Source organism: Carassius carassius, chromosome 11, assembly GCF_963082965.1.
Source record: "Carassius carassius chromosome 11, fCarCar2.1, whole genome shotgun sequence".
Taxonomy (NCBI): domain Eukaryota; kingdom Metazoa; phylum Chordata; class Actinopteri; order Cypriniformes; family Cyprinidae; genus Carassius; species Carassius carassius.
Genome location: NC_081765.1, coordinates 13450016 through 13594194, shown reverse-complemented (window position 1 = coordinate 13594194; position 144179 = coordinate 13450016). Strand labels below are relative to the sequence as shown.

Below are 144179 nucleotides of genomic sequence, written 5' to 3'. Positions count from 1 at the left end.
AACAGACCTGCTGCATTTGCATGCGTCCCTATGGTGGCTAATAGCTTAAAAAAGAAACCACCGGCATGCAAACCATATAGCCTGAAGAATTCACAATCTTCAGGGACAGGAGGTGTATGCTTTTGACAACTGCTGAAAGTGACCTGCGAACGGCAACAGTTGTCCGTCAAATATCAGAACATTCGGTTTTAGTAGGCCTCGCCCATGGAGGATTGAAGTCATTTCAAAAACTGAAAAAAAAAAAGACGCCACTGCATAGAGCTGACGAAATAAAAACATAAGGCATGACTGAGTGACGTGAAAAAGCTCAACTTCATTTTGCACAGTGAAACCTTATCCGTTGAGTTTTGACAGACAAAACTCAACTTATCTCTAAAGATGTTCAAATTGTGTTTTGTCCCATGGTGAGCACTAGGAAGCCCAAAACAGTGTGAAATGTGGGATTGCTAAACCTTAATGTTTGTGCTAGTGTTGTTGATATGGGTGGGTGCTGGGGCATCTGTCAGTAGTGAGGGTGGCCCCTCTTCCTCTTGGTAATTGGATCTAAAAGTTTATAGCTGGGGATGACAGATGAGTGCATTGTTGAGAGAATGGGAGGTCTGAACTTGTGAGTAGGGCATCCTCATCTCCAACTCTGATATGTCATGTGGTGAAACTTATAACCACAGAGGGAAAAAAAGTGCATGAGCAGTACTTGGCTGAATAAATCTGTCAATAACATAACACTCATTAAGTATATTTTGGCATCATTTGTTATTTTCTAGGTTAAAATATATTAACAAAAGTATTTGAAGTAATTTTGTCAGCCAAATCAAAGTCATGCGGTCTAACCAACATGTAGAAACATGCAGAAAAAAGAAACTTATATATATGAAAATAACCCATATAGACCCTTATGAAAACTTAAGCTTTATGAATTTATTAATGAACTTTATTAATTAACTTGTACCTTCTGTAATTTAAAAAAATGGCACAAATCAATGATTGAAGAATCATTTCTCACACATGATGTATGTAATATGAAAAGATGTTGTCATCAACAGTTCACTGTTATGAAAATCAAAATAAAGATTAAAAAAATATTTTTTTATATATATAAAAAAACCATTTAAAACCATAAAAAATTGTTTTCCTGACTGATTACATCCTTAAACATAATTGACTCATCTATTAATATCTGTATAATTTTCAAATCATCACAAATCAGTGATTCATATAATAAAAGCTAAGATGATTTTTCGCTAATACAGCTTTAGTCATTGCTTTGCTAGGTCTAGATTGCCAGCTATGGTCTAGATGCTGTGGTTTCCAGATTTTAATGTCTTCCTCGTCTGTTTTGCTTGTGTGCAGGTTGTGGTGGACCACATGAAGAGGAAATGCAAATGCCATGGCACATCAGGAAGCTGTCAGCTCAAGACCTGCTGGCAGGTGACTCCAGAGTTCAGAACGGTGGGCTCGCTGCTGAAGGATCGCTTCGATATCGCCACGCTAATCAAAGCCCACAACAGAAACACAGGTCAAGTGGAGCATGCCCACTCGACGCACCGACGGAGAGCCAATGCTAACGATCTTGTCTACTTTGAGAAGTCGCCGGATTTCTGCGAGAGGGACCCTGGATCGGACTCTGCCGGGACGCAGGGCCGGATCTGTAACAAGACCAGCCAGGGAATGGAAAACTGTGAGAGCCTGTGCTGTGGCCGGGGCCACAACATCTTACAGCAGACTCGCAGCGAACGCTGCAATTGCAAGTTCCACTGGTGCTGTTACGTTGTTTGCGAGGAGTGCAGGATAACAGAGTGGGTCAGCGTCTGCAAATGAAATAAGCAATCATCTATTAAATGTACAAAAACAGAAATTAAACGTAGGGAAAAACTGAGAAATCCCTCCTTTTGCAATGGACTGCCATTTCCATGATTCAAATGGAAAGCACAAAAGCAGACTGAGATGAATTGAGTGCTAGAGAAGTGTGCATGTGTTTGCGCACTGCATGGGTCCAAGCACAAGATTTCAGACTGATTTTGGACTTGCACTGCATATAATTTCATAAGGGATTTTTAATTTAAATAAATTAAGAATATGGATATATTGTTGAGTAAATTACCAACAGAGCACTCATCGACACTACATGGTGTTTGTTTTGTTTCAGTTTTTTAAGAAATTAATGGCTCCTAGTCCTGTAATATAGCACCACGCAGACGCATGGGATTCCGGTACATAAAGAAGAGAAATAAATATATCTATATATAAATATAAATACCTTTGCACAGAGCATTTTTCCAGAAGAGTTTGCCAAATGAACTCTGAGTATAAAAACGGTATCATATACCAGTTAATATAAATTCAAAAAGGCCAGCATGTCTTGTTCAAATTTCCAGCGATTGTACAGCATATATATATATATATATATATATATATATATATATATATATATATATATATATATATATATATATATATATATATAACCACTTTAATACTGTCAAAAGTGTAAACTGGTCTTCATAGGCTTTTTAAGCACAGTCTGTGGATCAGTCCTGGTGACCTGTGGAAAGGACAACACTGTTACATGGATCTGGATATTGGTTATAGGAGACTAAATGTATGAAAAGAAGCTGGACTTAACCTCTAAAGATGCTTGTGTGTATGTTGTTTGCCTGCAAACTGTTGGCTGTGCCTCTGTTCACTGTAACAGGACCATATTCACCAGAGCTTTTAATCTCAATCAATAGATATTTAGATATATGTATAATCACGTCCTGATCACCACACCCGTAATGTGGTAGCTATAGGTCCCCTCAACTCACTCGACTTTATATAAAAAGAAAATATCTCAATTTTTGCCAGAACATTCTTCAGGTGGCACAAGTGTTCAGACATGACTATTCAACATTCAAAGTTGTTTGTGTTTTATGACTTACATAAAGTAGTAAAATATCACTTGATATTTTATGAAAGTAACTGTTCATGGCCAGTGTTAGAAACTTCTATATGTTTTAGATTTATTTTTATTTTGAAAAAATCATGAGGTTTCTACAAAAAAAATCATAATCAACTTTTGCCCATATTTACCATTTTTCATATACAGTAGTATCTGACAATGACATTACATTTTAAAAGGAACTCCAACCAGTTATTTTAAACATTGTCCCATAATGGAAGAAGAAAGTTTGTTTGTTTTAATCTGCTAATTTTGTTCTGTTCTTCTGGTTTGCTTTGTTGTTGTTATATTTATTTATTTGTGTGATTTTTTTTGTTATGTAAAAATATATGTCAAAACATCAAAAGTGCATTTGTAAAAATATACCGAGTCAGTCAGCTGAGTTTTGAGTTGTCAGAGTTAAGTTCCGGTTAACGTTTAATTTAATTTGATTGTTTGCACATTTAGACCAATTATTCTGGAGAAAATGACTGACATGTAATACTGTGCGAGGTGAGCGCGATAATATGCCTTTTTTATTTTAAATGATATAATTTGTAAGTTTGGATATATAAGTTATTTTATTTTGTGGATAACTTAATATTTGTAAAACAATAAAGAACTTAATTATAAATGGTTAAAGAGTGATGTTGACATTCCTGCATATAGCTTTCACATTTGTGACCCTGGACCTGGTCTTAAGTGTCAGTTTTTTCGAAATTAAGATTTATACATCATATTAAAGCTGAATAAATAAGTTTTCAATTGATGCATGGTTTATTACGATCTGACAATATTTGGTCGAGATACAACTATTTGAAAATCTGGAATCTAAGGATGAAAAAAAAATCAAAATACTGAGAAAATCGGCTTTAAAGTTATCCAAATGAAGTTCTTAGCAATGCATATTACTCAATCAAAAAGTTTTTATATATTTACGATAGGAAATTTACAAAATATCTTCATGGAACATGATCTTTACTCAATATCCTTATGATTTTTGGCATAATGTTTTTTTTATATATATATAATTTTGACCCATACAATGTTTTTTTGGCTATTGCTAAAAATATATCCCAATGACTTAAGACTGGTTTTGTGGTCCAGGGTCACATTTTACCTGTTTTGCGTGTGCAACAGGAAGGAAGAAAACCAGGGTCACATTATACAGAACAGGAGAGAGACATAGAGTGTGTGTGCAAAAGAAAATTATAAATAATTTCTTCAGTTTTCTGGCAAAAGTAAACTATTTTTCATTTGTGAACTGCATGCATGAACAGTGAGGACAAGTACGTTGTTGCAGCCTGCAGAGAGATGCCTCAGGGTTTCAGTCAGTCGACAGCCATTTATAGAGTAGCAAAACTGATCATCTCAGCTTTTATATAAACATGTTGCAGCATAAATTCGACAAGTAACCCTTTTAATCATTAATTGCCATAAAAAAACATAGTAAAGTTATAATTCATAACAAATATTATAAAGCTCCATAAGAAACAAGAAATGCACAAATAGAAGTGTACAAGATAATCTATACTGTACAATCACGATTCTAATCAGCAGATAAGTGCGATTTAATATCTGGCCAAACAAGAAAACTCATCTGATTGTATGAAACAAAATACAGAAGAAAATCTTCATGTTCTGTTGAGATTAACTGTATGTTCTGTATTTTGAGGGGCAAAACAGCAGTTTTTAAAATTGTTTAATTTAATAAGCATTTCATTTTGTCAGGACTGAAGACATTTGAAGTGTGTGATCATGTTGTTTCATAAATATATAATATTTAATAAAACATTTTTAATTCTGATGTCTATGTGCGCAAGTTATTGTAATTTGTTTACAAAAACGATCCACGACTATTAAATGCAATAAGAGTTGATGACCTGATTTGAAACAGGCAAAACTAAATTCTACACATTGAAGATTTTTTGTGTGTGTGTGTGTGTGCTTCAGTTTGAACTAAGCTAAAGAAGAAAAAAAAAAAGATTAACAGTCAAACTAGTAACAGTCAAATTGACAGTCACACGCTCATACCCATGTGACTTCTAAGAAAGAGCTCATTTGCATATATTGTGTCTTGTATATCATTCACTAAGGTGTTGTTTTCTGTGCGGTTGAAGAGCACGCTCCGTGCAGGAAGTTGATGCTTAGGGACACATAGAAAGGTTTGAAAAGACATTGAGGAAAAAAAGAGGTCAGCTGGGGAAAGCAGCCGATGGAAAACAAGCACCTCAGTGCCAATGCCTGATGTGAAATAAATGTTCTGCTTTTTTTCCCCAAGGGTGGATCACGTCAAGCTGATGTGATGGGCCAGTCTCTACAAGCACAGGACAGAACAGACAGAGAGACTGTACACGCCGCGCAAAGCTCAGAATGACACAGTTTTTATTGCAGCCAGAGATAAGTCATTATTATTATGTTAGCTGAAGCAAAAGCATGACATGTGAGAGGGAGAGACCAAACCGTGTGTATTGAGACCTGCGCACCATCTGGCCATGGTTGTTTCACCGTGCTAAAGGAATTATGATCTGAGAGTCAAAGGCTCATTTAATTATTGGTTTGCAAACATAAGTGCACTTTGACCTCCCTACATGCTCAGAGACCACACATGAATGTTTGAGCAGGTACTGGTTTGCAGATACATGAGGAATTCAGCAAGAAAAGATCCTGTGCACGCAGATGAACACTCTAACAGGCCCTGCATTGTGGTTTACCTGCACTTCACTGTCAGTACTTCAACTGGTGTCAACATAAAAATAAAGTCAGTCTGATACAACTGTCCTGATATCATGAAGAAAATCAATTCTGGAAAATAGGCAGTTTGCAATTATTTATTAATAATATATCATATATCTATAAGGTTGTTAATTATCATGTGGTTCATTTCCTCAAAAGCTTAATGATCACAAATGAATAGTGAAACAAAAAAAAGTTTCTAATACCATTTTAAAAGTTTGAGCTAAGAATTTAATCATCTTATTTAGCAAGGACAATTTTTATTCATTTATGAATTTCCACAAAAATATTAAGCAGTACAACTTATGTGTGTGTGGACGCTTTTGTGACATAACGGGACACAGATTTGTATAATGACAAGTTATTACAAGGAGAAGGTGACTTTTCATGACATTACCCCATGTCCCCACTTTTCAAAACGCATATAAATCACACAGATTGGAGTGTATTGAAAATCTAAAATTGCATAAAATTTAATAAATTGCACAAAAACAAACCTGTGTGTATGCGTGTACCGGTTTGGGTGGTTTATGAGGACAACAATGTGTATAATGACATGGGTATGACATAGGCACTACAAGGTGAAGGTGGTTTATGACGACAAATAAATAAATAATATCTGTACACTAAACTGTTGTTTACAGAACATTTCTAGATACTCTAATTGGTCATTGTCCCTTTAATGTCACTGTCAACATGCTTATAGCTTTGTCTGTAATAAGTATTGACGTCATAATGCAGAGGAAATCAGCCACATTCCTCTTTTATCAATGCTATCAATCAAAGGTTTTCTGGTGATCGTGCATAGTAATAATGTTTGGTAACACCCTTTGTTTGAATGTCATACTCTGCATGCGATAGCTGCCCATGAAATGCTGTAGTTCTGTGATGCGTGTGATTTTGTGAACATTCAAATTGAACAGGCAGGATTGAGCTTGTTTAAGATTTTTTTCTTATTGTATAGCACACCAACCCCGACCACTATCCAGTTTTGGTCTATTATACACTCATTCAATTCTCAACAATATTTGCTATTTGTCATCAGTTTGTTCTTTCATTTCATCTCAGCGTTGCAAAGCACATCTTAATGCTAGTAAAGTTTTCTCAGCTTTCTGATGGCACCCATGAAGATTTTGAAAATCTGTAAAACAGTGAAACCACAAAAAAGGCAGGGGGGAAGGTTAGTCAGAGAGAAGGTCCATTGATTTGCAATAGGCCTCACAAGGATTAGAGCATGACGCACAGAGAGACAGCACTAAGACAAAAAGCAGGGAATTCTCCACAGTCAGACACCAGAAAGGTCATGATGAAAACAAGAAGCAACAGCAAAAAGAACAAACTATGGATACTTCAAATTATGATAAGAGTTCCTTTTCCCACCACTGAACTGCAACTAAAATGTCTATTATCTTGCAATTTTATTAAATACTTTTATTTGCAAGGATGTATTCCAATGTATTCAATGTTTGCTTCTTAAGTAGACAGGACATTTCATGGAAAACAGGATTTTTATTGCTGTTTTGAAATTTGACTGCAATCTATGTTCTAACATTCACAGCACAAAGCCACCCATCCAACAAACCCTTTGGGAAAACAAAAGCTGAAAATAGGTGGTTTAGAAATTGTTATGACTTCAGAAGGATGAATATATGCTTCAAACGGCCACCAACAGTTATAGCAAGGTCAAATGACATAATATGAGAATGAGAAAAAAATAATTTTTGTCTGCATGTATAATATTGATAATATTTTCAACAAAAAGTAAATTGGTAATCAGTGTAACCATCAAGTAAAAAAAAAAAAACAGTACTCCTCTTACACTTACATGCTGAGCTTGACACAGACACATGATCAGACACTCTTTTCTAACTCTTTTTCAGTGTAAGATGTCTTAAATGTACAGCAGGAAAAAACATTATTAATAGAGGGTGGACAATGGATGTGTAAAACTAAAATATGATTTAAACATATAATTATGTTTTTGGTGCTAGGAACCTTACTAACCATATATGATACTTTATATGTGGACTTTAGGTAAAAAAAAAAAAAATACTTCCAGGAATAATGATCACTGACATCATACTCAAAGCGGAGCCAGAGCTGGCAGAGTGTAGGTGGTCACAGACTATAGCAAATAGAAGCTCCTGGTCCAGTTAAAGGTGATTAGAAGAGTTCAGGTTTGGTGGATAAGGTCTAAAATAAGCCATTGTCAGCACCGATCAAGCCTCCCTGGCATGATCAGAAGAGACCTCGCACACACTAGCAGACTTAATCATCTTAACCCTTGACTTATACATCAAGATTATACTATAATATCTCACTTCAGTGCACCCTGAAGACTTTTCAGTTGTTTTCATTTATTCTATGTATCCTGTTTCTGTATGATTATCCAGTTCTACTGTTCTGTATCCAGTTATTTGACCTGTCCAAAACACAGTCCATTATGCAGCTTCATATATCAAACTGGTACTTATTATAATATAATTTCAATTCATGAATCATTATCTTGTAGTCATTAACTTAGTGTTCCTGTAGCTCAATTGGAAAGGTTGGGTGTTAGATTCCCCGGGAACACGATAGGTAAAAATTTATAGCCTCACTGAACTGTAAGTCACTTAGGATAAAAGCACTGCTAAATGCATAAATTTATTTTATTTAATTTATCTTGTAGTTCAAATAGTTTTACCATTGACTGCACCTTGTTATTCTTATATAACAGCTAATGAATCTGAAGTCTCACACATTTAAAGAAAACAGCTTAGAAAATAGGATAAAGCTTTATTATAACATTTTGATTTTTTTCTCTTGGTGCCTATTTTCTCTTTGGACTACAAGTCATTAGTTAAAAACTCAAATTTGGAGCCATTCTAGGCCATGTTAGTCACTTCAGCTTTAATTGAGTTAAATTCTTATGAAAGGAAACACCACACTATAATTTAAATACATACATCTAACCTTTTCCCCAGAGGCTTCATACCTCTTTCTGGCAGCTTCTTTACAAATACTTGATCTGTGCTAACATCACAGTTTGATCCTTATGATTATTTTAATAGGCCACATCAGAGTGGCAGGTTTTTTTAGGCAGCTAGAGGGATAATTTGCGCACAGGTTTTATGAAATATTGAGACTGGGCCAGCAAGTACATGCTTTTAACACCATTTGCAACATGTTTGGGGTGACCTTAGGCAACACTGCCAGCGAATTCACTTCCATTTTCAGAAAGAGAAGATGTGAAGTGGCGCTTTCCCCAGCGACTGCTCCACTTTACTCTCAGATTAGGCTCTGTGACAGCTGCCTCACAAGTGTGGAGATGGGGAACGACACTGGAAGCCATTCTTTGAAATATTGATCAGCAGGGTTAAATATTTCCCCGTCGTTCTTGCTATAAATGGACCTGTGCCGGTGAGCTATGCTCTGCTTCCGGCCCCATGCGTAAAATCTTTAGCTCACAGTCTACCCACTCCTGTTCCTCGGTTCCCCCGCCTGTCCTTACAGCAAATCTGGACTTTATTTAAGTGCTCCCTCTGTATTGAGCCGTAGTGAATACTGCATGAGCTCTGTTTCTCATAGTCTCCTTAAGTCACTTGTTGCATGTCTTAAAGAACATCACGTTCTTCAGGCACACAGCGGGAGAGCTGCGATCTGACAGAGACACAAGCTGTTTTTTTTTTCTCCAGGTCTGGGGATTTCGTGTCTTTCTCAGAACTTTGAATACGTTGCCTGATGTGATGTTAAAATGGTAGCTGCGGGTTTTAATGGCAACTGGTAACAGCCCGAAAACATATAATTTAGTGGAGGTAAAACATTTGTTCAATTATTATTATTTTTTTTTTCAAATGTTTACTTCCTCTTAAAAATATTTATCACGCCCCCACACAGCAGGATATCAGTGAACATAAGACATGGAACATGTTCATCTTAAGGGACCAGATCAAAAGCGGTCCATGTTCCTGGAGAAAAAAAAAAAAAGATTTAGGGTCCCTTAACTGGAGAAATCCTTGTTTTACAGCCTACCCAGCCCTGTTATAATGCAGCAGATGTGGCTGCCAGTTCATTTACACTCATTTTGAGGTCCTCGTAGATCATATGCTTCCATTTGTTTTTTTTGTTTTTTTCAGGTTAATGACCTTAGAGAGATGAGTTACATCAGGTTTGGTAGCTGCAGATCACTGATTTTGAACTACTTGTTAGCATTCTGGCTTAAAATGTTGTAAAAGGCATCTATTTAATTTCAGAAAAAAAAAAAAAGAAAATCCAGATAGATTTCCATCCCCACATATTTGAAGCTTAATTAAAAGAAAAACAGTGCGTAAGGTAAGGAGATTTATCTTTTTTCCTTTCAGGAGAGCCTTTCAAAGATCTTTGAACAATTTCACCCTTGATTGCTCTAAAATGCCTAAAATACCTAAAATACCTACTAATGTGCCAAAAGGGCCTAATATCAGAAAACAGCCCTTTATCACAAGCTATCTGGAGGTTAGCATGCAGACGACTGGAAAAGCAGGGCTTCCCACCATCTCACCACATTCTGACATATTTAAATATAGTCTTTGAAAATGTTTACGCATGGTCATCCTGAAAATCAAGTGTTCTTGTCTATGCCCCTTGATTTACCTCTAAACTCCGACCCTCTCACAGTGACCCAGGGCTCTACAGCTTTGATCAAAGTTATCTGCACTAAATGGGTTAAATTGCTGCATCATCAACCAGCCTTCAAATCTTCTAAAGTGTATAATTAGCAATTCCAACATTAATAACATAAAAAGTAGAAGCAACCTTACCCTATAATCTTAAGCTTTTTTCTCCCCCTCCTTCCCCTGTCCTCTCTCCTCATCCATTTTTTCAGACTGACCTAAACAAGCCACAAGCCAAGCGTTATGGCAGGCCTATATTGAGACCATCTGAGTCGTTTTATTGATAGTAAGGAGGGAAAAGGTTGAGATACATCAAGAAAGGAGACTAGAAAGAACAAATGACAGTAAATGGACATTTAAAACCATCAGATTTCACCCCAAAAAATCCTGTATTGTTCAAGCATATGACTGAACTGGTGTAATACAGTACAACCTCAGTATAACCACAGTTAAAATAAATTTTTTTTATCTGAAATGCACACAATGCAGCGGCAAAAAATACTTGAAAGGCAAACAAAGACTGAAAGCAAAATGCAAATTCTTCTGCAATGCTGTCTTTGAGAGAAAATGTTTGTTCCTTCAGCCAAATGCCATATTTGCATACAAATGAACGTTACTCTTTTTGTGGCCACCTGACGAACATCAAACAAGACAGGATGGTATTAAAGGGATCTATTGAATAGACCATTAATCTCTACGTGGTTTCCAAAGGTATGTTTGACTTAGAAATTATGACATGATTCTGAAATGACTTAAACATCAAATCCTCCGAAACAAAAAACCAAACCAACGAATTCAATTGAACAAAGCAAAATCAAATTAGATATACTTTCTTTCCATTTTTCCCCCCCAAAGGCAGCCTACTGTAATATGCATCAGATTATTGCATTAGCAGAGCATGCAAATAAAAATTAATTCAAGACTTGTGCAACTGCATGCTTAGATTAATATTTTGTCAGTCCGTTGGATGAGGAGGCTTTGGCATCAGCGAGTGTAGATTTGATACACACTAATCAGTTATACTTCCAGTCCTTTGTTAAGAAAAAAAATTGCTAGAGCCTGAGGCTAGTTCTGCTCGCAAACAGAAATTCAGCATGCCGTGCACAGACCTGCTGTGCTGAGTATGAGGATCATTCCTGGCATTTTTCTTCGTTTTCTGTCTGTCTAAAACTGTGCATTGAATAAAATCAGATACATTATTTCACACTATTTTTCCTTGGAAGCTGTCGATCAGTGAAAAATCAGCACCGAGTAAAATATATCTGTAGAGAAGGTGAATGAGGATCGCTCTGTTTGTAGATTTATGTTTAAAGTGGAACATATCTATTCATACATCTTTGAAACAAGTAAATCAGCTGCAAACATTAGCTCGTCCTGTCATAACCTACAGGTGGGTTAGCATTCAATGCCATTACTTTCCCTCCCGACTCGAGCCGTCCAACTGAAGCCTGATTCACTGAGGAGCAACATGATGATGTGTGTCACATCAAACCCTCTCTCCAAAAAAAAACAGGAGAGAGAAGAAAAATAAAAGAAGATGGAGAGAGAAAATGAGGAAGAGAAAGAGGAGAGGGCAAATTGGAACATGTCTTAGGGAGAGTGCCGGAGCCTCTCTGTACTTTAATGTTATAACCTGCCTGATCTTAAATGTTTGTCCTTACATCAAAAAGTAATACAGACCATAAGTGCCACAAATGCCATCTTAGGCTTCAGAAACAGAAAGAGCATTAGTGGTTATTAATGACCTTCATATCTGAAGAAAACCAGTGACCTTTTACACTTAAAGGGACAGTTCACCCAAAAATAAAAATTGTGTTGTTATCAATGCCGGGTTTTTATTATTATTATTTTTATTTTTATTATTATTATTATTTTTGGATAAAAAAAAAACATTCTTCAAAATGTCTTCTTTTATTTTCAATAGAAGAAATAAAGTCATATACGTTTGGAATGGCATGATAGAATTTCCAGGTGAACTGTCCCTTTAAATCTCTATAGTTTGTGATGTGGGCTGGGTTTTTGGTTTGTTTGAAGTATATTGTGCGTTTTAGCCATTTTATTCTTTCATGATAAAACATAAAAAGATGTTTCAGGCCTCTCACTCCCTTGCAATAGGTGCCAACTAAAGGAGCCGTGCCTTTTGAAACAATGTATTAGGGCCAGCTGCACCTCTCAGGGTTATGACATAAGGGTATTCTTTTGCACAGATAAACAGAGCACAAAGGAGCTGAATAAGTTAGCTTGAAGGCGTTACAAACAGACTGTGGAACAGGTATACGCTTCATCCTCAGGTGTCAACCACAACTGAGCGCAGGTACCTCCAGAGTCCTTTTAACTGATGGGATACGCTTAGTCTTAATTGACATTTTTGCATTTTGACTAGACGGCTAGGCAGTGAAGTCACTTGTGGGATTTTATTACAGTGGAGAATCCCGCCCACAACTCCTTTAGTACCCCTGCAGGTTTCATTGTCTGGTGGTATGGACACATGAAAATGAATGTTATTAGCTATTTGGATGATGTGGTAAAAAAAAAAATGGAAAGCTTCTCCACCCCTGAAACCATCACTGAGCAAGTGTTTGCCAATTATAGCTAATTGTCCAATCTTTTTCTGAGAGGGAAGTCTCCTTTTTTAGGTTCTCTCTCTGTTCCTCCCTGCCAGCTCGGTGGTTGAACGTGAAGATGAGTGAGTCACTGTGCATTCTTTGGATGTTCAGTAAGAAACAGACAGTAATGACACACTGCCTGCATGAGAGTGTAATAAAACCAAAACAAACGGTGAAAAAAAAAAAAAAATACGAGGAGCGTCTGTGTGAAACATGATTAGGAGAGGTGAATGAGGCCGCCCTTTGAAGATTTTAATCAGCGGTTAAAGTATTGGAAAACGACTTGTAAGGCATAAAGTGTGTTGAAGTGGTTAGCCAGAAGCGAATGGAAGCAGTGAGGGGCTGCAGTAAAGGAGTGTGAGTGATGAATGCGTGGGGCTTCCCACACTGAAAGAAAAGCATGAGTCAGTGTGCAAATTACTTAATTATGGAAAATGTGTGGATGAAGCAATGTGGATTATATCAGCTCAACAAGTGAATGTGTAAATAGGACAATGAGTGACCTTTCAAAAGGAGGTTGAGAAAGTAAATAAGCGCAGAAGTGAATGAATGAGACTCTCTTGCTCTCTCTTTATATTTATGCATTTGGCAGACAACTTTATCCAAAATGATTTACATTGCATTGAAGTCTTTGGAATCAAATCCATGACCTTGGCCTTGCTAGTGTAGCAGTACTGTTTACTGTCTGTTGGGGTTACTCCATATGAAGGGGGAGTGCCCTTTAATTACGTTCTCTGTGTATATAGGGGTGTCGCTATGTGCATGCGTTCTCTCTCTCTCTGCGTCATCAGAGTGAGACACCGTGTTTCCGGCGGGACTCGTGAATGCTGTAGGGTTGGACGGAGGAACTCCGTGTGATGTCGCCATTTTAATGAGTGCTTAATACCAAGCTGGTTGGGTGCCGTGTGAATCTCACTACCAGGTGCGGGCCAACGTGCGCAAGACGTTACAGTGGGTTTCCTCTGGGTTCATCTAAAACGCCGGGTGGATGTTTCCCTTCTGCGGTTTGCATTGTGTTTGCTACTTTTTCTGACTCCCGTCAGACTCTTCACCGTGATAATCACACTGATTATTACGTGAGGCGGGGCTGTTCCGAGTGTGTCTCGCTCATTGAACTGGCGAGCGCGCTTCATTGACTGGTTTCAGCTCGTGTGTGACGCGCTGCTGCTTAACCCCGCGTCTCGTCCTTTGTTTACGTTCAGCGCGCGCTCCATCAGCTGGGCCGTGGACTGCCTGTGGGCCGTTGGCACGGTACATTATTGACGGTGTGTGAGTAAATAAATTGAGCCATAAACCTCCAGTGGCGCCCAAGTACTAGAACCGCCACTTAACTGTCACCAGCTCCTTTACATTTTGTTGTCTTTAGTTTGTGTTTTTTTTGTGAGTTCACTGTTTGTGGGCTATATATCCTTTCCCTTTGATTTGTGTTTGCTGAATGTGTTATTCATATATTCATTTGGTGTGACATATTCACTGTAACCACGCTTATTTATGAGTATGTTTCTTGTGTGGATAATCTGAGGGCAGGTGCTCATTATACCAGTGTTTGCTGTTTTGCCCATTTCTGTCCGCCCAATATTGTAGGGTGGCCGGACGCGACACCTTAATCTGATGCGCCAAACTGATTGTGGTGAACTCTTTTAAAATTTTGCCTTAAACGGCCAGCTGCTTTGTTTAATGTTTTAAATATTGTGTGTGTGTTTCGTGTTATTTTCCTTTTTTTCTCTCTCTTCAGAAATGGGGCAGCCAGTGGCAGAGAAATAAGCGTCTCTTCCTGATTGTGGTGGTGGGTTCTTTGGCCTGAATGCTGTGGTCACCGTGAGGGGTGCAGTGAGTGTGCAGTGAGTGTGCAGTGAGTGGGCACGTATGATCGCTATATCCGTTCTGCTAAAGCGAGCCAGTGCCCCATTCTGAAGTGAGCGTCCGTATCATTTTGTGTTTAGATTATGTTTATTGGTGTTGTATTGAATAAAATTTAATATGGTTTTATGGAGAAAATAAAGCTTTGTACTATTTTTCTACACATCCATGTCTGATATCTGACTCTGATCAACGAACCTCTGAGCCTTAGTTAACCAAAGGGCATTTTTCCCGGAAAGAGGCCCCCGGGTGGCGTAGTCGGTGACTCTTTTAGTATACCTCTAGTCAAAGCTGCCACACTAGCACCATTCTGTACCATTTGATCTACAGGAATGTCAGTTCAGTTAAGGTGTGGTCAAATTTACCGTTGCTCTGTGTATATTCGCATGCAAATAAAGTCACTTCAATGGGAATCAGTGCAATGAACAATTTCGATTGATGGACTTGCGAATTTCACATCAGTTCGGTGAACTCTGATACAATTTGCAGTGTCAACCATTAGAAAATGGACTGTCCAACATGTCAATGACCTTGTTTCTTCATCAGATTTAAAGAAATTTAGCAATCCATCACTTGCACCAATGGATCCTTTGCAGTGAATGGGTGCCGTCAGAATGAAAGTCCAAACAGCTGACAAAACATCACAATAATCCACAATTAATGGACACAACTCCATGAATTAATGTCTTTTGAAGTGAAAAGCTGTGTGTTTGTAAGAAACACATCCATCATTAAGGTGTTCTTACATCCAAAATACATCCAATAAAGAGTATCCCTTGTTGTCCACTCACATCAAAATCCACCAGCAAATTGGTTTAGAACTGTTTTGGACTGTTTTCACTTATAAAAAGCCCCTGATCTGTACATATTCATCTTCAGACGAGAGAATTTGAGAAAGAAATATTGTGAATAAACGAATGTTCATAGCAACAAAAGCAATGATTTGGCATTAAAAACTATTTAGTGATGTTTTATTATTATTATTATTATTATTATTATTACAAACACACAGCTTTTCACTTCACAAGATGTTAATTGATGGACTGCAGTCGTGTGAATAAGATCTCAAAGAATCAGAACGATTATTAAAACATTTTTTTTTAAATCATCCTTGGTGTGAACAGTCCTTAAGCCAATGGAAAAATTAGTAAGATTCACAGTCATTACATTCTCCCATGCACTCACCCATTCATTCTCTCACTGACTCATTAATTTATAAATGGTTTGAGTCTTTGAGAAAGTGAATGAAACAAATGAGTCAGTGAGCAAATGACCGGGTGTGTGAATACATGCGTGAGTGAGTGAATGAAAAAGAATTCATGTTTGAGAGAGACAGTCATGAGTGAGTGAGCGAGTGAGTGAGTGAGTGAGTGAGTGAGTGAGCGAGTGGACCCTGGGCAGCAGCAGCAGCAGTGGCAGTGTGAAGTGCAGATCAGTGTGGAGAGCAGTAAAGCTGGTCTTTAATCTGGCTGCAGCAGCTGACTGCATCAGACAGCACCGAGGTTCTCATTATCTCCTCACTCCTCCACTCCGTGCTCTCTCATGTGGTCACACAGCTGCAAGTGGCGTGCCTTGACCCCATCACTCCCAATGCACATGGGACTTTCCACCAGAGAGCGAGAGACAGAACTGTGAGCTGGAGAGAGCGAGAGACAGAACGGGAGAGAGACAGACAGGTCACAGAGTTTAGATAGAAAAAAAACGGTGAAACTGTAGAGAGAGAGAGCGAGCGAGCAAACCTTTTAATCACAGTTTGAACAAAAACGAGGGCCTCCTGACGTGCTCTGTTATGTTTCAGTGGCGTATTGTAAACACATCTCATGACAGAACAGCACAGCACACGCGCTGACATTTCAACAGCTCATGACTACTGCTGAGACAAATTATGATCTTTCTACAGCAAAACTATGACAGGCAGCTGATTGGCCGTGCATATTTAATGTTTTGTGATTATGAAATGAAGTGTATCATGTAACAATAGCAGCGATGAAGCACTCACAAGTTTAATGACATACATTTCTTGCCTGCGGCCAAGCTCTCATAACTCAGAGGAGGGGAATGCTGCCATACCTCTGTTAGTTTACGGACATCATACTTTGTGTATACAGAGGTGTATAAATACAATTATATGTGATTAGATGCTGAAAGAAATTGGTTTTATGATGTTTAGTTATGGGTGTTGGAAAAATAAGCAAAACTGTCGATGTGTAAATATGCTGTTAGTTGGTCGGTGTGAGGAATATCAAAACACATCAACCATTTTACAAGAGAAACACCTTTGAGAGAATGCCTTGCAGAGCATATTATCTGTGGCACCTGTAACTGCTTTCAGTTGAAAGATTTACATGAACATACAGAAACTTGTACTTGTACTGTCTGGCATCTGTTAAAAAGAAAAGTTTAACAACCATCAACCATTTGAACCTCTAAACCACTGGTTCTCAACCTGCCGTTCATGACCTAAATGTTGCAAGACATAAATATTAGTAACAATTATGCAAAGAACAACCAATTCAACAGGCTTCATACAGTTAAGTGTTTTCTACTGTTATAAATTTACCAATGTCATAATTACAGTGAATAGCCATTAACGTGCATTTTGTTTTTGGGGATGTGACAGAAACAGAAGGCATTCATCTTATTAGAAGTCAGTGTACCAGAGTGATTTTGAAATTGTAGAAGTTTTTTGGATTCACAATTTTTCTCATAAACAAAGCATTCAGCATGAGACATCAAAAATCTCTGTTAGATTCTTATCTGTGTCTCGATGTGGTTGGTGAATCATGGATTTCCCCGTAATGACCAAGAGAAGACGTGAGTGTATTTACGACAATGTCTTAATGTAAAAATTATATATTTTTATATATCAATAATTTTATATTCCAATAATTCCTTTCTGAATAACTATACATTATACATTAAAGTGTGATTTTTTTTTCCTTTGCAATGTTTCTAAAATGTTTATTGTCTAAAATGTATGAAATAAATCATAAATTAAAAAAAAGAAAGTTCACTCAGTGCTTCACACTAATCATACAGTAAGAATTCACAAGAACTCTCACATTCGATAATAATTTCAAGAAATTAAATTCAAACTGCAATGAGATGTATTGTAGAGTAATTTCACAAAGACTTGAGTTTTATTTGTATCAGACATTTTTTGAGGACATTATGACATTTGACAAATTCTTGAAAACTTTTGCAAATATACAAAACTTATTTTTTTTTTTTATTGTTTTTGAAATAGCAGTAATAATAATAGTAACAACACATTCCACATATTTCATCATCATTATTATTTTTTAATTAAAATCATAAATGAATGCAGCATTATTGGGATCTTACTTGTCCCTAACCCTACACCTACCCCAAGTCATACTGAACCTGCTGATCAGTAAAGGTTTCATCAGAGATCTACGATGAGACCCAAATTAAACTATTTACTCCACTTTTAATATATATATATTTTTTTTTTTAAATTTGTATAGGATGTTATTGGAGAATCCATATTAAAAAGAAGTACTCACTTTATCACTCACTTTATCACTTCACTTTATTACTCTTAAATATACTTAAAATGTACTTTCAGATTGTGTAGTTACAGTAGATTTGTACTATTGACAAGCTTACCTGAATGTATTGAATTGCATTTTAATATGTTTTTTTAAGTATACTAGAAGTACTTTGGTAATAAATAAATGCTAAAACACAAGCATACTTTTGTGACATTTTAGTGTACTGTATTTATGGAAAACATACTTATTTTACTCTTACTTAAAATATACATAATTTTGATGATTATAACTGACAGCTAAGGAAATTCCCAAATTCAGTATCTCTGAAAATTAGAATATTGTGAAAAGGTTCAACATTGTAGACACCTGCTGCCACACTCTAATCAGCTAATTAACTCAAAATGGTCTCTCAGTCTAATTCTGTAGGCTACACAATCATGGGGAAGACTTCTGACATGACAGTTGTCCAAAAGACGACCATTGACACCTTGCAAAAGGAGGGCAAGACACAAAAGATAATTGAAAAGAGGCTGGCTGTTCACAGAGCTCTGTGTCCAAGCACATTAATAGAGAGGCGAAGGGAAGGAAAATATGTGTTAGAAAAAGTGTACAAGCAATAGGGATATCCGCACCCTGGAGAGAATTGTGAAGCAAAACCCATTCTAAAATGTGGGGGAGATTCACAAAGAGTAGACTGCAGCTGGAGTCAGTGCTTCAAGAATACAAGACGTATGCAAGACATGGGTTTCAGCTGTCGCAGAAGCGGAAAAGCGTCTCGCCTGGACTAAAGACAATAAGCACTGGACTGCTGCCCAGTGGTCCAATGTAGTGGTACTACATTGCTGTAGTAATTCAGGCAAAAGGAGCCCCAACTAAGTATTGAGTGCTGTACATGCTCATACTTTTCATGTTCATACGTTCCAGTTGGTCAAGATTTCTAAAAATCCTTTCTTTGTATTGGTCTTAAGTAATATTCAAATTTTCTGAGATACAGAATTTTGGATTTTCTTTAGTTGTCAGTTATAATCATAAAAAATAAAAGAAATAAACCTTTGAAATATATCAGTCTGTGTGTAATGAATAAATACAATATACAAGTTTCACTTTTTGAATGGAATTAGTGAAATAAATAAACTTTTTGATGATATTCTAATTATATGACCAGCACCTGTATTTTATTGTCAATTTGTGTAAAACTTAGTAGAATGATACAGCTTTTAGTGGGTTTAAAGTATATGCATATTATTTATAAACCACAAGTAGACATACTGCAATACATTTTAAATATTTATGTAACGTACATGCTTCAGCCTGTCACGGTTGGTAAACCGTGATCTCTGGGTTTTGCACTTTTTTCGTGTTTTTCGCGTCTGCACTGATTAGTTTGTGGGCGTCTCCGTTAATTGTCATCAGCAGCAGCTGTCACTCATTACACACTCCCTATATATTGGCTTGTCTCACGTCTTGTGTTTGTGAGAATGTTGTTTCATGTCTGATCTCTGTCTCTTGCTTCTGTGTTGTTTGCGTTGGATGTCCGTGTCTTCCCCCGGAACCTCATCCACTCTCCGCACTTCCACAAAGCATCACGACTTACCTTCGGCTCGATTCCCCGCAGTTCCTGTGCCATCCTCTCCTGCTGCCTTCTCACCGCCATCTTGGATTGTCGTCTTCCCAGCATCGTGTTGTACCCTTGTTTGTCTGTTTCATATTCATTAAACTGTTTAACTCGCACTTGTTTCCAGCTCCTCCTTCACCCAGTTGTCACAGAATGTTCTCCCCATCATGGAAGCAGCGAGCACCAACACTCTAACAGACTTTATGCACCACAGTGTCAAACGCATGGATCAGCAGCAGGAGAGCATCTCTAACACCGGACGCGCTATCCAAGCGCTGGTGGCACAGGTGTCCGAGTTCACCCAGCAGATCCATCAGCTCACTTCTCCCACTGCACCCATCGCACCGCCCGTCCCCCGGGAGACCCCCCAGGACCACTTCCGGCCAGAGCCGCGACTTCCGGCGCCAAAAAACTACTCCGGTGAGCCAGCTTTCTGTAGAACTTTTCTAAATAAATGTTCCATGCACTTTGCCTTGCAGCCCCGCACCTTCGCCACCGAGGAATCTAAAGTGGCGTTCACGCTCACTCTACTGTCGGGCACGGCCGCCCTATGAGGGACGGCGGTGTGGGAAAATCAACATCCTTGCTGCGCCTCGTTCCACTCCCTCTCGGAGGAAATGAGGAGGGTATTCGATCGAGCCAAGGCCGGCAGGGAAGCCGCTCACCAGCTCTCAGACTTACATCAGGGAACCACTTCGGTCACGGATTACTCCATTCAGTTCCACACCCTGGCAGCCGCGTGCCAGTGGAACGAGGCGGCGCAGTGGGATCGATTCCTGCATGGGCTGGCCGACCGTGTTCAAAAGGAGATCTACCTCCTCGAGCTGCCCCCCACACTCAACGGTCTTATTGACTTAGCCTTACGAGTTGATGCCCGGATTAATCGCCTGGGTCGTCAGACTAGTCCTAAGTGCCATACCATCTCTCCGGACAGGGGGCGCTCGAGTCGAGAGAACGCGGTCAGTCCCATCGACGACCACGAAACCCATGCAGGTGGGTAGAGCTCGGCTGTCCTGGAGGGAGAGAGAACGGTGGAGGTCCCAAGGACTATGCCTGTACTGTGGAGGCTCAGGACATACCATCTTCACCTGCCCGGTAAAAGAGCCAGCCCGGTAGTAAACTTGAGGCTACTATCGGGTGGGATCTCTGCTGGGAAGTCCTCAACAACATCATCGACTCTCCTTCCGGTGAAACTGCGGTGGGAGAATCACACTTACGACTGTCACGCCCTTCTGGACTCCGGAGCCGAAGGTAATTTCATCGACTCACTCCTTGCACATCACCTGTACATTCCTGTCCTTCCTGTGTCTCTTCACATCCATGTCACCGCACTCAACGGCCAGGAACTGCCTCACGTCACACACTACAGAGAACCCATCACTCTGCTCACCTCTGGCAATCATTGTGAAACCATATCCTTTTTCCTCATGGACTCCCCTGTAGCTCCCATTGTGTTAGGTCACCCCTGGTTAATAAAACATAATCCACGAGTGGAGTTCCAAACCCAGTCACATTGTGGAGTGAAAGTTGTCATGAGTCTTGTCTGGTTTCTGCTTGTCCTGTTGTCCCTGTTTCTGTCTTTCAGAAGGAAAACACATGGTTTTGCCAAACGTGCCCGCAGAGTATCTGGACCTGAAGGAGGTGTTCAGTAAGTCCCGTGCTGCTTCTCTTCCTCCGCATCGTCCCACGACTGTGCCATAGATTTAGTGCCAGGTAAGTCTCCGCCTAAAGGCAAGTTATACTCTCTTTCTATTCCTGAGAGGGAGGCCAGGGAGAAATACATTTCTGATTCCTTAGCATATGGGTTCATCCATCCTTCCTCTTCTCCAGCGGGGGCGGGATTCTTTTTTGTGGGTAAGAAGGATGGTTCTCTGCGACCTTGTTTTGATTACCGAGAGCTGAACAACATTACGATAAAGAACACTTATCTGTTACCACTCATGTCTTCAGCTTTCGAGAGGTTACAGGGAGCATCCGTATTCACAAAATTGGATTTATGTAATGCTTATCATTTGGTCCGCATCAGGAAGGGGGATGAATGGAAAACCGCCTTTAATACCCCCAGAGGGCACTTTGAATACTTGGTGATGCCGTTCGGGCTCTCAAACTCGCCAGGAGTTTTCCAAGAACTCGTTAATGACGTGTTGAGAGATATGGTAGATCAGTTTATATATGTTTACCTGGATGACATACTGATTTTTTCTTAATCTCTCCAGGAACACGTTCAACACATCAGACGAGTGCTCCAGAGGTTACTTGAGAATGGGCTTTTTGTCAAGGCGGAGAAATGCGTATTCCATGCACAGTCTGTTCCCTTCTTAGGGTATATCGTCTCGTCCGAGGGAATACGTATGGACCCTGACAAAGTTAAGGCTGTGATAGATTGGCCATCTCCAGATTCCCGTAAGGCCCTACAGCGGTTTCTGGGGTTCGCCAATTTCTATCGGCGTTTCATTCGCAATTTCAGCCAACTAGCCTCACCTCTGACAGCCTTGACCTCTCCCAGTACTCCGTTCAGGTGATCTGACGCAGTTGAGACTGCGTTCACTAACCTCAAAAGCCGCTTTGTTTCGGCTCCCATCCTTGTGGCCCCTGATCCCACACGGCAGTTTGTGGTGGAGGTCGACGCATCAGAGGTGGGGGTAGGAGCAGTGTTGTGCCAACGTGCTGTCTCGGACGATAAGGTACGTACATCCTTGCGTGTTTTTTCCCCATCGATTATCTCCTGCTGAACGCAATTATGACATTGGTAACAGAGAGTTGTTGGCAGTCAAATTAGCTTTAGAGGAGTGGCGTCACTGGCTGGAAGGCTCAGGGGTACCTTTCATTGTTTGGACCGATCATAAGAATTTAGAATACATTAGAACTGCCAAAAGACTCAATTCCAGGCAGGCTCGGTGGGCCCTTTTTTTTTAGTCGCTTTGATTTTACTTTATCGTACCGCCCGGGTTCCAAAAATGACAAACCCGATTCATTATCATGTCTTTTTGATCCCTCCGCCCGCCCGGTGACTCCCGAGTGTATTTTACCTGAGAAATTAGTGGTCTCAGCACTCGTATGGGAGGCAGAGTCGAAGGTCAAGTCGGCCTTACAAGGGGTAACGCCTCCGCCCGGTTGTCCACCGAACCATTTATTTGTGCCGGAGGGGTTAAGGTCTGAAGTCGTCCAGTGGGGTCACTGCTCTAACGTGGCTTGTCACCCAGGGATAATTCGAACTAATGGGTTGGTTAAACAACGGTTCTGGTGGCCACGTATGGCTCGTGACGTCCTCGATTTTGTTTTGGCTTGCTCAGTTTGCGCCAGTGGGAAGTCATCTAACCAACCTCCTGATGGGCTCCTTCAACCGCTGTCTGTCCCTTCAAGACCCTGGTCCCACATCGCACTAGATTTTGTTACCGCCCTCCCGCCCTCTAATGGCATGATGGTCGTTTTGACTGTAGTGGACCGGTTCTCGAAGGCGGCACATTTCATTCCCTTGCCCAAATTACCGACAGCCAAGGAAACAGCGGTCACTGTCCTAGATCACGTCTTTCGGCTTCATGGCCTCCCGGTAGACATGGTTTCTGACAGGGGATCTCAATTTATATCCAAATTTCGGATAGAGTTTTGTAAATTGCTAGGAGCGTCAGTTAGCTTGTCTTCGGGTTATCATCCCCAAAGTAACGGACAGTCTGAGTGTGCCAACCAAGATTTAGAGAGGACTTTGCGATGTTTGGTCTCCAAGAATCCTTCTTCCTAGAGCCAACAACTCTCTATGGTGGAGTACGCTCACAATTCGTTACCAGTGTCAGCTACTGCCTTTATCCATTCCAGTGCAGTTTAGGTTACCAGCCACCAGTTTTTCCCAGTCTAGAATCTGAAGTCGCGGTCCCCTCCGCTCACGCGTTTGTCCAGAGGTGCCACCGCACCTGGACCAGAGCCCGCGAGACTCTGCTCCGGATGAGGGAGCGCACTAAGGCCAAGGCCAATCGCCACCGGTCAAAGCCTTCCGTTTACATCGTGGGTCAAAAGGTGTGGCTTTCTACCAGTAACATTCCTCTGCATTCTGTATCTAATAGATTAGCTCCCAAATTTATTGGCCCGTTTACTATGACCAAGATCATTAGTCCGGTGACAGTCCGCCTCAAACTACCTCCGGCGTACAGGAGAAGACACCCCGCCTTTCATGTGTCCAAAATTAAACCCGTGTTTTATGCACGTATTAATCCGCCTGCTCCGGTTCCCCCGCCGCCGCGTCTCGTAGATGGGGAACCGACTTATTTGGTTAATCGTATTCTGGACTCGAGACGGAGGGGACGAGGATTCCAGTACCTGGTGGACTGGGAAGGTTAAGGTCCGGAGGAGAGGAGTTGGGTACCTGCTAGGGACATATTGGATCACTCCCTTATTGATGATTACAATCAGCAGGTAGGCCCTTCTGGGAAATCCAAGAGGAGTTCTTAGGGGGGGGGGGGGGTATTGTCACGGTTGGTAAACCGTGATCCCTGGGTTTTGCACTTTGTGGTGAAGTCTTTGTGTTTCGCGTCTGCACTGATTAGTTTGTGGGCGTCTCCGTTAATTGTCATCAGCAGCAGCTGTCACTCATTACACACTCCCTATATATTGGCTTGTCTCACGTCTTGTGTTTGTGAGAACATTGTTTCATGTCTGATCTCTGTCTCTTGCTTCTGTGTTGTTTGCGTTGGATGTCCGTGTCTTCCCCTGGAACCTCATCCACTCTCCGCACTTCCACAAAGCATCACGACTTACCTTCGGCTCGATTCCCCGCAGTTCCTGTGCCATCCTCTCCTGCTGCCTTCTCACCGCCACCATCCGGATTCCTCACCGCCGTCTTGGATTGTCGTCTTCCCAGCATCGTGTTGTACATTTGTTTGTCTGTTTCATATTCATTAAACTGTTTAACTTGCACTTGTTTCCAGCTCCTCCTTCACCCAGTCGTCACACAGCCTACTTTTCAAAAGGAAGATATTTTGCAATTTTTGTTGACATTTGAATATATTTCATAAAGTATATTAATTCACTCACACATAAATACATTATAGCTACAAAATAAGCAAAAGGTTTCTTACATTGTACCAACTTTTCAAAATTAGTAATAAGCATACTTAAAATCAATATATATTGTTTGGTTTTACTTGTTTGTACTTGTAAATGAATATTAGGCAATACAAATTAAACACATTTTAATTCCACTTTTAAATACATAATATATTAATTGCAATAGGCTACTATTTAACTGTATTTTCACATGCATTTCAACATTGTATCATTTGAAGTGCATCATAAATCATTTTTCCAAAGATATGCTTAAAATAACTATTTATTTATTAGTTTATGTATCTAAATTCAAACAAGCTCAGCCTACTGCACGATGCGTGAAGACAAACCTCATTGGCTTTTGTGGAAGCTCAGACTTGTTTGCGTAATACGTCACAAAATCTGACTGATTCTCGAGCACATCAAGCAAGCACGTCTTAGCATCTGTTTACCAGTTCTGATGTGCATGTGCAAAGTATTTATACTCTTATAACAACTATAAAAACATTGTCCAGTGTATTGGGAGAAATAAAAATTTGTTGTTATAGAATGTACACCATTAACATGCTTTTTTAAAATGAATTTTTTCCCCCTCAATTTGCAATTGTACATTTTTAATATAAATGAGTATTTCATTGAGAAATATTAAGTTAAAATTTGTTATTTTCATGCACTTCTGTTGTAGCGATGTTGGGCCTCTTAAACCTTGTTTAGTCAATGTTACACAGAGTGCTGTAGTGACGTCAAACAAGAGGATAAAAACAGACAATCATGTCAAGCTTGATGAGGATTTAGTCCAAGCTTTAAAAGTTAAAATGACAACAGAAATTCTAATGCATTTCTATGCAAATAATAATACATATTACATTCAAAAACACCACTTAAACCCACTGATTAAATCTTTTTTCCTTTTACAGACCCTGTGATGATGTTTTCAGAAATCATAGTGTCTGAATTGCAAGCACGCAGATGCAGAAAATGCAAGTCATACTCAAAGAAAAGTGATTCCTCCACATGAAGATGACGATGGTCACATTTGAAATGATCTGTTCCTCTGTTTGGTTTGTTCCATTTGCAGTCTTAACTCTGTAAAAAAAAATAAAGAAAATAAAGAAAGAAGATGAACTTTTTATTCACTTATGCATTTTATTGTTTTTCAATAAATTGTGAAAAACACAACTTTATGTGTGTGTGTGTGTGTGTGTGTGTGTGTGTGTGTGTGTGTGTGTGTGTGTGTGTGTGTGTGTGTGTGTGCATAAAAATGCATTATGAAGTTTTATTAAGTGATGGAATATTTATAGTGTACTTTCCAGTAATACAATGTAACAGAAATAATCCACAAATTGACTGATAAGTAACTCTCGCATTGCATTTTACTGACCTAATTATAATAATTTATCATATTTTTTTGGTCAAGAGTTTGTATATGCTCCTGTACTTTTTAAATGTACTCATGGACTGTCTTGTTGTAATGTACACAGGATATTGCACATTAACATTTTCTAAATGTGAAAGTGTGTGTACATGTGGCATGTTCATTAAATGATTTTTGCACTTTTTAATATACCATTTTAGTAAATAACACATTTATAATGCACATAGTATAGTCTATTAAAAATAAAAGTGCATCGATATTAGTACAACTTAAGTGTATTTCTTTTTTACCTGGGAATTGAAATCAGAAAAGGCAGAATAAAAATCAGGCCATTCGTGTCAAAAGCTAAATCCCGTCTTTACGCTCAACACTACTGTCTCAGATTATACCGGACTGGTACATTATCTTTTGTAATTGTGGGCTAGACAGTTGTGGGCAGAGTTAGTGTAAATAGACATTGCCAGCATGACTGGCTATTTGCACTTAGTGTATTAATTTTATGTCCATTAATTGTATGTTTACTTGATAGGTTTTCATTGTGTTGTTGGCTAGTTAGCTTGCTACAGTAGTCAGTTAGCTTTCCTGGTTACTTCATCACTTATATTGCTAAAAAAAAAATCATCATGTTTAATTTGAAACGTGTTTTCATGGATTTATTACTAGAACTATATGACATGGTAACATTTTGTTGATCATTTGTAATGTATTCGCAAATATTATGATTCGATCTCAAAAGTTTCGATCTTGCAAAACAATCTGGTAGAACCATGTCCAACCATCATTGATCATAAATCATATGTCACATCATGTGATCAGGTTCAGGATGTATGCAGACTCAGTAGGTACTGTATCCTAGATTCACACAGGTCTAAATAAAGCAATAAAAGCCTGGTTACAGATGCTCTCATTAATATGGGTGACCACAGCTGGGCAACCGGCACATCTGCTCTTGAGGTCACCCATCCCTCCACATTATGAGAGTCCATGATGATTAATGTACGGGCCTCTGTGAGAGTGCTGTGGTCCTTATGTGGTCTCATACTCACATTCAGCCAGGTTTAGACTCGCTCCGCTCCAAGCCAATTAGCGAGCAGCACGTGTTCTGATGTGCATCTGAAGATACAGTTGAGGTAAATGGTCATTTAAAAGTTAAAATGGCACAACCAATAACTTGTCAGGTGATCTCTCAGTGCCTGTGAAAAGGTCATACTGATGAAGATCTGTATCGAACTATAGAACTAAATGTGACGTCAGGTTTTTATTTTTAAAATGGTACACTTTTAGACAGTGTGTGATCTTTTTAAACTTGCAAATGACATCTGTACGAAAATCAAGCTGTAAAAGTTCCTCTTTTTATACACTTTTTAAATGTAAAATACTAATGTACTATGTATTCCGAACCTTAAATCAGTGACTGGCCAGTTCTATCCATTAATACTAAGTGTTTTAGCCTGAAGTGCCAAAAACAAACCTGGTCATCACAGTTAGTAAGTGGCAATAGACGAAAGACTTATTAATGTCTGGTAAACTTTATGGGAGCTTTCACGCTAGAGTTTGTGGTGCAGACCCAAGTCCGTTTGACGTCAGAGTTTGGTTCATTTGGTTGGTGTGAAAGCTGTTTTCTGAACTCATAGGCGAACCACACCCTTCAGCTTGAAAAGGATGTTCTGGGGTTCGGTTCATGTGAATTCTTGTACGTTAAGGATGACCCCGAAGCCTTATGTTTTTTCTGCAAAGGCCCAAATAACGACTGAAATTAATAATGATTTCAATCAAGTGATAAATAAAATAGTTGTTAAACTGATTATCCAACAAGCACAACAGTTATTTGCTTATGAACATATCTGAAATTACAATGCAATTGTGAGTCTGCAAAGCCTGTAAACTCTGACTTAAGTCTGAACTACTACAAAATACTAAACTACCAATCATTTTCAAAAAGAAATTAATAAATGATGCATTCAGTTGATTCGAAGTAATAGAAAAACATAAAAACATTCATGCTACAAAAGATTTCTATTTGAAATAAATGTTGTTCTTTTGAACTTTCTATTAATGAAAGAATACTGGAAAAATGTACCATGGTTTCCACCAAAATATTACAGCACATAGTTGTTTTAAACATTGATAATAATAAGAAATGCTTAGTGAGAAGCATATTAGAAATTTCTGAAGGATCACGTGACACTGAAAACTGGAGTAATGAGTGCTGAAAAATCAGCTGGATTCTTTCACAGGAAAAAAAAAGACATTTAAAGTTATATTCATATAGAAATCACTTATTTGAAATAATGAGTAATAATAATAATGAATAATAGTAATAATATTTCGCATTTTTAATGTTTGTTTTAATTATTTGTTTGTTTGATTAATCAAATAAATGCAGCCTTATGAGAATAAGAAACTTCTTTCAAAAGCTTTTTTTTTTTTATAATAATAATGACCTTAAACCCCAAATTTTAAAAGGGATAATTGAAGGAATATCTAGAAATTAAACCCCTTTTACCCCTGCTCAAATTGATCCAATTCAAATCTGTTTGACTTTCTTTCTCCTGTGGAATATAGAAGATATTTTGAAAAATCTCTGAAAAGTGTCTATAGACAATGGGGTCAACTATCTCTTTAATTATTTAATTGTATTTAAATACAGTGTGAGGATTAGATTTTGTTAGTGGTAGGGTGGTGTATCAGATGGTAAAGATCATCTAAACAATCAGTCCCTGCATGGGCAACATCTTGTGAAATCTAAATAAATAACTTTTTAAATACTATAAATCACTTTTTATAAAAACACTGATACGTGGCACATTAAGAGACTATCCACATGAAATACCTCTACCCTAAAGAAAGGTCTTGGTCTCTTTGAACATCTCACTGCAATTACAAAGACATAAATTTTATATGAGCAAGTGCAGGTCAGTAGACAGCAAGAAACAATCAGACCACACAATCTGAACAATCTTTGTCTCACTAAACTTTAATAAGCCTTCATCTAACTTCCTCGAAAATGTCTGACCTGAAATAAAAGAGTGCTTTCAGAGAAATTAACTGAAAAGACTGAAAATTACTAGTCTGAGACTTCCAGTGGTACGATGTCAAGCACATGACAGAAGGTGGTCAGTTGTTCGCAATAGCCTGAGCCTGAGCCTTTGATTATAAAGCAAGACGATTAACAGAACCGTCATTAGATAAAACAGAGGTCGAGCTTAGAGAGAGCCAATTTGCTTGTCTAAATGTCTGGGTATAAGCAAATAAATGGTTTTCTATCCAGTGTAGCTGGGAAGATGAGTGGCTAACTGACTCATGTTGGTGTAGTTTATGATTCTGAGATGAAGTCATGCCTACAAAAACTTGAGCTCAGGTGAAATTCCGAACCACAGGATGGCAAAGAGTGATGTGACTATGACTACGTCTATAATAGTTAACTGAAATCTCCTCAAGCAAAATAGAAATGAAACCAATGCTATTTTCTCCACCTATGTTTGAATTAAAATGCTTTTAATCCTCAAAAGTTGGTCTGTTTTACTTACTGTTTAAGTGCCTAACTATATCCTCGATTTTTGCTCTTTAGAAGGTAATCGATGTTATGCCACAAATGCTGTTGATTGTGCTTAACATGAACTGAACCTGGAATATTCCTTTAAGAACCCACAGGTGCTTAAAACAGGGCTACATTTTTGCCTTTTTTACAGCAGCATATCAATCCTTTCTCTGTCCTATAGGTTTGCCATATATGTTTGTAAACATTATCCTCTCTAATTGTGTTTTTCCAGCTGCCATCCATCTGCAGCTTAACTTTCAATCACTGTCCAAACATAATTAGAGCTTGAATGACTTCGCTCTTTTCAATTAGCAGAAGATGGGAACGAGGGAGTGGATTTTACGGTAACCGCCCGTGTGAATTACTTTGTCATTTTGCGGCCGACCTACAGGCGAACCGGAGGTCAGGAGGGGTCGCGTCACGGGCTCACGCTGCAGACTCATTTTCCCACCAAACTGCATCTTGTGTGGCTTCAATCTTGCCCCGTCGTCTGCACGGGTGGACGAGGACAATTCTCTAACTGCTATCAGCTGAATGTGTAGCTGTGCCCACACTCACAGACAGCAGTAAGCTGTAATGATAGAATTGTATCCAGATGATAAGCCGGGGTCTTTTATAACTCATCAGCCAGCGCCACACTCCATATGCACTTTGGTGCCAATTTATGGGGCCGGCATGTGAACCTGCTGTTGTTGCTGCCACTTTGGACCACATCACTTAGATCTGAATCACTAAAGCCAGCCTTTCATCTGAGCTCGTGGACGGCAGCTGGGGAGGAGGGAGAGAGCGAGGGAGGTGTGTCCTCTCTTCCTCACACTAATTACAACCATACAGCTTCTTTGTTGTGTCTGAAGTGGAGAAAGATCAAATGCAGGCAGCGCTTTGTGCTCGGAGCAGGACATTTAAGGGCAGACCTGTTCGTATGGGGGAAAGAGCAAACAACAGCAGTGCCTCAGCTTTACATCTGAGGTTTTCTTCTGAAGGACTGTCACGTTAATGTTAATTAAGTTTTAATTTACAGTTAGGTTTCCTGTCTCGTCGATGGCAGCTCTCCATGCAGAAGCAGAGTTGAGAGGTGAAGTTTCTAAGAGAGTGTCTGACTCCACAGAGCACACCTGCGTGTTATTGCCTCATAAAATACATATTAACACTGAGCTGGTAATATATAAGGTAATATATAACTTTAATTATTAGCTACAAATCTGCCAGAACTATTTTAAAAACTATTCTATTGTACTTCTCGAGTTCAAGAGAGGTTCATCATTCTTCAGCAGTTCATTTAACTGACACTGTATTTCACACACATTTCCCCCAAAATGGTAATATCTTTTGTCTCCACTTGGAACTACTTTCAGTATCAAGACATGCTGTATGTTAAATCTGCAGGCTAACACAGTCTTAGTTGTGGTAATCTCATAGGCTTCTATGTTTAATAGGGGACGGTGATTCATTTAGATTTGTAGAGTACTGAATACATAATTCACAGAATTACAGTGTTTTTAAACGTATATTAAGAGTAAAATATATATTCAGTTTTTACCTTTCATTTAGCTTTTCTGAGACAAACTTTAAGGTTGCTCCATTTTGCTGTTTATTCTGGCCAAGTACTCAGACTACCTATTATACTGATAAGAGGCCCAATGGAACTGACTGTTGTAAGATTGCATAGTCCTAAAATGAAGGGAAAAAGTTCAGTCACGTTGCATTATCAAACCCAGGCAGATTGGGGGTCTTGCATCACTCTCGAGTGGGTTATTTTGCAATAAAGACCAACTGACTATTGTAATGAATTAAACCTTGCTAATCATCGGGAAGAAGGAGGCGGGAACCGGCGGACAATCAACATGACATTTTAATAACTCCAAATTAAAGACAAAACAGCGTGTCAGCCCCTCACGGTGACTGACGCGCACAAAATAAAAACACAAACCACAACTAAAAGCCCAGGCCTGGTCCTCTCTCGTCCTTCACTGTCGTCGCTCCAGTTTTATATCCTTCCATCTCCTCTGTGGGACTCAAGACCGGTGGTGGGTCGCAGGTGTAGCGGATTTCCCAATCACTCCACCGGCCTCACTCGTGTTCCCACATCCCTCGGCCCCGCCCCACTCGTCACAACTATATTTTGTCAGTTTTTTATAGTTTTATTTTATTTATTATACAGTATCTAGCCAAATAAATAATTAAATAGACATAAAATATTTTATTAAGTTAAAATTATACTAGAATTCAAAAGGTTTGGGGCCGGTACGATTTCTCTTATGCCCACCAAGACTGCATTTATTTTAACCAAAATACAGAAAAAAACAATAATATTTTCAAATATTGCAAATTAAAATAAATATATATCTAAAAATGTAATTTATTTCTGTGATGGCAAAGCTGAATTTTCAGCCGCATCATACTCTGTTCTTCATTGTCCCATCATCCTTTAGAAATGATTCTGAAATGCTGATTTGGTGCTCAAGAAACATTTCAATATTGAAAACATTACCAAAGTTGTGCTGCTTATTATTTTTGTGGAAACTGTGATACATTTATTTAGGATTCTTTGATGAAAAGAAACAGCTTTTTTGTTTTTTGTTGTAACCTTATAAATGTCTTCACTCTCACTTTTAATTTAAATTTAATGCATCATTGATGAATTTTATGGACCCCAAAATTTTAAGTTTGTGAGAAGAGGCCACAGATTTGAATAAAATATATAGTTGTCCTTATTCAAACTATTTGACTGCAGAATGAATCAACTGACCAATCAGATCAAGCTGTGCAAAAACAAAAGTATCGTCAGATTGCTGAACACCTTTCAAAGCTGAGCTGTACTGAGGATGTGCGCTCTCTCACATCATAACACCTCTAAACATCCAGTGATTCATGATCTGTCATCTACTATCACCCGTGGAATTTGGCAACAAGACGGAGGTCTGCTCTACCATACTGTGGTGGCTCTCCTAATACAGTGCAAGACGGCATCTCAGTTTACTGACATGCTTTCATTGACTGACTTACACAACCATGATCTTACATCAAATGTTTGGGACCATCATAGTGCTATCAGTATTGGTTATTTTACAATCATACACTACATAATTTGCAACAAACAAGCCCCCACCTAAAAGTGCATGCTGGTGCAGCTCTTCACAACTCATTATGACTGCACTTTGTAGTTGTGTTTGGGTCTGAATACTGCCTCCAGTCTTTAGCTGGGTTAGGCATCCAGCATCCAGAAGTGTCGTCTAAGGGCAGAGAGTGTGTGAGGATGACTCTATGGGAACACGAGGGGGCCGGTGCACACACTCATCACTGTGAGATGCTCTGTGGTCTGTAGGGAATGATTCACATCCCACTCAGCCTATGTGCAGACGACCAAGCTTCCTGAAGCTAACATCTCTATTTACAGTGGCATTATAGTAACATGTGGGCCAATGACAAATAAAATTGTCCATGACAAAGATAGTCTTTGTATTCATGTTGGTTTCATGTAAGGTTGAAAGTCTTTTCATTAAAAAAATGCTATTTGACATAAAAATAAAAGTAAAAAGTAAAAACATTGTTCTTACAGCTTTACAAATATGAGCATGTAATTCTTAAGCATTAATATATATATATATATATATATATATATATATACTGTATATATATATATATATATATATAATATTTTTAATGGTTCAGTATTATTAATTCATAGATGTAATTGTACAACAAAAAAAGTTATAAAAGATCAAATTATGATATTTTAAGATTAACATTTTTAAATATGAATGAGCAGTTATGTATTAAAAGTATAAATAAAATTGTGTGAGACTGAACCATGTGTCATTCATTTAATATCAGCAATATCATTGATTTTTGCGATTTAAAGTCGGATCTATTTCTATTATTTTGCCATCAAACCTAACTTTACTTGTAATGACATAATCCTTCTTTTGTTTCCTTAATCTCTTTAATTTATTCTATTGTTGTTTTGCTTAATCCCTGGATTTATAACTCTTTTGCAGAAATGATACAGCTTGTCTTAATTTCGGTTTAGAGTTGTATACTTTGTTTGTTCCCATGTATCACGCACACATTTCATCGTTAAAAATGGACCCTGTGCTTGACATCAGGATCATTACAGGAAATTTCAAAAATGATAAAGACCAACTGAGATACTGCTTGTTGCTGGAAAAAAAACCTAAAGGAAAAACAGGAACATGGAACAAATCCAATCATGTGTTTGCTTGAGGCTAATAGGGAAATGGCAAGAAAAGCATTTGTTTGTCCCACAGTGAACACAGAAAACATGCTATTTCAGCTGACAGCAATCCTATCAGCCTCTGTGGTTCTTTGGGCTTCCCATAGATGTGATGTTCCTAATTGCTGCTGGCAGGAGACTGACCATGTTAAAAATAACTATATAAGTACTGTGGTATCATATATCTGTTACACAACACTGCTCTCGGTAAATTGTGGCTATGACACATGTCGAGGATCTGGCGTGGTTCTGGTGGTGGTGGCCTGCGAGCCGCTGGGCCGCTCCGCGGCTGCTGATGGAACCGTAACGTTTCCAGCAGGCGACCCGGAGCATTGAACTCGGAAGGCAGAAGGAAGTTCAGCTTTACCCGGGATCAAACGGCCTATAGGCTCCAGCCACCACAGCTTGCCACCGATCTGGGGGAACACCCTCGCTGTGGCTTTCTCGACAAATATTAAAGACCGTTCCTTTCGTAGGGACAGGGCTGCTCTTTTTAGCCCTGCCAGTTTGTGGTTGTGTAAATAAAATCTGCCATGAACTCATTCATTTGAACGTTTAATATCTGAGAATCTAGTGAAATCTCAAAATACACAAGAAAACATGCACATGTTCTGTTTACCAGCTGCAGAAATACTTTGGATGGCCACACTCTGCTGTGCTTTTCCATTTTTTCACCCTCTTTTGACATAACAAAAATGTGTATTAGCATTCTTGTGCATTTGCTTTGTAAAACGGATGCGCTAAAATTATGCCAGTGCTGACTAACATATCTCAATACTAATAAGCTAGGCACAATAAGGACAGCCTCCATAACAACATGGAAAATGTTTGTGTAAGCAATTCATGAAGTGATGCTCCATTTCTGTCGTGAATCAGTCAGAATTATACTTCTGGCTCCCATAAGCTCTTCAAACTATAGCTGCCAAATTGTATGTGAGTGCAGTGTATTCTGGATGGTAATACAGTGAAGTTAAGCAAACTTTAAATGACTTTATACCACAGTTAATCAACTTAGTATTGTGCTTGGCATGTTTCCTTGACTAGAGCTGAAGATCTTTGCCCGAACCCGGGACCCGATAGGACCCGACGGGTTCGGGCTTAATTTATATCATCTTACGCGGACTCAGGCCGGGCTCGGGCTTGCGCGCCGGTTTGCAAGGTAAACGAGCGGTCATGTGATGTGTTTCGATTAGCACGAGAAAGATGCGAAAATGGATGCTGAGTAGGAGAAACGGAGGCTTGCCTCTGGCGATTACGTTTTGGTTGCACCAGCAACTAAAGCAAAGTCTGAGTTGTGGAAAAGTTTTGACCGTGTTTATAATGAGAATAATGAGTGAATAATGACACACCATCAGTGATCGCAGGAACGCGCTGAAGCCATCTACAGTGGATTCAATCACTTTCCTCCACAAAAACATGTAGGCCTAGCCTATTCTCTGTGAGTAAAGGTTTTTCAAATGATAACTAAATATTAATTGAGTCTTAAATGCATAATGCGTACAGAGTATTTACGCTAATGTTGGCTTTATTTTTTATTAAATGTCAGCTGGGAGCTTTTATCTTAATTTCGTTATTGCCAAATACCCATCTTAATTTAAAATTTATCTTAATATAATTTGTTAAAAAAGACTCGAAAAGACTTTTATTGGTGCGTTGGTCTATTTACGGGCTAAATGAGCCTATGCCTATTTAGAGTGCTGAGATGTTAAGATGTTACAGAGGACTTATCCATCCATCCATCCATCTTCTACCGCTTATCCGGGGCCGGGTCGCGGGGGCAGCAGTCTAAGCAGAGAACCCCAGACTTCCCTCTCCCTAGACACTTCCTCCAGCTCTTCTGGGGGGACACCGAGGCGTTCCCAGGCCAGCCGGGAGACATAGTCTCTCCAGCGTGTCCTAGGTCTCCCCCGGGGTCTCCTCCCAGTGGGATGTGCCCGGAACACCTTCCCGGGAAGGCGTCCAGGAGGCATCCGGAACAGATGCCCGAGCCACCTCAGCTGACCCCTCTCGATGTGGAGGAGCAGCGGCTCTACTCTGAGCTCCTCCCGGGTGACTGAGCTTCTCACCCTATCTCTAAGGGATCGCCCAGCCACCCTGCGGAGAAAGCACATTTCGGCCGCCTGTATCCGGGATCTTGTCCTTTCGGTCATGACCCAAAGCTCATGACCATAGGTGAGAGTAGGAACGTAGATTGACCGGTAAATCGAGAGCTTCGCCTTGCGGCTCAGCTCTTTCTTCACCACGACAGACCGGTACATCGACCGCATTACTGCAGAAGCTGCACCAATCCGTCTGTCAATCTCCCGTTCCATCCTTCCCTCACTCGTGAACAAGACCCCAAGATACTTAAACTCCTCCACTTGAGGCAGGAACTCTCCACCAACCTGAAGTGGGCAAGCCACCAGAGGACTTATTTTATTTCTTTATTCCAACTTCCAAGTGGTCTACTGTAGTCTACGTTAGTTATGAATAAATTACGTTAAAACATGTATAAATGACTCATTCTTGACACACGGAAAAAGAGCTGTGTGTGTGCACACATTTGAATAATGTCGGGCTGTAAACGGGTTCGGGCTTTTAAAAAGCTGTCAATCAAAATTTACTCGTTGGGCTCGGGCCGACACCTGTCGGGCTTAGGCTTTAAACGTTAGCACAGTTCCTTGATTATTATGGCAGAATTACTGTGCTGGCATAACATGTGCAGCAGGTGCAGTGATATCACACAGCACCTGAAAATAGTCCCCAGCTAGTTTGTGTAGTTGCAGCAATTTAACCACGTAACCTCAGCAAAGTGACATCAAAAGTCAAGTGTCCTCAGGTGTAAATTCCCTCACCTTGCTTCAACTTCTTCAAGGTTACACTACTTTAAACATATAGCAGGGTAAGAGAAATACCATCAACGGTAAAGAAAGATAATAAAACAACACAAACTCTATGAATCATGGAGGACAAGCACAATGACATCTGGCAGGCAGGTGGGTTTCAGAATCACTGGAGGGCTTTAGTGACTAGCTTTAGGATGTGCCCCCTCTACAGGACATAACATTGCATCTCTAATCCTTACCTTTGCGTTGGTGACAGTCTGGTCTAGTAGAAGAAACTGCATGACTAGCTGACTCTCTAGCAAATAGTCTTGTTCCAGAGCACAAATTAGATGAGTTTGTCCTTAAAAAAACGAATAAAAAATAAGTAAAACCTTATTAAGCACTCTCAATGTCATGTAAGACTTATATAACATATAAACTAATGCATAAACTATATGTAGTTTATATTTTACTCAATAACAAAAGCTTCATAGAAACCCTAGAGGCTCAAAACATCCTACTGATATTGTGCCAAAGACTGGAAACGTTTTTGCCTTCCAGTGCCTTAAGAAACCGCACAAACAAACTATTAAAGCTCATCACCTCTGATTGGTTCAGTTTTCTGCAGCAGTTGATGAGCTGATGATATACGTCTCTCTGTGCTATTTTGTGCAGCTGTATTTTCCTTCTGGGCATCTGCAATTATTGCTGCTTCATAATAGTAATGATATTGGCTGCCAAGCAAGCATGGCAGAAGATGGCACTGAGTTATGAAAACACAGAAAACAATCAAATAATGAGATAGAGTCAAGTAATTCTCATTTGTGCAAAATGCTGCATTACCCTTGACCCATTTTTCAAAGTTCAGTCCAGCACAAAAATAATCAACATCTGGAGCATCTGCATGTATTCTAACGACATGTATCATTCCAAATTTTTGGTCTGGAACAGATAGGCTTGGTAACTCATTGGAAAGTTCAATGTAAGCATAAACACATGAAACCATATGGCCCAATGAGGTACCTATCGCCCTGTGTAGTCCAAAAGGTTACCTTTGTTTCCGTCAGCAACGGCAACTATCCCAACGGTAACAAATGTCCATTTTCCCAGTGCCCACCAGAGAGCGTGTCCTCTGATCGCTTCTCTCAGGACAGATTTATGTGAGCCTTTAGTGCTCTCAGCAGCTGTGGGAGTGTAGCACTCTTGGCTAAAGCAGCTTGTGTTAATGATTAGTATGTTTATGGGTCTGCAGGCAGACTCTCCCAGAGACGGTGACACCAGATGCAGCTCCAGCCAGCAGGCAGACAATGCTGCTGGACAGAGATGGATCAGTCTAGTAGGCTCTCGCTGAGATGCTAACATTGCCTTACAGCGAACAGAGGCCTCACTGCTGGCCATTTTATGGGCTAACACTGGCACATACTGCTGCCCTCCAAAGACTTCAACAATGTCATATTGAGCCATTTCAGTGCAAATGTAATCACAGGATTGTAGACTTAAAAAAGTTGACGGAACCCTAACTACACTCAAATGTCTTCACTCTTCTGTTTCTGTCCATTTTTCAACAAATTTCTTAAAGCTTATAGGTCTAAAGATCAGACATTTGGATACAATATTCAGTTATATTATTATATTATTATGAATAAATGGATGCATTTTTTTTATGAGTGATTATACTTTTTGGGCCACTTAGGTATCTTATTTTGTCCTTATTTTAGGCCTTTTTCATATGGGTATATGCATCATGCTGCTTTCTTACCCATTCATGACAGGAGACAACATATGTTGCATAGCATACATGATAATTTTACAAAGAAAGTGAAGTTTAAAGTTGTCAAGCTTTATACAGGATTCCTATCTGCACATCTTTCATTACTGTGTCCAGACACAAGTCTAGATAGCCGAGGAACGGCTCTTGTCTAATATTTGCAATGAGCTTAGCCACAGTTTGCCCCAAAGATGAACCAGGATCACCCCCCCCTCCCATGACAGTTTAGCTTTTGATATTTCTGTCTTTCACTATCAAGTGGTTGTGTCCACAGAGACATCTGCCCTCCACCGAGGAGAGCATGTCTGACCACAGGGAAATCTGTTTCATATGACTGAGCTAAAGCCTCATGGAGTGTTCATCAGACTCAAGCCATCCTTGATCACTTCATTTCAATTAACATTCTGGCAGTGCTCAATTTTACAGTCCCAAATGCTTTAATGTTTACAGTATGCTCAACCTAAATTCTAAATGACAATGAGAAAAATGTAAAATGTATTGTATTTAATACAATACCGAACTGAACCGATTGCACTGTATTTTATGTATACACTGTATTTTATGTTTTAAATTCATTTTAAATAAGTCCATTTTTAAATAATTTCCAAAGTTTTAAAATTGCTTGTTTTTATTTTTGTTATTATTTTTTCTTCATGATTATTTCACTTTGAATTAGCATTGTGTACAAAATGTGCTATATAAATAAACTTGCCTTCCCTTGCCTATTTTGCAGATACAGTGTTATATTAGTATATACAATTTTTATTCACTAGTATAGTATTCATTAATGTTTTCAATGTATTAATATTGCTATTATTATTGCTATTATTATATTAATGTGTTTATATACTATTATGATATTTATTTATATATTCATTTGAAATGTATTTTAGGTTTTAGTGGGTTTTTTGTGTTGTTGTTTTTTTCAATATAAGCTTTTGGCAATTGTTATTAGTTTTTATTTATATATATGTGTGTGTGTGTGTGTGTGTGTGTGTGTGTGTGTGTGTGTGTGTGTGTGTGTGTGTGTGTGTGTGTGTGTGTTTGTGTGTGTGTGTGTAGTTTTAACTAATAATAACATCACTGAGTGCATGTATTTGTTACCTATAGCAATCAAAACTGTGACTCCAAACAACTAAATATTGGCATAAAACTGCACTTAATGCCTCTTTACACAGCTGAGTTAAGGTTGCTCTGTGCCTGCTCAAAATTCTGTGTAAAGACATGATGCTGGATAAAAGCCAGACTAAATTATGCTTGCTCTGGCCCAACTTAGCCCCTAGTATTAATGTATACAGATGTAATTTTTGTGTAAATGCATTTATGCCCCCTCTAAGCAGCATTTCACAGTCTGTGTAAAGACACCAAAATGTTAAAGGTCCTATAATGCATCTCCATTAATGCCATTTTGCTTTACTATGCATGAGGAGACTTTTTTACAAATCACTTTGTTGCTACCCTTAGTTTCTGATGTAATAATGAGCCTTTATGCAATGCAGGGTCTAAACCGCCCCCATCACTCCATTCCTAATGACACACATTATCACACTCACACATAAACCCCTTAGTATGGACCAAAGCACACTCAAAAAAAGTTATGCAGCGCTTCTTCAACAAACCAACAGATTCTTTATCTCACAAAACCATCATTACAGAATTGGTTTCAGAAGTTATTATGCTCTCAGCCGGAGCATTTTTCATGAGCAGAAATGAACCAAACCATGCCAAGTCAAAGCTGTTTACTATCTCTTTGCGTGTTGGAATTATAACAGTGCATTTTCAAGTTAAAATGGCTTGATCGCAGTTTCTGATAGCAATCAGGTCTGCCATACCACTAGCTGCATGTCTGGTATTTGTTTTATTGCGTTTGAAGTCTGATGAGCTCATAAACAGAGAGAAAACGACCAGAGAAGGGATCGGCGGGGGAAGCATTTCTCGAGCTGGACACACACTCACACCGCTGCACATCGAGACCCGTCTCACCCCAGGTGTGGATGCTGGGACCCCTCTCGAACTTTCAAACCACTGTCAAAAACACGACCTTTATTGATCCATAGAAGCCCCCCCTCCAGGCCCAGCTGGAACGGTCACTGTGTTTTTTCTCTAAACAAATATATTTGGAAATGTTCTGTCACTGTTTATGGGAATGTGTGCGCGAGGCGAATGTTTGAACTGATACCGTGGAAACAGGCGATGTTTAGAGCTGATAGTCTCTCCCCTTTAATTGTGGGAAATGGGTTTCAGATGTGCGTCGCCCGCTGATCACTTTCGGCCCAGGCTCCCTCGTCATGTCTTACAAAACCACTTCAAGGAGTGCCTGATCCGGGGATGATACCAGGGCTGGGACGGAGGCCTTGGCAGCTGCCTAAATACTCCTTTGGGTCCCTCTGAAATAACAACAGCCACATTAGCAGTAGCTGAGAGCTCCATCGCCACATTTTTCAGATTTGAAAACAATTACTCTCCATTTAGTCATAATGAGAACAGATGCTGAAATTATTGGCTTTATTTAATATCGTTTACTTGACACTGATTATGTTTTGGTCTATACTTAGCAGCTTTTCATACATTGATGAATCATTATTGCAGGCAGAAGGGTGATGGTTAAAATAAGAAATGTCATTTTATGTGAGTATAGGGACTCAATTATGGGGCTATGAAGCTGGTTTATGCTCATATTGTGTACTTTCATCTGATATGGGAGATTGTGTTGCCCTCTGTTGGAGAACAATTAAGGATGCTAACCATGCTAGCCACTACTGTAAAGATTAAATAAATATAAATAACAAATAGCTACTGTTGTGGTAAGGATTTTATTTATTTATTTATTTTGATGAAAAGTTGATGGAAAGTTCACATCCTTAATTCATACTCTATACTGGCTGTTTTATGACTGTATTTTGTAGCTGCTCCATTGTGAAAGTTTATTCTAATTCTAACTGCTTTAAGGACACTTAATGAAAAATGTTTACAAGGTTGCAATGTCTCCACTTTAGTGTGCTGTATAAATTGTAAAACGATATATAAATGGTATAAACAGCCCTATTCTTAGCTTTAGAGAGTAGAGCTTTTGCCTCTTTCTCATAAACCAAAGTCACATGCGAGTTATGGGCTGTGTTTGTAATGCTCTCTAACGATTTCTCTTTGTTTATCACGCCATTAAAGCTTGGCAGCAGGTGGATTCTGGAAACTGGCCCCCCGACACACAATCTCCATTTCCCAGAAGGAGAGGAGGAAAAAGGCCTCGTTGCTTCCAAGGGGTACACATCTCTGTGGTTTTCTCTCTTTAATTTGACAAGTCATAGTGTTGCAGTATGGCGGGCTCAAGTGACATCATCGCCCAGCTTGGAACGGGCCGCTGTTAGTGCTTTCAGCATGTGTTGTTGATTTTGGTTGTTGATTTTCCAGGTGTTTGAAGTACTTTGCAGAACAGGGAACCAGCCTTCCCTGTGTGGTGGTGAAAGAACCCAGTGTGTGGCCAAAACTGATTAAGAGGATGGTTCCACCACCTGAAAACAGGAATGCAGAAATCTTGTTGATCTCTCCTGTGCAGTATGACATGATATGTGGTGTGTTCACTGTATTTTAAGACTGCACTGGAGTCTTAATGGGTGATATGTTATAATAAGATTTAATCCATTACATGGGATAGTTCACCCAAAAATTTTAATTCTGTCATCAAGTACTCACATTCATATCATTCCAGACCTGTATGACTTTATTTTTACTTCTTTCTATGGAAAATATATTTTGAAGAACTTTTGTGCCCATGTTTTTTGCCCATACTGTATTAAAAGTCACTATGGGGTCCAAAACAACACTGAACCCTATTGACTTTCATTGTATAGACTAAATTCATGTTCCATGCAAAAAAAAAAAAGGAAAAATGTCATATAGTGAACTACCCCATTAAATAACGCTTTTTATACAATGTGAAATGTTAAAATGTATTAGTAAATGTATAAATTAACATTAACCTAAATGTTACTGTGCTTAACTCATAGAAAACACATAACAAAGACACAAAAGAAGATTTTTTGAAAAAACGTGAGTAACTGAACAGTCGATGCTCCTCACTGACTTCCACAGTAAGGGGAGAAAAACAAAAACAATGGGGACTATCTAGCCTGGGAAAACCCAGACTACTTCCGGCGAATTTCAATTCTCTCTACAGAACTCAGTTTCAACTGAAAAGGGTCTGGTTTTAACCAGGCTAGGGACTATCACTGTTCAATTAAAATTTCCTTAAAGCATGACAAAAGATTATTAAAACATTTTGTAAGAAACAAACTATACTCTAAATTCTTTAAATACACTTAAGGAGGCTTTTATTTCATTTAATAATATTATATTATCTGCAAGTACAGTTGAAAAATACACTTTTTTTCAGAAGGGAAACAGAAAAAGTCTGAACAGATTACTGATTTGTCAGTTCATTGATGCTTTTATTTAAAGCAGTTTACAGAATATAGATATAATCCTTATGGAGTAATTTGGGGTCAAGTGTTTTACCCTAAGGGGTTATTAGTTTATGGATGAACCCCACTGTGGGGGTTTTAACCTGCAACTGTCCAATTAGCAGCCCAGTTCTTCAACCACTAGGCTGAACTACCCACTATTGTACTATTTAAATTATGCATTCAATAACATCTTTACATTACCTTCACCTAAAACTGCAGTTGCATCAGAATGCTATCACGATTCCTTGCTGAAAACCAGCTTCTGGACACACGTGGTTGTGCTTTGTGTGTTTTCCATGTCAATTCGGTACTTCAAACATGCTGATAAATGGGCCTGGGGCGCAGGAATCTGCTCACTGTCTCTCACCCTCACTTTGTCATTCATTGGTATCATAAAAGACCACAGGACACCAAGTGATGATCTTATAAATGTATTTATACATTTGCCCTGAAATGGAGCGTTGAACATTTCTCCGGCTGATCGGACGTCCGAGTGAGTTTCTCAGCCCTGGGAGAGGAAGGTTTTAGGGTTTATTTTGGAAGGTCAGTAAGAGGTGGGACAATGACTGCAGGAGTCATGGGTAATGGATTTATCACAGGACTTTGACCTTTCATGAGCAGCATTACTTCAGGGATCCGTCTGTTGATTCTGGCAGTGACACAGCATTCAGTATGACCCTGTCCCCAAACTCATGGCCCGTGCTGTCCAGTGATTTATAGAAGTCAACACTCATGCTTGTCATAAACAGACAACGATGCCATCTGCTGGTAAAGCTCAATTTTGACTTCAGTCAAACTTTGACTGTCTACTTCAGGGTTCTCCAAGCTCTGTCCTGCAGTCTTTAGCTTCAACCCTAATTAAACACATCTGAACCAGCTAATCTAGGGCTGTGTTCGAAATGACATACTAACATACTGCCTACTGCCCAGTATACAGTGTATACTGCCTACTATTTGTTTAATTAAGAATAGTGTGTGAAACAGTATATACAATAAGCAACTAAATGTTTCAGAGTAGTATGCTACAGTGTTGTCACATGACAAACACTGAACCAGTTACCTGTTACTTTACAAATAAATGTGCTAACCATTCTTTTAACAAAGGCTTGTTAATAAGGGTTCATTAAATTTAAATTAAAAATTAAATTTATGCATTTAGCAGACGCTACTTACAGTGAACTCAGGCTATCAATTTTTACCTATCATGTGTTCCCAGGGAATCAAACCCTTCATAAGGCAATGCTCTACCACATGAACACATACTAGTAAGCAACGCTATATTGCCCAATTTAACTCATTTCATATTTAATTAACTTTACATAGGCCTATTGAAAAGAACTGAATCAACACTGAGCTGTCTTTAACTGAATAATGATATTGTTTTCTTTTTGACAGTTACACTAAGTGGAAAAAGTGATAGGCTATATTCTAGTTACTTTAAGTGTAAATAAGGTGGCAGACATATACTCCAGTATACTGTGGTACATTATAAAACACAGTTTAATAACATGCTGAGTGTGAATTCATATTTATTAATATTATTAAATGGATTCCACCTAATTGGGACAATAAAGCACTTCCCACCTAACCATATATAACACTGTATTATTAATGAGCCACTTTATTTCCAATGTCCTAAAATTTCCTTTATTTCTGTTAAAAATAAATGCCTTTCTAATCTGATATGTGGTGGGAAAAGGGGAAGAACGAGTTCGGCAAAAGACAAATTCGAACTCGTTTTACTCGCTACTTCACTGATTCTGCAGATAAACTGGCGTCTTCGGCAGCGCTGTTAAACCCATTTCTTTATAGAGCTGCTTTACAGCTAAATTGAATTCTGCTTGCATAATTTAAATATTATTTTTATTTATATATTATACACTATTTATATATTGCTGCAATATTATTATTATTTAATATCTTTAAAATGATCTGTACTGTAGCCTATAAAGTGCTATTATTAAAATAGCTGTTAAACCTTCATTAATAGCAGTAATCATAATTACTAAATTGTGCTGCTGCTTAAAAGACATCCCTTTGAAAGACTCTGTTGAACAGACACACATCAGTGCAGATCAGAAATGAGTGAGGGAAGGAAAGATCACTGTTTACATTTTTAACATGCCTTAAAGGGTGTTTAAAGACCTTTAGGTTGAAATCAAGGGGAACATTTGACTATGCTATTGTTCAAGTTTCCATTGTTAGACTATGATATAAGTGTATATGACCTTAGATTCAGCACCAGCTGGGGGGTCTCACTCTGCATCACCTGCACCCAATCACCCAAAAGAGCAGCAGCAAGAACTCATCAGTGGGACATTTAGGCAGTTTGTTAATGTGTACTTCAATGCATCTGCACCGAGCCTGTGAAAGATATATTATTTACTGTGAGTTTAAATACACAAAATCCCGCATTATATCCCCAGAAATATTTAGTGGTTTGCTTTAATTTCTGGAACTGTTTTTAATAGGAAGTGACACCAGTGACGGCTGGTGGGGAATTTTCTAGGTAGGGCACCACTTTGAAATATTTGAGCATATATCAGAGTATGATTTATCCCAGTAACAAAAGAAAAAAAAAATATTAAGGCTTGAAACATTTTAGATAAAGATACGTTTTACCAAGTTCAAGATTAAGTTTGAGGATGATTCATCACAGAACTTTATATTCAACAAGCTTTCTACAAGATAAATTAAAACAATTTATTTTTAATTTTCATAATTCACAATTTATGTATGCAGTGCAACAGCAAAAACGGTGATCCCTTCATTTAATATGGTTTGTCTATGTCACACTATGATGTTTTCCTCCAGATATCAGCATGATAACAAATGATATATTGATTTTATACACGCTTAATATAGTTAAATACAGTAGAAATCTAGTAGGCTACTTAAATTTAGATGCCTGTTTTTGCTGTATTTCCCTAATGAAAATAGTTCCAAACAACACTGTATTGCACCGCTGAGCAACTCAGGATGGTGTTTTCTTATTGAATGAATCTGTCTTTTTTTTTATTAATGATTTAGTGACTCACTCATTTCAACCTTTTGAATAAATCGATTTAATCTAAATGACTTGCTTATTAACAAGTGATTGCTGCCACATAGGCCTGCCACCAATATGGCGGCTTTAATTTCACATTTCAAGTATCTTTTCATGTTTTAAATCTTTTCAAATATCAATATTCAACGTTTTACATTTAAAACAAAACATTATTTATGCATTTGTAATGGCTGGTTAAAGACATAAATGTCCCAGAACCATGTCTGTTAAAGATCGCTTCATCTGGAAAGCATCTGTCATGTTTAAACATCTGGTAGACGTCTCTAAGATGTCAGTTTTACATTCTAAATCATAAACATCTTAAAGACATCTTCTAAACATCTATTTGACATCTGATAGGAAACATCCTATAGGCATATTGCAGATGAACAAACACTCTAAATAATATGTACTGCAGATGTAAATGCAGACATCAAGTAGACAATTCCATGATGGGCATGTGTTATCAGGGTAGAAGTCAAGATTATAATTTGTTAAAAAGAACATATTAAATGATCAATAAATTATGTGTATATATATATATATATATATATATATATATATATATATATATATATATATATATATATATATATATATATATATATATATATATATATGTATGTATTATACAGTTAACAAGTTGTGTTTTTTTTTAGGAAGGGGGTGTAAAATATGATAAAATAAACTCAACAGTACTAATATTGTACATGACAGCATGACAACAATACTGTAAATTAAAGTAGGCTACTGTAACGTACAAAATACTGTAAATGAAAATACAGTACTGTACATAACTGTACATGAAAGAACAGTACTTTACAAAATACTGTAATACAGTTACATTAAAACATTTGACAGTAAATTACTGCCATCCAGCTGCCAGTAGGTTTAATTAAACCATCTAGTCAGATTTCAGGAGGAGCCTTAAAGAGCAGGTCATGTGGAATTTTAAAGTGTCCTAATATTGTGTTAGAGTCCCCTATAACAGGTTTAAATTCATCTAAGGTCAGAAAAAAATTGTAATTCATTCAGAATATACATTTAATATAAGAATATTTTTTCAATGATTTTCGAAAAGATTCGTTCAAAGAAGTTCTGAGCTTATAAAGTCTGTAAACTATTTCCCTATGCAATGCTTGTCGGAAAAGAAACACCCATTACCATAACTATTTTTTTTTTCTCCGTAAACAAAGATGCTATAAGGTTACAAAAATGGCATCAATATTAACTTATCAATTCGAGCCTGAGTCCAGTCACTCGACCGGAAACTCCATCACAAGCAGGGCTTGAGCATGACGTTTCTCAGTGGTAAGTTTAAACTTTGTAGGTGGTACTTTACGAGATGTGACAGCAGTTTTATTGCATTAATTTTTACTACTATTTACTTTGAGGTGCACGAGTGGGGACTGTGTTAGAATGCCCAGTGAGGCTTCCCGACATAATGTAAACACACTAACTAGCGGAAGAGTTTGTGGGCAGGTCAGAGTGTTTTATTTCGCGGACAAGCGGGATATATGCAAATGTGTTACCTTGTGACATATATAGGTTACAGGCAGAAGTTTTGAAAATAAAATTTGTTAAGGCGGTTCAGAGTCGACTCTTTCTTTTGAGAGAAAATATCTTAATTCATCGTGAATTTTTCTGATTAACAATTTTGCAGACTGTTTACATTGAAGGATAGCTATGTTGCAAACTTAAAAAAAAAAATTTGTTTTGAAAACCCATATGAACTGCTCTAAAATAATATAATTTGACCAATCATAAGCTATAGAGTAGGGATTATGTGTCCTTCCTCCACCTTGTGTTGTTAATAATCTGAATAATTTAATTTGCGGTGGGATAATTATTGAGCTCCCCACCAAGGATCACGTGATTGTACACAACAAAATGATTTCCTTGAAGTGATAAACAAATGGCCGATGGTCTTATTCTTTTTTTGAAAAAAGAAAAAGAAAAGAAAAGCTCCTTTCGATTTGAAAATTAAGCAATAGAACACAAGCAACCATAAATACTGAGTAACTTACATTTTAGGGACAACATTGTTAGTCACCGTATGTCTTCTTTTGCCAAAGAAAATAACAGAAGCGGTAGATTTAACCACTGCATGTCTCCAAGCAGCAGTAGCTGCTTTCCTAATGAGTTAGTTCAAAAACAGTGATTCAATCCGGTGAATGATTCAATGACTCAGGCATAAAGACAGTGGCGTGTTTCGCTTCTTTGTGGTTTTGGCCAATTTTTTTGTACATAAATGTAGATTTTACATCCTCGTATAACATTCTTCTTTCTTTTTCGTTTTCTCTATATAAATTACTACTTATTGATTTGTCCGCGAAGGGGCAAAACCAAAGAAGAGCAGCTCTACACCATCAGAGCGAGACCAGCTGCGCTTGGCCTGCGACTGGAAAATGCTAGCTGACATTGGTCGGCAACTTGTGTTTTCTCCGGAGATCGCAACCACCACCTTAAGACCTGACATGGTGCTCTGGTACCGTTCGCTAAAGAAGGTCTTCATTATTGAGCTCACAGTACCCTGGGAGGACTCGGTAGATGAGGCTTATGAGCGAAAACATCTGCGCTATGCCGATCTAGCTGCCGAAGCACGGCATCATGGCTGGAACACAGAAGTCCGACCAGTGGAGGTGGGCTGCAGAGGTTTTGTGGCAACATCTACAGCCAGACTGCTTAGAGACCTGGGAATTAAGGGCCAGAGCCAGCGTTCAGCAATCAGAGCTGTATCGGAGGCGGCAGAAGGCAGCAGTCAGTGGCTCTGGATGAAGAGGAAAGACCCCAGCTGGGCCCCGAAGTGAGAGGGTCAGGAGGTATGCGGTCAAGAATGCTTGACTCAGGGAGGAGGACGCCCCTGCCATGCATAGTCCCATGGGATGTTGGCTATCAACAACAAGGCAACTCCTATGACTAATTGGGTATGGGACGCAAGCGTAGGATTGATCACCCTGTCGCTGGCCGCCTGTGGGGAGGGTGTATACTGACGATGCGCTCCCCAAATTTCATCAGGCTCTCTGTTCATGAACTCTTGGAAATGCTTGCACAAAGGATAGTAACATCTTATCCTGTGTTCTTTGAATCTTCATTTATGTTTTGCAGTTTAGAATTGTATTATGTTTTGTGTTTATTGAGGAGTGTTTCCTATTTAATGCAATAATAAAATAACAACAATAATAATAATTCAAACTTTTTTTTTTCTTATCTGTGTTTGTAACCTACAGAAAGGCTAGACAGCTTTTTTTTTCTTATCTGTGTTTGAAGGTATCGGTTGAATGCATGAATGAATCACTTATAAATAGTCACTTGTCGCTACCTACTGGCATACTGATGTGACCTACAGAAAGGCTAGACAGGAAGTCCTCGCTGCTACAAAGACAAAAGGAGTGACACGAAACCAAAGTTCGAGGACCGGAACAACCTATTAAATAAATCAACAGAGCTATTCAATGATTCAAGATTCAAGAGTTTTATTCGTCACATACTAAATTATATATAGCATACATAACCAGCAGTGAACCTGAAGTGTGACACTTTTGAAAATTATACCTGGATAGTTATAATAGTTTTGTTACGTTGCAGGTCCCCTCAGTGTAGTCGGAGTGTTACAGATTTCCTTCCCTCATTTTCTTGAGACAGCAGATGCCGTCTGTTGTCTTTCAGCTTCAGATACAAACATACAGGCCTTTCAAGTGATAGCTGCCCAGTTCAATATAGCATCAGCTTTATATGTATGACAGGACTATACCGCGTCGCACTGTGCATGGCTGTCAAGCAGCAGGCTTTGATCAAAGGCAGGTGTGTCTGTGTTCAAGAGAGCTTGGCCAGTCATATTGAGCCTTTATTAGTTTTAACCAGTGTATGATCTTCATTTAGACCCATCAAGGTTTAACAAAGCTGGCACCTTTTACATTTTTTTTTTTTGTCTACAGTTTCTATGTTCTTGTTTTCTTCTTAATAACGGTTCAGCATTTACTCACCTAAAATGCGTCGGTGGCCCTGTCCCAAAAGAAATGATCAATTTAAGTCTACATCTGGAGTGCCATTTGGACAGGACCAATATTTACACTTTTATAACTTTTACAATTTTTTATTGTGTGTGAGTACAGTGCTTACTGTTTACTTTGTGGTCTTGTGTGTTTCACTCTGGTTCCAAAAAGGGTGTTTCAAAGAACCACTTTGGATTCCTCAAAGAATCTTACAGTGAACAGTTTTTCTTAATGTGAAGAAAATTGTAATAATCTAATGAATACTTATCTCATGATTCACTAAAGTGGAAAATGAAAGTCAATAGAATTTTTCAATTGATGTTAAAAGGTCTTCATGGAACCAAAAATAAGTTTTTTTGTTTTTGTTTTTTTCTTACAGTGTATCTGTTTGAACACTTTTTCATGCTTTGTAATTTGTGTGTGTGTGTGTGTGTTTCTGTTTGGGATGATCTGTCTTATCATTTCTGTTGTCCAGCTGCAGTATCAGTGATGTGTTGTGCCGCCCACCTGCCTCTGGCTGTGCCGCTAAGCCCTTTCTGGAGTCCTGATGGACAACCCTGTGATAAGAGCAGCAACATGATCTCTGTGTTTGCTTTTGATGTGACCCACAACAAAGAGGTGGACAGATTATTGTGCTTTACTGGGCAAGAGAAATGAAACAACCACAGTCTAATGTTCACGATGACAAAGTTGATTTCATTTAGTTTTTTTCTTTATTGACATTGCCAGGGATCCTACACTAGTTCTTTCCCATAAATCCATTAACATGATTTGTAATTAATTGTGGTAGGTGGGGTATTTGTTCTCTACACATGCAGTTGCAGTGAGCATTGAGAACATTTCAAAAATTGTTATTACATAGTTCCATTAACTGTATTTAATACCTTAAAATTTCATGGTGCTAGTTCCAAGTATTTCTAAATGTGGACAAACTGAGTAAATGAAAGTGACATGACATACAGCCAAGTATATGGTGATCCATATTCAGAATTCATGCTCTGCATTTAATCCATCCAAAGTCCACACACAGACACACAGCAGTGGGCAGCCATTTATGCTGCGGCGCCCAGGGAGCAGTTGGGGGTTCAGTGCCTTGCTCAAAGGCACCTAAGTCGTGGTATTGCCAGCCCAAGACTCAAACCCACAACCTTAGAGTTAGGAGTCATGTTTTCTAACCACTAGGCCACGACTTCCCCTACATGGTTGTCCTTCATATGAAGAGCTTTTTCCTCTACTAACACTTGGGGAGGTATTTGTTCAGAGATTTCTCTGTTGGCAGCAGTGTCTCGACTGAAAGCAGGATTCTGTCATGGATGAGAATATAAGACAGATATGGACCCCAGGTGTGTATAATTTCTCTAGCTCTTGCTTGAGGTTATTAAATATTAGCCTGAGGTGCTGACAGGGGCAATCAACAGCTCTCCCTATCACCAGGATTTTGCTCTTCTTTTAATCTCTTGCACTCCTGAGACTTAGTATATGGCGCCCTCTTCTGTCCTTAATGTAGTGAACAGATTGACTAAGAAGTGAATTTCAGAAACGTTGAGAAAGCCAAGATATACAGTACATTTATATGATTAAGAATCCATGATATATCCATATAATATTGATTATTGCCTGACATCTTAATTTTATATATATATATATATATATATATATATATATATATATATATATATATATATATATATATATATATATATATATATATTAGTACTGTATCGGATATTCACTTGTGCCTGTTCATTTCCTCCATTTAAACATTTAATTTACCTTTGCTTTCATCTAACACTTACTAAAATTAACTTGATACAAAAAACACTGATAATGTAATAATAAAAAATTTGATCCAAAACACATCTGAAATATAGATTCATTAATACTGTGCTGTATTTTTTAACGTGATGTTTTTTAGATATAATTTTAACACTTTTTTAATATATAAAATAATTTTATATAATATTGATTTTCAAATTTTAATATGAATACCCCCGTGTACATGTATCCCTATATATGAGATTAGAGAACATATGTGATGTTAAGCATGCAGCTGGACTGTCACCCAGTGTTAGACAAACTTTGCTTTATTAGTTTTATAGAGTGCATTTTTTATAACTGACCACAAGGTGGTGGGAGTATGCAAAGAGTGACATACGCAAGGCAGATGATAGAATCCATTAGGACAATGATACTAAACACACTTGATTTCATCGCTATATCTAGTCATCTGGCTTCTTTGAAAAATGTTCTGATAACGAGTTTACTGTATATCTGGGACGTAACTCACATGTTGTTGCCTTGACTCAGTAAAGTACTCCCCCATAACAGTTGTCTCTCAACGCATGCTGTGTTGCTGATTCATATATGTAATTAGGTAAACTTTTCAAATGCCTCATCTGACTGAGATGTAATTTGTTAAAAATAGATGCTTAAAAAGAGCCATTACAATTATGGTTGGTTATTATGAAAAGCAGATCATTCCATTGCCCTTCAGAAGAAATGTACTGAGGAGAGGAGAAAGGAAAGAATATTTTATTGTTCATAGTCATTTCTTTTCTCAGTAACTGTGTAAGGTTGCTGCAAGAGGTGAATATTCATAACCCTCTGCATATTCATTAGACAGGTGCTGTCCTGACTGCAGTACTGTCAGTTCTAGCAGTGTGACGCTGCATTGTGGGCAATTCCTCTGAGTCTCACAGGTTCCTTGTGTCTTATAGTCTTTGGAGTGTGTTTTGTTATCACACTATGTGCATTGCAATTTACAATTTGTAACATACTATATTTTCAAAGATAATACTCTCAATATGAGTAGTTAGTGATTGTATTGTATTGTTTTATTGTTTTTGTTTTTTTGTTCCATAATGTGCACTATGCCACGTGCCTCAAATACAATTAAACACTCTGCAAACATATGTAAGACTTTATATATAATATAATATTAATATATATATTATATTTAATATAATTAATTCAAAGTATTATAATTCAAATGTAGTATAATTCAAAGGTACTTTGGAGCGTATTAAAGTTGACCTGTCCTCCCAGCTGTTATGATCAGACAGGCCTTCTGTCATTTGGCAGAGCCACAGATGGGAGACCAGCATGGGGTCAGTACCAAGATGAAAAAGACCATTTTTAACTTACACAGAAAAACAGTGTGTTTCTGTGCAAATTAATCTAGCAGTCTAATAAACCTGGCATTAAGAAAACTGCTGGCTCTGTGACAAACTGCTCACTGCTTTTGTTCATCCTCTTTTCTAAATTGTTTTGGATGAAAGCATAGCTGTATAATGTAAACAGGATTTGAGACATTTCATATTTGAATTGCATTCATCAGGCAGAATGAATGGAAAATCTCTGTATGACACTTAATGACTATTTTGTGTATCCTGACAAAATATTAGTATATGAAGAATGATTCTATTAGGCTAATTATAGAGCAAATGTTAATGTTGACTGATTTAATCCAGATTTAAGCGGGATAGAGCATCTTGATCCAGGAATGAATTTGGGTTTCCTTTCAATAATCTCATTGTAATTTAAAGCACTACTCATATAACCTCCGTTTCTGCCAAGACAGAGTAATTTGCTTTCAGTAAGTTGTTCCAAACATCAAAAACATGGGAAAATGTTATTCATTTTATGTGGTTTAAAAAATATATTTTCAAAAGTGTAGAAAACCATCTGGGCCAAAGATTATTAAATTATTATTTACAATTTTTCATTGCATTTATCTTGGTTATATTTCTGGTGATTGTTTTCTTTTTTTAACTATTTCAGTGGTAAGTAGGTTAAATGTAAAAGCTGAGGAGAGAATTGTAGCCTGTCTGGGAATAGCAGAACTATAGTTGGCTCATGCGGTCTAAAAATTCCACCTTCTGAAGTGATTATGTGGACGCAGACGTTTGTTTCTATTGGTGCTTTAGTCTGTCATTCGTCTTCTGTAGGCTGTAGCCCTGAGGTTGGCTAATTACACAGACATGCTGGGATAATCCCAGTTAACGGAAGATGATGTCAGATTGGTTTGGCTCACCACAAATCCTAGTTGAGGTAGGCAATGCAAGACGTCAGTCACCATTGCAGAAGAAGTGGAGATATTGTCTGACTGCTCTGGAATTTCCTTTCTGATGGGCCGTCAGTCTGCTAACATGCCTGTATAACTAACGAAATGGAGCTGCACTTGTGACCTGATACGTTCAATCTCTATTGCGACGTCTCCGCGTGCGCAGGGCCGTTTCATAACACATTGTCGCGCACTCTGCGATATGGGGACTGTGCTCTCTGTATCACCTATAGCAACTAAAGGGACCGTTCTGAAAGATGGAGAAGATGAAGCCAACGGGAAAATAGAGAAAAGCCTAAAAAAACAGTCAGTGATCGTGTCCACGCTCACATTTAAGCGACTAGTGACTGCATCAGGTAAGAAAAAAAGTGCCAAGAAAGTAAGTCCGACTCCTCTTCCACAGCCAGCGAGCAGTCAGGTCGAGCATCTGAATCAGGAGAACTTCAGGAAATCGCAACAGTCCGAGAAGAAAACGAAAAATGGAGCTCTTGCGGTGTCCATCCCCACGGTTCCTCACCATCTGGACCAGGATCAGGACCAGTTGACTCCAGCGGCGAAGCAACTGGTGTCGGTTCAGAAGCAGCCCAGCAGCCGGTCGCTCCTCTCGCCGAGGCGCGTGATCGTCCAGGCCTCCACCGGGGAGCTGCTCCGTTGTCTGGGCGAATTCCTGTGCAAACGATGCTGCAAAGTCAAGGAACTAACCCCGAATGCGGTTATCCTCTGGTTCCGAAATGTGGACAGGACTCTGTTGTTGCAGGGCTGGCAGGACCACGGGTTCATTACGCCTGCCAACCTCGTGTTCGTCTATCTCCTCATTAGGGAAACTGTAACCGATGATGTTGACAATCCACGTGAACTCCAAGGGACTTTTCTGACCTGCCTCTATCTGGCATATTCCTACATAGGGAACGAGATTTCGTACCCTCTCAAGCCCTTCATGGTCGACACCAATAAGGACGTGTTCTGGGAACGTTCGTTAGATGTAATCGATAAACTGAGCGGCAAAATGCTGCAGATTAACATGGATCCGCACTTTTTCACAGAGGTTTTCCAAGATTTAAAAAACAAAGGAGATCTTAAGAAGGATGGAAGCGAACTGGACCGCTGAGTGTGATCAGAATCTGAGCAGAGATCAATTAGGCTACTGCTGATTTATTGGATGTAATTGTAATCAGCTCTGCCTGACTGTTGCATTGCACCATGAGCCGATTAATCAATTAATTATTTATGACACTTATGTGTTTGCTTTGTTTTAACAGTATTAAGTAGCCCGGTGAAGTGATCCATAATTGCAAACATCGCTTCATCGGTGTAGCTGCAGTTTTACGCATGTCGTATAGATACATCAGTTGCTGTGATTCACAATCATTCATAAAAAGGGAAGACACAACGTTTATTAACTGTCAGTCTCATCTGTCATTTCTAAGTTATCTGGGTCTCTATCCTCCTGAGATCTAAAGATATGTTGTATGCATTAGAATTGTTTTACATAATTTAAGTGATTGGTGTAGCCCAACAGACTGTATTCATTTAGTTCTAAAATATATATACCATTTATGGAATATTGTATTGACCACTTTATTATTAAAAAGTCTGGACGTTGCTATTTCAAGTCTTGAAAGATACTGTGGACAGTTGACTGGGTCTCAGGAGGGTAAAGCTCCAGTTGAAGAAATGAATGGAACTATCCAAGGTGCTGACCTGTGTGTGCTCAACTTACTCTACTGACAGACGCCTGTCTCCAGCCATTCTGGATCTGAAACTTGAAAGTATTTTCTCTTCACTGAGATGTGCCAATTCATGTGTGATCTTACTGTTTTGATTCATTCACAGTGGTTTGAAAAAAAGGGCAAATCATGCTTGGAGTTCATTTTATACTGCGACGTGATTCTTCAGTGCTCTTGCTTGAACGAAATAAAACCCAGTCTGCCTGGTTTTCTTGATCGATAATGAACGCATCGAGCTCATTAATGCACTGACCACGTGCCATTTGACTAAATATTATGATAAGATTATATAGCATCCATTTAACTTTTTCACTATTAACTTCAGATGATCTTTGGGACAAGGCACCTATCCATCATCATTCTGTGTTAACTAAAACTCACAATCTGTTACACGCAGTCACTTTGCTTATAGGCTACTTTGTCGTATAACTTACAGGCTATATTCCTTCTCTGTTTATTTTGCGTGTTTTCTATTTATTTATTTATTTATTTATTTGCTCTTTTAATCGTTTCCCTTCGATTCCTAAACATATTTTTGAAAATTAAATTGATTTATCTTTTTATCAATCTAGTTACTTTACAGATGGATCAATCCTGTTTAGGACTTCACTCCAAGGCTAGCCTACGTCATTTTTTATTAATCTTCTTTTTTTTTTTTTTTTTTTTTCTGTGGGCTTTTTTCATCGTCAACCAATCCCGTTCAACTGAAAGCAGAAATGAGCGAGTCTCGCAGAGTTGTGAATAAAATACTCGACATGAATGATCTTCGAGTTCATTGGCTGGAATTTGCTGCAGTCTGTGAGAGGGGTTTCTCTGGGTCAGCGGAAGACAGTGAATTGGGCCTTCGTCTCTCCAGTCTGTCGCTATAGTAACCGCAGGATCGCTCGTTCACGGCACCGCGGAACCGCGCACGCTTTCTTTTCAAGCCACATGCACGCTAGAAATATACTCAAGGAGACTATTTTGTGTCAAGCAGTTTTCAAGTAGCTCGCAATCAACACCTGTTACAGTTTTGTAACTATTTTGAAATCTCCTGTTGTAAGCATCAGTCTGTCTGTCTATTAATCTGTCTGTCTGTCTATATTTATAAAAAAAAAAAAAAAAAAAAATATATATATATATATATAAATATAAATATATATATATATATATATATATATTAAAGTTGTAAATAAGATTACTGGAGTGCTTTTTACAATAAAATACTATTTCAGTCTTTCAACTTCAAAATGTAATGTTTAAATTATAATGTGTTATACTTGGCAATTCTTAATTAAACCATTTTTACTCAAAAATTGCTTTGACAAATCAGAAAAGACTGAAATTGTATTTTCTTGTGAAACATACTCCGAATATTTTATTTACAATGTTGAAAAGCAATTTCAGATCATTGTTAGTTCTTCTTCTTTAAATTACAATTTTCAGAATTCTATTTTAATTAAAAATGGAAATCTTCATTCAGTTCTGAATTGTAGACAACTGATTCATAATATTCAAAAATAATATCAATGACACTAATATGATGAATGATTGTTCCTTATTAGTTGCACCTTAGAAGATTCCAGGATCCTTAGTAAATAAGTGATTACCCACAGACCCTAAATAAAGTGCCAAGTACGTTATGTAGTATGATTACTTCTTTTTTTGTCCTTGTTTCCTTAATCTGTCATAAGGCTTTTTCCAGTAGTCATGGTCATCTTGACCTTAACAATACTGTGCCCTGCTATATATATTGTATATAAGAGGTCTTACTTAAGGTTTTCCACTAACTAATCCCAGATTAGTAGAAATATCACACTGGAAATCAAAGTGTCAGTAGTAATACTCTTTTGGCAGGTCAGTGAATAAACACCTTTACCATGAGCACATCAATACAAGCCAGTGAAATCTTTCCTCTTCAGCTTAGTTATCTACATTACACTTTTAAAAAGAAGAAGAATATACTTATTTTGTTCTAAGGAATAATTAAGCCAAAAATTTAAATGTGATCATTTAATCACCCTCATGTTTGTTTTTTTTTGCTTTGTTCTTTGTTTTTTGGGGGTTTTTTTACGAAAAAGGAGACATTTTGAAGAATGTTCATGCTGGGGTTTTTTTTTTTCAGCTGATGAAGATAAAGACATAGAAATCCAATCAGAATCAACCCTGCTTTAAAGAACTCAAGCATTTAAAACGACAGACAACAGAAAACTAATAATCAGAACCTTATCATCGCGCTGGTGTGAATGCTTATTGTTACAGTTACCTTTTAATGTATCGCTCTTAGTGTAAATGTCACATGAAACAGATAACAGGTTTAAAAAAATAAAATAAAACATGAATAATATAAAACATTGCAAATGGGATATTCTTTGTCTGAATTTTTAAGCATTCAGTATGGAATAATGAGCCACAAACGCGATTACACTTTTTTTTTCAGTCTCTCTGGGGAAGAGCGAGATGGAGGATGTTGATTAGATATAGAGTCAGAGTGGGCGTTCAGTGACTGACTTTAATGGATGATACATTCAATGCCACCCACTGGCTGGGAGTTAGTCACTGGATCACACAGACAGATTCAAAGCAGTACTGTTCATTAAGGTTTCTCTAGGGGCTACCAGCCAACACTCCTCTCCTGTCACAGAGGGTTGTTTACCAGAAAGACTGCCTTACAATTATTTCAGCAGCCTTTTAGGGGGCTAATAACAATTAACAATCCTGAATTAGATTGATTGCTCTTCAAGTTCCTTCAATGATAGCATTTATCCTTGACTCAACATGACCAGCAAGTGGCACCAATTAAACTAAAACATTGGGCCTTTGTAAATGCCTTAAAGCAGTACCAGTGTGTGAGTTAAAAGCATTTGAATATGTTAGATTTTGTACACTTTATTAGGGCAGAAGAGATTTGAAATACTTTCCTCCAACCTGTGTGTAATGCAAAAGTTGGTGCATTGGACTTAGCACAGATAATATCCAGATTAACTCTTGTATATTCACCTACTCAATTACACCCTAAAGTACAGAAGAGCTTATTATAAGAGTATAGATTATACACTCCTTGTTGTTATGATTTACATTTATCTCCCATCCCCTACTTCTCTCAAATAAAAATGGGTTACTATTTTTAATGTAATAATATCTAAGAATTTAGCATGTATTTACTACTATAATCTGATGTAACTTTTTGTAGGGTTATATATAAACAGATCAAATGTTTTAAACAGCATTAGCCACAGAAAGTTATAAACATTAAGAACATTAATAAATTATAAATTAATATATTATTAATAAATCATTAATAAATTGATTATTTTGAAGATATATTAAATTAATACAATTATTATAATTCGAATATAGGGGAGGACAGGGCTAATTGTCACAACAAATTGTTATATTATAGTATGTGTTAAAGGGGCTGTACAAAATTTCAAAAGCTGTTTAAGATGTGTCTACACAAAAACTGACTTCCAAAAAGTGTCAAGATTAAGCAAACCCCTGGAGGATCCTTTTTTTTTTTTACACTTTTTTTTACATCTTAGGCTCACATACAAATATTGCTTTTGACTGAGCGAAAGCAAAGAGTCTGCGCAGACACTTTCTCTAAGCTGGAGTCTGTGAGCTGGATTTAAAACAGGTCCAGTGTGTCAGTGCAAACAAATCCTTCTTAAATGACGGAGCCCAGAAGAGCTGCTATGGACATGCCGATCACACTGATGGGACTTATGTGTCTCCTCACAACGCACAGAAATCCTGGAGAAATACCTCATCTGTGACGTCAAACTACCAGCCAATTAAACAAGAAGCCATTTGCCACAAAGTAGGAAATGCATTGCCATTTGTATATCTTAGTCTTCATACGTTAAGGAAAATGCCGGGATTCCTTTCTTACTTGCTTGTCTCTTTCAGTATTTTAATATATGAAGCTGAAAGAATATCCTTTGGCGCTGTCTCTCTAATAAGGTGTAGATATGGTTGAATATAGATACATGGCGTCCTCTTGTGTCCACATTGTGTAATTGTAAAACGAAGAGCGCGCACACGCTTTTTAGGCGATGTATAGGCATATATATATGCCTATACATATATATATGCCTATACATATACACACACACACACATATATATATATATGTGTGTGTGTGTGTGTGTGTGTGTGTGTGTGTGTGTGTGTGTGTGTGTGTGTGTGTGTGTAAATAAGACCAAGTGTATTTTAATTTTGTAAGCTACCGGTATAATATACTAATATGGTATAATATACTAATATTGTATTATAGTTATTATATACGAGTTGTCTGGAACGCAGCATTAGGTTAACATTTCACCTATAATTTATTCAAGTGCAATGTGAATATAATTAAAGCTTTTGATTGTACTTTGTTGTACACTTTATTACTATATATAAATTAATTAAAAAAGGGCAGAAAACAAATAAAATAGAAATGCACATCTAAATTAAATTACTGAAAAAAAGAATAAATAAGTAATGTAGGAAATATACTTAAACCAGTCATGTATTGGACCCGGAAATAACAGATATATATACTAGGCCTATATAGTAGGCTATAATATTATTTTTTTTAAGTATAATATTAATCTATATTATATTATATTATATTATATTATATTATATTATATTATATTATATTATATTATATTATATTATATTATATTATATTATATTATATTAAAATTAAACATAAAACTGTTTTCTTTGTCTATGCACTTAGGGTTTCACGATCAGTCGTCAAGATCAGTCTTAAGATCGTTTTTACAAACTTCTTAGACTTACGAAGCTTTTGGGAAACGCAGCCCTGTAAGTTTAAAAACTCAAAATATTATTGTTAGTTAAAAAAGAGCTTTTATTAAAACCATAAGCTCATAAAATGACTCGTTTTGGAATGTGGCACTTTATAACAGAACCATACAGATAACATTATAACATTACAAGACATGGTAGTGTAAGTTGTGAAAAATAATCTTTGAATTCCTGTGAACCTTCGATCGCGAGTGCAGTTGCGTCATGCCGCGATCTCTTCTCTTTTCTTTCAGGTCAGAAGCGGCGCAAATGCTTAGCCTGTCAGAAAACGGGACATCAGTTTACTGTCGGGGGTGTAGTCAATCTGTGCCGCACCCAGTGTAAACAGAATCGCTGATTATAATGATAAAAATTAGCAAAGCGCTCCAGTGAAACAGTGTTTTTTTGCTCTACTTGCTACGGATTCATTTTTAAACAAGATAGTCTATGATAGATGCAGGCTTTTCAGAGAGACGGAAAGTGATGCAGCGCTAGTCGGTCTAACGCATAGTGCGAGTAAACTTGTTTTACCACTAATGAATTGTCTGCTCCAGACTTTTCTGCAGAGAGAGACTAAAAAAACAGGATAGAAAATAGTATTACTTCTAAATTATGTTTTTTGATATAAAATCACACTTATACGTGAACCTCAGAGAACATTAGCCTATACAATAAAAAAATGCAGTTCATGCCAGTTTAATGATGAATCAATCAGTGACAAAGTGATAGTGTTTGTTTTCCATAGCGCTAAACTGCTTTCTTAAAGTGATGAACATTAACAATCCACCAAATGTCATTCCCAAATTATCCAGCAAAAAAAAAAAAGAAAGAAAAGAACAATTCAGTTATAGTGATTATTGATATTAGGCCTATTTAGGTTATTTAAACTGTTGATATTGTTAACGCAACTTAAATGCGACGCAGACACGGCACCGAAGGGTCCTGGCGGTTGCAGGTTGTGGCTGTGATAGAGGGTTGGAGGAGATCCGGGCCAGTATGAGAACCCCGACGGACCAGCACCTGGAGCAATCAGACTGAGTTTGGAAATGCCTGAAAACTGGATAGGAGCGAAGTTACTCTGGAATTTGTAAATAGCTTGTTCGGTTGAGGAGGGCTGGCACACTTGCGCCAGGCCGTTAAAGTCAAATTTGTAAGCGTAACGCTTTCCGTGCACCTTGGTCATGATGTTTTTGTCGTAGTAATAGCGCAAAGCTCGGCTCAGTTTATCATAGTTCATGTTCAGTTTACTCTTGCGCTCCCCCCACCGTCTGGCCACCTCGTCCGGGTCAATCAGTTTAAATTCTCCATTGGTGCCCTCCCAGCTGATGCAGGTCATATTGGCGCTGTCAGACAGCAGCTCCAGAAGAAATTGCCAAAGCTGGATTTGTCCACTTCCTAAAACGCAAGGAATGTAGGCTTACGTGTAGGGAAAGCAAACAGAATCAGTATTGAAGAGTGGAAGTAAATAACGGAAACTCTTTTATGTTATTAAACTACAAAAACAGTTTTACTGAGTTTTTAGAATGGTTTAGGTTCTTTCTCATCTTTTTTCTTTGGAGATGATTTATAATGGCTTCTTGGTTCTGCACCAATCTAAAAATCTAAGGGTTCTTTATTGATATCTATGGATCCATTATTTTATTTTTTATTTATTTATATATATTTTTTTAGTTTTTTTGTAGCGTTAAAAATTTCTTAAAATGCTTTTTACACACACAGAATAGTTGTTACACTGTAAGATTCTTTTGGGAACACAAAATGCTCAATGGCATCACAGGCGAAAACCCTCTTTTTGAACGTTTAAGAGATGGTTTTCTAAAGAACTATAAATAAATAAATATTTAAATATATCAAAAGTCTAACAATGCACACAATAGCATAGGCCTATTTTTAAAAATCTGCAAGAATCCATCGCAACACTCACCTTTTTGCACGCCTGTGTTGATGGAAGTCCAAGAAGGGCTTTTGCTTTCCTTAAGAAGATTTTCTGTGGGGTCTGAAAGAAAGCGTTTAAAATACGTCTGACATTTTGCATATAGCTTTTATTAACATTCTAATTGCCTTCTGAAGATATTTGGGTAACATTACTAAAACGCAACAGATGTATTAAACATATTTCCCCCGTCTGTATTTTTATAATTTGTACTTTTAGAGAAAACACGCAATGTCACCCATCTATATATAACAAATCGCGGCAAAAGAGGTTAAATATTATGAGTATTGTCGTGTTGCTGCTCGATGTATTTGCCCAGACTTCAGCGCTGAGGTCAGGAAACGCGTCCAGGAAAAAGGATATCCGATTTCCGACAAAAGAGGACACGTGTTCCAGATGGAGAAGTCAGAGACACTGGCGATGGTGCGCAGCATTGCACCCGCACACCCCTAACATTGCCCATTTCTTTTTAGTCATTTCATCAATATTTCTAATTTTACGCACAAAAAGACTGTATACCTGAGAGATACATGTTAAACACAAGGCTTCCTCCACTGTTCTGTAGCATCTTGGTGGTGGACGTGAAAGGGTAGGCTTTCATTGGCGCAAAGATTTTTATTAAACTTTATCTCAAAACTGTGATCTGGAATAAATGTGAGACAGATTAATGTTTCCAGGCAACTGTCACAAGCCCCATCTCTGAGACAATATTCAGACAGCAATTTCCTTCGGTGCAATGGTTTAATTAAAAGAGCAATTTACCTCTGTCATCCCACCCCGTCTCCATAAAAAGGAACCGATAGAAATGCGGCCTTATCAATCCACCATCAAGGTTTAATAAAGTTTCTGCGTTAAGATCAGAGTTTCTATGGAGAATTGAAGTGTTTGACATGGAAACCGGTTCAGATGCTTTTTATTTCCGCCTTTTTACCTCTTTGTAAACAGAAAGGCCTGTTCTATGTTGGTTGAGAATATTTACCTTTTAACTATGCCTAAGTGCGTAATGGTAAACAAGAACATTTTATCCCAAACTTATGCTGATTTAATACGCTATAGATGGTATTGTAAACCCTCTGCCCTGTTTATCACTTCTGTTGGACTGTTACATAATGCAGGCCTATATGTATACTGGTTATTTATTTATTTTATTTTTTCATTTTAATATGGCCTTTCTAAATTAGTGTAATATTCTGCCTTTCTAAATTGATGATATTTTATCATGTAACATATTTTTATTACGAAAGTTTATAATGAATTTCATGTATTTTTCATGTGTGTTTTTTACAAAACCAAATCTTAACAAATAGTAGCATAGCAGATATAGATTTAGGTTCTGAAATAGAGATTGTGAGTGTTTATTTATTTAAAATAACAACACCAACAAAATAGATTGGGTTCAACCTATTTGACAATAATCCCACATGACCATCCACTCGTGAATTAATTGAGTAACAGAAAAAGAAAAGAAATAAAAACGAGAAGGAAGATAAATGTTTTATTATATTTACAGGGGTGTGTATTTATTGTTTAAAACTGACAATAAGGGTAAATATTTTGAAATAAGGGCTAAATAATTCTCATGTCAGGTCCTGTGATTACATTGCATTCTGCTTATTGTGTGTATAACCACATTGTACAATAATTGATTGCATCAGTTTTAACTGTCAGAACAGCATCATTACCGACATGAACAAACATTAATATTAGGTGTAGCCTAATAATTTTTGTCATCTTGAAGTTCTTTCTGTGCATCGTTCTGACGCGCTCTGTCGTGTTGTCTCTGGCGTCCCAGACTTGCTTTAGCTGCCTGAGTCATTAAATAGATCGCAGGCAACTTAAAACAAGCCCCGGATGCAAGTCAAGGTTTCAGTTTGTCCACGCGACATAGACAGCTCCATCCTGGTGCACGATGAATACTCCTAAATAAAGTAATTAGGAAATCACGGAAAACTATAGACAATAAAAATGTAGAGAATAGTTGAGAAATCTGCTATAGAAGATAATTTCATTATGTTTTTAATATCAAGGGATAGCTTTTAAACAATGTTTACACACTGTAAAAACAGAATGCTTAATTTAAGGAGATTTTACCTGAATCCAAAGTTTATTTGCTCTGTTTATTTTATTTTTTCAATAAACTGATTTAATTTTTTTGTTGTTGAGAATTTTGAGTTTTGAATTCAAATGTTTGTGCTAAAATGATCAAATTAAAATTTCAAAATCAGATGAGGCCTTGCTGGGGATAATAAATAATATAATAGTGAATTAATTAACCAATCGATAAATTACCAATATGTAAAATGGCCATGTTTTAATAGCCGTACATATTTGTTCAGTAGTGGGTAAATTGTAACTTCAGCGCCCTTTATAGGCTATTTGTTATTTATTTCAGTTCAGGGATCGGAAAAAAATATTTCTAAACACCGTTAATGTGAAGCAGGAAAACACTGGAAAATTAGCTAGTTATATCAAAGTATACATATAGCACAAACAACATTGTAATATAGATATTTAACAAATTGTGTTACAGAACTCCCCTGTCTCCCCTTCTATTGTTGATGTAACCAAACCTTGTAGTCAGGTTGATTTAACTCTAATGAATACGATTTTTATTTAAATATTTTACTGGAATATAACTAATCAATTTATGTTATACGTTTAAAAGTAGCCTAGCATATTTAGGTCATTTATTTAAAGTTTCACTGTGTGCAGTTTAAAAGGTTTGATCTGTGATTCATAGCTTTATAACCTGTCTGCCATTTCCTGCTAAACACTCAGCACAGTGCCGGTCTATTTCCTGATTTGCTCCCTTAATAAGTTGACTTACCCCGTCCTGTTATGTCAGACTGCAGCCTTTGTCAGATCCAGCTGCTTTCAGCACTCTTGTCTATCCTAAAATCATTGACCTTAGAACGAGTGCTACACTTTTAATCAGCTCGTAGTGAAATGTGTATTTGATAAAGGTGTGTACGGTTGAACATTTAGGAGATCCTGGACTGGGTGTGGGAGTGGGTTTTCAAACAGCAACTGCTCCGTCCACGTCTGATCCTGTGAGTGGGTGTGCGCAGCCAAATACAGCATCCTGAACGGTTACAACACAAACAGGTAAGAGGCGGAATCTCACCCGGATCCCAGGTTTACGAACCATTTGATTGGACGAAGAACCCGCACTTCCTAGCACATAGTTAAAAAGATTCGTCCATTGCTCTCGGCTGTTTTTAACAATGAAAAAAGAATATGTGCGACATATACAGGTGCATCTCAATAAATTAGAATGTCGAGGAAAAGTTCGTTTATTTCAGTAATTCAACTGAAATTGTGAAACTGTATAAATAAATTAAATGCACACAGACTGAAGTAGTTTAAGTGAATTGGTGGGTTTATGTTAAATGTGAGCCAAAATCATCACAATTAAAAGAACCAAAGACTTAAACTACTTCAGTCTATGTGCATTGAATTCATTTAATACACAAGTTTCACAATTTGAGTTAAATTACTGAAACTAACTTTTCCATGACATTCTAATTTATTGAGATGCACCTGCATTTAATCAGCAAAGGTCAGGACCTCGGACAGCTCCAAACAAACCCAAATGAGTGAGACTCCCTCCCCCACATCATTCATTTGTTGTACATTAACTACCCCCCCCCCCCCCCCTGCATTTTCCATACTTATGGGCTATAACATATGTTCTCTCTCTCTCTCTCTCTCTCTCTCTATCTCTCTAAAGATATATATTCACATTTTTCTTTACTTTTCTTTCTTTATCGTCATCAACCCTGTACGTGGCTCGAGAACCAAGAATGGGAAAGACTGGAAGTACCGATATATTTCTGTAAAACATATGCTTACTGTTTTCAGTCCACATTTGTAAGAACGTAAAATATTATTACTGTATTGGTAATTGTTAACCACATTTTAATGTTTTGATTACAATAATGCAGCTAATGTTTTAGCTTACGTGTTCATAAAGGGCAATTTATATATATATATATATATATATATATATATATATATATATATATAAAGAACAATAGTATTAATTTTATATGAATGTATATGTGAATGTATCTGAAATCCTTAAAAGCAGGCCAACAAACAACAAATAATGAGGTATTAATATAAAGTTATTCATGTTTATTAGATATATCACAGTCTCAAATCCATCAAATAGGTGGTTAAGGACATCATTAAGCAAGACTTCACTTTGATCAGCTAGCATAAAACATCCTAATAGTTAAATATAATGAAGTGGCTTGTTTCTCCTTCAGTCTAGTCTGACTATTCTAGACAAAAACCTTCTAAAATATGAGCATGAATACATTTACCAGGAAATCTGGTAGGCCTGTTCTAATTACATACAGACCTAGCTTAAAAAAAAAACCTTGGATCTGCTTGTTTTACATTAATAATTACCTCTTAGCAGATCCATGAACTGAGCAGAGAAGTAAGGAATTGCCACAAACACTCTTTTACTACAATTTAAATAATGTCTTTATTGCGTATAGTATTAACACAGCCTGACAAGGTGGGTACAAAATGGTGTTGGGTCTTATTGCTGAATTCTACGCATAGACTGGATCTGATTGGTGTGTGCCTGGGTGCCGTACTCTTTGTAGCATCTGTACTCTCCTTGGTGTCTGTCCCTCTCAAAGATGTACTGATATCCACGGTAACCAGGAAACTGATAGCCTACCCAGCTGCCAGAGAAAAAGGCAAATCTCATTTATTGCACTGCACACCAATAAGACAGGGAGCTGCTACATCAGTGATACATTATGAGTCACAAAGAAATGGATATCCACAAAGGACAACACTCTGTATAATACATTTATATAGTAATATAGTTAGAAAGACAATTGATGTAATGTTTGTTACACAAAATGTTTTGATTGCATGTATTGTAGATATGTGTTTTAAATGCATTTACTGAAAAAAAAAAAATGTGTGTGTGTATATATATATATATATATATATGAAATCAAAATATTTTGTCTGAATTTTGTAATAAACATTCAAAGAAACTGAATAATTAATTATAGTTATTCAATATTTAGTTATTGATCCTAGTTTATTAATAAATGACAGATGACCAGTGTTAAAAAGGCGATGAGGTGACTTACGCTCCAGAGTTGACTTTGATTGAGGGAACGTCCTTGCTACACCAACCCATGGCTTGAAGGGAAGGATAATCCTCACACATCTCAAATTTACGTCCCATGAAGTCTTCACACTCATAGAGGGTAATCTTACTGTCACTGTGGTTCTGTCGGGGAGAGGGTGAGTGTGAGTGTGAGAAATTAAATCATAGAGGTGATGAGTTTGAGGATATCTGTTATGAAGTGAACCTAATGTGCTGTTTCAACAAAGAAATTGCAGAAATTATGAAAGAGGTGCTGGAGTAAGGCTTCACAGATTTGACATAATGTTGCGTGTGCCCTCCGGGATAAACTTACAGCACATTTAATAGGCCTGAAAGAGAGCATGTGCTCTGTTCTGTAACTGCTGTTGCCACTCCAGGCCTGGTAACAGGGATAGTCTCCTTTCTCCAGGATAAATTGCTGGCCCTGGAACTCAGGATACTCATACCCCACCCAGCTGAAAGAGTCAGAATGTCATAGTCAATGCAAACCAGGAAACAACAAACGTTTTACATGGCAGTGATCTCTGATCAGGACACAAAAGCAAACATAATAGTGTGGACTGAATGGAGCGGCTCTGTGTTCCTTTATCAGCTCATCTGTCATCACAGACAAACGCAACACAGCTGGCAGCTGCCGGCCACATGGACTATCGCTGCTATCTCTCTGTCATTGTTTCAGTTTGTATAAATATAACAGAATTTAGTTTATCGTTACAGTTGGAAATACTGTTTATGACTATGAAATATGAAATAAGTGGTTTTGTGGTATATACAGTATATATATATATATATGTCTCTTAGGCTCAAGGTGTCATTTTTTGAACAAACAATAATATAGTAAAAACTTTAATAATATATTTTTATAATAAAAAAAGTTTTCTATTTTAATATATTTTAAAATATAATTTATTCCTCTGATGTCAAAGCTGAATTTTCAGCAGTCATTATTGCCGTCTTTAGTGTCACATGATTCATCAGATATAATTCTAATATTCTGATTTGGTGCTAATTAAACATTTCGTATTACTATCAAAGTTAAAACTGGGGTTTTTTCTGCAATGTTTACATTGTTTCAGGATTTTTTTGATGAATATTTTTTTTTTCAAAAGAACAGCACTTTGACATAGAAATCTTTTTTTAACATAATGTCTTTACTGCTACATTTTATATTATTTAAATATATGTATATTTTTATCTTTAGTGTATATTTATTTTATATTTGTGCACATATTACTTTTTACAAATAACTCACTGTATCAATCAATCAAAATGTATCTCTTATATATGGTCATATATCCTTCTCTGCTTCATATTTTGCACATTAAAACAGGTTACACTTACGGGCAGTTCTCCACCTTAATGGAGCGAATCTTTCTGAAGTCTCTGTCCAGAATGTTCTGGCACTCAAATGTGAATTCACAGCTCCTGCCCTGGAAGTATTCCTCCTCGAACACGGTCATCCTAAACTTCCCCCTCTGCTCCAACTGCTCCTGTGGATTCATGGCTGCTGTCGTTCACTGCACTCTCTATCAGGAAAATGAGGGGAGAGGGGCATAACCAAGACCACAGCGTGAATTCATGCACCCATGTGAGAAATTCCTGGGTAGATCAAGTGAAAATCGATTCCTGGGTAAAGTGTTGATAGTACGTGTTTCCTGCTGACATTATCTTTTTTTGGTCAATATGATCACATTCGCTCTGTCTGTGCTCTTTATCATTGCACAGGAATCTGATGTTACACTTTGAGGGCTAAGACAGTGGCATACTCACATGCTGAGGTGGGACAGATCCAGTATAATCAATCTGGTGGCCAAGCCCTTGTCCAGTGTTTTTATAGGACAGTGCCCCTCATTCAGTGCAGAATGCTCATCAGGCCTGCACACTCAGCAGCAGCCAGCAGAAAAAAATGCATCGCTATTGTGGAGCCCTGTGCAGCCTATTGTGGAGATCTTAGACCCACTGACTCATCAAAACTCCACCATCTTCCCCCACACGCCAGACCTATGGCTATTTACAATGGTGATGCTTTGACATGAGACTTTGAAAAGACAGAGCAGACTGAGCCTGGTGCCTGCTTGTGAATGCTCTCTCTGGTCAGAACTGGCTGCTGTTGGCCTAAGGGAGAACTTCTCTCGCCCTCGAATTTTTCTGAAAAATAATGATATTAGAATACATTTCACAAAGAATTTGATCACAGTTTTCACCTTATTTAGACAACGCGGAAGTAAACTATTTTCTTTGTATGTGAAAGACTTTTGTTGTTTTTTTGCCGCTGTAGAATAAGTGTAGTAAACGATAAAACGTATTGCACTACAAACCAGTGTGTTTATATTTACGATAGTGAATTAAAACAATATAATATGATAATGATAACACTAGTTTGCAATATCAAGCAACACAATGAGCTGTTTTATTCATCTGGAAGCGAATGATACCGGAGGCCTCGCACATTCAAGCTACAAAATAGCCACACTCGCACTTAGCCTACATTAAAAAATAATGTGGAATAGGCATAGACCTATTCACATTGCTAAATACCCCCAGGGGCGCCTGCAGGAAAGGCGCCTTTCATCTGAGGAAAAGCACAGACGGTTTTTCTTTTCTTTTTTCTCTCTCTCTCTCTCTTTACAAACAACACGTAAAAGATCAATTAATTATATGTTAATTTTACAAATTGTCTTGAGTAGACTGTGTAGTGACACACGGGTGTCAGTGCGAGGCGAGCCACACCTCAAGTCAAATCGCATTTCCACTGTTGGACCAGGACCAGGTCTGCTCTAAAACCCGCCCTTAACACGCCTCTCTGAAGCAAACGTCACACAACCCCAGCATTTCAGCAGCGAGGGGAACGAAACACACACTTGCTCGGTCGCAGCTGCTTTTGTGACGACAGGAATGCACATAACAACACCAATTAAGTCCATTTCATTGATTTAACTTAGATACATTTTCCATGATGCATATACAGGTGAATCTCAGGAAATTAGAATGTTGTGGAAAAGTTCATTTATTTCAGTAATTCAACTCAAATTGTGAAACTTGGGTATTAAACAAATTCAATGCACACAGACTGAAGTAGTTTACGTCTTTGGTTCATATTAATTGTGATGATTTTGGCTCACATTTAACAAAAACCCATCAATTCACTATCTCGACAAATTAGAATACTTCATAATGAACATGTAATGAGTAAAAAGTAATGAGTAATTAAACAACTTTTAGAGCATGACCATGTTAAATACATTTTAAACATTACAATCAGTCCAGTTGTCAGCTGTGTTGATGACATCTGGTGGTGTGATAACTTTACTGCATGACAGCAACTGGAATTTATTTAGGATTCCAACTGGAACATTTTAACATTTTTATGACCTTTATCACCACAGCATTCATTTGTATTATTCAAACAACTACATTTATTACAATGATGCTGGAAACAAAACCCTATGAAAAAATCTAAGCCAAGGCTTAAATATGTGTGTGTGCATGCAAATGTGATTATTCTCACTAATTAGGTGTTGTTTGCTTAAGAACAGGCGCTGTAGAGATGCAGGGCGCACAGCTGGTGTCCTGTTATACTGATTTTACTGATCTGAGAGAAACAATATATTTATAATTAAGTTGCATCCATAATGTAATTTTATAAGAGCACAGAGTAATCGCAACATACTAGCTCTTCTCAAAAATCAGTAAATTCAGCAATGATGCATTAAATCCAAAAGTGATATAATATAAAATATAATATTAAAACAACAATTTTCATAGATAACAATAAGAAAATGATAACAATAAGAAATCAGCATATTGGAATGATTTCTGAAGGATCATGTAACACTGATGACTGGAGTAATGAGTATATACAGTATTTTAAGTTGTATTTAACAATATTACTGTTTTTATTCTTTGTCAAATAAATGCAGCCTTTATTAGCATGAGAGATTTCATTCAGAACATGAAACAATTATGAGGCTACATCAGAAGATGGTCTGTAAGTGTGGTTCAATATACAGTTCCAAATGCAAAAGCAAGGTGTAACAATATTACTGTTTTGATTCTTTGTCAAATAAATGCAGCCTTTATTAGCATGAGAGATTTCATTCAGAACATGAAATAATTATGAGGCTACATCAGAAGATGGTCTGTAAGTGTGGTTCAATATACAGTTCCAAATGCAAAAGCAAGGTGAAACTGTCAGAGTGTTTTGACTTGCAAATCAATCCTTTGCAAATCAGAAAGTGTGGTATAGCCTACTTCCGCCTCACTCCAAAAGGAAACTGTGTTATTGTTTCCTCATACTGGCAGGATTTGGATATCTGTTAACAAAATATAAAGTTCATCAACATCTAAAAAGTTTATCAAATTTTAAATACTAATTGAATTGTAAAATATCCATGCATATTTCAGATGTGAAGATAAACATATTTAGTATTTATTTGTTCATGTAATATTATTATATTTGTTTTAGTTTATTATTGTTGTGTGTTGTCAGTATCATCAAACCTTGTGTGAGTATTGTTGTTCCTGATGTCATTTATTTATTTTGCAGAGGTGATGGTGAGGTGAAACTGGCCGGTACTCTCTAGTGCTGGGTGACGTTTTCTTTAGGGTGCCATGGAAACTAATCCTTCGAAGGGCAAATGTGAACAGCTCCAGACAGCTAGTGCAGGTGACATCTGCTCAGATAATGTCCTTTATGTGTCTGAGCACAAGCCTTCTGCAGAACATGGCCATGACAGACAGAGACAATTCTATCCAGTCTACTGCCAAAGGCAAGAAAAAAGATAATTTGCATTTTCAACAGTAACTCTTTTAACTGCCACATAGCCAACAGGCAATGTCTGTTTAGCAGGTATAGCTGTTTGCTTAGCACTTTATGGAACAATAGGCTAGATATGCTTCATACATAGACACAATATAACTGTCACAACATAAGCAGAACTGTAAATGTATCAAATGTTAAATAAACAACAACAACGACGAATTTATAAAGTATTTGTTTCCACTTACAAACAAACTGGCCAGTTGGTAAAGTGTTTTTTTTTTCTGTTTTATTAAAATAATTAATAATATGCATTCAATAACATTATAGAGATTAAATATGCCATTACATGCTGACTCAGTTATGGAAAGAAACATTCTGACATGGATAGAAACATTTAGTAAGGATATGTACACACACTAAAGAATGGGGCTTTCCTCAATTATCTGACTAGAATATATACACACACATGAAGGTTTAATTCTTAAAACCGTTGATCTTATAGTATTACAGGTGGTCCTGGTAAAAAATAAAAAATAAATTAAAAAACATGCCAAATAAATAAGTGAATAAAATGAAAATAAGACATATGTTGCCTATGTTTGCATATGCATGCATTCGTTATAGGCTAGTTCAGCGCATTATTCGGCTTTTATTAGACTACTTTTCTTAAAGTGGTTAAGCTTCGGTGAGGAGTGTGACAGCAGGGCAGTGTCAGTCGATGTGTCCCGCTGCTCTGGTGTTTTCCTGACGCGTGTCTGCATCTGCGTAACGCGAGCCGAACGAACAAAACCTTTTCATCTGCAGGTATTGTGCGTGTGGCTCAACGTAAGACAAGTACAGAAAACACACAGAACATTTATCCTGGACGTCCATTCATTCACTGGGTTTCTGATGATAACTTGTCTTCTTTCCCTGAAGACATAACCAATAAGAACAACATATTTTCCCAAGTAATAACTTTCTTCAACAAAACAAAACATCATATCATAGGCTAGACCGTGAAAATGAAAATATGAATACACAGTTCATGACATTTAAATTATTTAAATATACATCGAAGTGTTAACAAAACCTGAGTAGGCTAAAAAAATAAAATAAAATAAACCTTACCATTTAGTTTGGCTCATCGGTGGTATTATACTAGAACTGCTAATGCACACAGATCTGAGACCTTTAGCTTTATAGAGCAGTGAGCACGCGGGTTAATGCATTGATCTGCTTTCTGTCTTCAGCGCGCGGAACTCTGTCCTGAACACCTGTCACACGGTAGTTTCCTCTCATCCAATATTGACACAAGGAGTCAAATGGGAGGGCCAGAGCAGATGACTCCTATGAAGTCAATCATGTCGCTCTGAACGACCGAGCTGGCGTTTCGCTGAAATACAAAAGCGGGGGAGACGTTTGGAGCACACTCCTGCAGGTGAATGCTTAGCTTATGTTGATTTCATAAATATAATCGGAGCATTAAAGGGTAGCCTTTAAAAGTACTTATTTGCTATCGAACCTTTTTTGTGTACATTTGTGCTCTTTTTATAGTCTATAAGGAAAAGGGAAAAAAAAGTTCAACCGAGGACACGGACAATACATTTATATTTCCTAACCAAATATAAAAGAATTATATATATATATATAAACGAGGTAGCCTAAATGTCTCATTGCTGGTAATGACATTAAACCACAACACAATTGTCGATGAAAAAAAAGGGGGAATGGCCTAACATAAATAAAAATGTAAAGCCATATTTTCGAATTAATTATACGAAAGGCTTACTATTTAATTACTTTAATTAATGAACTTTAATTTAATTAATTACTGTGCAATCTTTTTTATTTATCATTTAAAAACTTGACTGGCAGCACCAACATAAAACAGCTAGTGTGCTACTGCCCCCTACTGGATGTGACAAGATCACAGTAGAGAGGCTTTCGAAAAGTATCTGTCAGGGTAGCTGTCAATTTTCATTTGGCATTTCTCTGGGTTTATTTGGAAGTCTATTTTTCAGTAAGACTCTTAAAAGAAATAAATACTTTTATTAAGAACAAATTTAATTTGATCAAAAATGCTAGATCACAAATGCTGTTCTTTTGATCTTTTAATAAAAAAATCCTGAAAAGAAAAAAGCAAAAATGTTTTCAACATTGATAAGGAAAGTTTATTGATCAGAATTAGTTTTTCTCTTAAAGACATTGAAAACTGTAGTAATGGCTGCTGAAAATTAAGCTTTGCCATCACAGAAATAAATTATATTTTAAAAATATATTAAAATAAAGTTATTTAAAATATTTTATATTTATAATAATATTTTGCAGTAGTAGTGTTTTTCCTGCGCCCCAGACCTCAAAAATGGTACATACCTCCATATCTAGGCTTATTGACAGTTTCCACCAACAGGCCAGATCCAGCTTGATGTACATGACAAAGAAACATAAGCCCCAGTCTACTGTTTAAAATACTACAAATATTTAAAAAATGAGATTTTGACTGACATTTTTTAAACAACAATTTTATTACTAAGCGTACAAAACATGCCGGGAATTCAAGTGGATAGAATGACCAAGCTAGACTAGACATGGTTCAACCGGCCCCAATTTTTTAGTTCTCTTTCCTGCGTGATTCATTAGCCGTCCTGTGAGAGTCTTTTCAGATATGCCTCCCAGCCTGCAGTTCTGTATTCTTCTGCAGCTTTGAGCTGATCTGAGCTGGCAAGAATACCTCGTCCCACAATGATGATATCAGAGCCTTTAGTGCAGATCACATCTAATGGACTTGAATACTGCTGTCCAAGTCCATCCTCTGAAGAATAAAAAAAAGAGAAATGAATAAAGAACATGTATCTGATTTGAAATAAATAAATGAATGCATTAAAAATATTAATAAAATGACAAATACTTTTATTACAAAAAGGCAAAATACAACATTATAAGACATTTTTGTTCTATTGTAGCATCACCTTTCTTCTAAACAGGACTCTTTATTCTAACATATAACACAGAAAAGGGAATGCCAGCCCAATGTGTAGAGTAAAACATACCTCCCGTCTGCATTTGCACTCCTGGAGTCATGTGAACCAAACCGGGCTTTTCACTGATCTTTGATCCACTTATAAATCCAAACACAAAATCTGTGTGGTCTTCAGCCATCTTGACCTAGAAGACATATACCAGGTTTTTACAATATATATGCACTAGAAACTCTAAAACTATACTTGTTTAAAATCTCTTCAGAAGAGTTATCTGAATAAAATCATTTTCTCACAGGGGTTAAAACTAGCACAATCTAATAAAACATGCTTCAGGGATAAAGGGTTTTGGAATAGAGACCATGTTAAAGGATCTTCTACTAGCAAAATCTTGTGAGTCATCTTGGAATGACCTATTCTACAATGGGTATAAACAATCTGGCCCCATCGGTTTGAAAATTAATAGAAATGTGAACATTACTGAAAAAAAAATTATTGGAAGTGAGGACAGTGTTCGTATGAGTTCTTCACAGAGAGCAGAAGTCATACCACTGCTTGAGTGTAATCTCCTGTGGCCAAGGAACCCTGGGAGCTCATCTGAGCAATGAGCAAACAGCCGTGACCCAGAGGCTTGCCAACAGCCCCGAGACCCTGCAGCACACCCGGACCCGGCAATGCGTGAGCATTAATGATGTGTGCCCATGAGGAGATCCGATAGAGACCGCCTTTAAAACAAAGAAAATGTTCAGATTATTTATACCGGGAATGCTTGTGCAAAATTAAAACATAATTTAGACAACTAACTCAAAAATGAAACTTTTGTCCTCATTTACTCGGAACTGTATGACTTTATTTTTCCTGTGGAACACAAGAGGAGGAACCTGAACATATGCCTTCAGAAACTATGAAATACATTTGTCTACTTTTATGGAGTTTTTTTTTTTTGTCCTGTTCTTTTTGGACACTATAATATACTCTTGCATGGAGAACTGCTTCATGAAGATTATGTTCCACAGAAAGTCATACAGGTTTTGAATGACATGAGGGTGAGTAAATGATGACAGTTTTTATTTTTGGCTGAAATAGCATTAGAAATAGAACATTTATTAAAATGCACTGTAAAGCAGTGTTTTTTTAACCAGGGGGCCTCAGCAAACCTCCGAAGACATCACAAAATCACTCATTGAGAAAAATGATCCGATGTTACATATCTCTAAATGGCAAAAGAATGGGACTCTCTGCTTTCAGTATCTGGTGTGACCCAATTTTGCAGCAATAACTGCAATAAAAGCTTCTTGTAACTGCTGATCAGTCCTGCACAACAGCTTGTAGGAATTTTAGCCCATTCCTCAGTACAGAACTGCTTCAACTCTGTGATGTTGGTGGGTTTCCTCCTACGAACTGCTTGCTTCAGGTCCTTCCACAACACTTCAATTGGATTAAGGTCTGGACTTTGACTCGGCCGTTTCAAAACATTACCTTTACTCTTCTTTAACCATTCTTTGGTAGAAAGACTTGTGTGCTTGCTCCATCAATGATGGCAAGCCGTCCTAGCTCAGATAAAGCAAAACTGACCCAAACCATGATACTTCCAGCCACAGATATGTACACGTAGATGCCTCATAAGCAACTGTTACTATGGGCCGCTATACATAAGCCATCCACCATATTCAGAGGGCCAACTTGACATCATTCACCAAAACAGTAACATAAGTTACCACTGTTTCAAAACTTGTAATATTGAGTTAAAACATTTAAAAACACAAACCAACACATTCTCACCTGTGAAATGTTATCCAGTTTCTTCAAGAGTTTAAATCCCGATGATTTTTACAATCATTGCTGTGCAGGATTGTGGCATATTCGAATATTCATTGTTTTTTATGGGGAATGATGTCAAGTTGACTGTTAAAGATGGTGGACGCATCTACGTGCTGGCCGCAGTGAAATGGGGCATCTACCTATACATATCTATGCTTGATGTTTCACATATTGGATAAGTTTCGTATGATTGAATGCAGTGTGTTCTTTTCTCCAAACATAACGCTTCTCATTTAAACCAAAAATATCTATTTTGGTCTCATCTGTCCACAAAACATTTCTCCAGTAGCCCTCAGGTTTGTCCACATGATCTGTAGCAAACTGCAGACGGGTAGCAATATTCTTTTTGGAGAGCAGTGGCTTCCTCCTTGCATCTCTGCCATTCATACTATGGTTGTTCAGTTCTCCTGAAGGTGGCCTTATGAAACTCTAACATTAACCAATGTGAGAAAGGCCTTTATTTGCTTAGAAGTTATCAAGGGTACCTTTGCAACCTCGAGGACTTTTACACAACCAACATCCACTGTTTTATGTTTTTGATGACTCTTTAAAGACACAAAACTTTTCAGACATTGGTTTGGAAAACATTAATATATGAGGTAGCTTAATTTTAAAATTGTGATTTCCAGAACTGTAAAAGTTGTTTAAAATCTAATGACTTCATTGATATTTTTTTTATCACGAATATGCATTTTCTAGTTATGCAAAGCTATGAAATATATTAATGTTTTTGGGTAGAAATTGTGAGTGGAAATTATGATTTTTAAAAAAATCCTCATCCAGTGAATCATGAACAACTGGAAAACTCATGGCACCTTCAAATATTGCTGTGGACAATGCGGGGACTGTGCCTTACATTCAATTTAATAATTGGAAACAAAACAAAAACTGTAATCCAAACCTATGTAAAAACTCTTTGCTCGATGTATATCTGGTGCAGACTGTAAGTGGAAGCAACACTAGCGAGGTGCTCCGCTATCCTGTGAAACAAACCTTCATACTGATGCTTGACCGTGTTCCCAATGTCTGCAAACTTGCGATCCTCAAAAATCAGGAAGTTGTGCTTTAAAGCCAACTCTTTCAGACTGCTGGCGACATCTGCAGTGAAGTCCTGGAGGATGTCCACATGAGTCTTCAACACGCAAATCAGTGGCCCCAACATATCAGCCATCTCCAGCAGCTCCTCAGAACGAGTCACATCTGCAGACACACACAGATTTGTCTTCTTGTCCTCCATGATCTTCAGCAGGCGGGCAGCGAGAGGGTGAGTGTCTGGGAATGCAGCACGAGCCCCATAGCTGAGCTCCTTACAGCTCTTTTTATGAGCTGAAGAGCCATTCTCCTTTATTGAAATGTAGGTGTTATTTTCTTGAAAGAACCTCTCAGTGTTTTGAAAAGTGGCCGTGTCTATTCGACCAGCTTTAAGTAACACATCCAGAAGTCTGGAGACAGAAATTACTGAATGTAGAGTGATGCCACGGTCAGCTAGCCTGGCACTGCCTCCCTGCTCTCTGTCCATTAACACGACAGCATCCGTGATCTTCAGGCCTTCCTTCTCAAGCACCTCAGCAGTTTCTAGAACACTGCTGCCACTGGTCACAACATCCTCTACTATTAGACATCTGTCCCCGGGGTGCATGGTTCCCTCAATGAGACGTTTTGTTCCTGGGGGATATCAAAAGACAATACAGGTCGGAGTTATTTTAGTATAACTGAGATACTCTCTCTTTTTTTATTAAATGTGTGTGTATATATATATATATATATATTATAACTAAATGAAACTGAGAAAATGTTAACTCTGCAACTAACTGAAATAAAATCAATAAAAAGATTTATTATTATTATTATATTTCTATTAACATTTACTTTATTTCAAGCAACTGCAAATCTCACCATGAATAAACTAAATAAATAAACTATTTGGAAATACAAATTTTTAATAGAGACATTGGCATTTGTATTCATTTTGCACACCAAATCTAATGATATATCATTAAAACCAACTTTTTACAATTGTACTCTTTTTTTATTATTTTTTTACTAAAATGCTTTTTTGGTTTGAAATGTTGCTACCTAACACAATGGTAACATTATACACACAAGTGTCCAAATACTTCTGAGGAGGGGATCTGTAAGACACCAAATCGATTACTGATGATAGAGCTCAGATAAATACAATTATACCATAGCCCTTTGCCTCCTTTCGTCGAATAAGCATAGGATAGTGTTTGGTAGAGCAGATGATGGTGGCCAGAGGAAGAGCTGTGTAAGGGACTCCACACACACTATAAAACTCAACTCCTGCATCCTCAGCACGCTTATGAAGAAGATCTGCCACCTGATCAACAGCAAATAATATCTGACATTGATATATGATCAACAAATAAGATTAATGTAAAGGAGGACTTTTCACTTCTTGTGAAATTTTTGGAAACAAAAGGCTCAGGATATGATGTATGTTTACAACAATTCCAGCACAGATTCATCACTCAAAGTGAGCACGTGTTTACCTGGTTCATCAACGCTGGATGGGAAACTATTACTCTAAGATCAAAATATATCGGCGAAGTGAGTCCACTCTTTAGTTGGAAAGTACCAAATTTTACGGCTTGGATGTCGACCAGTTTCAAGATTAAACTATCAAGACTAGTATCATCCATTTCTATTTGATCAGCTATGCTCCACTAACTAGAAGAAAGTGCGTGTAGTGATTCCGCTAACCAGTGACGACACGCGCACACACATGACGTTTTGAATCACTTGACAAAGTAAAAGCATTTTGACAATTTTGGCCATGTGTAAAAAAAAAGAAAAGAAAAAGAAAATGTAAAACAATTTTTTTTTCAATAATTTATTAAATAAGACTCATTGCTAGTGCTTACATTTTAAATATCCCGAATACCGAATACAATAATATCTACACTCGGGTTGCACAATGTGACAAAATTCCAGCCTGACTGGAAAAATGATTCTAAACTGAATTGTTCATAATGTATATTGACCTTTTACATTTCATCGCAAGCTCTTCAACATGACATTATTGTCGTTTTGTTTAACAAACACTAAGTTTGATAAAACATTTTTTGTCATGATGGAAATGACAACTTACTATGGGTTACTGTTTATAAACTGTTTCTTTTATTTTAAGACAAAATCACATTCACACGATAATAGGTGAAATGGAAATGGTATATGTATTATTTATTTCACTTTCACACAATAATAGCTGAAATGAAAATGGTATTATTGGTATTATTGGTATTAAATGGAAATGTATTATTTATTTTAAACAATCTATACACTCGAAGTGAATGGAGCCCAACTACTATTTTGAAAAAAAAAAAACAACAACAACTGTGGTGACCATAGTACACAAATAATAAAATAATACAAATAAAAAGCAATAAATAACGATAACGTGCGTTTTAAAGGTTGGTTTGAAATTGTGATCAGTACTTCAAGATCGGCTGATGTCTCAGGAAATGTTGTTCATTTTGTGATGTTTTGCTAATCGCATGATCCCAGTAACGTTATGGTTTCTTATCAAGTCTTGTTCACGTGAAGGTCTGTCGTCTGTTGAATCGGAGTTGTATACGGTTTGATCAAAGGTTATGTATCATATTCATTGGTATGAAGGATTTTAATTAATTGTACTGATATACTTAAATATACAAATAAAATTTTAAATTATCAGCGTAACAATTTTAGGGAAAAGTTTAGTATAATGCAATATATATATATATATTCTAGTAAATATTTATAGGGATTTCTTATTATTTGGTTTGTCCCGGTATATATTTGAAGAAAAACTTTGAAATGTTGCCTGGGCAACTAATTGAAATAATGTGTATTATTTAAAAATCCCAGGGTTGAGCTCACATGTTTTCAGTGTGGTCTCAGACTTTCTGCTGTACTGTTTTTGTGTCCAATAGATGGCGGTAACACATTCCACCTGCTGAAAGCTCTTTGTGACAACAAGCTAGTAACTGAGATTAGAAAGAGAGTTTTAGAGGTGAGTTAGTGTCTTGATTAATCAAAAACTAAAACAGAGTTTAATTGCCCATGACAGGTGTGGTTGTTTTCTCATAGGTTGGGATACCTTACATGGGATCTAGTGCATGTCTCCATCATCAGCATCAACACCACCAATGGCATGCCCATCGCCCATAAAATGTAATAAACCAAACTTTTAAAGTACATCGTTTCGGCATTATGCACACAGGTTTGATTTTGCATTTTACAGGAAACACATGAACAGATCATGATCCAATACCACAAGGAGCCGGACACACCATGTGTGCTGGTATGTTAATGTTCACTACTGCTGGGGTCAGTAAGTCTATTTAATGCTTAATAAAGATGCATTTATTTGATCAAAAATACAGTAAAATCAGTAATATATACAGCACAGTAATATGAATAAATTTAACATGAACATTTAATCATTTAGCAGATGCTTTTTTCCAAAGCGACTTACAAATGAGAACAATAGAAGAAATCAGACCAACGAGAGAACAACAACAGCATACAAGTGCCATGACAAGTCTCAGTTAGTCTAGCCCAGTACATGTAGCTACATTTTTTTTTATAGAATAGAATAGAATAGGATAGAATAGAAAAGGTAAGTGCTAGTATTAGTTGGTCAAGTGCTAGCGAAAAAGATGTGTCTTTAGATGTTTTTTGAAAATGACTAAAAACTCAGCTGTTCGAATTGAGATTGGGAGGTCATTTCACCAGCTGGGCACAGTCCAGGAAAAGGTACATGAGAGTGATTTTTAACCTCTTTGGGATGGCACCACAAGGTGCCGTTCACTTGCAGCATAATTTTGAACTAGTGAGTTTAGGTATATTGGTGCAGTGCCAGTGGTTGTCCTTAAGGCAAGCAACAGTACCTTGAATTTGATGCGAGCAGCTACTGGTAGGCAGTTTAACCTGATGAGGAGGAGCTTTTTTTGGCTCATTGAAGACCACCCTCGCTGCTGCATTCTGGATCAGTTGCAGAGGCTTGATAGTACATGCAGGAAGGCCCGCCAAAAGAGCATTACAATAGTCCAGTCTAGAGAGAACAAGAGCTTGGACAAGAAGTTGTGTGGCTTGCTCTGACAGGAAGCGTCTAATCTTGTATAAGGCAAATCTGCAGGAACGGGCTGTTGTAGCAATATGGTCTGTGAAGCGAATCCTAGGTTTCTGGATGTCCTGGAAGGAGTTATGGTTGATGAACCCATCTGTATAGAGGAGTTGTGATAAAACGATGGGTTTGCTAGAACCACAAGCAGTTCTTTCTTAGTAAGGTTAAGCTGAAGGTGATGGTCTTTCATCCAGCTAGAAATGTCTCTCAGACTGGCTGCAATGTGAGCAGCTACTATCGGATCATCTGGTTGGAATGAAAAGTAGACTCGAGTGTCATCAGTGCAGCAGTGATAAGAAAAGCCATGCTTCTGAATGACAGATCATGATGATGTCATGTAGATGGAGAAGTGATCCAAGCACTGAGCCATGAGGAACCCCAGTAGCAAGAAGTTGTTACTTAGAAACCTCACCCCCCTCCAAGACACCCTGAAGGACCTATCTGAGAGGTAGGACTTGAACCACAGGACTGCGGTTCCAGAGGTGCCCATCTTTCTGAGGGTGGGATGTGCTGGTATGAATATTGTTAACTTAAAATAACTGTTTTCTATTTGAATAAAATGAATTTTATTCCTGTGATGACAAAGCTGCATTCTCAGCAGCATTACTCCAGTCTACAACATTTAGTATTGTAAATGTTGAAAACAGTTGTGCTGCTTAACATTTTTGTGTAAACTGTGAAACAATTGTTTTCAAGATTCTTTTATAAATAGACAGGTCAAAGTATTTATTTGAATTAGAAATCTTTTGGAACATAATCTGTACTTTTATTTTTGAGCACTGTAATGAATCCTTGCTAAATAAAAATATTGATTCTTCAAAAAAAGAAAGAAAAAAAAAAACACTGACACCGGACATTTGAATGGTTGTGTTGTTATTAGTCCAGTAGTGGTTGAGCACTACCACTGTATGTTGTTGATGGCAGGGTCTTTGGGAAAGCTCCGTGCTCTTAATGGAGGGAAACAATGCCACCTTATTAGGGAACACCAAAGCACGACTGTTCCAGAGGTAATGCAGACATTCTTGCTCATGCACATGGAAAATATAACAGAAAACACTTACTGTGCCTATTAGGCATTATTTTTTTTCTGAGACTGTGGGTTTTTTTTTTCTCAGGTGGAAGCAAACTCCAGAGTATGAACCGTACTCTGTGAACCAGTGATCTCAGCTTCTTACTAACAGATGCACAGTGAACTTCTACATTATATACAATGCAAACAGTTTTACAAAAATATTATAAAATTTACAATTAATTTTACAGTTCTTTTCTTCATCAAAAGCACAGAACTTATTTACAGCTGTGGAAGCACTGTAGAATTTAAAGATGATTATTCTTAAATTTAAAACCTACAGTTGAATATTCATCAACCAGATAATTGTTAACAGCTAAACAAGTCCTGTGTGGTCAAGTTCATCACTGTAGATTAGAAAACTGTGTTATAACAGGACCTTTAAACACCAAAAATTCCAGTAAAGTCCAGCCATTCTCATAAGACCAACTATCAAAAAAACAATTCCTACTACATCAGTTTATTCGTTTATTGAATTACAGAAGCATTAACAGCATGTTGCTTAACAAAATCAGGGGGGAAAAAAAGAAAAGGAAAGTCAAAAAGTCAATAATAATCAGAGTCAGTAATGCGCTTTAAACACGTACGATTCTAAAAAATACTTATGTTCTATTTTTTATTTATTTTATTTTTTTCAAACAAAAGATAATATGTTCTGGATCATTTTATTTGTGGAAAATGCATATTTTTTTATTTTTATTTTTCATTTAGACAACATACTGATGGCAACCCAATATGGGTAAATTCATATGGGCAGCAGCATTACTATAACACAGCAACATAAGAAATACAGGTTTTTCAGTGTTTTTATGGGTTGTTATTACAGTATATCTTAAGTCAAAATTAAGACCAATAACTATGAACCGCAACCATAAATCATTAATTAAATAAAGTTTTTCAATATAACGAATCAATTGAAAAAGGGCCAATATTGTTAAGGATTCCAGCCTCAGTTTTTCCATGGCATCACACGTTTCTATTCTTATCAATTAATATTAATTGAGATACATTACACTAAATTGATTTTTTTTCACTGTTCTAATCAACATGTATTTGAAAAATACATTGTTTGATTAGATTGTGACCAAGAGGAATATTAAACATTATAATAAAGGTGCTCTGTCCATAAAGGGTTTTATTCTTATTTATTTATTATTCTTATTTATTTTATTTATTTATATTTTCTCAAAATAATAAAATTTACACCCCAAATAAGAAAATCAAGAGTCCAAATCCCAACAGCTGAAACAACTGCAAAGAAAACAGATAAGAACTGAAAGTCCAAAGTCCAGCAGAAAGCCCCAAACAGCAGAAAATAAGCTGTGAAAAAAACAATATAATAGAAGATTCTCCCACAGAAGCCGCAATCTAATGATGTGCCAAACTACGTCACATCTTTCCTCAAAATAAAAGTGTAAAAATCATGATCTCATTTTCTGTTTTTTTAAGGTTCATTACCTTTATTTTTGTTACTTGTAAACAATTTAAAATATACTAGGAATTTAAATGTGTTCATTCACCATACCCAGTTGAAAATGAAATCTTAAGACTCAGTGCAGTTAAAGAAGAACAGGAGCACAGGGATTTAGTCTTATTAACAGCATCATGGTTATTCAAACCACCTCAGCCATGTACCATTCAAATGACAACAGCCCAGTCACTCGTCAGGGCTGTCTTCATGATCAAATGCTGACCTGCTAATAAAGATGGTGAGGTTGTGAAGGGTGTGTTGTATTCTCATCAGCATTGGGGTAAATCAGGCACATGTGGCATTGTGCCTTGGAACTGTTATAGGATAGTGAAGATGAAGAGTTCAGGCTTCTGTGTTTCTGTCTCCTTTCTCCTGAGGCTGAAGCTGCTCTTTCTCTATGCTGTCATCCTGGGGCGGCCGTACACGATTAAAGAAGCCCATCTGAGGAGGAGAGAAATCAACATGAAACCAGTCACCGATATCCATTGAAAATCGACTGTTCAAGCAATGAACATGTAATAAACATCGAGAGAGACAGACATTTAATAAAATAAATAACTACTGAAAAGGTCATGGAAATGCAAGTAACAGTCATTCATTAGTGGCTAAAAATATATATTTAAAAAACTTAAATTAATGCTGATTTGATTACAGACAGGACTTAGCAACGCTGCTTCTGACATCCATATTCCAAGTATCAATCAGTCCAATAATTTAACTCAAGTTTACAGCTGTTCACCTTATACATGACAAAGATGAGCAAAGCCAGGAGAAGAAGTCCAGCCAGGACAGCCAAAGCCACCACCCATCCTGGGACAGGCTGAGGGTTCTCTGAATTCCAGATCACCTTCAGAGAGGCCTGCAGGACAGAGATGTGAAATTATGTCGTGATCAGTGAAGACATCATATATACGGGACACAAATTTGTTAGTTTCATAAACAGTAGTTGCACATGACCATTCCACTCACTTTCTGACTCAAGAAAATCAAAGAAAAAGAAAGTATATCGTGTTATGTCCCATTTACATTGATGATCATAGAAACTTACTGATGTCTTGCTGGTTGGGAGCTCAGAATTTATATTTTTATATGGCATCTCTACGACGCTGAAGGAGGCTGTGGATCGAACATTGTACGATTTGTTTTGACTTTCAGCCTAAAAGGAAAGAAAACCACTGCTGTGTTTTAAATGTATTGGTATTAGTGCAGTGAAAACGGCATATTAAAGATCTTCAAGGCTGTTAGTCAAATGAATAGTTTTTACCTTGAGAAAGGTGCTCACGGCGAGTCTAAAGTAAATAAATAGAATAGCACTCTGGCCTTTCTCCAGCCGGCCGACCCAACACTTAATCTCCTGACACTCTGCATTCCCACAATCCTGAGTGGATACACACAAACCATTTCACTTGCATTCATGCATACTGATGTAAAGGACAGTTCAATGAATGATTGCTTACGATGCTTTTTGAAGGATAATGTGACACTGACGACTGGAGAAATGATGCCGAAAATTCAGCTTTACCATTACAGAAGTCACATATATTCAAATAGAAAACAGCTATTTTAAATTGCATTAATATTTCATAATATTATGTTTCTTGTATTTTTCATTAAATAAATGCAGTCTTCGTGAGCATAAGAAACGTCTTTCAATATAATATAAAACCGTTCCAAGCCCTTCACAATATGCTGGTTTTCAAAAAGCTGTGAATATACCAGAGGCTCCAGGTTCTCCTCCTCTTGTTTGTCCTCCAGGTCTCTGCGGTGGATGCTGTGTCTGTTTCTACCCTCAGCACTGCCTCCGCTGGCCGAGGTCTCATTTATGTCAAGAAATCTGGGATTCTAGGTGAAAGAAAAAGCTGAAGTTTATCCCTGCTTTATCAGATGAGATCCTAAATACAAGCAAGTTGTGAACAAGTAAAGGTTTAACCAACTATGGAACTAATTTGACTGTCAACACAAAATGTCACAACCGATCAGAACATGTTGTTTAACATACAGCTTTACACCGGTTATTAACAATGGTCTTGCATATAAATACATCCTTTCATGATTCAGTTGCGGGATACATACAGTGACATTAAGAGGGTTGATCTCCCTGTTTGAGCTGCAATTCATGTTCCCGTCCACGTCAAACTTGGTGATGTAGAGCAGAGAGCCGTTGTTGAATCTGTAGGGCCACTGCACATCCAAAATGGCCTTACTGAAAGTACTGGGTCCTGTGTTCCTTAGCTAGGAAGATCAGTGATTGCAGCATTAAAATAAAGAATGATGCACTGCCAAAGTTTAATAAATGTATAATGCTTTTATGGCATTTTCTACCTCATAGATGTGCTGTACAAGAGGTCCAATATCATCCTTTAGAACAGGAATCTCTTTTGGCTGCCAGTTGGCGATGGGTAAAAACACTTGCTCTGGCGCAGACACCCTACACAGGATAGAGCAGATAAATACACACTCAAGACTGTGCCTAGTACAAGGCAATTAATGTACAAGTGTTTTTTCATCATTCAGGTTTTTATTAACATATCTATAGTGAACCATTTTTATTTTCTTAATACATAATCCTGGTCATATTGTGCAAGTCATTCTAAATAAAAAAGTTTCCCATATTTCAGTGTAATAACTTGTTGCAATTTGTTTAACAGAAATATGATTTAAATGATCATACCCTCTTAATCTCACTTTGGCCAGCACAGCAAGCTTTGTGACAACAGACACTAGATTGCTGGTATTGTTGAACTGATTTGAGCTGAAAGCAGAAGGGAATCATTAACATCCGTGTTGTTGTTTCAAAAACTGATACATGTCATTAATTTACAGATTAAACTCTGTGTTTCAGAAATGCAGTATAAATCATTGAGATAAAGATCGGCAAAGACATGAGGGTGTGTAGAAAAACTGAGAGACAGGAAGCAAAGCAGGATGATTTTTACAGACACACAAAGAGAGCAGCTCCCTGTAATTAACACTGCCACTTTTTCTGGCAGTCAGCATGAAACTCCAAAATTAGAAGCAAATGCTGTCTGAAGTTTTACTGATTTAAATAAAAAGACAGGAAGTGAAAATATATGTTTAGAGTGTCTTTGCTTTACATTTGTTTTAATGGCCCACCAAACTCCATTTAATTAACATTGCACAAGCAAATCTATCAACTAGATTATTGTAAATGCCAGCATTAATTAAAATACCTCTGTATCTGCAAGTCAAACTTGACTTCCTTATCCTGTTCAGAGAGCTGGTGCACGCTGAAGCGCAATCCTGCTAATATCTACACAAACACCGCAATTTTACAGAAAAATATTAAATGAAATAAAACAGCTAATTTATGTTACTGTAAGCGACATTAACAAATAAAATGAATTTTGGTACAAATAAATATGCAGACTCTTCAGATTTTAACTTCAGAAAGTCTGTTGGTCACCTTAGTTCCTCCTTTCATTGGGTTCCCAAGATCACACACCACCACTCGGGTCTGATTCTCTCTCTTGAAGGCACAGGACAGTCTAGACAATGTCTGAAATAGAGAAATAACAAAAGAACACTCAACAAATCTTAAATGACTTCACACCACACACACACACACACACACAGCATTTATTTGAAATATATATATATATATATATTGAAATATATACTACAGAAAATGTCTTTACTGTCAATTCTGATTAATTTAGTGCCCCTTGCTGAACACGATAATTATTTTCATCGACTCTCACACCTTTTAATTCTTAGTGCTCTCATTCAACAAAATGTGTGCTTCAAAGACACTATATGTGGCATTGCTATTGATAAACTGAAATAATTCCAACTTAATTGCACTAAATTATCTTAATGAGGCAATGCTTTCCAAACCAATTTGCAGCTTGTATTATTTTTGAAGCGCTTATAAATATTACTTTAAGTGATCTAACTACTGTTCAAACTAACCAATCAAACTAATTGTGATTAAACCTGGAACTTCTGTTAAATCAGCTTTTAATTCAACATTAGTTGTGTCTCATAACAGGAGGACAGTGCACTTTATGAGGTGTTTATGGGTCACAGCTCACCTCACTGTTACGCACGACGCCAATGAAATCTGCCTGAGATGGTAGGATGACAGTAAGGTCTGCCTCATATGCCCCTTCTCCTCCATTCTCTGCTGTGACCTCTAGGGTCAGGGGGCTGTCATCACCTATGTAGATCTCTTTCTGGTCACTAGAGCACAAAACATCAAAGGCACAAAGTTAACCTCCAGCTCCACACCAGCAGACAATGCAGTGGAATTTAAGGCTCAAATGAAACAATGACTCACCTCACAACAGACAGTTTCAAGTCTGGCTTGCAAATATTGTCTTCGCCACAATCCAGGAGTATGTGGGCCTGGAAAGTCACAAACGATTATAGGGAATTCAAGTGAGTTTCTATTTTTATCCAGTGCTATTTAATGTGATCATGTGACACTGAAAACTGAATAACTGGCTGCTGAAAATTCAGCTTTGCCAAAACAGGAATAAATTACTTTTTAAAATGTATCAAAACAGAAAACAGTTCTTTTGAATTGTAATAATATTTCACAAAATACAGTTATTTACTATATTTTTAATTTCACATATACAGCCTGGGTGAGCATAAGAGAATTCTTTCAACAACAAAAAAAAAATTAAAAAAATTAAAATAACACCTTAGCAACCCCAAACTTTTGAAAAGTACTGTAAATGTAGCGCCCCTGTAACCAGACGTCTAGTGTGGGTAACAGCTGTACCTGCTTAGTGACATTTGTAGGTGCAGACTGGTCAAGGATAGGCAACAGGCCGGTCTTATCTGCTGCTGTTTTGTAATCCAAGCTGTACTCCATAAAAACAGAAATGGGTGTGATCTTATCCCTGAATTCTGAGTCATCCTGTTAAGAGAGAGAGCGGCAGATAGTGGATGGAGAGAGAAATTGGGCCTCTACTTCAATGAGCTCAAGCCTGGGGAATTTCAGTCCAGCTTACAAGCTCTACAACATGCTCTTTTATGTCCAAGAAAGAGAGCTTTGGCTTTCCAGGTCAAATCCTTCTTTAGCTTTGTAACACACTTTCCTTTTTGAAAACAAAATAATGGCATATTCCAGTGCCAAACATCTGGGCTATCTGCCACTACAGCTTTAGGCATATAGCAAACAGATATTTGATGACATAAAGGCATCAGCACTTCTTCAGTTGGCCAAATAAAGCAAAACTACACTAAACTTTTCACAGCCCAGTACTGGCATAACCAGCATAAGTGAATGAGCCACACAGGGATTCTGTGTGTTCCTGTATCTCAACTGGTAGAGCATTACATTAGGAACACCTTATGTTTGATTTCCTATCAGATATATACATTGCAAGCACTGCAAAATGCTTTGGATAAAAACATCTTTCAGATGCATAAATGTGCATGGATTTGCTCACTATTAAAAAAGCCTGAAGCTCCTCGCAGGCTTGTCCCTGGCTGTTGGAGATGGTCATGTTCTTTGAATAATGAGGCATCTTGTTATGGAGGAACAGGACACGTTTGATGGCTCCCTTGTGTTTGAGGCGGTCCAGGGTCATATCCACTTGGAAATCTGTGAATGAAAGGGTTTTCCAGGTCACTTTTTCATTTCAATTATAATGGAGTGAAACACTTCAAGAGTTTAAAACATTATATTTAAAGGGGGAGTACACCCATTCCAAACCTGTATGACTTACTTTCTTCTTCATAACACACTACAGACTTAGATTGCATGACAAAAACCTCTTCTTTTATGTTCTACTGAAGCAAGCAAGCTATTTTGGTTTGGAGCAACATGAGGATGAGTACATTTATGGGTAAAATATCACCCACACTAACACATTAACAACATTTATTCTGAAATTTGTCTGCATAGTCATAGTGAGGTAAAAAAAAAGTAGGACTGAACTAGTGACGCACAGAAAAGCACTGAAACTCATTTCACATATCTGTGAGGTTTACATAGACATCGTAAAGGCAAAGTCGTAAAAAACACAGGTTTAAAGGAATGCTGTCATGGAAAACAAAAGTGATAACGTTTTTAGATAGTTTGCAATGTTTTGCAATAGTACAAGTCTTTTATGCTCACCAAGGTTACATCGATTTGATTAAAAATATATTTAAAAATATATAATATTGTAAAATATTATTACAATTAAAAATAACCATTTTTTATTTCAATATATTTTAAAACATAATTTATTCCTGCAATGGAAAAGCTGAATTTTCACACCATTAATATCTAATATGCCGATTTGCTGCTCAAGAAACAGTTCTTACTATTACAATGTTATAATGTTAAAAACAGCTTTTGCATAAACTGTTTTTTTTTTTATATATATATGTATATATGTGTATTTTTTTAAATTCTTTGATGAACAGATGTTCAAAAAAAAAAAATTTCCAAACAGAAATCTTTTCTTACAACAAATATTGCCACTGTCTCTTTGGATAAATGTTATTAATTTACAAAAAAAAAAAAAAAAACCTTTTGAACAGTAGTATTTACCTATACACCCATTACATGTTCTACTCAAAACAAAACAACTAAACTGACACACATTTAATGCATTTCAGATCACGGCAGATTCATTTATGACGGGCCTTGCACAATACACACATCCGCATCTTAAGCTTGCATAACAGCAGCCATTAGTTCAACTACAGCATAGGAGAACTTCAAAGCGCACAGAGAAATAATGAATTGGCATCATGGTCTGTGAACAGTGGGCTGTGGGTCTGCTAGCCATTACACCCCAGACTGTGAGATCCATGTGAAAGCTTTGTGAGCACCGGACGCTGGGCTTTTAACGGCTCTGCACCGTACGTCCGGCTCCAAACAAACTGATGCCTGACACGTTGAGCTCTAGTTTTCCCCCACAGCAGTGCTCATAACACACACTGCAACAGCAGGACTCAGTTTACAGCCACCATGTGCTTCTACTACATGCAATAATAGGTTCCTGAATATTACACATTTCAATAAATTGCATATATAAAGAAACAAGTACTTACGAAGAGAAGATGGCGCTCCTTTGCCATTTGCTTTCAGACAGTATTTCACAGTGAAGCTTAGGGAAAGAATTGAGTAGAACTACCATTATTTTCATGATATGCTCAGTGCACAATAGTCAAGTATTTTAAAGATATTACTGATGATGAACCAAATTCTATTTAAGAAAATCACTTCTTTAAACAGCTATTTCTAAACAGACTGGGATACGTATACGTTACTGCATTCTTGCACAAACAACTGTTTTAACAGAAGCAGAATGTTACAATATAATAATAGCGACCCTCAAATAATCTGAATGTGCATTTAAAAAACGGAGAAAAAAAGTTTAGTAATATTTTAGGGATATTCACAGTATATTTGTTAGAATTTTACTGGGCATATAAGATGCAACAAAGTGATTACTGCAATGATTTAATGCACTTTTTATTTGGACATTATGTTTCTACCATTACATGTCGCAACTTATATGCAAAATATTTCAATGGGTGTTTGGTTGAAAATGTGAAAAATGAAAAAAAAAAAAAAAACCTTGACTCACCAGGATACAGTGGTCGTTGTTCCAGGCAGGGTGCAGCTCTTGTCTTCAGGGTTTAGGATTTGTGGGCTTATATCCAATGTGGTGTTCACACTGATGACCGGACGAGCCCTAGAAACACAAAACAAGCAGGTATTTTATAGTGTAAGATTGTAGACATTCACAGAAAGATAATGTACAATCATTTTATTTTAGTTTTACATGACCATTTTAGTTTAGTTTTACATGACTTCCTGACCTTTAGAATATGTAAATGACCTCTTTGATGACTAGTTATGCTCATTGCATATGAAAACTCCTGCCTAATTCACAAATTCAATAATAAAATGCTATATCCATTAACCAAGATGTAGAAAACTAAAGGAGTGATTTTTGCAGCTTAGTAACCATTTATGGTCTTGATAGACTGGGAAGATAGCTTCACATTGTACAACTAAACTTTTGAAAGCAGTTTTTCAATACCCAGCACTTATTGTGCAATTATGACAAGCTAACTGTAAATTATGGCTTCTACAGTATGACTAATACAATGTAAATCTAATCCTGGTGGTCTTCCATGTACAAAAATAGATGATGGCAAATGTTCCACTGTGATTTTCTTTTAATGCAGACTGTAACTGCTTTCACTACTTGCACATAAAACAAATTCAATCCTTCTGAATTAAATGAAACCACCTTTAATGGCCCTGATCATAAAACTCATGTGAGGCCCAAATGCATGTGTGACTTCAAAGTGAAGCATGGGCATACTGTACCTGTACAGAACAGCTTTGTCAGCTCCAAATACCCCAACAATCAGGTCTATAAGAGGAGAGAGTGTGAGAGAAAAAGAATGAGTGGCGGTCGAAGTGTGGGAGAGGAAGTAGCATTGAAATGAAGTGACTGTTATAAGTTAATTGCAAAAGATGTGTGAATGTGTAAAGGATTGAGTGCTGAAATCTAACCGGGGTATCCATTCTGATCAACATCTGTGCCTCCGTTCATGGCGTAACCAAAACTAGAAGGCATAGAAGCAGACGCCCATGTTCCTTCCAGAACTTGAGAGGCCACAGGATTGGGCCCTGTGGGACACCCGTTATGAATGTACACTAGGCCGCGGTGGAATTGCCCACCATATGGGGCAGCAATGGCCACATCTAAGAAAAAAATCAAAAGGGATTATATATAAAACCATTTTGTTTATTGAGTAACTGCCATGGGCAGTACGGTGTTTTTATCTGCAACTATAGCAATTTCCTCTAAAAAAGCTTGGGAGTCATGATTACTGTTGCACAGTGAGACAAGGAAGAGACTGACAACATCAGACCATGACCACAAATTATATATATGGACTGTCTCGGAAGCTAGTTTGGGCTCTTAAAAGAACAGCACAGGAATTCAGAGAATACAAGAAAGTCAAAATAGTACCGTTATATCCATCCATGTTGAGGTCGCCCAGGCTGCAGATTGAGCTTCCATATCGAGCGTAGATCTCAGACCCGGTGAGTTTGATGACATTGTTGAAGGTGAATCCACCTTTGCCTAGGTAGACATAGACCTGACCCACCTCCTTCAGCTTCCCATCTGAGCCGCGGTCCATGAACAGAGGAGCCCCCACCAACAAATCCATCTTCCTAAAGGGGGAAATAAAAGGTTTATTCTAAGTGAAAAGATCAGCATATCAATATCAGCATACCACACTTACAATCCAGCATAAACCAGCTGGAAGATTCTGTTAAATAAATGTCAACTTTGAAAGCGATCGTAAAAAAAAATTTAAAAAAAATAAATAAATAAATAAAAGTCGGGAAAACGTAGGGAACTTTATCCTCACTGTTGCATAATGTCCAGACCTCAGCTCATTTTTTGAAAATAATGCCAGCGAATGCTCTCAAAGTGTTGTGCATATACAGTATTTAGGCTAGGTTTATTTGGCCCATGAGTCATAAAAATTCCTAAGATGAATATAATTTAAAGCAGTGGTTCTCAACTGGTTTCTAAAAAACATTTAATTAAATTGTATTAAAATGCCCCAAAACTCTCATAAAAAACCCTTTTTGTTGAACAAAATTGACTCAGTCACATTCATACAGTTGGACCAATCAATTAAAGACTTTGGAGGCAGGAAAAAGCCCCCAAAGCAGTTGCAAATGGTATGAGTCAGTGCTAGGAAGAGAACAAGAATGGTTTGTTCACTTAAAATATTCATTCATAAGCACTTATTCATTCAAGAGCCACTAACAGTTCCTAATAGTGATTCTGGTCTTTAGAGACACCACTACACACACATATGCATACAGAAAGTGTATCATAGAGCTTAAGCTGCTCTGTAGGTGATGATACACGATGCAACTGTTTGAGAAACGCTGCTGTTAACAGGCAACCAGGTGAGAAAACATGGCCCATGACCAATCTAAAGTATCTAGATATAAATTTGTTGCCCATTCTCAATGGGAAAGTGCAACATTGCTCAAAAAAGTTGTCTCGTGTATCATCACATTAATTTCTAATTGACTTAATGCTTGTAAGTATTGTTTACATTTAAATGAGCCTCAACATTCTATGTCAGTAACAGCAGCTTTAGTTGATATTTAAAATTGAGTTGATATTTGAAATCTGGACAATTGTCCCTGAAACTTTGAAGCCTGATCACACGCTACAAGTCTTCAACTCTACAGTTTGGTGAGTTCCATCAGTTTGTGTAATTTGTGAAGTGTTTCTCTAGGCATCTTCATGGAGCAGCGTCGCCCCAGAGGAAGCAGGGCTCTTCCCACACACCTGAGGGGATTCTCGGTGGAGGGCGTCTCTTCCATTCAAGAGGCCTGTGAGCTTTCACAACAGACAGCTGTTATCAGGTTAGATCACACCTACAGCTGCATCTCTGCCAAAACTCACAGACCCAACAGGTTAGAAGAGCGCTATCTGAAGAACGCTGCTGTCCTTCCTGACATCCGTCCAGCAGCCTCAGTCTCTTCAGTGGATGTGTGTCCAGTGTCTCTGTGTCAGCAGGAAGAGCCCATCTCCATCCACGGCTGCAGCGTACAGAGCTACCAGGACATTTACTGCTCTCTGGAGCCCATGATGGAGACACGCTGTGGTCGACAGCGCCACTACAGCCTTGAGCTGGGGCTGAAGATCAAGCAGCGTCTGTGGGAGACACTCAACTGCCCTTCACTGCTGGAGACAGAACAGCCAGATGGACACGTCCTCGTCACTGAGAGCTTCACCACCAGCAGACGCTTCGCTCCACGAATCCACGTGGACATCAGTGAAGAGCCTCTGCCCGAGGAACCCCGAAGAAAGAAGCCCAGACACTGAGTCATCACAGCGTCACATGGAGCGTCACACAGCGGGACCTACGTATGTAAATACTGTACATCATTTGTAGAGTAAGTTTTTAGCACATTTCTGCGTGTTTGTTCAGATGTTTTGGTGACTGTCAGTGCGTTGATTTGTGGTCCTCTGTTGTTCTAACAGGCTTTTAGTGCTTTGCTATGTGGTTGTCGGGATGTTTTTGGTGATTTGTGTTTCCCGAGGTTTTCTGAACGGTTGTTTGTGTTGCGTTGTGGTTGCTGGACTCCTCGGTTTGGTTTTTCATGCGTCGCTAATGAGGTTGTTAGGATGTTTTAAGTGGCTGGTTGACATGCGGTTGTCTTAAACGGTTGAGTAGGGTAGGTTAGGGACCCTCACACGGTTTGCAGCTTGACGTGCTGTGAGGGCTTGTGTGCATCGGTGATGCTGAGAGCTACACCACTGGTACTTCACAACTACTGGAAGGGTCAGGTCTCAGCTGAGATGCCAGACGAAGACAAACCACCTGATTCTGGACAGCAGCAGATTGACCTGATGTTCCTGGCAGAAGATCAGTCTTGCAGTAACAGCAACAACATCAGAACAACATACCCCAGGTAAGAAAGTCCGTCTACTTCCATATCTTCCCAAGAAAATTCAAAAGATAGTTGGTGCTAGCAATAGAGGGACTGGCAAAGAGCTGATTATATTATATTATATTAATTATATTAACAAAATACAGACAATACAACAATGTATAACATCACAGTAATATGACCTTTTAAATCTTGAACTTAAAACAGATGTTCTGTAAGGCCCTTATTTGTGTATTAATAATCAAAATGTACATTAAGGTGCTCTGCGAAACTTCACGGGCAAATTCCATTAATTTTTAATAGGAATCCGCGGGATTGGGAGGTTTGCGTGAGGGTGAAGCTGGTCATGTAAATTTGCCATGCTGACCAAGAGAAAGCTGCTTGGTTTGAAATTGACATGTGTGAGCAGTGCCCTGTACCTCACTACACTATTAATAGACAGAGTGAACTTATTAGAAATAATTAGAAGCTCAGAACTATACTAACTATTTTTTGTGGGTTTCTGAAGAGATTGTGTGGTTGAATAAAACTACTAATTTTATTCAAGTTAGTAATCATTTTTTTCATCTAAGCTTAATTTATCTTTTCTAAGCTTAATTTATCTTTGATTAATAGTCTTTATGCATCAAGACAGAAACCAAGATATTCTTCTGTTTGTCCTTAATGGGGTCGTCACCCAACACGCGTTTTGGAAACTGGGTTTTTTGAATTAGGTTTTTTTTTTTTCACAGATTCACAAACTTTCAGTTTATGGGCAAACAGTTGAAACATTCTTCAAAATATTTTCTTTTTGTTCCACAGAAGAAAGTTATGCAGGTTTAAACAACATTAGGGTGAGTAAATAATACACAATTTACATTTTTGACTAAAGTATCCTTTTAAGTCTGTGAGCCTGATTTCCTGTAGGCCAGTTTAAAGAGTGATCTGCTTTTGATTCCCAAATACTGAATTCCCAAAATGAGAAAAAACATCCAACAGAGTGTGAGTGTAAATCATCACTTACCTGTCATTATTGATGTCAACAGCTGCTACAGAATGACCAAAGTAAGCAGCCATCTAAGGTGGACAAAGAGAGAGAGAGAGAGAGAGACTTAACTGAAGTTGATTAGATGACTAAACTGGAGCTTTAGACACAATACGTTTTTAAGACAAACAAAAATAGTAAAAATTTAATTATTTGTAGACATAAAAGCTAGTCCATAACATTCAAATCGACTAACATAAGAACAACAACAACAACAATACTTTTAGTTATAACATATAATGATCAATGTTATCACTGGTATTGGTGGTGCCCTCTTACAGTACATCAAGAGTCAAGATTCAGTTTGAGCTTTTTGACTTATAAATCTCTGTTAAGCTTGTGTTGACTTAAGCTTGATTAACTGTTGATGATTCAGAACTGAAGCAATCGCAATCAGACAAAAGCACACGCCTGCTGACTCCACACCTCATCCTCTTTTGCTCTCGTGTGTTGGCGACACTGCTGTCAATAGCTTCCAGATGTGGGAGTGGATTTGGGACATGAACTCTCCGCTCGTAAACAAATGTTAAACATAACTTTGCCATGACCACAAGCATGGGGATGACATGTGACCTGCAGGCTGCTCACAGGCAAGACTGCTCATATATGCTTTTATCCTGTCATATAAAACACAGCACAAAGTCTAACAGAATAATAAGAGGTGTAAACATTTTTGTAACACTCACCTGTGTGCCTGTGAAATTATACATAGACTCCATGTTTCTCCCATTGAAAATGTTGACCTAACAAGACAAAACCAAGACAGAGATTCATGCAAGCTGTTTCAAGCAGGGTTGCATCATTTTAATGGGTTCTCATCAGATTCTTGACCAAAAATAGTGTGAAACTCACATAACCAAGAGCCTTCTCCCCTCTAGGAACTCCTGTGACATAATCTAGGGAGGCAGGAAGAATTATAAATTAGTTGGACACAACAATAGCAAGGTTTCCATCCAAAGTTTCCATCCAAAACTGGAATATCGCACAAAACATTTGCAAACAAGCAGCGTTTCCATCCAACGAGTAAAAAAGTGGCCACATACAACACTAAGAAAAGAAGGAGAAGCTACTGAATATAATATTTTTTTTAATATAATACATTAGTTGCACCTCTGAACGAGCAGACGAAACACAATGAATGTGCTTTTTGCTTTCAGAGGTGGATGCTGCTGTTTGGGAACGCAGTCGTTTAACAATTCTGGAATGCAATCACTTGGTGACAGACTTTGCAAAGGGATTTCCGAATGACCATATAACAACACTTCAGATGCTGTGGAACAAGATCGGTCCACTGGTTAGTCAGCATTTACTGTGCCAAAGCGCAAAGTAACATGACATTTTTAATGCGCTTGGAGGAATTTATTTGCAAAATACATTTCCATCTCCCATTATTCAAGTTAACCCTTTTTCGCACAAGTCAAAAACCACCTCAAGCAAGCTTAAAAACTTTTTTGCGAATTAAGTCATTTTTAAGGGTAATGGAAACCCAGCTAATGCATTCATTCAGCAGAGATGGTTTTTAATCTCAATGGAGAAAAAAAAAAAAACAGATCTAAGGAATTTCCACGATGCACCGCTTCAGTTTGCAATTCTATAGTGGTGTTTGTTTTTTTTATTTTTTTTGAGCAGATCAGTAAAGGTCAGCTAAATCAAGCCACTGACAACTTGTGGTTGTGGGGTACTTAAAATTACACAATCGTTTAAACATTTGGAGTCTATAGAATTTTATGTTCTTGAAAAAAAAAATCATTTAAAATACAATAAAATACAATAATATTGTGAAATATTATAACCAATTAAAATAATGTTTTCTATTCAAATCTATTATAAAAGGTATTTTATTCCTGTGATGCATAGCTGATTTTTTTCTTTAGTCTTCAGTGTCACATGATCCTTCAGAAACAATTATAATATATCTGGTGCTCAAGAAAAAGCTATTATTATTATAATTAAATAAATAAATTTAAATTAAATGTATGCATTTAGCAGACGCTTTTATCCAAAGCAACTTATAGTGCATTCAGGCTATCAATTTTTACCTATCATGTAATTTTTACCTATCATGTGTTCCCAGGGAATCGAACCCCCAACCTTGCGCTTCATAACGCAATGCTCTACCAATTGAGCTACAGGAACACTAATTATCAATGTTGAAAACAGTTGTGCTGCTTAATATTTATTTGTTAACCATAAAACACTTTTTTCTGGATTCTTTGCTGAACAGAAAGCTAGAAAGAACAGCATTTATTCAAAATAGTGACTTTTATGAAAACATTATGAAAGTTTTATTGTTAATTTTGACTTTACTGCCGATTAAATGCACCCTTGCTGAATAAAAGTATTACTTTATTTAAAACAATATCTTGTGAATCCTAAACTACTGATCATTTCCAAAATCAAACATATCAAAATGATTAAATATCTTACCATCTTCCCCATCATCGTTAAAATCACCAATGGCCACAGAGTAACCTGAAACCGAATCGAAGGATGACATAAACATGTGCATTGCACTAGCGATTGTTTAATTTTGTACATTCTTATCAACTCAAAGCACCCACACATTAAATATATACAGTGCCCTCCATACGTTTTGGAACAGTAAAGACAAATTTCCTTTCTCTGCTGTGGTCAAGGCATTTGCAATTATGATTAAAAGATGAATATGTGACAAAACTACAGAATGTCACATTTTATTATTAGGTCTTTTGACACACGTTTTACCAAATAAAATGGACGGCACTTTTAGAGTTCATCCCACTATTTGATGTATTGGAACAGTTGAATTTAAGACAGATGTAAAAGATTAAAAGCTAATATTTAGTTGCAGATCCCTTGCATGCAATCAGAGCAGTGAGTCTGAAACCCATAGACATCACCAGACTCTTGGTCTTATGCTTTGAAATGCTTTTCTCCAGACTTTAATACAGCCAATTGCAACTGTTGCTTGTTCTGGGGAGTTTCAGTATTTAGTCTCCTTTTCAGCTGGTGAAATTAATGTTCAATCGGATTTCAATCTGGAGATTGATTTGGGCAATCTAAGACTTTACATTTCTTTGCCCTGATAAAGTCCTTGACTGAAATGGCAGGGTGTTTTGGGTCATTGTCCTGATCCAATATGAAGTGCTTTCTAATGAGTTTGGTAGCATTTTCTTGAATATAAGTAGACAAGATGATTTTGTACCTTTCCAAATTCATTCTGCTACTGCCATCATACATCAAGTCATCATTAAAATAAAGAAGTCCTGCTCTAGAGACAGCCATGCATGCCCATGCCATGACTCCACCTCCACCAAGCTTTACAGATGAGGTTGTATGCTTAGGATCAATTACAGTTCCCTTTTTATTCTCCATAAAAAAAGGGAAATCTTCATCTCATCGGTCCATCAACTCCAAAACTCTACTGGCTTACATTTGTGAAGAATATCGCCTTTATATTTTTGGTGCTGATCAGAGGTTTGCATCTTTCTGTGTAACTTCTGTAATTCTGTGTCAAATTCTCCTGCGGACTGTAGATTGACAGAGCATCACCCCAACTTTCTGGAGGTTCTTGGTGATTTTAGGGTTCATTTTCATAGCTTTTACGATTTGTCTGTCATCAACTACTGTTGTTTTTCTCAGCCGATCATGTCATCGTTGGTTGCTGATGTCGCCGGTAGTTTCCAAACTCTTGATTTCTCCATGCCCTTTGTTTTTGACTTCCTCTTTTTTTTTGCATCCAAATTGCTTGCTTATCTTTCAGAGTCGGCTTCCCCGTCCTCTTCCTGTTATTTGTGTCATCGTCAAATGCAAGACTTAGAATGCAGAAGCAATGGACATAACTGATAAGACACATTCCCTGCTTTTAATATCTGAAGGATTAATGCAACAGGACACAGCTGAACACTTAGAAAGACCTGTGAGGCAACTGCTCCAATACTTATGCTCACATCAGATAGGGAGATGAAACAACTTCTTCTTAGCTGGTAAAACATCTTTGTGTTGAATCACCCAATAATAAAACGTGACATTCTGTAGTTTTGTCTCATATTCATCTTTTAATCATATTTAAAGATTTCTTGACTCCACAGCAAACAGAACAATTTTGGCTTTACTGTTCCAACACTTATGGAGGGCACTGCATGTAACCCAATATTACACTGAGCTCTACTGCTCATTTCCAGGTAACAGTGCAACACAACAAAACAAAATTACAGCTTTAAGAGACAACAAAACAAAATACGCAAACAGGCTTACCCAAATAACTGTCATCATACTCAGCCCTGGCTGACTTGGTTGATAGCTGATTACTGTAAGAAGTAAAAAACTCCTTATTGTATCTGCTGATGACCTCAGTGATGTCATTTGAGATCAGCTGACCTAGAAAGAGAAAAAACTGTTATAAACAAATATGAAACACGCATATGAAATGAAGTGTGCAGGTAATAGAGATTTCTTCAGCTTGCATGTAAAGGGACAGACCAGAAAGATGCAGTGTCAATGTATGCAGACATGTACACATTACAAGTAAAAACATGCTTAACAAAAAGTATTCTAAACAGTCACGCCCTCCTCAATCATGTAATATTATCATTAACGGTTGTTCATGCATTTAGTTGTTCTTATGGTCTTTAATCTTAACATGACTAATCTAGACTAGTCTCAACATCAGTGTTAGGGAGTAAATTAAATGTTGTCATGCTACTATCTTCCTTTTTCAGTAGTGTAACAGGAGCTTAGGTTTTTTTTTTAAAACAGTGTAGCTTTTTCTGCAGCAAGCTATTTTTTTTTACAAGATTTAACAACACACACAACAGAGAGCTGATGCAGTAATCAAACACACTCCCTTCAAATGTTCTCTTACTTAAGTCTAACTTATTTCAGCGGCTCCTTCAGTCTGTTCATTTAAATGTGCTGCTAAAAATGACTAATCAGTACAATTCCCAAACGTCCCCCATATTTGTCCCCTTTTTGTAGCAAAATAATTTATTTAATGAGACATAAATTAATTCAAAATTGTGAACGGGTCAAAATAAGGACTTCGAAACCAACCAAGGTTTCCTTCAGTTACAATCAATCACATTCACTTTTCTGAAAGCATTTTACTCTCTGCAGGGTGTATAATTATCATACCACCAGGAAAGAGAGACTCAGCAGAAAAACTAAACTAAACACAGTTTAAAAAAAAAGGGCTATTAGAAAGCTTTTAAACTGTAACTTTAAAATGATCACTGCAGGTCATGAAATCGATGAAGAATTGTGTTAAGACATTAAATGCCTTTTCTGGGCACGGTTCTTACCATGACCCAGCCCTATGAGGTCATAACAGAGCTGCATTTCATTAAACAACCATCTCAAAATCATGCAGCGCAACACAAAGAAATTCAACAAAACATCAGGCGCATCTTCACTGAAGGAGACAACATATAATTCTGCATTATTTTTTGACTCAAAAACATAGCTCCCTTTGCTCCGAGCAACACTTCTCTGACAGACGGGGGCCAAAGACACATTCACAAATTTAAACATACTGCCAATGTTGTGCAAACATTCACTGGCTTGTTTTGTGTGAAGGCTGTATCTGAAGACACAGCAGACATTCTCTGAATCACAAAAAATCCTGACAGAGCACATTGTTGTTTCCCTTTTTCCAATTATGCTTTTCAGTGTCAAATTCACAGAGGGACAATACAATAAATCGGTTTACCTTGCCAGTAAAAGCTTCCTGGTCCTCCAATAACAACCCGATTCTTCTGAAGGAGACATAAAAACACGTTTTAGTACATTTAGAACAAGTCTGGGCAAGAATAAGCAATAACATCTGTATATGGGTCCAAAACGAAACTGTACCAAATTTTATATACATAAAAAGCATATTAATGTATCAAATAACTTTTGTAAAAAATTTTATTGTCAAAATATGGGTGAAATTATGTTCCATCATCTTTCAGCATAACAGATATACTTATGTAAAAATGAATCAACATACTTATTCTAACCCGTATTTATAAAAATATATAAAAGTAAAGGTGATCATACTGAATTTTATTATATTTTAAATGATTAAAAACTTGTTGACAAATGGGTAAAACCTGGTGTGAAGGACAGTGGCAAGGATTGGTAAAGATTTCAAATTACAATGAATTAGTTTTTGGGGGCTGCATTATAATCCATAAACCCAGTGTTTTAATGTCATCTAGTGATCCTTGTTCTAAATATCCCTGACAAGATTTTTTTTTTTTTTTTTGTATAAACTATTGTTATAAACTGAAAGACATTGTATCTATAAGTATCTAAATAACTAAACCAACAAAGAAAGAGCACATTCAATAAATACAAAATATCATAAACATTTTCTTTCTTTTTTTTACATTTTGATGTAATGAAAATGAGGCATAACATGTCCTAATGTTTTTGATCAGATTTCTGTGAAACGTGTAATACCTTCACAAAGTCAGCACTGAAACCTGCTTGACAAAATCCTTGCCCCTCAGGTGAGTTTGAGCCTGATGGAAAAAAAAATATTAAAATTCATTCACATATTCACAACAAGCAGAATTCGTTTTAAGGAAGTCTCAACTTGAAGGACAGGTTAGACAATGGAAGGCAAACAGATAACTGGCACATTGTCTGGTGAGAACTTATTAAAGACATGTAAGATTCATGGGACACAAGTATGATGTCCCATGAATCTTAGTTAGGAATTTCTATAAGAGTCTACAAGTTATGACCCAATAAGGGCATGAGCAGCCAGAGGTATAGAGCTGTGATCATGTACATACTAGAGCGGCAAGGTGAATATTCCACAATGTTATTGCCTTTCTTCAGGAAACATGTCCCGACAGGCTCTCTCTCTGAGAATCCATACGTGCTCCACTGGTAAAGAGGAGCACATGCCTAAAGAAGAAAAAAAAAGGTATGTGGAGATCAGTACATGAGTAGTAATCATCTTCTATCTCTAAATCAGTTCTTCCAAACAGCATGTCAGAAATATATCTGCTGACATATATTTTTGCAACTTACTTAAAAAAGAATTTCTTTTTAGTGCCTTATCAACACTGAAAGACAACACTAAAGTACTTTAAAATAAAAGTGGCAATATTTTCTTACAATGTCACAATAAAGACTACATAATTCCAATTTACTTTCATATAGGAATTCGGACTGCTTTGCTACTAAAATATTTTTACTGTCCCTAAAGCAGAAATGTGATCTGTTGCAGAAGAATGTTTTTGAGCTCTGTACAGTCTCATTTCAGAGCAACTTCCACACCCTCCACAGACAGACTCACCAGAATATGGTCCCCAGTGGAACGCACAGTGGCCCCAAACCATTGATTTGACTTAAACTCCATTTGCTGTCCATTGGAATTCTTCCTGTCATCTGTGATAGGAAGGACAGGTCAAGGGAGAATGGGAAAGAAGGAGATATAAAGGGAAGGAAAGATTAGGTCAGTAATTTGTTTCATCAGACTCTCATAATTTCCTTTGTAGTGGACTGCACTGCTCTTCCCATCACTAAAATCTCATAGTCAAAATCATAATCAAATTAACATAATATAAATGAGCACACAAGTAATGGATGATTTGTAGAACATGTAGAAATAAGGTTGGTTTTTTTTTCAGAGCTTGGTTCATCTCAGCCACAGTCTCAGCCTCAGGACGTCCCGGCTGCTCATCTGTCTGTGCTACTGAGCTGGGAATTTCCCAGTGTCTCTCATGGTCAACACAGTCATACAGCTGGTCAACAACACTCAGGATTTACTAGAATTAAGCACTTAATAATTGCCAAACAACACAAAAGGGGAGTTGATGGTACAGAAGCTCATGCAAATACAGTTGTGTAACCATGCTGTAACAGCTCAGCATCAGTGTTGTATACACAGTGTTTCACCATCTCACCCTTCTGACATTCTCTAATCTAGACGTTCCAGCTCCTCAAACAGTCAGCACAGGGAAAATGAGTGTCACGTCATTCACAGTAAAAACAGCATCAGTGTTGTATACACAGTGTTTCCCATCTCATCCTTCTGACATTCTCTAATCTAGACGTTCCAGCTCCTCAAACAGTCAGCACAGGGAAAATGAGTGTCACGTCATTCACAGTAAAAACAGCATCAGTGTTGTATACACAGTGTTTCCCATCTCATCCTTCTGACATTCTCTAATCTAGACGTTCCAGCTCCTCAAACAGTCAGCACAGGGAAAATAAGTGTCACGTCATTCACAGTAAAAACATGTCTGGATGACACAGTTTTGGCAGTTACTTAACAGAAGAAGGTTTAAGCTTCTTTCATGCAATAGTGATTGTTAAGTAACAAATAAAAACACTACTCTACTGCAGTAAGTGTACGGGAATTTTTTTTAAAAATATTAATAAGTATCTTGAAAGTCAGTGGAAAATATGCTGGCTCCAAAAAGTATTCAGACACTTGAAGAACAGTTCACCCAAAAATGAGAATAGATATTTGTAGCTTGGCAATCAACTAATAATTAGTTAACAGCAATTAAAAATAACATATGAAATAGCTCAGAGAGAAGGTCTGAAAAGGTTTGCTATTTAAAATAATTAACCAAAGTATTACTGAAATACTGAAGCGGATTTGTCATTAACAACTGCTTCCACATACCATTTGGTTTAGTATTTAAATAAATAAAGAAAGAAAGACAAAGTATTTATTTACTAACTGCACTTTAAAAAATATTTTTCAAAGTTGCAAATAAAACAAAAATTATTGCAGTATGTTTTACAAAAAGTTTACTAAAAAAAAAGTTTTTAGTTTTTCTTCTTCAAAACTTTATACCGTTTCTTCGTTTGTTAAAAAAAAAAATATATATATATATATATATATATATATATTCTAGCAATTTCAGAGTGGAGGTTGTTTGTACACCAGATTTTCTTTCATGTTTCTAAATTCCATTTGGTTGGACATTATTAATAAATAAATAGTATTTGAACAAAATATATTAAAAGTTTATATCATTATATACTCCAAACTTGTTTGCTTACTCTGCCATGGGTGCACAGGATCCATTAAATCTATTCTATACATGGTTGTTCCTCCAATAATTTGTTCAAGGGTTAAGGGAAAACGGAAAAGTGCAGAGAGGAGTAGTTTAGTTGTTGGTGAGAACTCTAAACTACTGAGTTAATCCAAAAGATTTCTTTGTCTGGTAGTTCCTCTTCTAGCAATCCAGGGGATATCCGACCAGACTAGTCTATAAACATCACTGAATGCCAATGAGACCTGGCACAAAAAAAAGCTGGTGCCAATATAAGGCTGAACTAAGTGCTGTTAGTTAGTAGGCCAGCACATTAAAAAAAAAAAAAAAATTCTGTTGCTGGTCATTGCAAAGCTCCCTCTCCTGTTATTTACCCCCCACCTATTGAAAATATTTAGAGCAAAGCTGATATATATGACCCACTAAATCTATAGCACTTATAGCACTTGCATATCTTTGTACTCTTGTTGATTTTGATCGCTTGACTAAATGTAAATCATTCAAAAGTCACAGGCTACTCAGAATGTCCTTTAATAACTCTGACAAACCACATCTCTTCCACTAGGCATGCAATGTGAAACAACAGACAGACAGACAGAAAAAGCTTTAAATAATAGCATGGTGAAGCAATGACTACACTGTGATGGATGAAAAGAGCTGCGTCTTACCAGTGCTATCAAACTCAATCTGGGTGCATGAGCCACTTTTGTGCCAGGGACAGCTGAAGACAGCACCCCTCTCAGTGACTGTTGATGGGGTTTGATCAGATGTGTTTGCCCTGGGTGCACCAACTAGTATGTTTAATCTGAAATCACAGGGTTAAATATGTTTTAATGCTTTGGTACATGCACTAAAACACAATGATTTTTAAAAATGCTTTTGTAAAGACACAAAAACACAATAATATAGCATATACCATCTTGAGTTGATAAATCTAACATTTATCATATAATACTATCAATTAGGGCTGCACGATTAATCAAATGTGATTGTCATGTGCATTTTGTTATTATTAGGATGATAATAATAGTTGTTATTATCATATAAAAATATAAACCTAAACAATAATACTTATTATAATGTTGATTATTATAGTAATTATTATAAGTATGGTTAATAAGTTACATATTGCTATTTTACTTTACATAATTTAGATTTTCATATTTTTTAGACTACATTAATAAAATAATAATAAATAATTAAATAATAACTCATTGTAATATATATATATATATACACTTTTCTTTTTTGTGCTATCAACAACATAAAAAACATTCAACATTATATTATGTCAAGACCAAACTAGGTTAATGAAAGAAATGCAGTGGGTTAGTGAGTTGATGAAAAGCTAGTGATTCATTAAATCATAAAAATGTTTAATTAAAATGAATATTTCATTTAAAAACAATTCAAAATAAAACGACTGAAACTAAAAATATAAATATTTTATTTGCTTCACCTAACAGTCCTACTTACTCTTGCTACAACTTCCCAAAGTTTCACAACAGATTGTTCAACAGTGTTACATTTTTCAATGAATGTATATTTCAGAACAGCCATGCATATTTAAGAATTATGTGTCTTTCCAACAACAACAACAAATAATAATAATAATAATAATAATAATAATAATAATAATAATAAACAAAAATGCAGCAGGCGCCTATGATATCCAAACAAGTTTACCGACAGTTTACAAAAACAACTGTATGTATACTCACTGTTTGTTGTCAGGATTGAAGAAAGCCACAGAAAATCCAAAGTAACTTCCAGGAGGTCCAGCAAAAACTGTGGGTTTGTTACTATCCAGATTGAAAGAAAGTGCTTGTTGGAAGTAGAAAAGAGCCACTAGAGCCCAGATCCAGCAGCAGATGAGATTTTTACCCATGTTTTGTATCTCTGAAGGTATGAGAGAAGATGGGGATCGCGCTGTTTGTGGGTGGACGGTCTAGATCAGCACGTATGATCTCCACTGACTCCGCACTCCATAACAACAACACAAACCCCTCGACACTCACACGAACATCCAGCCGAGATGTCCGTTACATTACCGCAGGCGGGCCGCTGCAATAAAACGCATCCGTTTCCAGACTAACCTGTAAAATAGAAGCCAAAATCTAAAAGTAGGACAGAGGACTGATGTAGTCCTGCTCGGATGGAGCCGGGGGTTGTCCCACTGTACAGGAAGTGAAAATAACCCAGCCTACTGTGACGTCACGGGAAACTTCCGCAGCTTTTACAAGCGGGCATCCCCTGAATGACTTAAATGGGCATGAGTGAACTGGTGAACACTTTAAATGATCCCAGTCAAAAGTAATTCGTTGTTTAATTAAAGCCTTTTTGAGTTATGTAGAACTATTGAAACAGCGCCACCTTGTGTTAAGAAAGGCACACAAGATTTCATCTATATTCAGTTCCGTCAATAATAAACAAAAACGTGGATTTATTTATTTAGACTTAAATTTCACGTAATGTAATGAATATAATTAAAATCAAATAACTTAAATATATCTGCCATTGCATATTACAAAATTAAAATATAACACATATACAAACAAATACTCCCCGAGCCACGTTATCTACAAGGTAGATGGCAGCTTGAGGAAATGTTATTCAAGTATGGGCTTGTCTCTGATTCATGACGTTAAACACACTGGTCAAGTACATTTACATTTACATGTAATCATTTAGCAGACGCTTTTATCCAAAGCGACTTACAAATGAGAACAATAGAAGCAGTCAGGTCAACAAGAGAACAACTACAGTATACAAGTGCCATGACAAGTCTCAATTAGTCTAGTATAGAACGCATAGCCAGGTTTTTTTTTTTTTTTTTTTTTTTTATAAATGAAAAGACAAGAAAAGGAAAAGTGCTAGTGTTAGTTGGTTAAGTGCAGGCGAAAAAGATGAGTCTTTAGATGTTTCTTGAAAATGAGTAAAGACTCAGCTGTACGAATTGAGATTGGGAGGTCATTCCACCAGCTGGGCACAGTCCAGGTATTTCTCCAAGAATGCAGTCTGTAAATCCCCCTGGGATCCCTCAGAGATTCGGCATAAAGACATTTAGTGATTTTTATGCTGGCTGGCTTGCCTTTAAAGTAAAGAGGCTTACTTTCAACCCTTAACATGCTGTCAATTTAAATGTATATGGAACAACTGGTGTTTTATGCAGTTAGTAAAACGCCTGAGGAAATAAAAGTTGCAGATTGAAACAAACGAAATTCTCACTCTCTAGGGAACTAAGTCACTTTTGTTTTAGAGTTGACCAGTCATGTGTGTGGTCAAATGGGGGTTTGAGACCATGTGATACATGGCAGAGAGGCAGAATGATTATTATAGGACAATTAGTACAAGATTAGTTCCAACAGAACACAGACATGATCTAATTTGACAGAAGGCTTTGTCTATATCGTCTGTATTTTCAGAAACACACGTCCATAATAACCCACACAGTAAAAAACAATAATTTATTGAAATACTATAATAGTATAAATTAACTGTATTAAACTAATACATTATATTTTTAAAATGTTTAAATTTTTTTCAGTGACTGAAAGCTGAATTTTAGCAGTCATTACTCCAATCTTCAGTGGCACGATCCTTGAAAAATCATTAGAATATGCTGATTAGGTGTTTGATAAACATTTAAATTTACAATGTTGAATATTTTTGAGGATTTTGATTATTTATTTATTTTTTCCAGAGGAGTAGAAAGTTCAAAATAACAGCATTTATTGGAAAATGAAATGTTTTGTAAATAGAACTTTTGAAAATCAGAAAGCCACATGAGTGTTATTATTTGTTTTTATTCAATAGCAGGTTGTATGTTCCCTTCCCTGCTTACTGTGGTGATGAGATACATGGCAGACTGTCGTCACTCAATGGATGGATATCGAAGTGCTGCCCGCAGAATAACATAGGTTTTATAGACAATTGAACAAGTTTGGGCAAACCTTTGAGTGTAACAATTTAATTGATGTTCAACAAATAAAAAACAGATATAATACAGATATACAAAATATACTTATAAAATATACTTTTATAAAGCTTGGCTTAATGAATATTAAATCCCTTTCTACAAAAGTGCTTTTTGTAAATGATATGATCACAGATCATAACCTAGATGTGCTCTGTTTGACAGAAACCTGTATAAAACCCATACATTATTTTAAATGAGTCTATCCCCCAAGATTACCGTTATAAACATGAGCCATGTCCAAAAGGGAAACGGGGAGATGTTTCTACAATTTATAGTAATATTTTCAGTATTTCTCAGAGCTCTGGATTCAAGTGTAATTGTTTGAAGTATTGAGTTGAAGTGATTCAAATAACACCCAGAGAAACAAGTGTTAATGATAAATGCTGTGTGACGTTTATTCTGGCTACTATAGGCCACCAGGGCAACAGACATAGCCCAATCAAAGAATTTGCTGATTTTCTATCCGAGTTAGTGCTGGCTGCACGTAAAGTTTTAATTGTTGGTGATTAAAATATCCATGTTGATAATGAAAAAGATGCATCGGGATCAGCATTTATAGACATTCTGAACTCCATTGGGGTTAGACAACACGTGTCAGGGCCTATTCATTGTCGTAATCTTAGATTTAATACTGTCAGATGGAATTGATGTTAATGGCATTGAAATTCTGCAGCAGAGTGATACTGCAGATCATTATCTAGTCTCGTGTATAGTCCATATAGCTAAAGCTGCACATTCAGCTCCTTGTTACAAATATGTTTGAACCATCACTTCTAGCACAAAAGACTGCTTTGTAAATAATCTTCATTACTTGTCTCAATTCCTCAGCATATTCAATAGCTCAGAAAAACTTGATGTAACAGAAACCATTAAATCTCTCTTTTCTAGCCCTTTAGATTCAGTTGCTCTTTACGCTTAAAGAAGATTATAACAATTCAGCACTGTGGCAAAAGACATTGTCAGAATAGTCCATCTGCCATCAGTGGTTCAATCTGAATTTATGAAGCGAAGAGAATACTTTTTTTTTTTATATGTGTAGAAAAAAATAAATAACGACTTTATTCAACAAATTATCTCCTCTGTGTCTCTCCACATCACTGTAGCAACATTTTGGAGAACATCAGCTGAACTGCGTACACTATTCTGTCAGCCACAACTCAAGGATACGTTTTCTACGTGTATTAACGCTTTGATATGAACGAAAATAGCACATCCATGCAGTGTGGCTGACACAGAAGAGTAGGTTTTTCCAAAAATGGCGCTACAGTGGCGCGGAGAGACACAGAGGAGACAAATTGTTGAAAAAAAAATAATAATAAAAAAATATATATATATATATATTTATATATATATATATTCTTTGCATACAAAAGGTATTTTTAATTTAATTTTCATTTAAAAGGTTTTTTTTGTCGCTTCATCAGATTGAACCACTGATGGCAGATGGACTATAATGTCTTTTATACTTTTCTGAACCTTGACAGTGTATTTTACTTGGCAGTGTATGGGACAGTCACAAGCCTCCTGGTTTTCATCCAAAATATCTTAAATTGTGTTCTGAAGACAGATGAAGCTTTTGTGGGTTTGGAACAACATGGGGGTAACATTAAGTGATCAAACTGGGGTGGAGCATCCCCTTAAGTTACCTGTGTAACTGTGGCTCAGTGGTAGAGCATCACATTAGCAGCACGAAAGGTTGTGGGTTCTATTCCCAGGGAACACACATACTGGTTAAAAAAAATGTATATCTTGAATGCACTGTAAGTCACTTTGGATAAATGCATAAATGTAAGATAGAATTGCCTCACTGTTTAAATTGCTGTTTTTGTTCAGGTGTTCTGTTCAGTACGAATCATCTCATTATAACTAGACACGATGTAAATAAGAGAGACATTGTGCAGCGTAGAGACTTTAATTGATTATCACATAATTTTGTGATATCGCGAGTGATTATAAAGGAAGGATTATTTGCGCCACAGCAATACACAAATTTATATATATAAATAATATATATAGAAAGTCACCCTCAGTGACTTGATTCTGGAGCCGGGCCTGAGCCTACTGGGCTTTGTTCTGCGATAATGACTGGATGACTGTACATTATCCCTAATGTGTGATTTAAAAAATTCTGCAAAGAAAAACAGTCCACTATAACACAATAGTTAGCATTATTGACCAATCAGATTCAATTATTCCATTAAAGCATGTCATGCTCAACCTTGACTAGGAGACTATTTCAACATAAGACACTCGCTGTTGTTGGTGTGAGGCTGGAAGGGTTGCATTGGATGGATAATTCAGACTCAGTTTACAATTTTTTTTTTATATAAAGATGTCAGAGAGGTCTTTAACAACAACGTCTGAAAAGAAGCAGCAGCAGAAGAAGACATTCAAGTATGTCATGGCAGGGTCAAATATGCTCACTCTTGAAAAATGTCCTATTCACAACCACACCAAAGCTTTGAAATATATATTCATTTATATTCTAAAGTTGATAAACAACAAAAAACAATGGTAGAATATTAGAATATGGTAGATGTGTGTAGATCTCAGGTTTGAACTCAAACACTTCCCTTCCACTGACCTGGAGGACAGGAAACCATGAGATGAGTGTCATTTAACACAACAGATGACAGCATGAAAAGAGTCTTGAAGAACCAGTACACAGTAAAACAACAGCAACCAGAGCATAAAAGAGCACAATCTTTACTGCCACCCCCTGGTCAAACCACAGCATCACCGTCAAAAGTGAGTACAGAGGTGAAACAGTGGATGAATATCAGTGTCATGATTTTCACTCACCCAAAGTGCTCTGTCAGCTTTGAAGACAGCTTTCTTTCTGTCCATGTCCTGCTCTGCTCTAGCCAGTTTCTCTCGCCTTTTTTCCTATTCTTCAAGACCAAGAATTTTTCCAGAGTACTTGGAGTAATTTTCTATCAAATCCTTCAGTGAGATATTGTAATTCTTCTCCTCCTTCTTTAGAACAAAGCCCACAGGAATAAAATCTGTCAGTATTTACTGGTTACAGTAGCATTAAGAAAATACTTATTTGATGATTTAATTTTAAGAAGAATGAAAAATAGCCAAATTACATGAATGATGAATTATACATACATATATATATATATATATATATATATATATATATATACATACATATATATATATATATATATATATATATATATATATATATATATATATATATATATATATATATAGTACAGACCAAAAGTTTGGACACACCTTCTCATTCAAAGAGTTTTCTTTATTTTTTTTATGACTATGAAAATTGTAGATTCACACTGAAGGCATCAAAACTATGAATTAATTCAATTCAATTCAATTCAAGTTTATTTGTATAGCGCTTTTTACAATACAAATCGTTACAAAGCAACTTTACAGAAAATTATGTTTCTACAATATTTAGTAGTAGCTAGTAGTTTGTGCACGTTTGACAGGATTTTAGAAAAATAAAAATAATAATAATACAAGACGTAGTCAGCTAGATGATGAACTATCAGTATTATTAATTAATAGTAATTATATGATGCAGTCACACATGTAGCAATAATTGTTAGTTCTGTTTGTTGATTCAAGGTTAGGATCATCTGGGGTCCTCTGAGGGTCAGCATCATCTCTTCTCAGGTGTTCTGGATCCAGACTGGAGCTTGTGTAAATCCTAGTTACGGCAAAACATAGAAACAAAATAGAGACATCATTAGCATAGCTGCTGATCCAACAAAGTAAAATTAGTTTAACCCAAGCTAAAGAATAAAAATGCAGATGCAACTACACTCACAATTTAAGAGATACATTATTCGAATGCTTGGCGAAAGAGATGCGTTTTTAATCTAGATTTAAACAGAGAGAGTGTGTCTGAACCCCAAACATTATCAGGAAGGCTATTCCAGAGTTTGGGAGCCAAATGTGAAAAAGCTCTACCTCCTTTAGTGGACTTTGCTATCCTAGGAACTACCAAAAGTCCAGCGTTTTGTGACCTTAGGGTGCGTGATGGGTTTTAACGTGGTAGAAGGCTAGTTAGGTACGCAGGAGCTAAACCATTTAGGGCCTTATAGGTAAGTAATGATAATTTGTAACTGATACGGAACTTAATAGGTAGCCAGTACAGAGACTGTAAAATTGGGGTAATATGATCATATTTTCTTGACCTGGTAAGGACTCTAGCTGCTGCATTTTGGACTACCTGTAGCTTGTTTATTGAAGCAGCAGGACAACCACCTAGAAGTCCATTACAATAGTCCAGTCTAGAGGTCATGAAAGCATGAACTAGCTTTTCTGCATCAGAAACAGATAACATGTTTCGTAGCTTGGCAATGTTTCTAAGATGGAAGAATGCAGTTTTTGTAACATTGGAAATATGATTTTCAAAAGACAAATTGCTGTCTAATATAACACCCAGATTTCTGACAGTAGAGGAAGTAATGGTACATCCGTCTAGTTGCAGATTGTAATCTACAAGATTCTGTGTGGTGTTTTTTGGTCCAATAATTAATATCTCTGTCTTATCCGAATTTAATTGGAGAAAATTATTTGTCATCCAATCTTTTACATTTTTAACACACTCTGTTAGCTTAGATAATTGGGAAGTTTCATCTGGTCTCGTTGAGATATATAGTTGAGTATCATCAGCATAAAAGTGGAAGCTAATTCCGTATTTTCTAATAATATTACCAAGGGGCAACATGTATATTGAAAATAGAAGGGGACCTAGGACGGATCCTTGTGGCACTCCATATTTTACTGATGATAAATGAGATGACACCCGATTTAAGTAAACAAAATGGTAGCGATCGGACAGGTAGGATCTAAACCATCTTAGAGCCTGCCCTTGAATACCTGTATAGTTTTGTAATCGATCTATGAGTATGTCATGATCTATGGTGTCGAACGCAGCACTAAGATCAAGTAAGACTAGAAATGAGATGCAGCCTTGATCTGACGCAAGAAGCAGGTCATTTGTAATTTTAACAAGTGCAGTTTCTGTGCTATGGTGGGGCCTAAAACCTGACTGAAATTCTTCATACAGATCATTTTTATGCAGGAAGGTGCTCAATTGAGCAGACACAACTTTTTCTAAAATTTTAGACATAAATGGAAGATTTGAAATAGGCCTATAATTTGCCAGTACACTAGGATCTAGTTTTTGTTTCTTAATAAGAGGCTTAATAACCGCCAGCTTGAATGGTTTTGGGACGTGACCTAAAGATAACGACGAGTTAATGATATTGAGAAGCGGTTCTTCGGCTACAGGTAACAGCTCTTTTAGTAATTTAGTGGGTACAGGATCTAATAAACATGTTGTTGGTTTAGATACAGTGATAAGTTTATTTAGCTCTTCTTGTCCTATAGTTGAAAAGCACTGCAGTTTATCTTTGGGTGCGATGGATGAAACTGAAGTGTTAGACGCTGTAGAATCTACATTCGCTATTGTATTTCTAATGTTATCTATTTTATCAGTGAAGAAATTCATAAAGTCATTACTATTTAACGTTGGTGGAATATTTGAATCAGGTGGCGTCTGGTATTTTGTTCATTTAGCCACTGTGCTAAATAAAAACCTTGGATTGTTTTGGTTATTTTCAATGAGTTTGTGGATATGCTCTGCCCTAGCAGTTTTTAGAGCCTGTCTATAGCTGGACATACTGTTTTTCCATGCAATTTTAAAAACGTCCAAGTTAGTTTTTCTCCATTTGCGTTCAAGACTACGAGTTACTTTCTTGAGAGAGTGAGTATTACTGTTATACCATGGCACAGTACGTTTTTCTCTAACCTTTTTCAATTTGATGGGGGCAACAGCTTCTAATGTATTAGAGAAAATAGTGCCCATGTTGTCAGTAATTTCGTCTAATTCATGTGTATTTTTGGGTACAAATAGCAGTTGAGATAGATCAGGCAGGCTATTTGCGAATCTGTCTTTGGTGGCTGGAACAATAGTTCTGCCCAGACGGTAACGCTGAGACATATAGTTAATATCAGTTATACGCAGCATGCACGATACAAGGAAATGGTCTGTAATATCATCACTTTGGGGTACAATATCTATAGCAGTAAGATCGATTCCATGCGATACAATTAGATCTAGTGTATGATTAAAACGATGAGTGGGCCCGGTGACATTTTGCTTGACTCCAAAGGAGTTTATTAGGTCAGTAAACGCAAGTCCTAATGTATCATTTGCATTATCAACGTGAATATTAAAATCTCCCATGATTAGCGCCTTATCAACTGTAACTAGAAGGTCTGAGAGGAAATCTGCAAATTCTTTTAGGAATTCTGTATACGGCCCTGGTGGTCTATACACAGTAGCCAGAGCAAGAGATACATTAGATTTCTTTTGCATGTCTGACAGTGTAACATTTAGCAGAAGTATTTCAAAAGAGTTAAACCTGTATCCTGTTTTCTGGGTAACATTGAGAATATCACTATATATTGTTGCAACACCTCCGCCACGACCAGTCTGACGGGGCTCATGCTTATAACAGTAGTTTGGTGGAGTAGACTCATTTAGACCAAAATAATCATTTGGTTTTAACACATGTGGAATTATATATGGAATTATATACATAACAAAAAAGTGTGAAACAACTGAAAATATGTCATATTCTAGGTTCTTCAAAGTAGCCACCTTTTGCTTTTTATTACTGCTTTGCACACTCTTGTCATTCTCTTGATGAGCTTCAAGAGGTAGTCACCTGAAATGGTCTTCCAACAGTCTTGAAGGAGTTCCCCGAGAGATGCTTAGCACTTGTTGGCCCTTTTGCCTTCTGTCTGCGGTCAAGCTCACCCTTAAACCATCTCGATTGGGTTCAGGTCCGGTGACTGTGGAGGCCAGGTCATCTGGCACAGCACCCCATCACTCTCCTTCTTGGTCAAATAGCCCTTGATGCCTTCATTGTGACTCTACAATTTTCATAGTCATGAAAATAAAGAAAACTCTTTGAATGAGAAGGTGTGTCCAAACTTTTGGTCTGTACTGTATATATATATATATATATATATATATATGTGTGTGTGTGTGTGTATGTGTGTGTGTGTGTGTTTATAAATGAACTGTAATTGAAGATGATAATGGTAATAGAGCAGCATATAGTAAGTGTAACAGACCTCAAGCTGCTCTAATTGACTTACTGCTTGTAAGTATTGTTTACATTTAAATGAGCCTCAACATTCTATGTCAGTAACAGCAGCTTTAGTTGATATTTGAAATTGAGTTGATATTTGAAATCAACACAATTGTCCCTGAAACTTTGAAGCCTGATCACACGCTACAAGTCTTCAACTCTACAGTTTGGTGAGTTCCATCAGTTTGTGTAATTTGTGAAGTGTTTCTCTAGGCATCTTCATGGAGCAGCGTCGCCCCAGAGGAAGCAGGGCTCTTCCCACACACCTGAGGGGATTCTCGGTGGAGGGCGTCTCTTCCATTCAAGAGGCCTGTGAGCTTTCACAACAGACAGCTGTTATCAGGTTAGATCACACCTACAGCTGCATCTCTGCCAAAACTCACAGACCCAACAGGTTAGAAGAGCGCTATCTGAAGAACGCTGCTGTCCTTCCTGACATCCGTCCAGCAGCCTCAGTCTCTTCAGTGGATGTGTGTCCAGTGTCTCTGTGTCAGCAGGAAGAGCCCATCTCCATCCACGGCTGCAGCGTACAGAGCTACCAGGACATTTATCGCTCTGTGGAGCCCATGATGGAGACACGCTGTGGTCGACAGCGCCGCTACAGCCTTGAGCTGGGGCTGAAGATCAAGCAGCGTCTGTGGGAGACACTCAACTGCCCTTCACTGCTGGAGACAGAACAGCCAGATGGACACGTCCTCGTCACAGAGAGCTTCACCACCAGCAGACGCTTCGCTCCACGAATCCACGTGGACATCAGTGAAGAGCCTCTGCCCGAGGAACCCCGAAGAAAGAAGCCCAGACACTGAGTCATCACAGCGTCACATGGAGCGTCACACAGCGGGACCTATGTATGTAAATATTGTACATCATTTGTAGAGTAAGTTTTTAGCACATTTCTGCGTGTTTGTTCAGATGTTTTGGTGACTGTCAGTGCGTTGATTTGTGGTCCTCTGTTGTTCTAACAGGCTTTTAGTGCTTTGCTATGTGGTTGTCGGGATGTTTTTGGTGATTTGTGTTTCCCGAGGTTTTCTGAACGGTTGTTTGTGTTGCGTTGTGGTTGCTGGACTCCTCGGTTTGGTTTTTCATGCGTCGCTAATGAGGTTGTTAGGATGTTTTAAGTGGCTGGTTGACATGCGGTTGTCTTAAACGGTTGAGTAGGGTAGGTTAGGGACCCTCACACGGTTTGCAGCTTGACGTGCTGTGAGGGCTTGTGTGCATCGGTGATGCTGAGAGCTACACCACTGGTACTTCACAACTACTGGAAGGGTCACTCATAGTGGACAGGTCTCAGCTGAGATGCCAGACGAAGACAAACCACCTGATTCTGGACAGCAGCAGATTGACCTGATGTTCCTGGCAGAAGATCACAGAACAACATCAGAATTACCTGCACGAATCTTCATGCAACACAAAAGAAAATTGGTACATGGCACATGGTAACATAAATAATAGTGATTAGAGCAGTGAAGATAAAAATTAAAAACTAAACTTGTTTTAGATTTAAATCTAAATAAAAAAATATATATAAATCACAGCATGAAAAATATCTAAACAACATCAGAAGCTCAAAACCAACCCTGTGTTGTGGGTTTCCAGAGCATGGAGTGAAAAAATAATAAAAATATACATTTCAAGTTGTCTTTTTTCCTGAGTTTCATTTCTAAAGTCTGATTATTTTTATCTTTGATTAATAATTCTTATGCATCAAGACCTATTTTTTTACCACTGACTGTTACGAAAAAAATAACACAGTTTTTTCTAAAAATCTTCTTTGTGTCCTGCAGAAGAAATTGTGTCATACAGGTTTGGAATGACATGGCGGTGAGTAAATGATGCCAGAGTTGTAATTTTGAAGTATCCCTTCATATCTGTGAGCTTGATTTCCTGAAGGCCAGTTTTACAAGTGATCTGCTTTCAACTCACAAACTGGCACACTCAGTTTTGAACACAATATCAACCTGCAACCTTTTCAGGGTAAAGACCTACCAGTTATGAATACACTGTCAAATGAAACATTTCACAATAAGTTCCTATTAGTTAACATTGGTGAATGCATTGACTAACCATAAGCAACACATTTGTTGCAGTATGTATTATTTTTGTTGATGTAAGTTAATAATTAAAGTTTATGTTAGCTCAGATCCATTAAAAGATATTCACTTATACAGCTCTGAATGAAACCTTGAAATGAAACATTTATCATCAGAATTTAGAGCATTACATACTTGTTGTCAACTTACCTAATGTTACCTTACTGATGTTATGGACTAACACCCGTGAGCAGCAATCTATGAGAGACTTAGAAAGACACTTTTAGACATGACTAGACTGTTTATATAGCGTTCAAAGGTTAGGGGTCAATAGGATTTTTTTTAATGTTTCTGACTGAGGTCTCTTATGCTTACGAAGACATTTATTTGATCAAAAAAAAAAAAATGTTCAGCAGCCATTGCTCCAGTACTGTTGTGCTGCTATCTATTACTGACCTCAAATTTTTAAATAGTACTATTTATGGACTTAGATTAAAATTGACCATTAATTGATTGAATTAATGAACACACATGCTGATATTCCTATCATTATGGGAACATTCCATAGGCTTAATTGTAATTTTTTTTTTAACTGTACGAACTGTCCCCTTGCCTCTAAACCTACCCTTCTGCATTTTTAGATTTTCAAAACACTTCATTTACTGGTATTACTATGCTGGTAGGGATATTTGGTCCCCATAACATTTGAATACCAGTGCACACACACACACGTTTACAAAAAATGAAATTTACTATACAGCCTGTAGGCCAGTCATGAGATAAATCTTAATCCACTAAAAAAAAAAAAAGAAACTCTGACATTATGAAATTCTTGTTTTCTACTAAATACAATAACTATTTTGAGTTACCTAATTTTCAGAAATAACTGTGAAGAACTGCGGTGCCCAACCCTGCTTCTGGTGATCTACTGTCCTGCAAAATTCAGCTCCAATCCTAATCCAGAGTTTGGAACGAAGACATTTAACTGCACATTATTACAAAAGATTTGTCTTATTATTGGGACAACTTACCATTGGAAAAAGCATAATGGCTAAACTTGAATCAAGTGAGGCCCCTTACCCAGATGGGCTGTGGTCTCACTACCTGCATATATACAGTACAGACCAAAAGTTTGGACACACCTTCTCATTCAAAGAGTTTTCTTTATTTTCATGACTATGAAAATTGTAGAGTCACACTGAAGGCATCAAGGGCTATTTGACCAAGAAGGAGAGTGATGGGGTGCTGCGCCAGATGACCTTTCCTCCACAGTCACCGGACCTGAACCCAATCGAGATGGTTTAGGGGTGAGCTGGACCGCAGACAGAAGGCAAAAGGGCCAACAAGTGCTAAGCATCTCTCGGGGAACTCCTTCAAGACTGTTGGAAGAGCATTTCAGGTGACTACCTCTTGAAGCTCATCAAGAGAATGCCAAGAGTGTGCAAAGCAGTAATCAAAGCAAAAGGTGGCTACTTTGAAGAACCTAGAATATGACATATTTTCAGTTGTTTCACACTTTTTTGTTATGTATATAATTCCATATATAATTCCACATGTGTTAATTCATAGTTTTGATGCCTTCAGTGTGAATCTACAATTTTCATAGTCATGAAAATAAAGAAAACTCTTTGAATGAAAAGGCGTGTCCAAACTTTTGGTCTGTACTGTATGATACCGCCAAAGGCTGCTAGAAGCAAGACAACTGGGGCAAAGCTGTATCCCTTCTAACTTTAAGCTTCAGCCGTTATGCCTTTTGGCTAAAGGTTGCAGGCTTGCCTTCCGGCTTTGTTCTTACCAGCATGTAACTCTGTTCATACTCTGTTCAAAAAAAAAAGAAAAGGAAAATTCACACTGCTCTTGACTGAATAACTTCTGTAGTTATAACAATAATATTTAAATGTATACAGTGAAGACTATGCAATACTATTTTACATTTGTTCAGTCTCTGTACATGAACACCTACAAACTTGAAAAAACTTGAAAAAATTTTATGTTTGTTCCATTTACTTGTACAATTAACACCATTTCAAACAGGGCCCACAGATACACCCTGCAAACCCCAGCTACGGCCCTGAAGTCATTATCTGATATAGGACACTGAAGTCCACATCTAGTCCAGACTAAGTGTGTACACTTTCATCTGAACATTCTTCAGATGGCAGATTTCTACTCAAGCTTAAAGGGGTCATATGATGCAATTTCATTTTTTCCTTTCTCTTTGGAGCGTTATAAGCTCTTTGGTGCATGAAGAAGATCTGTAAAGTTGCAAAAACTAAAGTCTCAAATCCAAAGAGATATTCTTTATAAAAGTTAAGACTCTGCCACGCCCCTCTAAAACGTTTTGTTCAAACACGCCCCACATGTCTAGATCACTATGTGGAAATATTTGTGTAATGCTGCCCAAATGTTCACACAAAGGTGGCGTCGTTTCAGTAACCACAATTAGTATTGAAGCAGCCGTGTCTGGGAGATGCTGTGTGTATCTAGGCGAAAGCACTTTATTGGCCTTTCCGAATGTAGATGCATTTAGGAATCTTTAAGATTCTTTTCTTTAAGAACTTTATGTACTGCAAACACATACAAGCTTCATCAGTGTCGGTCACACCACTGTTCTCTCGGGCTTGAACTGATGGTAAAACTAAGGAAATTATTAACTGTCTTTACATTATTTTGAAAGAAGCTGCTGCATTTATGGAAAGGGGCGTTACATTTCTGATGAGTGCTTGCGGTGTTCAGCCAATCACAATGCACTGGGTCAGTTGGCCAATCAGAGCAGACTGTGCTTGTCGGAAGGAGGGACTTTGTAGAAAACGACTGTTTGAGAGAGGCGGGGCATAGAGGACCTACAATAATGTACATTATTTGGAAAAATAGTGTTTTTTGAACATCAAAGCATATCAACATTGTTACACCACATACACAAAATTATCTTAAAAAAAAAAAAGCATATGACCCCTTTAAATAAACCTACACTCAATCAAGAATTACAATTAAACATTCAAACTTCAAAGCCATTATCTGATATCCTTTTATTTACAATTACTTGTGTGTGTGTTGGTAGGAGGGCAGTTTAAAATAATTGAATACAAAAGGACAGACACATTACTAGTTCATCTCACAAGCTCATATTTCAGTCTTACACTTCCTGAAACCACCTCAAAAACCAAATCTGAATAGTAATGTCATCCAAATCTCCTTCTGTAAGGGTTAGACGCCACATCTGCATCAGAGAGACTTCACATTCAACACCTCAATCTGATCAACTGATTATTGAACACTTGAATGTCAGCATCACACTCGTTCACCTTTACATTCTGATCCTGAACCAGGCATGCAGTTGGTTACAAGTTAAAAACTGAGATGATACTGATCAACTGAACCTTTGTTTTCATTAAAGTAACATTTCAACAGCAGAGAAGAGGAAACCAGATTCCAATAGTGCTTGAATGTCTTAAGAGGATTTATGTTGGATTAATTCATATGCACGTCCTTACAAAAATGATTTAATCAAATCTTTCAAATGAGAATGCAGAAATATCAAATCATCAACAGCCTCATAAATAAATTTTGGAGTATGTTCCTGCTGAAGAACCAAACCCTCACCTGACTGTGCTTTTGGGGTAGACTGCAATTTAAAAAAATGGAAATAGGGCAAAAAAAAAAAAATACATCAGAGAGAGAACAAGAGCCACATCCACTCTCTCCTGTAGCATCCCAGGACATCAAGTGATGAGGGTGCATGTTGCAGGCAGAGCGGTTTCTGACATGGCAATTCTGGTGGTAGTTTGTCTTTCACATCAAGCCATGTGTAGTTCATGAATGATGCACAGTCCCAGTCTTCACTCGTCCAGGTCCAGTGTGTTGAGTTCCTCCTCTAGTTCGTCTAGATCCTCCCCGGTGAAGAGGTTCTCATCTACTGGCACCGCCTCTGACTCCACCTCATTGGTTTCTCCATCCTCCAGCGTCTGGTCCTGGCCAAGCTCTCCATTCTCTACAGCTCCGCCTGACGCCTCACTCAATTTATTGTCTGCAGAGACAAAACCGAGGTCAGTGATGTCAGAAGGAAGCAGGAAGTATCAGAACGACATTTATGGATAACTGTTGCCTGATTGAGAGTTATTATACTCATTTAAGACAAAGAGGTGATGAAGATTTAAGCACTTTAAAGCAGACTACTATAAAGGAGTGGTTCTGAAATTGTGATCTGAAAGTTAATTGGGAGACTAAAAAAGGAAAATTAAAATTGTAAATAAATAGTAACAGTTGAATGGTAAACGCTAATATTGAATTAACAACAAAAACATGTTTAACTTTTGAACCTAAATACAACTAGTTAGACGATATGTCATGTCTCTTTTTGTTTTGTCATTCTACACCTCACTGCTTGCCTATTAAAATGCAAAAATACATCGACACTGATTAGTGACCCGGGGGTCTGGTTTTTTTCCAACATGCGAGTCACGCTTTTTTTTTTTTATTATTTGGCCCGCCCCACTATTAAGGTAAAATTTCTTTACCCGCCCCGCAGGTTATGAGGCGGCCTATTATAATTCCGCTATCAAACTGCCCAGCTATTTCACTTCAGATCAGCAGGATTAGAGCCTGTAGCCGGTGAAGAAGTCTCCATCCACAAACAGACGTACATCGTCTGCAGATATAAGGTATTTCATTGCACTTTAACAAGAAATCTGAACGGCCTATATATGTGCACTATTTTAAAGAGCCCTCACTGAGTTTAATGCCACAGTTATGTTATAATTCATCTCATTCTTGTTTCTGTGGCGGTGCGTTGGTCTCGTCATGAGGCGCGGTCCGGAGCGCTGTATAACTGATGCATCAGTTCAATTCAACTTTACTCAAAATATATGAACTTACCTGTTTTCAACTAGAGGTAGAAAATTGTGCTTTATTTACAAAAAAAGCTAACTAATAACTAAAATAGTGCTTTATTTACCAAAAAAAAATAATAATAATAAAAAAAAAAAAAAACGTACTGAACCATAGTATTAGTAGTAGTAATAATAGTAAATGTTGAAATTACTACACTATATTAGGGCCCTATGAAATCGGTTTATTTTTTTCCTATATTCCATTTTATTTATTGCCAAATTCTGTTATTTAAATATTCTGGATTCAGTTTTTTCCATTTTAATTTTACTCCATTCCTTTTTTATATTTAAATTAAAAATTAAAAAAGTTTATTAATCATAAAGTAAGTCTAATTAAATAAAATCATGATACTTATACATTTTCAAATCAATTGAATAAAAGTTTAACAAAAATTACATGATTAGGGCCCTATGAAATGTTTTATTTTTTCTCACCATATTTTTTTATTGTTACCAAATTCAGTTTTAGCATGTCTAATTATTTTAACGCATAAAGCAACTTTTCTTAAAGAAGCCTAATGATTTTCCCCCTCAAAAATTCTGTGTATTTAAATTTTTATCGTTATCAAATCAAGGCATGAAACAGTTTTATTTGTATTTTAATTACTTAAATTAATCAAACTTTTTTTGGCAAACAAAGGGGATTTACTATTAAAATAAAAACATGGAAGAAATGTGTGATTATTCCTTAAAAAATTATGTTTTTTTTTTTCATTTCAGTAGTAGTAGTAGGCTATGTACATTCTACTCAACAATAGACTTCAAAACCGGACTTTTATTACGACAGGTTCCAAAATAAATGAATACCTTTACAATTCTGTGCATGTCATATGATGCTTTTTCTCAAATCAAATGGTCAAATGCTCATGAAGTGACTCTCAGAGCAGTTCTGGAGATGTTCTTCATGTGTTTTAGTCCTCATTTAGTGAGACGGCAGACGCTGAAATCACAGCAAGCATCACGCGCGCTAAAATGTGAATTGCCTTTTTATGAATTGATTCCACTACTCCGTCCGCCTTTTATGCATCGTAGAAAACATAGGGCCCTGCAATTATACCAGCACAATGTTTACTCTCGCACTTTAACGGCTTCCATTATTGAGCACTTGATTGTCTAAATCAATATAAAAGAGCAGCTGCTGAGTCTAGGAGAACTCACCGTTATCACACACACTCTGGATGCATTGCGTTCAACTCGAGCAATGCTCTAAAACAGTTTATTTATTCATCAAACGGACACAAGTAGACTTCAAGAATGAACAATGAGGCAAAGATAAGTTTGAAGTTCAGTGTTTAAAAAAACGGAGCAAACGGAAAGAGCGATCTATATTATAGCTCTATAAATGAAACATACAGACTTTATTAGAGCCACAGAAAGACAAATGTTTCGATGGAAATGCTCAATATACAAATGTTATGTACATTAACAACTGTTCTGTCGGAAAATCGCTCTGTTCAGCGTGCAGCATCACGTGTCTGAACAAACAGCACGTGCTGTCAGTGATTTCAGCCACTAGAGGCCGCTCTCGCACTGTATAATGAAAACAGAGCCTTCTCAGCCACTCCAGCAGCGGACTCAACCCGGGATACTATCAGCCGCTCCAGCAAAGGACGAAATGCGGAAAACTATCAGCATGGATTTTTGCCGATAACCGATTGTTCCAGCAATCAACTATCGGTGCCGATTTAATCAGTAAAACCAATAAATCGGTCGACCTCTATTTTCAACACTTTATATTTAACGTGTTTATGTCCAATATTAGTGTTCAGCTGTTGGACTTTAAATTAAATCTACTATTGATTTCAGAACATTTAGGCTGATAATTTCCATGCGCAGATGCGGCAGATCTGTCATAGGACGCGCGATATGACAGTTGCGCCCAACAATATATGAACTAGCGGTTTTAATTACAGTATTTTTATATTTAATGTTAAGTATGTTTGTAAGTATATTTTTTAGATTATTGGTAATTCCATAGGCTCTCTCTCGCGCTCCTGCACGGTTTAAAACACCAAATAGTTATGCTATTACAAGAACAGTCTCTCTCTTGCTCCACCCCATGCACGATAATATTGTGTATCATCGATCTGATCTGAAAAATTACCATATCGCCCAACACTACAACATATGCATATGTTCTCAAATCAGCATAGGAAATAAAACATCACATGAGAGAAGATATTTAGAAGCATCTCACCATCCGTGTCATTTGTTGTAGGAGCTTTGGCAGTGAACCTGTCAGCCGAAGCCACCGTTATACCTGCATAATCCACCTCTTTAGGGATAAATCTAGCAATGTCAATGTCCTGAACCTCCTCTGTGTTCTCCATCTGGAAAGACAATTATGTTAACAATGCTAAACGACTTGCAATGCAACACAATATTAAAAATATTAAACAATATTAAACATCACAAGACAAAGTTAAGTCCATTGTTTTTATCTAAAATTTCATAACTTATATGGGGTGGTGTTGCAGTCTGTTAATAAATTTTTTTTCTCTCTCACCTCATTAGAAACCTCAGAGTCATCATCATCAGAATATTTAGTATCATCAGCCTCCTCATCGTCATCGTCAACAAGCTCAGGTCTGAACTCAAACACTTCCCTTCCACTGACCTGGAGGACATGAAACCATGATGTCACACAACAGATGACGGCATGAAAGAGTCTAGGCAAGGCAAGTTTATTTATATAGCACATTTCGTACACATGGTAATTCAAAGTGCTTTACATAAAAGAAAGTAAAATAATAATGAAGAATAAAACAAGCAATTTTAAAACTTTTAAAATTAAAAAATGTACTTATTTAAAATGAATTTAAAACAGTTAGAAAATGATTTTACATTAAAAAAAAAGTGAAAATATAGTGCAATCAGTTCGGACATTGCACAGTGCTCATTCAATAAATGCACAGCTAAACAGGTGAGTTTTAAGTAACAAGCTATACTGCCACCCTCCAGTCAAACCACAGCATCACCATCAAAATACCCTATTTTCCTAACTATAAGGCACACCAGATTATAAGGCGCACTTTCAATGAATGGACTATTTTAGAGCTGTTTTCATATATAGGGCGCACTGGATTATAAGGCGCATAGAATAGAAGATACTGCAGTCAAACGTTTGACTGGGTTTGCGTTATTCATCCACTAGATGGAGCTGTGCTAAAGGAAATGTCAACAAAACAGTCAGATAAAGACAAATTGAGTGCCTTGATCCATATATAAGAATGAGAAAATAAAAGGCTTTTAAGTGCGCCTTTTATTGCGGAAAATACGGTACACATTTCATTCAGAGCAAAAAATAAAAACTATTTTAATGCACAATAAATTTTCAGATTAAGTCATCTTTTTAACATCTTTTATCAGTGTCATGATTTTCACTCACCCCAAATGCTCTGCCAGCTTTGAAGTCAGCTTTCTTTCTCTCCATGTCCTGCTCTGCTTTAGCCAGTTTCTCTTGCTTTTTCCTTTTCTTCCAGGCCAAGAATGTTTCCAGAGTAATTCGGGTGACATTTGCTCCCAGAGCACACCGCTACAATAATGAACAGATAATAATTTCAACAATTCTGACAGATGAATGATGACAGTGTTACTTCACAATAATGTTCTGCAACACCCTTCTCACCTCAGTCTCGATCAAATCCTCCAGCGAGATTTCCTCCTCACTCTTCTCTTCTTTCTTTTTGTCTTTCTTCAGAACGAAGCCCACAGGAAGAGCGTGACGGTACATACAGTTGTCTCCTCCACCAGGACAAGCCCAGAACCAGCCATATTTGTTGTTTTCAATAGCATCAAGGAAATACTTGCACACCTTAAAATAAAGATTAATTATTAACTTCTATGATTACAAATAATACAAAGAGTGTAACCTGCCAGAACATACAATCTGGGTCTTTGCTTTCTTCTTTTCAGCCTCGCCATGTTTCTTGTTCACCACCTCCTCAAGTTTCTTTTCATCCCAATTGTCCATGGTGTCTGCAATTACCAAAAAATCAAACAAATTCAAATAATTACATAAAGGAAACCAAAACATTTAAATCTTTGACATTAAGTCCAACAAACAAAAACAAAAGCAATTGTTCCAATAATGTTAATTCCAAAATCCAAAGGAAACCTTATGATACATTGTTTTCAAATGTTTTAATGTACATAATATATCATGCTAAACATGTATAACTCACCTTTCTCCAGATCTTCATCTCTGCCATCCACATACAAGCTTCTTTTCTCACATTTCCTCTCTAAGGTGAGGTCATGAGAGAACTTACACTTATCACCTTTGGTACACTGGCCTTGCTTAAAGAAAGCACACAGCACAGACTTGGGATCAACACCTGAAATGAAACAGAATAAGAGAAAAATCATGAAGATGATCAAAGAATAGAACAGAAAAACAAAATCTTCTGATGGGCATTGATCATTCCAAAGCAGAACAGTCTTACTCATCACAAAGCCACAAAACCAAGCTAGGACAAAAGTTAAACATACACTAGGCCGTTAAATTTTCAGTTGCACTTGGGTGCGTTTCCCATACAGCAATCCCGCAATTTACTGCTTAACTAGCGGTGGTTTAACAATATAGATCTGGAGGTGATGGAGCAATAATTTCTAATTAATCGGTTTGAGATCAAAATGTCTGATTATTGCTGTATTATTGCTTCTGACACGGGAAGAGCGTACGCAGTTTGCGTTCAGCAAGTGTTTTACAAAATGGCACCATGGTGATGATAAAGTCGTTATCGTTTTCTTCTCATACAAACAGTATTCTCGTCGCTTCATATTGTTACGGTTTATCCACTGATGGCAGATGGACTATTCTGAAGATGCTTTTCATACTTTTCTGGACCTTGACAGTGTTATTTACTTGGCAGTCGATAGGACAGTCACAAGCCTCTTGGTTTTCACCAAAAATATCTTAAATTGTGTTCCGAAGACGATCAAAGTCCATCTTGGTGTGGAGTATCCCTTTAAGGTGCAAGATTCAGAGAAATGTTTCAACTAAAGTTTTGTCCGTCATTTGATGGACCAGTTACCTTTGCTGACTTTCTGAGCTGCCACCACTGGCTTAAAGAGCTCGTTCAACTCATTCAACTCCTTCTTCTTGTCGTCCTTCTTTTTGTTCTTTTCAGCTTCAGCAGCAGCAACCTGCAAATAAAAAAAAACATGCTGACTTTTGGAGCACTGGTTTGGGAATTTAAACATCAGATAAAAATATAATAATCCTTACCTGCCGTGGATTCTGCTGTCCATACTTGACCTGCTGTGTGACAGCTTTGATAAACTTCTGTTGTTTAGCTCCCTTTTTATTTTTCAGTCCAAATGTTTTATCCTGCCAGAAACAATTCAAATTCACGGTAAACAGATAATCAGATTAAATAATCAGAACAGCAAGTGATGCTTACAAAATAAGGCTAACATTAAAAGCCATATTGTTTCAAGCAATCCGATTGTTCTATATCTACATGATGAATATACATACACAGCACAAATGCACATGCACTCAAAAGTGTGTCTAATAACACATAACGTAGATTAAAAATAATAATAATTGCCAGATGACTAAGGCTGTGGCTACTGAGCATTCAAACTGTTAACCATCTTAGCACATTCAAATCAAACGTTCAAACGACCCCAAAAATAGCTAAAATTAATGTCTAGATGTACAGCTTACTACGTTTTAAGACACAACCTGAATGTGGCAGACTAGCACTAGACTTTGGCTCATTTCACGCCATCATTTCAAATTTATTCACCACTACATTAGCAATAACAGTCTGACAGTTTAGTATAACCATATTAAATGAATATATGACTGCTTATTCATGTTATTCCATTCATTTTAGGCTTTATATGTCATTAGGAGCTTCTAAAATGCGCAAGTGAGTGAATGAGAGCACAAGGCCCAGTGTTCAACGTGCTGCATGAGCGCTAAAACGCCGCAAATCTCACCTCAATGATCTTCTCTTTTTTCTTCTCTTGGGTTTTCTTATTGCCTGCAGCTTGAACTGGCTTTTTCGGAGGCATATCGCTCAAGGCAAATTATAAAACTTAAGAAGACCTGACGCCTTGTGTAAAACGCCGAATGTTCACAGGTCAGTGCTAACCGCACTAGCAGCCGCGATGCATTCTGGAAGATCCGGGCGCGCATGATGTGAGCGCACGTGGTACAACAACGCCATCTAGCGCACTGCTGATGAAATGTTTTCTATGAACTGTGGACCATTACTGTCCGAGTAGTTAACTTCTTCCAATGACAAACTAGATTTCATCTATTGACATAAAGATCTGGTCATGGCCTTGATCAGCTTTCAAGTATTTTTGTATGTGAGGGTAATAATGTTTGACGGATGGTAATTATTTTTATTTTATATTTGATTTACAAAAAAAAAAAAAAAAAAAAAGATTTAAAAACAAACAAAAAAAAAACCTGAATAAGCCATGGGTTTCTGTTTCCATTACTTTTTTGAAAAAACATGACTCCTCATGTTGATGATTTTTTATTTATTTATTTTATTTTACTTTTTTATGATCCGTATCATAGTAGGCCTAATGACCGAAATATTAACAACAATATTTTTAGATTTGTTGCAAAAAGTGTTTTAAATGTATTGTTGTAGACTGAATTTGATATACGGCAATACAGTTTCAGCACTATTAAAATTTACAGTACACTCTAAAATTTGGTATAGAAAAAGAATATTTTTATTCTGAAATTTTCTAATAGATTTCAATATTAATTACAAAAACGTTTTTAAGTTAAAGGTAAAATTTTGAAGTAGAAAAACTGAATTAGTATTTTCTTGTAAAACACAGTTCAGTATCATTGTTTTATTTAAAACTTTTTTTAAAATATTTTTTTAATAATGTAGTAACCAGTATAAAATCTATTATACAGGGGGAAAAAAATTGGTCAGTTTTCACAATAAGAAAGAAATGGCAAGTAGCACATTAAATGAAACATGACATTTTTAAACAGAGAAACTGAAGTAGTATTTTCTTGTAAAGAATACTTCAAAAAATATTTGTATCATTTACAACTACAAAAATGATCAGTAGTCCCCCCCCACCCCTTTTTATTTGTATTTTGCAGAAGAATATAAAAACCGAGATCTAATTTAAACATGCTGAGCTTTAAGAAACTTAGCATTTCCACATTTATGTGGGCATCCAAATCACTGACCTGAGCGGGATGCTTGCATGCAACATGTATGATTAAAAGTAATGTCATTTATGGGATGGAGAGAGGTTTCTGTGAGATTAACTAGATGATAAGCAGACCTATGAATGAAGAGGAAAGCCCCTCCAGCGTTATCATTAGAAGCTGATTTGATTTATCAACATCACACCAGATGTGTTCCCCTGTCTGTGTGATGAATAGTGTCTAATCACAAATGGACACCGTGGTGTAAAAGCATCTGTACAAGCGACTGCACTTTCTCCTTGCATATCAGATCCTCCTGTCTAAAGAAATAGAGAGAAGAGCTGATGAGTCTTCTATTAGTCAACTTGGCCTCAGGTGCTTTAGAAGAATAAGTAGCTGAGCCTGATAGTAAAAAAAAAAAATTCAGACATTCAAACAGACTTTAGTATTTGAGCCTTGCGGAGAGGTGCTTGAAGAGAAAAGTCTTATATAAAACACTTTTCTATTGAATCTTATGTCTGTCTGACCACTGAGCTTTTTTTGCTTCCTTTTTTAGATTTGTTAATTATGTTAATGATTTCTTTTTTTATATTTTTTTTGCAGTCCACAGTCCAACACAGTTTAATCAAACCAGAAGTCTTGTGCTGAGCACCTCATACTGTACAGACTGTCGCACCGTTTGCATTACATTATTATTCTGCCGATTCAGCAGATGATGGTGGTCTGTTGCCACACTCCTCTCTATGAAAAACCAAAAGGGAGAGGTGAGATGAAAACTTACTTGAATAACAATGGAAATCACAGCTACAGAAAAAAATCTGCTCAACCATTGTATTAAGTGGTGGTTAAATGTAATGTTTTTTTTTTTCTGGAATGTTGTCATTTGTTATATAGTTAGAATTTTTTTTTTACATTTTTATAGTGTATAAAAACTTTTTTTGTTGTTCTGTTGTTAATATTTTGGTACATAGTTTTAATTTTACACAGACAGCATCCTACTGTAATCACCATCTTTAATTTTGAAGTGTTGTGTTTTTTTTCATTTTAATTTAAATTTTTCTCATCAAAATGTTCACCTGTCCTTTCTAAATAACTTATATTACTATTTTACTATTTTATAATCTCTTTACCTAACAAAAGCCAGATTATTATAATTTATTTATTTGTTTATTTATTTGTTAAGGTGGCATAATTGTTTTGGGGAAAATAACAACACAGTAATGTCTAAACTAATATCTTTATAAAATTACAGAAATTGGTATGAAAACATAACATTTTCAAAAGATAGTTTTTAATAATAATAATAACAGTAATTAAATAAACATTTGAAAATAATTCTTGCCATTCTGTTAATCATCAAGATAAATGGAAAGGTCTAACGTCGACCAGGTCACAGCTCTGGAAGTCTGATATATTATTTTATATAAATATTTCTAATTACCTTAATAGAAATAGAACATGAATATTTAAATAAATATGTTTTGAATAGAGTGTACGTAGATACAAAATATAATTAATGTCCACTAGGGGGCGGTCAGCCTATTTTATAAGTAAGTAACTCACCATTTTAGAACCAAACTATTAACATATTTATTGGCAATGGACATTTTTCAAACCAACAGATGTTTCTCTGTACACTCCAGTTATTTTAATAATTTCATTATATTTCCTAGATTGATGTCCAACAGTGCCTTAAATTACTGATACAAAGTGCTTGGCTGACTACACACACACAAACACACACACACACACACACACACACACACACACACACACACACGATATATGTATATATATATATATATATATATATATATATATATATATATATATATATATATATATATATATATATATATATATTACAGGTGCTGGTCATATAATTAGAATATCATTAAAAAGTTGATTTATTTATTTAATTCCATTCAAAAAGTGAAACTTGTATATTATATTCATTCAATACACATAGAATGATATATTTCAAATGTTTATTTCTTTTAATTTTGATGATTATAACTGACAACTAAGGAAAATCCCAAATTCAGTATCTCAGAAAATTAGAATATACCTTAGGACCAATACAAAGAAAGGATTTTTAGAAATCTTGGCCAACTAAAAAGTATGAAAATAAAAAGTTTGAGCATGTACAGCACTCAATACTTAGTTGGGGCTCCTTTTGCTGAATTACTGCAGCAATGCGGCGTGGCATAGAGTCGATCAATCTGTGGCACTGCTCAGGTGTTATGAGAGCCCAGGTTGCTCTGATAGTGGCCTTCAACTCTTCTGCATTGTTGGGTCTGGCATATCACATCTTCCTCCTCACAATACCCCATAGATTTTCTATGGGGTTAAGGTCAGGCGAGTTTGCTGGCCAATTAAGAACAGGGATATCATGGTCCTTAAACCAGATACTGGTAGCTTTGGCACTGTTTGCAGGTGCCAAGTCCTGTTGGAAAATGAAATCTGCATCTCCATAAAGTTGGTCAGCAGCAGGAAGCATGAAGTGCTCTAAAACGTCCTGGTATATGGCTTTGTTGACCTTGGACCTCAGAAAACACAGTGGACCAACACCAGCAGATGACATGGCACCCCAAGCCATCACTGACTGTGGAAACTTTACACTGGACCTCAAGCTATGTGGATTGTGTGCCTCTCCTCTCTTCCTCCAGACTCTGGGACCCTGATATCCAAAGAAATGCTAAATTTACTTTCATCAGAGCACATAACTTTGGACCACTTATCAGCAGTCCAGTCCTTTTTGAAGCAAGATGCTTCTGATGCTGTCTGTTGTTCAAGAGTGGCTTGACACAAGGAATACGACAGCTGAAACCCATGTCTTGCATACGTCTGTGCGTAGTGGTTCTTGAAGCACTGACTCCAGCTGCAGTCCACTCTTTGTGAATCTCCCCCACATTTTTGAATGGGTTTTGTATCACAATCCTCTCCAGGGTGCGGTTATCCCTATTGATGGTACACTTTTTTCTATCACATCTTTTCCTTCCCTTCGCCTTTCTATTAATGTGCTTGGACACAGAGCTCTGTGAACAGCCAGCCTCTTCTGCAATGACCTTTTGTGTCTTGCCCTCCTTGTGCAAGGTGTCAATGGTCGTCTTTTGGACAACTGTCAAGTCAGCAGTCTTCCCCATGATTGTGTAGCCTACAGAACTAGACTGAGAGACCATTTAAAGGCCTTTGCAGGTGTTTTGAGTTTTAAACATTAAAATTAAAAGAAATAAACATTTGAAGTATATCAGTCTGTGTGTAATGAATAAATATAATATACAAGTTTCATGGAATGGAATTAGTGAAATAAATCAACTTTTTGATGATATTCTAATTATATGACCAGCACCTGTATATATATATATATATATATATATATATATATATATATATATATATATATATATATATATATATATATATATATATATATATATATATATATACAGGTGCTGGTAACTTTGGACCACTTATCTATATATATATATATATATATATATTTATATATACATTACAGACCAAAAGTTTGGACACAGCTTCTCATTCAAAGAGTTTTCTTTATTTTCATGACTATGAAAATTGTAGATTCACACTGAAGGCATCAAAACTATGAATTAACACATGTGGAATTATATATGGAATTATATACATAACAAAAAAGTGTGAAACAACTGAAAATATGTCATATTCTAGGTTCTTCAAAGTAGCCTCCTTTTGCTTTGATTACTGCTTTGCACACTCTTGGCATTCTCTTGATGAGCTTCAAGAGGTAGTCACCTGAAATGCTCTTCCAACAGTCTTGAAGGAGTTCCCCGAGAGATGCTTAGCACTTGTTAGCCTTTTTGCCTTCTGTCTGCGGTCCAGCTCACCCCTAAACCATCTCGATTGGGTTCAGGTCTGGTGACTGTGGAGGCCAGGTCATCTGGCGCAGCACCCCATCTCTCTCCTTCTTGGTCAAATAGCCCTTGATGCCTTCAGTGTGACTCTACAATTTTCATAGTCATGAAAATAAAGAAAACTCTTTGAATGAGAAGGTGTGTCCAAACTTTTGGTCTGTACTATATATATATATATATATATGCATACACAGTAACTTTAAATATAAAAGAAAATACAATTTTGAAAATATAAGTGTCTATGGCCAGAAACGTACTGATTCAGCTCTAACATGTTTGACCGTTTGATTAACAGAAACCGTAAATGAAAGAAGGACACAAAAAATTGGTGCAGATTAGTAAATAGCGAACTGAATTAAACGTAATTTTGAAGTAAAAAGAAGAATAGTATTTTCATGAAAAACATACCCCAATATAGTCTCTCTTTTATTTACAACAAAAAAATATTTTTATGTGTGGAAAAAGTCAACGTGAATTGTTCATCACCAATATTACTTCAGTGATGTATTTCAGGGTGAAACTCAATGATTGAAAAAATTATTGTTTGATGAATGTATAAGTGAATGAGGTGTTCACAATAAGACCAGGAACATATAGCAAAAATGTAAATCAGAGACTATTCAGATTTTTTTTATAATAATATTGTGTTGCTGTGTAATACACATAAAGACATTCAAACTCCTAGAGCTGCTTATAGCCTTTAACATTTATTGAAGAATTCCTAATATTAATGTCCAAGTGTCAGATGCTATTAGCTATTCATCATACACCATTTGTTCAAATGTCAAATAAATCACAAATTGAACCAACTCAAAATCAAATAAATAAACTCAACTTAATTAGATTTTCGTACATTAGCATAAAGCTATAAACTGAATGAAATAGTTTAGCAATCCATTGGGTGGGGTAATAAATAGTAGAGAAAATCACTCATGCTGCCTTTATGGCACAGTAAATTATCCAAAGCCTTCTGCAATGTCCTCCTGGCTCAGCGCAGTGCACAATAACCCACCAAACTTTCTGCAATATTTATCAGCACACACACTGCGGATGTGACCAAGTAAAGTGGAGAGTAGCAAAACACAAAAGAACAATGTCATTCATTGCATGATTTAGGTTAAATGCTCATTTAATGTTGGCTATTCAAATTTCTGTTTGAGCAGGAAACTAAAATTATCTAGGGACTAAGTATTACATCAAGAAGCGAATTTAAGCTTTTCATCAAGCCCTAATAAAAATTATTTTAGTTTAATGTTCAATGCTCAGTCACCCGTTGAATTCGTTGTAGAACACAGTTGAAAAGGCACACAAAATATATAGCACTGATGTCGTCTCATCAATAGCATTCTTCCTCTAATTCAATCAATTATTTATATGGGGAATTGTTTTTTTTATTACATAATCAATTATTATAAACATGAATAGTTTTTAAAAAAGTGCGAAAAGCTGAACTTTGGTGCTGCTAAATTTGTTTTTTAAACCGGTTTCCCAAACAACCCCCCATCTGCCATTGCCCGGCCAAACAGATAGCCTCACTTTAAACTCAATTTGTTGAGTCCATGTTGCATTTATTTAATCTGAGACAGGAAGTATTTTACCTTAAAATAAAGTTGCATGCTTCAGCTTAAAATTCGCTTTCATAACAGTTTTTCATTAACAGATTTGGTTTCATTATAGGTTTTGGATTATCAAGCTTGACATATATACCTATTCTTCTGAGAAATATTAAGATGTGATGAAAAAACTAAGATTGGATGTGTGCCTTTGGGGTTTCGCTGTACATTTAAAAGAATTTAATAATTCAGTTCTCATATACTGTACATCAGCTCATTAAACAACACATGTGGATACTATGATCAATGTATTTTTCATTCTCTTTAGAAAAAAATATTATTATAGCAAAGCCATCTACTTGCAGTACTTTCACTGCTGATATTGAACCTAATTTACAACCGTCCATCCAAGTTCTTATTGGACACCCCCCACAGACTCTTAATATCTTTCCCTGTCACTCCTCCAGAAGCATTAAATGTGTGCCTTACAGATGTTATCATTATACAGTCAGCTTTTCATGAAATGGTGGCTATGACTCCTCTTTTTTTGCACTTTGATGTACTATGCTGGCATTTAAATGATTTCTTAATGGAAGGTCTGTAGCACCAAAAAAAATGCAAAAGACTCTTTGTACTTAAAATGAGTCACCAGCCTCTTAGGTACAACAAAAGAGTTTAAAAACAGAATAGTGATACAACCTTGAGAGAAAAAAAGGAGTGGAAAAAGCATAGACAATCATATTGTTGTGATTATTACATTCATCTAAGGAAAAAAGTCTGGATTTATTTGTTGTAAAAGCCTATTTTAAGGCTAAAATCCTATATATGATCAACCCTAGTGTAAAGTGTGTTTTGATGCAAGAAATAATGTACATATAAAGGCATCTAGGGGAGAAATAGTGATATGGTATATAATTTTTTTGAAATAGGAAAATATTTTAAAGTAAAATGTAAACACTTTTATGCAATAACCAATACATTTTTAGTTATTTCATAAATACGTTATTCGGTTTAGTAAATGCACAGTGTGCATAATCTTAACCCAGTCATATTTTACAAATGAATCTCCACTGGGAGTGGAAGAGTCAATTAAAATATTAAATCAAAAGACCTTACAGATAAATGATGTGTGACATTCAGGTCATTATCTCTTCTGTGTGTTGCCCTCACTGAACAGCCACATTTTTGTAGTTCATCTGGATGAGAGCATGGAAAGACTTTTCCAAGAATGAGGGAACAGTAAGTATCCACTTAATCTCAGCATCCACTCCATAACAGCATGCTCATATTCGCCAGCACCTCCCTTCCGTTTTTGAGAGCTCTTTTTGGCAGTAATTAGGGCCTCCTGCTGCGTATCTCTGTGGCCTTGCAGCTCTGTGTCGCTGCTCAACCGAGTGTGGCCGTGAGAAAGCGTGGGAGGAAAGACGTAACGCGGCCCCTCATATCTGAATCACCCGTGTCTAATTTTCTCTCTGCCCAGAGAGTCAGGAGCCCTCATTGCCATCAGTCAAATGTGTCCGATGAACAGCCTACAGTTTGTCAAAATTTAAAGCAAGAAAAAACTGATGTGATGGATGGATGGATGAATAAATATAGACTGGTAGGGATTATAAATAGACACAATGACAGAAAGAAAAACAGATAGGATATCTGCATATCCTACTTTTATAATATCACACTTTTTTGTATGTACACAGTACAACATCATTAGTAAACACAACATGGCCGTCTAGGGAGAGAAAGGCCTTGTTTGTTTGGGGAAAAACATCATGTGGGAATGAAACTGTGTTTTTAATCAACATTTAATTTGTATATTCACATAAATTATAAATCAATAGAACTGATGACTTTATGAAACCATTTTTCTTTTTTCTTTTTTTTGCAGAGATGAAACTACCATCATTAAAATAAATGCTGGGCCACATGCATTATTCCGATCCTTTTCGACCAGGATGTGAATGTATGTTTTTTTATGAGCCAGCCTGGGGCAACAACCTGGTTTAGAGGGCAACGGAATTGCTTTCATCCCTTTTCGGAATAGACAAAATTGCATTTGACCACAGTCCCTCTCACTTAAATAGTGCTGTTTACTCAAACAGACGATTGGAGTGTTCATGCACCCCTGTGATCACGACATTATTACTCTATCTCAGAGTGTGATGGGATATTTAATAACGGCGATCCCCCCACAGGCCACCAATCACCCTCATCATTTGATTTTAAAATGTCTGCAATAACCTGCGGCCCGCAGGTGTAGACATGTTTTCAGGGGAGTTTGGATGCGCAGACCCGGAGCCATTTTCTTAATGGAATTCCTCAGAGGTGCAAAGAAGGAAACCTACAAAAATAAACAGCCCAGAGCCATATATATGACAGGGCGGGGGATATGAAAGGATATAATCCAAATACCTGTAAGAACCAGTAAGGATTTGAGGATGGGAGGATGGGTGGCGCAGACAGCAGTGCATAAAGTTTACCTACAGCCATGGTGTTGTTTTGTTGTGAAGATTGCTGGACCGGGAACGGCGCGTTGATGTTAGAGAAGCAGAAGATTAGAAAGGCAGTCATTCTGTTTTATTAGACAGGAATCCGTTATTACCATCACAAACACTTAATGGAATTTACAAGTCTGAGTCCCCTGGGTTTGACAGATGTGCAGAACACACCAGCCGCTCCTGCTGCCTAAATCACTAACCAAATCTGTAATAGTAATATTTAGCAGCCACATGGCGCTCAGCTTGAACACGCTCAGATAGAAAGACCATCAGTCACGTTGATACAGTAAGACTGCCCCTCCCCACCCAAACATTCCCAACATGCTAGTACAGCCATTACTAAGTTTATGTGTGTGCATTTATGTGGGTGTTAAGCTAATGGAGTGACAGGCCTTTTAATCAGCCCACAGAGAACATGTTCTCATTACCAGCTCCCCTGATAGCCCCGCTTACACTTCTACTGGGAGAGCACTGTTATCCTTCTACTGTGGTCCTGAAGGGAATCTCTTCTTCCTCGCTTTCCTCACTTAACAGAACTGACATGCCGATCACAAGTCCGGCTCATTCTGGGGATTAGCATACACCACAGGAGAGGCACACACTCGCACACGCACGCAGAGCCATTAGTGTATTATGTCTGGCTCGTTTGTGCATAGCAGTTGTCAATTACTTTCAGTGGGAACAGAATCCTCTTTAGGTGTCTGTGCGTCTACATCAGACAATCAGAGGGAACTGGATGGAATGGAATTCTAATGCAGCAGCAGAGTTAGCAGGTGAAATACCACTGCAACTGCTGAAATAACCACACAGGCTCATGCCAGTACAAACATGAATCATTGATTCAAATGGAAAATGATAGGTAGAGATCATCAATGAAAAAAAAAAAAACTATCAAAATGTTTCAAAACAAATACTGGACAATTTTCAGTATGTCCAGATGTGCAGTTATAATGAAATGGAAGTAGTGTTAGATTTTTACTTCTGTGAAGCGGATTATCATAAAGGAAAAAAATGTGGGGCGGGCACTTGATTCTATCCATTGGTTATTGATTGGATTTTGAGATGTAAGCAAGCTTGCAGTTGACTGAAAAAAAGAAAAGAAGAAGAAGTAGGTTTAAGTGGATTAAACCATCAAAGAAGTCCTCGATATGTCACCAGAAAGAGGTCTGAAGATTGAGTTGACATTATGATGAAATATTTTAAGGTCAAAATAAAAAATAATCCTATAAATAAATTTACTGTTCACAATAATATTTTTAAAAAGTATTACAAAATAATGTATTTAATAATGAATTTTATGCAGAATGAAAAAAAAAAAAAAAAAAAAAAAAAAAAAAGAACAACTAAAATGTCTCAGTTATGCATAGAAAATGGAAGTTATTATGCCAAATAAAAATAAATAAATATTAAAATCCACAAGAAGTATAGCTTTAACATCATGTTTATAGGAGACTAGTGTGATAGAAACAATTGCTATAAGCTGCACAAAATTATTTCCAATATTTCGACTCGTCTTGACCTTTTACAGCAAGTTAACCCAATAACTTGCGCAGAATTTGCAAAAGGATACCAGAAAATATCCTTATCTAACCATCTTTAAAAAAAAAAAGGAATGAAATAACATGTTTGTGTTGATATGTTGGGGTTATAATAAGTGAATCCTGTCACCATATCGTGGCATCTTCTGATGTCTGAGAATATTTATAGCACCCTGCATGAAACCCCCCCACTCCAGACCCCAGACGTGGTGTAACTTGGCCAAATGCCCACTTGGCTACGTGCCACAAACGCTGTTAATAGAATTTAAATGGATAATTCACTCCAAAATAAAAATTCTTTTATCATTTACTCAACCTCATGTTGTTCCAAACCTGTATATCTTTCTTTCTCCTGTGGACTTTTGGGAATTCTTGGTTCATATAATATATTGTGTTCAATAGTGTTTTGGACCCCAACATTCTTCAAAATATACTTTTTTTATTAATTAATTTAGAGGTGAATTTTGTCTAGCACCACCAAGTAAGGAATACCAGAGGGTTAAAAACAAATTGGTGATAATGACTAATATCGTTTATCATCATACTGACATTTACCATCAAATCCTGATTCAGGAAATCTCAATCCACTCATACTAGTAGTGTACTAGTATGCTTACATGAAAACCGCATGTAAAGGTCACATAACTACATTACAGATAGGCAGTACCTGTGAGTGTACGTCTGTCTGTTTTTATGAATGAGTGTGTGTGGATGCGCCTGCCAGCTCTTTGGTTATGATGATCTAATGGAGCCCTGCCAAGACAAGATAGTGACCCCTCACCCTCCACACGAATGCCACCTCATCGCCCATCACCTGGCTCACACGCTGCAATCCTACTGCTGTCTGTAGCAGTGGGTTTGAGAGGGCAGGAGAGGAGGAGTGCTGCCACAGCGTCTCCCTTTCTGCTTGCTGAGCATATTCAGCTAGACAGGCGTCCCTGGAGTGGGCTAAGAAGCAGATGGCTGGGGACTCGATCTCCCATCAGCGTGAAAACAGGAGCGCCGCGGCCCATCCTCCAGAGCTTCATCAGCTACCCTGTCACACACACACTTCTCTTCCTCCACCTCTTTTAATTTGTTTTAAAGATCTGCCTGAGGATATTTGGTGGCTTATTGATGTTCCTCCGCCCTGCGGCGCTACTGCAGAGCTGTTAACAGGTGTTTCAGAGACACCCCTCCCTCTGTTACAGCTCTACTTACTTGATCACATGCGGAAAACGATTTCCACAGCGTGTCTTATCCCACACCCATGCCTTTCAACATGTGTTGTGGCACCAGTGTGAAAGAACAAAGGTACAATGACAAGAAACAAAAGACACCAACTTCAAAGCGTTTTCTTATTTTGTTTCGGCTGCATGTACAAAGTGTTAAAAATGTTGCTTGGGAAACCATATGCATCAAACACAAATCCTGGTACTGTATTTTATATGGATTAATATGATTGTGACAAACATGCCCTGGCCTCGACCACAATAAACCTGCCACAATAGGAAAATAGCATGTTATGTGTCTGATTAATGTAAATGTGGCTCCATAATTCACCTGGCATGCCTGATGGAAGATATTCTCATTTTTATGTATTTATATATTTATTTATTTATTTGAACAAAATGTAAGCTGCAGGCTATATAGAAATGATCTCAGCCAAAACATAAAACAGGGAAAAGCAGAATGTCAATAAAACAAAATATAAAATAGATGGAGCCTTTTTCCATGGTAACAGTTTTGACTGATTTTTACAGATACTTTTTACAGAGAAAAAATATTGTTACTACATAGAATATATAAAAATGAAAGAAACGTTCATAATATTTCTTAAACATTCAGAATTTAATTAAAAAAAATATTTATTTTATTTAAATAAATGTAACTAAATTGAACTTTTTAATTGACTTTTTAAAATAACAATGGTTAATTTCTAACATTTTTGGCTGGATGACTATAAATATAATTATTTTGAATAATTAGTTTGGCATAGTCTTTTATTATTACATCTTCTAAAAATATTTTTACACACAGCTTTAATGAAAAAAAAAAAAAAAACCTTGAGTGAGGTCACGCCTTCCGGAGGGGGTTGTTATGTCAGACTCTGTCCCATGTTTTTTGTGTGTTTTTGCTCCTCATGTTAATGTATTTCATTCCAGGTGTTCCACGTTTGCTTTGATTGTATCCCAGGTGTGTTTCGTCTTCCCATTATCCTGTTGTTTAAATAGTGTTCCGTGTTCAGTCCATTGTCTGGTCTTGAATGTCATTCCGTGTTCCCATCGTACCCTATGTGTTTAGAGCAATAAAGTCTGTTATTTGAAGAGCTCCTTGTCTCCTCGTTCCCTGTCAGAGAGAAGCGTGACTATATATATATATATATATATATATATATATATGTATAATGTATATATGTGTGTGTGTGTGTGTGTGTGTGTCAATATTAATGCCATTAAGTAAAACAATGGAAATTGGGGGGAAAATATCATTATGAAATGTTTTTCCTCTAGTTCCTGTTGGCCACAATTATTGGCACCCAATTATTGCAACATCCTTTTACCATGATAACAGCTCTGAGTTTTCTCCTACAATGCCTGATGAGTTTGGAGAAAAACTGACGAGATCAGAAACAATTCCTTCATACAGGATCACTTCAGATTCTTCAGATTTCTTCAGATTCCCAACTTCATATTGGTGCTTCCCCTCTTCACTTCAACCCACTAATATTCAGGTTAGAGGACTGGGACGTTCATGGCAGAGCATCATTTGGTGTTTAGTGCCCCATTTTTGACCCAGTTGATTTTGATGTTTTGGATCATTGTCCCGATCCAACCATGGCCTATTGTTAGATTTCTAACAGAGGCAGTCAGGTTTGGATTTTTATCTTTTGGTATTTGATAGAATCCACGATGTCATGTATCTGAACAAGAGGTCCATGAAGAAAAATAGGCCACCAACATTAAATATCCAGCAGTATATTTAACCGTGGGCATGGGGTACTTGTTCGCACCAAACCCATCTAGTGGAGTCTTTAGCCACTCAAACTCTCCTCCTCATCTTGCTTTAGGACAATGTAGACACACAACCTCTTTCATGCAG

The 144179-nt window shown here is 37.1% G+C and overlaps 7 protein-coding genes, 1 long non-coding RNA gene and 1 pseudogene across 8 annotated transcripts in view; 3 read left to right on the top strand and 6 right to left on the bottom strand.

Annotated features, from left to right (window-relative positions):
- The window catches only part of LOC132152800 (protein Wnt-10a-like), a 15111-nt gene extending 12816 nt beyond the window's left edge, over window positions 1-2295 (top strand). Inside the window, exon 4 of the mRNA XM_059561697.1 lies at window positions 1351-2295. Coding sequence (XP_059417680.1) covers window positions 1351-1818 — 468 coding nt within the window. The 3' untranslated portion in view covers window positions 1819-2295. The remainder of the gene's footprint in view (window positions 1-1350) is intronic.
- A 51840-nt stretch (window positions 2296-54135) lies between these two features.
- LOC132152799 (cyclin-dependent kinase 5 activator 1-like) lies at window positions 54136-56156 on the top strand. The gene has a single exon (XM_059561696.1). The coding sequence runs from the start codon at window positions 54409-54411 to the stop codon at window positions 55312-55314; it is 906 nt and encodes a 301-aa protein (XP_059417679.1). The 5' UTR covers window positions 54136-54408; the 3' UTR covers window positions 55315-56156.
- A 5057-nt stretch (window positions 56157-61213) lies between these two features.
- On the bottom strand, window positions 61214-63790 carry LOC132152416 (protein FEV-like). Its single transcript, XM_059561184.1, has 3 exons — window positions 63162-63790; window positions 62634-62705; window positions 61214-62104 (listed from the first exon to the last, which is right to left on the bottom strand). The coding sequence occupies exons 1-3, from the start codon at window positions 63241-63243 to the stop codon at window positions 61551-61553; spliced, it is 708 nt and encodes a 235-aa protein (XP_059417167.1). The 5' UTR covers window positions 63244-63790; the 3' UTR covers window positions 61214-61550.
- Window positions 63791-66764: 2974 nt separating this feature from the next.
- Window positions 66765-69721, bottom strand: LOC132152415 (beta-crystallin A2-like). The gene is made up of 5 exons (XM_059561182.1): window positions 69556-69721; window positions 69127-69311; window positions 68099-68240; window positions 67766-67908; window positions 66765-67342 (listed from the first exon to the last, which is right to left on the bottom strand). Exons 2-5 carry the CDS (start codon window positions 69285-69287, stop codon window positions 67195-67197), a joined length of 594 nt encoding a protein of 197 aa, XP_059417165.1. The 5' UTR covers window positions 69288-69311; window positions 69556-69721; the 3' UTR covers window positions 66765-67194.
- Window positions 69722-75061: 5340 nt separating this feature from the next.
- LOC132152803 (uridine 5'-monophosphate synthase-like) lies at window positions 75062-80075 on the bottom strand. The gene is made up of 6 exons (XM_059561701.1): window positions 79842-80075; window positions 79516-79669; window positions 78322-78993; window positions 76057-76232; window positions 75580-75694; window positions 75062-75341 (listed from the first exon to the last, which is right to left on the bottom strand). The coding sequence occupies exons 1-6, from the start codon at window positions 79989-79991 to the stop codon at window positions 75166-75168; spliced, it is 1443 nt and encodes a 480-aa protein (XP_059417684.1). The 5' UTR covers window positions 79992-80075; the 3' UTR covers window positions 75062-75165.
- Window positions 80076-81174: 1099 nt separating this feature from the next.
- LOC132152587 (alpha-aspartyl dipeptidase-like) lies at window positions 81175-83651 on the top strand (annotated as a pseudogene).
- Window positions 83652-84959: 1308 nt separating this feature from the next.
- Window positions 84960-108639, bottom strand: LOC132152797 (integrin alpha-V-like). Its single transcript, XM_059561695.1, has 30 exons — window positions 108148-108639; window positions 107095-107231; window positions 104713-104804; window positions 104204-104318; window positions 103866-103927; window positions 103129-103174; window positions 101679-101801; window positions 99870-99914; window positions 98295-98338; window positions 98129-98185; window positions 97422-97474; window positions 93960-94165; window positions 93497-93688; window positions 93308-93353; window positions 92556-92663; window positions 92017-92072; window positions 90420-90574; window positions 89747-89884; window positions 89297-89364; window positions 89052-89199; window positions 88424-88516; window positions 88191-88270; window positions 87671-87751; window positions 87322-87427; window positions 87073-87231; window positions 86716-86841; window positions 86264-86377; window positions 86048-86155; window positions 85739-85858; window positions 84960-85440 (listed from the first exon to the last, which is right to left on the bottom strand). The coding sequence occupies exons 1-30, from the start codon at window positions 108312-108314 to the stop codon at window positions 85342-85344; spliced, it is 3144 nt and encodes a 1047-aa protein (XP_059417678.1). The 5' UTR covers window positions 108315-108639; the 3' UTR covers window positions 84960-85341.
- A 4706-nt stretch (window positions 108640-113345) lies between these two features.
- Window positions 113346-120158, bottom strand: LOC132152798 (uncharacterized). Its single transcript, XR_009436581.1, has 3 exons — window positions 119776-120158; window positions 117558-118903; window positions 113346-113381 (listed from the first exon to the last, which is right to left on the bottom strand). It is a non-coding gene; the product is annotated as an uncharacterized LOC132152798 (long non-coding RNA).
- A 2436-nt stretch (window positions 120159-122594) lies between these two features.
- Window positions 122595-130616, bottom strand: LOC132152796 (zinc finger CCCH domain-containing protein 15-like). The gene is made up of 10 exons (XM_059561694.1): window positions 130422-130616; window positions 129700-129801; window positions 129506-129617; window positions 128654-128806; window positions 128356-128447; window positions 128098-128283; window positions 127858-128004; window positions 126976-127086; window positions 126667-126799; window positions 122595-123607 (listed from the first exon to the last, which is right to left on the bottom strand). The coding sequence occupies exons 1-10, from the start codon at window positions 130494-130496 to the stop codon at window positions 123420-123422; spliced, it is 1299 nt and encodes a 432-aa protein (XP_059417677.1). The 5' UTR covers window positions 130497-130616; the 3' UTR covers window positions 122595-123419.
- Between the last annotated feature and the right edge of the window lie 13563 nt (window positions 130617-144179).

Bases quoted from the DNA above. Each gene is read 5' to 3' on its own strand.
- LOC132152797 (XM_059561695.1), bottom strand. From the start codon at position 108,314: ATGGGTAAAAATCTCATCTGCTGCTGGATCTGGGCTCTAGTGGCTCTT. The intron at 92,073-92,555 runs GTGAGTCAAGGT...TCTTTCCCTAAG, and splicing joins ACAACGACCACTGTATCCTG to CTTCACTGTGAAATACTGTC. The intron at 88,271-88,423 runs GTGACCAACAGA...GTGTTTGTGTAG, and splicing joins CAATGAAAGGAGGAACTAAG to ATATTAGCAGGATTGCGCTT.
- LOC132152415 (XM_059561182.1), bottom strand. From the start codon at position 69,287: ATGAATCCACAGGAGCAGTTGGAGCAGAGGGGGAAGTTTAGGATGACC. The intron at 68,241-69,126 runs GTAAGTGTAACC...TGACTCTTTCAG, and splicing joins ATTAAGGTGGAGAACTGCCC to CTGGGTGGGGTATGAGTATC. The intron at 67,909-68,098 runs GTAAGTTTATCC...TCTCCCCGACAG, and splicing joins TCAGGCCTATTAAATGTGCT to AACCACAGTGACAGTAAGAT.
- LOC132152796 (XM_059561694.1), bottom strand. From the start codon at position 130,496: ATGCCTCCGAAAAAGCCAGTTCAAGCTGCAGGCAATAAGAAAACCCAA. The intron at 129,802-130,421 runs GTGAGATTTGCG...TGTTTCTGGCAG, and splicing joins AAAAAGAGAAGATCATTGAG to GATAAAACATTTGGACTGAA. The intron at 123,608-126,666 runs GTGAGATGCTTC...TTGTCTCTGCAG, and splicing joins TACAACAAATGACACGGATG to ACAATAAATTGAGTGAGGCG.
- LOC132152799 (XM_059561696.1), top strand. From the start codon at position 54,409: ATGGGGACTGTGCTCTCTGTATCACCTATAGCAACTAAAGGGACCGTT.
- LOC132152416 (XM_059561184.1), bottom strand. From the start codon at position 63,243: ATGAAAGCCTACCCTTTCACGTCCACCACCAAGATGCTACAGAACAGT. The intron at 62,706-63,161 runs GTATACAGTCTT...GCTTTCTTTCAG, and splicing joins GTTTAACATGTATCTCTCAG to ACCCCACAGAAAATCTTCTT. The intron at 62,105-62,633 runs GTGAGTGTTGCG...CTTGCGTTTTAG, and splicing joins CAACACAGGCGTGCAAAAAG to GAAGTGGACAAATCCAGCTT.
- LOC132152803 (XM_059561701.1), bottom strand. From the start codon at position 79,991: ATGGATGATACTAGTCTTGATAGTTTAATCTTGAAACTGGTCGACATC. The intron at 79,670-79,841 runs GTAAACACGTGC...GCTGTTGATCAG, and splicing joins ATCCAGCGTTGATGAACCAG to GTGGCAGATCTTCTTCATAA. The intron at 76,233-78,321 runs GTTTGTTTCACA...TTTGTTTTAAAG, and splicing joins GGTCAAGCATCAGTATGAAG to GCGGTCTCTATCGGATCTCC.